The sequence below is a fragment of the Homarus americanus genome, unplaced genomic scaffold (genome assembly GCF_018991925.1).
Source record: "Homarus americanus isolate GMGI-L3 unplaced genomic scaffold, GMGI_Hamer_2.0 scaffold7626, whole genome shotgun sequence".
Classification (NCBI taxonomy): domain Eukaryota; kingdom Metazoa; phylum Arthropoda; class Malacostraca; order Decapoda; family Nephropidae; genus Homarus; species Homarus americanus.
In genome coordinates, this window is record NW_024718273.1 from 13074789 (window position 1) to 13190069 (window position 115281).

General features: G+C 42.6%; 2 protein-coding genes across 3 annotated transcripts; one reads left to right on the forward strand and one right to left on the reverse strand.

The window, feature by feature from the left end:
- The first annotated feature begins 12237 nt into the window (after positions 1 to 12237).
- On the forward strand, positions 12238 to 16667 carry LOC121859621. 2 transcript variants are annotated; one of them, XR_006087682.1, is made up of 5 exons: positions 12238 to 12557; positions 13315 to 13467; positions 13879 to 14076; positions 15165 to 15889; positions 16110 to 16667. XR_006087682.1 is itself a non-coding variant. In XM_042356557.1 (4 exons), the coding sequence occupies exons 1-4, from the start codon at positions 12332 to 12334 to the stop codon at positions 15404 to 15406; spliced, it is 819 nt and encodes a 272-aa protein (XP_042212491.1). In that variant the 5' UTR covers positions 12238 to 12331; the 3' UTR covers positions 15407 to 15963. The 2 variants fall into 2 exon arrangements, 1 of the variants encoding a protein (XP_042212491.1); XM_042356557.1 differs by lacking the exon at positions 16110 to 16667 and having other exon boundaries at positions 15165 to 15963.
- Positions 16668 to 21215: 4548 nt separating this feature from the next.
- LOC121859416 (tyrosine aminotransferase-like) lies at positions 21216 to 101665 on the reverse strand. Its single transcript, XM_042356209.1, is given in 12 exon segments — positions 21216 to 22816; positions 27668 to 27766; positions 36091 to 36174; positions 38663 to 38791; positions 41142 to 41291; positions 56952 to 57023; positions 57025 to 57126; positions 58041 to 58199; positions 65706 to 65776; positions 74201 to 74305; positions 100813 to 101108; positions 101542 to 101665. Coding segments are annotated over 11 exon segments (1437 nt in total). The 5' UTR covers positions 100946 to 101108; positions 101542 to 101665; the 3' UTR covers positions 21216 to 22483.
- Between the last annotated feature and the right edge of the window lie 13616 nt (positions 101666 to 115281).

Below are 115281 nucleotides of genomic sequence, written 5' to 3' on the forward strand. Positions count from 1 at the left end.
CCTGTATATATATTAGGTTCAAACTGCTGTATTTCGCCAATAAACCATTATTCATTATAATTAATATATGGCAACTAGGATCGTATGTCTGGCACCTAAAACCATACTTCTGGCATCTGGACAACACGTATGGCACTTACTCGTATTGTCACATTATCGTACGTGACAGAACATTACACATCAACAAACTATAAACCACTTCTATAGTATATATATATATATTTTTTTTTTGTGGTACATTTCCTCACCACTGACCTCCTCACTATGTCTCCTCACTGACTAAGGGAAATATTAATAAACTTAATCGGAAAAAATTGCAAAACAAGAAAGCCATTACTAGTCATTCAGCACCACACGACGGCTAACATCTTGATCTGGATTCTTGATAATTCATCCGAAAGATTTTGCCTCCGTAACTAAGAAGCATTAATAGTAAGTATGAATATGGTGGAGGAGGATACTTGAGGAATACTAAACACAGGAACGACTGAAATAAAACAAGGTACTACAGGCTTTAAAAAAAAACAATATTATAGACTTGAATCAAAGACTGAGTGAAGAACAACAGTAACTAATAACACGAAAGGGAGATGAAAAAAAAACACATTAAAAGGTGGATGTGAGGGACTAGAGAAGATGAAGACAGAGATAAAAAAAAAACATTGGTGGAATTCTCATCACCATAAAGTCAGCACTAGTTAGCAGAAGCAAGGAGGATTTACCAACCACAAGACGCAGTAATAAAAGTACAGGACTTGAAGTTAATGGAGAAATTTGTCTATAAGAGGAGCCTATTGACATGGGAAAAGAGAGACAAGAGAAAAGACACTGAGAGGAGGTCTAGGAAGAAGAGGATAGGAGGCGCTGTCAGGTGAACGCAGGAGGAAGAGGTGAACGTAAACTGCTGTCGAGGAACTTTCAGGTGAGGACAGAAGCAAGTAACTGGCCGGGTCTACTACTGTATATACCCGTAGAAAAAAAAACATGGTCTCTGACACTCACTCAAGAAGAAGAAGAAGAAGAAGAAGAAGAAGAAGAAGAAGAAGAAGAAGAAGAAGAAGAAGAAGAAGAAGAAGAAGAAGACTAGGAAGAAGAAGGAAGACTGGATAACCTTTGTAATAAAATTGTTGAGAAGAATATTAAACTATCAGATGGGAAAAGTTGGTAAGAAGTGAAGATATAAGAACCAGACTTGGGACAGCCACTAGTCAGTCTGTTATTCAAAGAAGTCAGGTAATATTCTTAGGTTAAGTCAGTAGGTTTGAGTAGGTTAGTTTGGTTAGGCTAGGCCAGGTAAGTTTAGCTCATATTAGATTATTTTAAGTTAGGTTAGATAAGTTAAGTTTTGCTTAGTTTATATTAGATTAAATTGGGTTAAGCGAATTTAGGTTAACTTAGATTAGGTTAGGTTAGGTTAGGTTAAGTTCGTTCTGGGCTTGTCTGGAGGATGGGAAACATTAAAGAACTGTGAGGCAGAGATGGGCTGCGACAGGACTGAGGGGAAGACCTCGACCGAGGTGGATAGCTGTGGTGGTAAGAGACTTGAGAGATGAGGAACACAGCGTGAGAGAAGAGAGGAAGTTGAGGGAAGATTCGTGTCAAGAGAAGTGGATCGTGTAGTAGGCCTCATGCTGCTGGAGAGGGATAGAGAGATAAGAAAAACAAGAATGACGGAGAGTTAACAAGTAAGAGTGATGGGAAGATAAGAAAACAAAAAATGGACCAGGAGATAAATAAGTAAGGGTGGCAAGGAGACAAATATAAACAAGTAAGAGTGAGGGGAGATTAATAAATAAGAAATAATGGAACAAGAAAATAAGTAAAGAAAAACAAGAGTGACCAGGAGATAAATAAGTATGAAAGAAGAACGAAAAAGTACATTTAATTACGATTGTGTCTGTTAATGTCGATGTTTATGTTGAACAATTATTATTATTATTATTATTATTAATATTATTATTATTATTATTATTATTATTGTTTTTGTTGTTGTTGTTGTCATTGTTAACATCCCATACTTCCTCGTCCTAAGGAAAAACATTCAAATTCTCGAAACTTCTGGGTCTCCAAGCTTGAGTCTACGTTTACGGATTCGGGTTTTGTTCCCCTACAGTGTGTTGTGTGTAAGCTGAGTACATACAGACACAGATGACTGTATTATGATGGTTTATGAAGACACTTGACCGTAGCGCTGGAAAGTGAAAAACAATGACTATTATATCTGTGTTAAGTTCAGTGTGTGTGTGTGTGTGTGTGTGTGTGTGTAGGTCCCGGTGTGGTACTACTGCTGCTGCTGGTGTGGTGTGTTGCTGGCAGGTTATGAAGATATAAAATATTCATGTAAAAATATATGTACATGTTAATAATACTGTACATATCACTAAATGATCTCAGCCTATGACGTCTGAGCAGTGAGTTGACAAGTTTGGTGACGAAGGTTGTGTGTGACGGTGATGACAACTGGTGGTGCATGTATATACTTTTTTTTTATTCTATCACCGCTAACTAGTTCTATATATCAATGATGTCATCACCGATATATAAAATTAATCAGAATTGAGAGAAGAAAAACATATTTCATCTCAAATCATCATCATTATATCAAAGTTTAATATTCAAGGTGAAAATAGCGTATTCTCAGTACCGATCATTGTCTACAGGCATTAGGAAGCTGCTGTCACCTCATGTCATTTTCTATTATTCCTTCTGAGAATTATGTACCGATGTGTGTGTGTGTGTGTGTGTGTGTGTGTGTGTGTGTGTGTGTGTGCGTGAACTGTTCCCTCCCTTCCAACACCCTCAGTTAAACAAATGACCCAGAACGTTGTTTTCTCCCCCACGTCTTCCGTCTCCCCTCCTCTCCTACAGCCTTAACTGGAAGCAACACATCTATCACTTACTACATCTCTAATGTTCTCTAATGGTGCACCTCCAGTCTCCCCTCTCTCTCTCTCTCTCTCTCTCTCTCTCTCTCTCCATCAATCTCAGTCTGGTTATATAGCTCAGATAGTAGTGTCTCGGATACTGAGACAAAGTCAATAGTCTGACCAACCGCATTTCTGTCCCATCACCTTTATACTTTTGTTTACCAAATATCCCTCACGTGACGGGAGAAGCATCATCTCTGATCATGACACACAAATTAACACCATTAATATGGTATTGTATATTGCTGTAGCATACAAAAAATGCATATAAATACCATTTCTCCTCATGCAGAAGCACATTTCGTCATGGCTCAGGATGGGCCCAAAGTTGACATGAAGAGCATGACTTGTGCACATATGTCATGGGTTGCGTTAGGCTTACCCACGCAACCAACTCCAAAGTTTGTTTTACCAGAGATAAGACGCCCGGCGAGGCATAACTGGGACATGTATTTTTCAATTAGTGTATGTTAGCCAGCCTTTAGGGGGGTGGGCAGTGAAACAGTGTTGTACTGTTCAGCGCTTCACACCCAAAAACCTCATTTTAAGTAGTATCCTCTGAGCCATGGGTTAGTTAAGACGTCGTCTCCATCCTCTCCCTCCTGAAAGGGGGCGGGACACCACACCACACAGAGTCCTCCACCGCCACTCCGTCCTGTGAACCGTCGTCGACACGAGACTAAGCGTGTTAATCTAGGTTGTTATCCCCGTGGAAATATCACTTGTGGATGCCTGGTTGCGACAAGAGCAATCCAGGCTGGCCTATCAAACCTACAGTAAATGGTTAATTAATTCACGCTTACAGAGTTCTCCTGCGCGACACCCGTCTACAGTGACCGTGATCGACACGAGACTAAGTGTGTTAACCTAGGTTTGTTATCCCCGTGGAAATATCACGTGTGGAAGCCTGGTTGCGACAAAAGCAATCCAGGCTGGTCTATTGCACCTAATGGTTAATTCAAGTCACGCTTACCAGTTCTACTTGCCGCGACAACCGTCCACAGTGACTGTCAGTGACGCGAGACTATGTGTGGTAAACCAAGAGTACCTTTTTGTTGTTATGGCCGTGGGAAGAAGTTCTTGTGATGAAGCCTGGTTGCAACAAAAGCAATCCAGGCTGGCAGTAAATGTATCACTTGAAGAATTAAGGCTCTGTTAAGTCATACCACAGTAGAGTAATCACATGTGTCCCCAAGTTGGAAATTCCCTGTTTTAGAAGATTAATTTTATTACAGCGTGAACGTGAGTGAACCATATATCCATGCAAATTGTAAATCATTGTATGGAAGCTTGACAAATAAATGTAAGTGCAATTATCTGCCCGTATCTGTGATCCTATCTTATTAATACTGAAGGTAATGACTGATTGGTTATGACATAGTATAACCAATAACTTAGATGGATGTTGAAAGTTAAATGAATTCATTAAATCATCATTTATCAAGTATAAATCATGGAATGTCGAGTGGTGGAGTGAACTTCTACGTAGATACGCCATAATCTCCTGTAAGTAATCAGTGTGAAGGTATCGGACTCTACGGTAAGAAATAAGAAATACGACATCTTATTATCTTTATATAATATAATCCACTCCTACTACCACCGATTCATACAAAAACCATGACAACATACTACAGCAGTCAGGAAGTAATAATGTTTTATTTATTTATCTTAATGGACACTTCAACCAAATGAAAAGTATCATAAATCAGAGACGAAGTATTTCTTACTTAACACAACAGTATGGCGGTATTACTGTCCCCTGTCCTCTCTCCAGCGCGCACAGAGACCTCCCTCTCCTCTTCGTCTCCTTATAATACGTCACATCACCTCACCTTAAGGCACAGGTTGTTACGACTCCCCAGACGTACGGGAGCTAACTTGTACGGCACACTATACACACACCACGGCTCTACATCTGATACCCACACAACTACCATTCGTTTAACATTCGATGAAGGACGAGTGTTAAAACTATGACCAAACACGAAAGTCTTGCAACAGGACCTGCTGCCCTCCTGAAACCCCAACTGCACCTGTATGCTATGTATTTTTAAGATCTGTGAGGTTAAATCGTAAGGTTAAGTTGTGAGGTTAAAATGCGAGGTTAAAGTGTGAGGTTAAGCTGTTCGATTAAATTGTGAGGTCAAACTGTGAGGGTATTTTGCTAGGTTGAGTTGTGAAGTTAAGCTCTGAGGCTATTTGGTTGATCTGTAAGGTTAAGCTAAGAGATTAAGCTTTGAGATTCAGCTGTGAAGATAAACTATACGGTTAAGCTGTGAAGATAAACTATACGGTTAAGCTGTGAAGATAAACTATACGGTTAAGCTGTGAAGATAAACTATACGGTTAAGCTGTGAAGATAAACTATACGGTTAAGCTGTGAAGATAAACTATACGGTTAAGCTGTGAAGATAAACTATAAGGTTAAACTGAGGGGTTCAAGTAAAGGAAAGGACCAGAAGGAGGATGAAAATTCCATTACCACGCAGCACAGGAAGTAAATTGTTAGGTTAGGTTAGGTTACGGGGCTATTTACCTCCACCTTTAAATTCCCCCGACGTCATTTCAATTGTTTACATTAAGACCGTATTATGATGCATTAAAAATATGTTTGAAGGCTAATTTATCTTACCAATGTTAACAATTAATGTTCGAAAAGGAAGTAGTTCTCAGTTATTAAAACATAAAGTAATATCCAAGTGTGAAAATATTAGATAATTTACGTTATTTTATCAATTCATAACTTTTAGGTCTTTTATGGATGATACTGTGGTGAAAATAACGTACTAGTCATTGTTGCTCCATTGCTGTCATTAGTAACATTTACTGTCAAGTTTTACAGAAGTTGCCACAGTTGACATTAATAGTTTATAACATATTGTCGAGAAAATTAAGTTATACTGTCAATACTTGATATAGCTTGTCTTATCCTCACTCACACTACACTATATATCACCTGTTATCGCCGCTGGCTTAAGCTAAAGTGCTGGCGTGTGATGCCATTAAATCTTTCGACCTGTGACCTCGCCAGATGTAGAAGTGTTTACAGACAAGTCCTGGTTCTGCTGAGTGGACTGTCTTAGACTGGTGGCGGTGGCTGCCCGCCCCTCCATGAGACAGATCGCCCTCTCTAGTGATGCTGTGAAGACCAGCCTTCTGTCCGAGAGTTTGTGCTGGGACGATTTACGCAATACTGTTTTCTCTTGGAACACCATACTGATCTGCATTGACCCGCACTTGTAAGTACACCCTAAGTGATGACATACCCCTCGGTACTGAAATATTGTTGAATAATTACGCCTACTCGTTTCTGCCTAACCTGGAATAATAAGACAATGAAGCGAAGCTAAGATTAATAGAGTTATGAACTTTGTGTTATGTCAGTATGTTTAATAAATTGTAATTCAGATAAAATTGTGTGAGACTAACTAATTATGTATCAGATGGATCACCTTGTAATATTATGAACCCCTTCTCCTCTGCAGGTTTTGACCACATCAATAAATATTGAATGCGTCAAAAGACGGGTTTCAATCATTCCCTTGGACTTGCCTGTAACCTGAACGTCCTTAACTATGGCGTTTACATCACCTTTAATCTTAAATATACATAACTCTTACCGTATATAAACATAATAATACAATAACAGGTGAATTATTAGTATAAAGGATCAGGAAACATAAATACAACTTCCAAAATACATTTCTTTGACCTCCTCACGGTGGCCTGACGAACTTAACTGCCTAGGTGAGATATATATGAGGTACATTGGTTGGTTGGTTGGTTGGTGATCCTGGGAAGCGAGGACTGATGACATCTGAAGGGTGAGCGGATGGTGCCAAGAATCACCCCTCTCCCACCTTCGCATCCCTCCCTCACTCCCCCTTTCCGTCTCACTTCTCTCATCCCCCCATCACTCTTTCCTCACTCTCTCACCCTTCCCTCACCCTCTCATCCCTCTAGTCTCTGGTCACAACTCTGCCATTTGCCAATCCATCCTAACTGAAATGCCCCAACACTGGATGCAGAGGATGACATCAAGGGGGCCTTTTACGCAGACCTTGACAGATTGTGCTTCTAGGTAACTTCAATGCCTGCTGCTCCTCTTCAAGTGTGCTGAACACAACCTCACCTTGATTAGGTAATTCGAAAAGTTCAAGGGTCTTTGGCAACACCCACGATCCAAACATTGTCAGAGGAAGAGATCGCCCGAGTTGGACAACGGAAAAGTGCCAAATCGACCCCCTCACCTGGGAGACGATCACTCCACACCGTGCAACATCTGTGGATCCCGTATCGGTCTCTCGAATCACCTTAGAACGTACTAACGAAGGTGACATCCTTAATAACTTATATCATACCATAGCTGGATGATCGTAATATGCGATTCCGAGTGACAACAAAGTAGTAGTAGTAGTAGTAGTAGTTGTAGTGTGTGTGTGTCTGTGTGTGTGTCTGTGTGTGTGTGTGTGTGTGTGTGTGTGTGTGTGTGTGTGTGTGTGTGTGTGTGTGTGTGAAAAGTCAACAAGGAAACGACAACAACTGAGTTGCAGTGGGCCAGTGCGTATGTACCGAAAACATCGATATAATAGCATTTACTTTTACAGCGTCAAGTGTTCAATGGAAAAACAAATGCTGCATTTAATGCTCTGAAAGGCACTGTTGATTATCAGGATGGAACAGTGAAATACATCCGACTGGTAACAAATTGGTACAAAATGATGAATTTTAAAAGTAAATACGTACAGTTCAATTCAGTTACGAGATTAATATCGTGAACCTTGGACATTCCAGCAGCAGCCAAAGTTGCATCAGCTGTTAAAACATGACACTGCTCCTAAGAGTATATGCGGCGTAAGCAGCACTCAGCTTCTAGATTCGGATGATAGTTTAAGATATAAAACTGTCTACAGTACAGGATTTTTAGTTCATAAACATGGGTAATGTTTGTCATCAGAGTTTGTGACCGAGCTTGATCGAGGTGGTCTGAGTATGCCAACACTGATCCTCTATTTTTTGTACATAGTACAATCAGTCTACAAATGTTTCTTCAAGACTTGAAAAAATTGTCGTAATTACTTGAAAACATGTCTGACATATGTAGGCACTCCTCAAGCGCCACATTTAGGAACACTGTAATGCATTATTCAAAGCTACTAATGATCGTAAGTGCACTCTGGGCTGCTTAATTATGTCAAGTGATTATAGTTATAGAAGTTCATGTGTAAAGAATGTTTGCAGTGCATAACCTCGTTTTCTTTGTGTACAACATTACTTTATAAATATGTTTCATTATAATTACATATTTTTTAACAAGTAAAAAAAAAATAATGTACCTGAGGCACCGACTTTTTTACAGAGATACCAGATGAACAACGTTGATATAGAGAAATCCGATTGTGAAAATGATTCATGAGTAAGGATGACAAGACTCATACTGGGCATTAGGAAACTTGAATATAGAGACAGATTAAAACATCTGAATTTGCACTCACTCAAGAGACGTAGTATCGTCAGAGGAACTAGTTCATGGAACACCACAGTATCAGCGAGTTTGCCCTGCGACCTAAATAGTTTTCTTTAAAGAGCCAGGCGTGTGTGTGTGTGTGTGTGTGGTATTCATTTAAATACTCATATATTGTACACACATTCCTGGTCGCTAAACAGTACAGCATCATAGATCAGCCAAGAATAATACTGAATTCACTAAAAATATATTTCTGAAACATTCTAACCTCTTAACCTCTTTATAATGACAAGTGGAGAAGTGAAGGGTAGGGCTGGAAAAGTGAAGGGTAGGTATGGAGTAGTAAAGGGGGAGCTGGAGTAGTGAAGGGTGGAGCTGGAGTAATGAAGGGTGGAGCTGGAGTAGTGAAGGGTGGGGCTGGAGTAGTGAAGGGTGAAGGTGGAGTAATGAAGGGTGGAGGTGGAGTAGTGAAGGGTGGGGTTGGAGTGAAGGGTGGAGTGAGGAAGGTGGAGGTGGGTAAAGGGGGGGTGAAGGGTGGAGCTGGGAGTAATGAAGGGTGGAGGTGGAGTAGTGAAGGGTGGAGCTGGAGTAGTGAAGGGTGGAGCTGGAGTAGAAAAGGGGGGAGCTGGAGTAGTGAAGGGTGGGGTTGGAGTAGTGAAGGGTGGAGTTGGAGTAATGAAAAGGGGAGCTGGAGAGTGAAGGGTGGGGCTGGAGTAGTGAAGGGTGAAGGTGGAGTAATGAAGGGTGGAGGTGGAGTAGTGAAGGGTGGAGCTGGAGTAGTGAAGGGTGGAGCTGGAGTAGTGAAAAGGGGGAGCTGGAGTAGTGAAGGGTGAAGGTGAGAGTGGAAGGGTGGAGCTGGAGTAGTGAAAGGGTGTGAAGGGTGGAGCTGGTAGTGAAGGGTGGAGCTGGAGTAGTGAAGGGTGGAGCTGGAGTAGTGAAGGGTGCAGCTGGTAGTGAAGGGTGGGGGTGGAGAAGTTAAGGGTGGAGTAGTGAAAATGGAGGAGCTGGAATGGTGAAGGGTGAGGGGTGGAATAGGGAAGGGTAGAACTGGAGTAGTGAAGGGTGGGGGTGGAGTAGTGAAGGGTGGAGGTGGAAGTTGGAAGTTGTTTGGGGATTACTGGCCACTTCGCCGTTAAGCTATTTCGGCCGAAGCTGTTTGTTTGCCGAGTCATTTTCTTTGGACTTCTTCCTTTTGTTCTTTTTACTTTTCAATTTCCATGTTTCTTCTTGGTCTTGTTCTGGTATATTCTCGTAAACATCTAAAAACGGTGATGATGTTAATATTAGTAAATAGTTTTCTTGGGTCATGTTTAATTCTGTGGTCTTGTTGGGGTTGATTCTTCTTTTCTTCGGTCTTCACTACAAGGAGAGCCTCCTTGTAGCTCAGTTTTTTCTTGCTTCGCAGCTTAGCCACCTTACACTCCTCCCTCCACTTGGGACACTCCCGGTTGGAGGAGGAGTGAGGGCCACCAAAAGCTGCGCATTTCTTGGCGGCCGCCGAGCAGGCGGTGTGCTGGTGCCCGGGTGTCCCGCAACTGCAACAGACCTCCCGAGCTCGACACTTCCCTGCCAGATGGCCATACCTCTGGCATTTGTAACACCTTGTTGGTCTTCTTTCATACGGTCTTACTGGGATGTTCTCCCATCCCAGCAATACGGTGCTTGGTAGATTCTTGGGGTTACCAACCAGTGCAGTTGCACTGGTCAGCTTGGGTACTATTGAGAGCTGGTCTCTGATCAGCTCGGCCAGTTCTTCTTTTTCAAGGTGTTCTATCTCGGTGTGTGAGATGACCGCCAACACCAAGTTGTCCTCTGTGTGAGCTTCCACTAGTATCTGGATCCGGTTAATTTCTGTTATGTTGGCTATTTACTTGGCCTGTCCCCATTCCGCGAAGGTGACGATAAGGCCACCACACACTGGTCTGCGGACGACCCTTGTCAGTTGTCACCCCCCTGATTCCTAAGGAGTCAAAAAACTTCCTTAGGACAAGGAGGTTTACTTATTTGCGCGAAGGGCATGTGACTGGGTACAGTCTTGCGACCTTCGCCTGGTCACAGGTCAGCATCGTCAGGTTCACGTAGTACCTCAGGAGCAGAGAAGATCTTGCCTCGCCGAGGTGCAGTTCTTGGTTGGAGCTGGAGTAGTGAAGGGTGAAGATGGAGTAATGAAGGGTGGGGCTGGAGTAGTGAAGGGTGGTGCTGGAATACTGAAGGGTGGGGCTGGAGTAGTGAAGGGTGGTGCTGGAATACTGAAGGGTGGGGCTGGAGTAGTGAAGGGTGGTGCTGGAATACTTAAGGGTGGGGCTGGATGGGGCTGGAGTAGTGAAGGGTGGGGCTGCTGGAGTAGTGAAGGGTGAAGCTGGCTGAAGGATGGAGCTGGAATAGTGAAGGGTGGAGCTGGAGTAGTGAAGGGTGGGGAAGGTGTGAGTGGGGCTGTAATATGAAGTAGTAGTGAAGGGTGGAGCTGGAGTGGAGTGGGGCTGGAGTAGTGAAGTGGAGCTGGAGTAGTGAGTAGTGAAGTGGAGCTGGAGTAAGGGTGGAGCTGGAGTAGTGAAGGGTGGAGCTGGAGTAGTGAAGGGTGGAGCTGGAGTAGTGAAGGGTGGAGCTGGAGTAGTGAAGGGTGGAGCTGGAGTAGTGAAAGGTGGAGTGTGAAATATAAATGCAAGGTGGTTTTAATGTTTGTAATTGACATAAAGATTGCATGAATAGAACACATTAGTAAATCCTAGACATAAATGACCTTACACCAACTATTATTAATGTGTTCTTAGGCAGACTAAACTAGATATTTTCTCATTTTACCTTCAATCTTTTTAAATGAATCTAAAATTCTCAGTAACTATAAAGAGTTGGAAAGTAAATATTCTCAGGAAGTTTTGCAAGTAAGGAAAAAATATCAGAAAAACATTGAGAAATTATGTGTAAGAACATTGAGAAATCATGTGTAAGAACGAGAATATAAAATAAAATAAATATTCTCACATCATCCTCACCAACATGATCACAAAAAATCTAGTAAATATAACTGAGAATATTGTCGTTGTGGGTACAGTAACAGTGATGAATAAAACGCGTGTAAGACCATAACCCAAATACAATATATATATATATCCTGATCTAACACACTGCTGACACGTCTTGGTAGTAAGAAAAAGAAAATCCTCACTCTTACTATGATATATTATGTCCTTTGAATACCTTAGAAATATGTTGAGTTGTCGTTGTTGAAATAAATGTGTGGTGATGGTCTTGGCTGGTCATTTGTTATACGGTACAGTATTTTCTTCGATTGTAAAAACCTTTGATCATTCTTCTTGTTTTCTTGTTTTGTTATTCCTCTTTATTTCTTTATTCTCTCTCTCTCTGTTCTTTCAAATCTTCGTCTTAATTGAGCCTAAACATACTTCAGTACATCTTGCTCCTACATCCAATCATATTCGATAATGTGTAACAAACTTTACTCTCTATATTTACTTAATTACATCAAAATAAAACATAGGTGAGAATGAAAGACAAGAACATTAAGAGAATCGATGTTGTGTACGTTATGGAAACAAAATTGAAAACAGGAGAACAGATAAATAACATAATAATTATTGAAAGAAACAGAACTAAATTATGATGGGATGCTGAGTATTTAGGGGTGAAATGCTGAAATATGAACCTTACCAAAGCTGAGTGAGTATAACTTGCGTGACAGGTGAATAGAGAAGTACACAATGGGAGGGGGGGGGGAGAAGTATACCTGTGTTATTGTCCACACGTAGCCACGGTCACGCATACTCACACTAATACACAAACCCGCCCGAAGTGTCGACAGTGTAGCTGAGGTGAGGAATGTGGCCAGAGGTGTCAGTCTTCAGCCGTCACCAAACAACACCTGTCTACCTTCTACTGCTATTGAGTTTCAGCACACTACCTGCTTCAGGGGAAAATGTTTCTAAGACTGTTCCAACACTACTTCCAACCCCTGCTGCTGCTGCTGTATCTTCAACCCTCTGCACAAAGTGGTGAAGTATACACAGAGTCACAGAAGAGCACAACAACGGGACCATCTGTTAACTACGTCATTAGTTCCATCTTCGGGAACTTCTTCGTGAAGAACAACTTGAGTTTAAAGGACGAAGACGTCTTCACAAAGGTCCTCGCCAAGTCCCTGTGTGAGTTATCAGATCAACGGCACGAGATTCATAACACGTTTTAGTACAATTAAATTATATCTGTGTCTAGATGATGTTGTTATTCTCTAATACTTTTCTCCGGGTTCTACAGTGCGATTCGAATCTTCAAAAAAGTGGGAATATCCGAGACACGTTTCTAATATCTGTTTAGATATACTGTATTTCTTACATGGGATCACCTGAAGATTCGGCACCCCATTCAATTTCACTTGAAGATTAACCCCCCTAACTCTACCGACCTAAGGTTAGGTTAGGTTAGATAATATCGCTGTGGTGGTTAATCTTCAAGTGAAATAAGCTAGGGTGTCTAATCTTCAGATGATCCCATGCATAATACAATAATTCACCGAAGTGCGTGCGCACACACACACACACATAATACAATAATTCTCTAACACGTGTCCTCTATATGATGCGAGGTCCTTAGCATGTGACCCTTGAACCACATAAGAAGGAAAAAGAAAGTAGCATTCGTCTTTTACTGTGTTGTCGACGGGTTGTTTGTTGTCGAAAATTTCCTGTTTTGGCAGCAGTAGTTGGGTCACCAGAGGCAACATTCAAGCTTAATCATGCAACAGCACGAAGAGGTTATAGGTTTGCATGGCGTCGAAATCATATAGAGATTTTAATTGTTGTAATTAACCTGTGTTTTGTCCTTTTTTCAGTTAAATGGACGGAATTACGTATTTATCTTTCGGTGTCCGAGGTTATAGGTTATATCCTCTGACTATTACAGGCGAGTGTCGTACAGCGTGTTGGGCGACCAATGTGTGCCAGGCGGCGGCATTGGTGCCAGTAGAGGACCACAAGGAGTGCCATCTGGCTAAAGAGGGGCCACACAAAACCACCACCCAGTACCTGCAGGGAGCCATCTATCTCTTCAAGGAGGGTCAGTACACTAAACACACATGTTCTTATTGTTGTGAAGAATTATCATAAAAAGTATGTTGTCTTTGTCTGTGTCTTTCTCTATGGGAGCTTTAGTGAAGGTAATTAAAAAATTTCTCTCTGGATTTTTTTCCTCGAGGGGTTACACCTGAGTCATGTAGCAGGTCATGACAGAACACAATAATGAACTGAAGCGCTTACCATCAGATGATAATTTTTAAAAACATAAAAAAGTAACGTTTCAACAGGTACAGAATTATAGATACTGTCTGCCACACTCACTCACTCATTCACTCGAGACCACCTTCTACCTTAATGGTCGACAACACTCACACAACCTTTCCTTCATCCTTTCTCCCTCCTTCCCTATGATTGAGGATAACAATCACTCACCCTCCCTCCCTCCCTCTAGATTCCCTCCCGGGGCATTATCACGGACTGATGAAGGACAATTTGACGTACTACGAGCCTCCGGAGATGATGGAGCTGGAGGAAGGCAAAAAGTGGTGTAACAGGATCCCCGGACACCGCCTCGTCATCATCAAGACCAATGACCAACTCAAAACTCTGCAGGAAATCTCTCTGAAGACCCTAGGCGACACCCCTACCCGTGAGTAAAAGCGACACATATAAGAAGGGTTTAAAATAATAACGTATTGGTGTTTACATATTTTACTTATTTAAGATTAAAATATTTAACATATTCTCCAATCAATGGAATTTGAGAAGTCATTCAGGCATGGATAACACGTTTGATGTGACCACCACTGTGCTGCCAAACGGGTCCTCAAGTTACTAATCATTATGACACAGGTCCTCATCAACACAATTGTACGATTGTTTCCCCTGAGTTCTGCAGCGTTTTGTGGCCAACATGAGCAAATTTCATTTTTCAATAAGCCCCAAAGTAAGTAATCGCAGAGGTTAACTTAATGTGACCAAATAGTATTATATTGAGAATGACCATTTGAAGTTATTTTCTCGAGATGGTGTACAGTGACCGAGTGGATACAGCACTTGCCTTCTGTCCTAAGAGTCATTGTATGATGCCCTGTCAAATAGTAAAGTGTGACTCATTTATCCGCTAGCTCAACAGTGTAAATAGATTATCAAAATTTACTCACAGTAGAGAACTTGACCAAAAATAATCGTGTAATTACAAAGAAGCTTAATGACTAATCAAACACCAAGAAAGGCGATGAAAACTGGAATAAGATTTAATCCACTACGAGAACAACAATATAATAATGATAATAACATTTGACTAGGATACAAATATGAATCTACAATTAACTCATAGATATTGGGAGTGGTGGCCGAGCTGATATACTGTAGCCCTCAACAACTAATGTCCACAGCCATGACACTGAGTAAGGGTCACCGCTAGTCGACCCAACTGTGAATGGCTACCTAATTATACAATATGAAGAATGAAAGGCGGCAGAGTACTGTACTGGCCATGTTGTCTCCTGTGGGACCTAGAATTATTTTAGCCACAAATATGAAGATTCTTTCTGTACTTTTTAAATACTGTTGTTTATTCTTCATAGATAGATAGATAGATAGATAGATAGATAGATAGCTAGATAGATAGATAGATAGATAGATAGAAAAAGTAAAATCAAAGGGAAAAGTTGATATTAAACAAACACATAAATAGCATTATTTCTACTACAACTCCACACATCGTTCTGACAGCCAAGCTCATATGGATGAACCTGAAGAAGCCGCTGCAGTCTAACGAGAAGATATGGGGTGACGGGACCCTGGTAAAGATAACTGAGGTGTGGCCGTCCCTCGTGTTTGGTGATGCTTTACAGACAAACGTAGATGATGTGGAGGAGTTCTTCAAGTTCGACGAGAACACCTTCAAAAGTAGTTCACCTTCTACACAGATGAGGATCCTGTGTCAGGCTAACCCAGTGGGGGTATACTGGTAAACCTAACACTCTAGATTGGTGAATAATGTAAACCTAACACTCTAGATTGGTGAATAATGTAAACCTAACACTCTAGATTGGTGAATAATGTAAACCTAACACTCTAGATTGGTGAATAATGTAAACCTAACACTCTAGATTGGTGAATAATGTAAACCTAACACTCTAGATTGGTGAATAATGTAAACCTAATACTCTAGATTGGTGAATAATGTAAACCTAACACTCTTGATTGGTGAATAATGTAAACCTCACACTCTAGATTGGTGAATAATAGAAACCTAACACTCTAGATTGGTAAATAATGTAAACCTCACACTCTAGATTGGTGAATAATGTAAACCTAACACTCTAGATTGGTGAATAATGTAAACCTAACACTCTAGATTGGTGAATAATGTAAACCTAACACTCTAGATTGGTGAATAATGTAAACCTAACACTCTAGCTTGGTGAATAATGTAAACCCCACACTCTAGACTGGTGAATAATGTAAACCTAACACTCTAGATTGGTGAATAATGTAAACCTAACACTCTAGATTGGTGAATAATGTAAACCCCACACTCTAACACTCTAGATTGGTGAATAATGTAAACCTAACACTCTAGATTGGTGAATAATGTAAACCTAACACTCTAGATTGGTGAATAATGTAAACCTAACACTCTAGATTGGTGAATAATGTAAACTAACACTCTAGGTGAATAATGTAAACCCCACACTCTAGACTGGTGAATAATGTAAACCCCACACTCTAGACTGGTGAATAATGTAAACCTAACACTCTAGACTGGTGAATAATGTAAACCCCACACTCTAGACTGGTGAATAATGTAAACCTCACACTCTACACTGGTGTATAATGTAAACCCCACACTCTACACTGGTGAATAATGTAAACCCCACACTCTACACTGGTGAATAATGTAAACCCCACACTCTAGACTGGTTAATAATGTAAACCTAACACTCTAGACTGGTGAATAATGTAAACCTAACACTCTAGACTGATGAATAATGTAAACCCCACACTCTACACTGGTGAATAATGTAAACCCCACACTCTACACTGGTGAATAATGTAAACCCCACACTCTAGACTGGTGAATAATGTAAACTTAACACTCTAGACTGGTGAATAATGTAAATCTAACACTCTAGACTGGTGAATAATGTAAGCCTAACACTCTAGACTGATGAATAATGTAAACCCCACACTCTAGACTGGTGAATAATGTAAACCTAACACTCTAGACCGGTTAATAACAGAAACCTAACACTTAGACTGGTGAATAATGTAAACCAACACTCTAGACTGATGAATAATGTAAACCCCACACTTCTAGACTGGTGAATAATGTAAACTTAACACTCTAGACTGGTGAATAATAAACCTAACACTCTGACCGGTGAATAATAAAACCCACACTTCAGACTGATGAATAATGTAAACCCCACACTCTAGACTGGTGACAGAATCCCCACACTCTAGACTGTGAATAATGTAAACCCCACACTCTAGACTGTGAATAATGTAAACCTACACTTTAATTGGTGAAGAATGTAAACCTAACACTCTAGACTGTCACACAATGTAAACCCCACACTCTAGACTGGTGAATAATAAACCCCCACATTCCCTAGACTGGTGAATAATGTAAACCCCATTAATTTCTAGACTGGTGAATAAACCCCACACTCTAGACTGAGAATAATGTAAACCCCACACTAGACTGGTGAATAATGTAAACCCACACCCCAGACTGCGAATAATGTAAACCTAACACTCTAGACTGGTGAATAATGTAAACCCCACACTCTAGACTGGTGAATAATGTAAACCCCACACTCTAGACTGGTGAATAATGTAAACCTAACACTCTAGATTGGTGAATAATGTAAACCTAACACTCTAGACTGATGAATAATGTAAACCTAACACTCTAGATTGGTGAATAATGTAAACCTAACACTCTAGATTGGTGAATAATGTAAACCTAACACTCTAGACTGGTGAATAATGTAAACCCCACACTCTAGACTGGTGAATAATGTAAACCCCACACTCTAGACTGGTGAATAATGTAAACCTAACACTCTAGACTGGTGAATAATGTAAGACTGGTGAATATCTAACACTCTAGACTGATGAACAATGTAAACCCCCACACTCTAATACAAACCCCACACTCTAGACTGGTGAATAATGTAAACCTAACACTCTAGGCTGGTGAATAATGTAAACCTAACACTCTAGACTGGTGAATAATGTAAACCTAACACTCTAAACTGATGAATAATGTAAACCCCACACTCTAGACTGGTGAATAATGTAAACCTAACACTCTAAACTGATGAATAATGTAAACCCCACACTCTAGACTGATGAATAATGTAAACCCCACACTCTAGACTGGTGAATAATGTAAACCCCACTCTCTAGACTGGTGAATAATGTAGCCCCACACTCTAGACTGGTGGGTTAATGTTTCAAGGAATTACGTTTTTTCACTTTATATGTATTATTGACAATATTGTTCACAGTTAATGAGAGTAAATCACATGTACTTGATTCATCACACCTAATGCTTATTATGTGTAAGGTTCACCCAGAGAGTGTCATGTGTAGCTCCCCACAACACCCCACAACACCCGTCACCCGCACTTACCGACATACAGTTATTATCCAACACTCTCAATTTTATAAACGGTCAAAATATATACAGTATAACCAAGCCAGAGAGTGTCACAGAACTTCAATTTGGAGTCTGCTAAAGCTGACTTCGTCCTGTTTGTCTAATCTTTTACTGCACAACTATTGACCATACGAGCAAAAAACTTTCAAGCTGATGTATATAAAACAAAAATGAAATTCGTAAACCAAAACGATATGTATAATAAATGTTGATATTGGAAACAGTGGCTTAGTGGGGACGGAAGAGAGCAGTATGGTGATCCTCTACTTTTAGGGGGAACTGCGTTTTTCTCTTTTTTTCTCTTTAACAAAAATAGTCTGAGTAGTCTGACACCGCTGGCTTTTTTATCATATCTGTGACTAAGCGCCATGCTTTGGAAAAAACGGAATTGCTGTAAACGTACTAAAAATATCACAATATCATTCATCGTATTGCAACTGTCTCAGTCACAGACTTGAGTTGGCCGTGTCTGGCGCGGTCAACCAAGTGTGGATTACTTTCAATTATTTTTGGTAAATTACGCACACACTGCTGTATATTTTTTTACCTGAAAATCAAAGTACAGTAAATTAAAGCTTGTAGATTCATCATTGTATTCAATAAACTACAACACTTCTTTACACACATAAAGAGTGTTGTGCAGCCATTACCACAGCACACTGCCTCACACCTCATCTTAGGAAGTTGACTTTTCACTGCTGCAATTTTTATTTCGCTTCACTTCCTACCACCGAGGTTTATTAATCCTTTAGAGGGCAGCAGCGTACTTAGGTATTTTATTTCGGCTGTCAAACGATTTTTATTTAGCTGAGAGAAACCCCTGATCTCTAAAGGATTAAAGGTGATTTTGAGGTGATTTGGGAAAACAATAACATGCTACTCTCGTGTGTGTGTGTGAACTAACTCGTGTCAAAGGGGAAGAGGAAAGAAATAGTAAGGACAGAGAAGGTAAGTGTGGCTGTCAACTCAAGAGTGATGCGCCACAAGGAGTAGATAAGACAACCACTGACATGATAGTGATGATTAGAAGCAAAACAACGAAAGAACAAATGACAACAGTGAATTTCACATACTATTAAACTACTATTAAAAGATACTTCATAACCTTGGCTATTGTAACACCTGAACAACAACAACAACAACACATAACAACAATACAACAACACCAACAACAACAACAACACTCCTTCACAAGCTTGGCATAATTCTAAAACTGCTCCCCCCCCCCGTCTCCAAAACATCTCCAGTATATAATAAACTGATAATCTATTTTTTATTCTTATATATAGAAAAAAGTAATATGTTAATGTTCCAAAAATTTTAATAATAAACTCAAATTCCATCTTGTCACACGTGGGGGAGTTCCTACATCATAGCAAAAAGAAGTGTCGTGACTAGTACTATGATATGTGGTGGTTTTTGCTGTTTGTGTGTGAAATTGTGTTACTTGTCGTCCATTGCAGCAGCTGAACATATTTTATTCCTTGAACCTTCGGACTTGCGGGGTATATTTTTTGCTGTAAAATATCAATAAATCGACTTTTTTTTTATCTTCTCGCTTTTCTTTATTCAGTTCTTCACTTTCTCTTCTTCCGTTCCTTTTGTTGTTTTCTCGTTTAAAACTTCTCCTTTACACAGGTTGCTGACAAGATGTGTGTGTTGTAATGACGACAGGCAACTTCTGCGCCCTGTACAAGTAAGTGGTAGGAAGTCACAATTTTGGTTAGGTTAGGTTAGGTTAGGTAAAATTTCTGATGCTTGTTATTTTCTTATCATTCTTTTCCAACCTCTCCAAGATGGAATGTTAAATTAGGAGATGCACTACACAACACTTTTTGTCATTTTATGTTCGAAAATAAAAATATGTTTATCAAATTCTGTTTTACTTCCACAGCGTTTTAAGTAGTCAGTGTATATATATATATATATATATATATATATATATATATATATATATATATATATATATATATATATATATATATATATATATATATATATATATATGCAAGTAAATCACCGTAGGTGCGGACGAGAGAAAAGATAATCATTAAGGAAAGAAAATACGAGGTGCTTAGCAGCTGTGTAATTCACATCTTCAGGGTGAGTAACAAATCAGTATGCCTGTCAGTATTTTCAACAATGTTTTTACGTGCCTTGAGTAGTTCTGGTAGTCCGGAATCTTTACCTGATGCGGAGGAATATAAACAAAGAGAAAAGGTTATTGGCTCAAACCTTAAATACCCTAGATCTTTCAGACAAATGCTTAAACATTACTAAGGAAAATCCTTTTATATGGAATTGACCCCAAGCTCAATTCCATGACCAGCTAAAAACCTGGAACGTCAATGTGGCATTTAAAAAACTCATGCACTGTTAAACAAATGTTAATCAAGAACTCCCCCAACAACACAATTGGTTGCATTTATAAAGTTCCTTGCAAGGAATGTAATATGTTTTTCTTAGGCCAGACAGGTAAAGATCTTGCAACTAGAATTAAACAACACAAATACAGTGTTAGGACAGGCTGTGAATCCAATGCTCGTTTGTTCATTTGAGAGGATAATAAGCATTGCATTGACTGGGATATTTCCTCAATATTAATACTTTGTAATTCAACTGATAGTAGGAACATCATAGAATCTAGTCTTTATTAAACATACCGAAGCATTCCAACATGAATTTGAGTAACGGCATGCAAGTTGACAATTTTAGTAATTTGGTAAAGACGGTGGATCAGGTGAGGCGCCCATCGACCATCTTGATCTGGACTACCAACTGTTGTGTGTTATTTAAAGATTAGTGGTGGTCGTCATTCTAATACTTCCACCACACAGGACCTGGTCTCACCCTCCTCTGTATATATACACCTTGATTTGTATTACTCTCTCTAGTCTGTACTCACCCTGAAGATGTGAATTACACGAAAGCGCTTGGGAACTTCGTGTTTTCTTCTTTCCTTGTGGTTATCAGTATATATATATATATATATATATATATATATATATATATATATATATATATATATATATATATATATATATATATATATATATATATATATTCACCATTAAATTAGTTAGGTTTATAGGAGATAAAATACAACTAAGTAAATCAAATAATTCTTTAATATTCATCATCACTGGAAAGCAACATGTGGCGACCCAAAGAAGCGAGTCATAGTGTCAGCAACACTACTTTCATCCTAAACTCTTTCTACTATAACTGTCTTCTACATAAAAGCTATCTAATCAGTAAACTTTTTTTTAGTTGCATTTAAAACAAGTCTTATCCGGTCTACAAACCTAAAAAAAAGTCAATTTAATAACAAAATATCTGTAAGACACTAATCAGTATGTCTTGTCTACTGTATGATTCTACCCGAAGTTATACTTTATGAACAAAAATATTATTTGTAGGACAGTACTAGCCAATACTCCTCGCAGATGAGTCGGGGAGCACTTCAACACCACCAATTATATCCCTGGATGACTAACAGAGTCTTTATCATTGGCTGGGGGCACTACACACGTGCAACTCTTCCAGCCAATGATTACTGTACTCATTCAGGGATAAGATTGGTTGTGCTTAAGTAACACTGACTTACCTACGACGACTATCTTCAGGTGGTCCTTCAGTTATGTAAGATGCAGACAAAAAGATTGATATCATGCACGTGAGAATGCGAAATGAGAATGAAATGAGGGACTACAGTATGACCTCACAACTTACTGTACCCAACCTGTACGGGATACGGCAGGCGGACATACAGCAAGAAAATGCGGTAATACAAACTACAGTACAGTTTGCGATTAATGTGAGTTAATTAACCTTTACACATATGTGACAATAGGAGCGGGTGTTTACATCAATGTCAAGTGTGCTAGTGAACTTGAAGTAATATTTACAAAGTTCCTGATAACAAGCACTTAAAATAAACTGAGATTTGTAATCATGGCATAACTCCCCTTCCCCTCCTACATGTGAAAGACTTATTTCTATTATTTTCTTATTCGTTCCGTTTCTCTTTTATATCACTTAATTTGTCGGGTTTTGTGGATATTTTTTATTTATTTATTTTCATCTTCTTGAATTGTGTGTTTTTTTTTAACTTCCTCGACCACACCCCAACACACACATACACACACACATGTCAATACCAACCACGCCAAATCTGCTTCACGCTCAGTCCTCTTAAACAATTGTCCTACACCTTTACGTCTTTATATTTGTGATTCCCCCCTCACATACCTGTCTGCGTCCCACACCCTTTCTTCCTAACAAGCTTGTCCCCACACACCTATCTTTCTCATACGCCTACCCTTTCCTCTCACTCCTGTCTTCCTCTCACACTTGTCTTCCTCACAAACCTGTCTCTTCACAAACTTCCCCCCCCACACACAACACATCTGCCCTTAGTCAGCCTCTCTGTCTCAGACACTAGTGAAGAAACATTCTCTATGGCGTTGACTTTAGCTGCCAAAACATCCACCTCCTCCTTCATCGGGTGCTCGTGGTTACCGCCGTTACACATCTCATGGGTACCCCCGTTGATGTGGCCGTTGGTGACGTTGGCGTTGGAGATGCCGTTGGTGATGGTTTGCGGGTGATAGTGACGGGTGCAGAAGGTAGAGATTCTGGCGCAGGCTTCACGGAGGGTTTCTTTAGGCACTGTTAGGACCACCCTCACGTAGTTGTGGGAGCCGAAGCACTGCAAGTATGGTATTATTATTATTATTATTATTATTATTATTATTATTAGTAGTAGTAGTAGTAGTAGTAGTAGTAGTAGTAGTAGCTCTATCGGAGATTGCTAACACAGAGCCACATGCGGCCTTTGCAGCATTCACACATGGAGTCAAGCATCGTTGGAACTACCTGATGCGTACCATCCCTGAGATCCGACCCCTCCTCCACCCTTTGGAAGAAGCAATCAGTGTCAAGTTCATTCCCAAACTAGTGAAACACCACGACTTAACCCCAGTAGAAAGAACACTTCTTGCACTTCCACCAAGACTGGGAGGGATGGGACTAACTAATCCAGAGGAGATTGCTGACTCTGAACATCAAAATTCACTTAAGCTCACGGCAGCCCTCACTGACCACATAATAGCCCAGAATGCAACAGGGGAAGTGGACACCAGCGAAGTTAATAAGATCCGTAGATCCATTACAACAGATCGGCAGCACTGCCAAAATGACATGTTGCAGCAATTATTGCTGCAGGTTCCAGAAAATCTGACAAAAAAAGTAGCTATAGCGCAGGAGGTGGGCGCCTCGAACTGGTTAACTACGTTACCGATAAGGGCAAATGGTTTCAGCCTTAACAAACAAGAATTTACAGATGCCATTGCTCTAAGGTACGGTTGGCCAGTAGATGGTTTGCCCTCCCAATGCGTGTGTGGCTATTCCTATGATGGCGATCACGCCATGGTTTGCAAGAAGGGGGCTTCATGCATGAGGCATGACGAGGTAAGGGATCTCACAGCAAATATGTTGAAGGAAACCTGCCGGGACGTCATGGTAGAACCGACCCTCCTTCCACTGGATGGCGAGATCCTCCAACACAGGACTTCAAACACATCTAACGAAGCCCGTGTGGACGTCAGTGCTCGAGGATTCTGGACGCGGGGACAGCGAGCCTTCTTCGACATCAGGATTTTTGATCCCATGGCCGTTTGTCACCGTAACCTAGCTCTCGATGCTGCACATAGGAGGAACGAGAACGACAAGAGAAGGGCATATGGGGAGAGAATTCAAAATGTCGATCAAGGCAGCTTCACTCCGCTAGTGTTCACAACCTCTGGTGGGATGGGCCCAAGCGCAAGATGTTTCTACGCCAGACTCGCGGAGCTGATCTCCGAACAGAAGCAGCAGCCCAGAAGTTATGTCACAGCCTGGATGAGATGTCGACTGTCCTTCTCTCTCCTTCGGTCGGCTTTGCTCTGCCTCAGGGGAACGAGAGCTTCTGCCCCTACTCCGTCAACTGCTGCAGATATCGACTATGAGGCTACAGTCACCGAATGCCGCATCGATCTGCGGCTCAACTAATTTAACACAGATAGGATAGTTGCTTATGTATTAGGATAGTTAATATTAAGGTAAATAAATGGTGGCGAAGGTGTGGCTATTGGGGGAGGCTGGAGGCCACGTTAAAAAAAAAAAAAAAGTAGTAGTAGTAGTAGTAGTAGTAGTATTATTATTATCTAAACAGCTTTATCGTGAGCCTTCAACAATACCCGTCCGTACCTCACTAAAACTCTTAATGAAGGCTACACCGAATGAACCCGCTACTGCCTTGTGTCTGCAATGGAGTTCTTTTTCTAGGTCAGGCGAAGACGATCGCCTACCTGCGCTAGAGACGCCGCTGCTCAGTTATCAGAATATTTAAGGTGGAGGTCACTTAAGGTAACAATCTTTGAAGGAAGTGTTTTTAGTAATTATTTATACTGTATAAGCATATACCTTCTTGTGCTATAGAGGACAGTATACGGCACCTAAACGCTAAATTACCCCTAAATCGCTTGTTAGACCGACAAAGTACAGCAGTTCAAAACTAATTAGTGTCCACGTCTTAAGTGAATGGTTCATCTACCTCGAAGCATTATCGAACCCGTGTTATTCGTATTCAGGTTCACTCGGTTAATTTCATCGCTGTTTCGGTTCCTCCGTACAAGATGGTTCATAAGTCTCAAAGCCACATCGACTCCCCGACTCCCCGCCACTTGTAAAATTATGATCCTTCAGTGTGAAGGTAACCAAGGTGGCGCCATGACGTGGCTAGTCTGGTAGACTTTGGAAAATACTGTTCTTATTTTTTAATACAGTGTAGAGATACAACCGTGTAGTGGTAAAGTCATGTGGAGTTACAGTGGTGTAGTGATACAATGTTGGGATACAATGGTTTGTGGATACCATAGGGCAGTGATACATTAGTGTAACGATACATTGGTGTAATGATCATTAATGTACTGAGACCGTTGTGTAACGATACATCGGTGCAGTGATGTATTGGTGAAATAATACTTTGGTGTACTGAGAGATGTGTAACGATACAGTGGTGCAAAAGTACAGTGATGTGTAACAAGATAATATTGGACCTGTAGACACAGCGTCGGGATAACACCACAGCACCTCATCATCACACCCCCATCCTTCCAGTGACAAAGAACAGTGGAATTTTGCGGCGAACGGAAGGTACTGAAAACATTGACGTGAAACAGTGTGTTTTCAACATTCTATAAGAATTACTAAACAATGCAGAAGACAAAGGCATTTCTGGGATGTGTTACAGTGATTACATAAACAGTCTGTTTACTGAAGTGTCGTATAGGTGTGTCGCGTTGTGTCAAGTAGTACCTCTGGTGTGTCAAGAGCTTCCGTTACATCTGAGAGCGTAAGTAAACACTATCAGACAGTTGAATATAATGTTAGCAGAACGTAAACGAAATGGGGTAAGTAACAAGTTGACAGGTTATCTATATTAAAGTGAAATTTACGTGAGAGTATAATCAGAGTATTTGATGTTGGAGATGTGATTTTATTTTTAAACGTAAGGAAACGGGCGTCACTTTATTATGATTTATTTTTTTCATAGAATACAAATTTGGTGGGAAAACGGGACAAGTCGTGTTTAATCTTGTAAAATTATTCAAACAATCCTTAAAGCGTAATCGTCTTGTAATTAAGAATCTTTCCAGGAGGCTGCGGGTCTAAACTTAACTATGGCAGATGACAACTAACTTAAGAAAGTAAAATCAACGGAAGTTTCGGTGTAACGTGATAATCCTGTGTATGCGAAAGTGTTTGGATTTATCATGTGTCAGTCGATTCTCAGTAACGGGTGCTCTTTTTCTCAGAATTGCAAACCATTCAACGTGTTTTTGTAACTAACTATTTTCAAGGTCTATGGTGTTCTGCAAACTTTCGTAAAGCTGCCAGATTGTGATGCAGGCTGCCATTATTGTAAAGTTAAATACGTTTGTTTTGTTTTTCTAATCGAGCGACGCAAAAATTCCAAGACGAAAGTAAGATTAGGTTAGATTAGGTCAGGTTTCATTAAGTTTGGTTTGGTCACTTTTTTTGCATGTTTTAAACCCCACAATTTTACTCTACTTCAAAGTCCTGCGACGAAAACGCGATAGAGTAGAGTATTCTCTTTTTTTTTTTTGCTCTTTCTCCCTATCTACAATTCAATGAAGACTTCCATGATTGTTCTCTACCGAATCTTTACCACTTCATTATGCAAAATACGCTATAGTACGGTGTTTTGGGTTAATGTTGCGAGATTCACTGGTTTACTTTTAACGGACGAGGTGGTTTTGAAGTAAGGTTTAGTTTTCGTAGTTTATAGAATCACAGGAAAGTCATAGTGTTCATGATTTACTAATATAGCGTATAGTCTTCTAGGAGTTAGGCTACTGTAGGCTGGTGTTGTTGTCAGGCATAGCAGTGGATCGCCTGACACAACACACCACCTGATTCTAATAGACTATCTCCATTTACTCCCTTCACTATGGAGACGCCTTCTTTGATATTTTATTTGACTAACGACCGATTTTATTCAGCTCAGAGGATACCCCGTACACAAGGGATTAGTAGACATTATCTCCACTAGTGATGACCCAACATACACCATCTGTTGCTGTGAGTATTGAAGTAATACCACCAACAACAAGAACAATTAATGTGTATAATAGTGTTTACCAGCTGGCATTTGTGCTTTAGTGTTCTGTTGGGTAAAGAAACTTACGGTGTTTGAGGAAGCAGCTAAAAGTTTATACACTGTGAGTCGTAACGAGTTGCATCACTAAACTGAGCACCAACACAACACACTTTATAACAGGAACACTGAAAGGGATTTTAAGTTACCTTTCTTTAAGGGCATTAGCCCACCCAGGCACGGGTCATTTTTAATGACCCACATCAAGGCCCGGGGGGGGGGGCGAAAATATAATAAAACAATAATAATAATAATAAGTATGCCAATGATGATGATAATGGTAATAATAATAATAATAGTAATAAAATTAATATAAATATATTTAATAAATAACAATTATAATAAAAGAAAATAATAATAATAATAATAATAATAATAAAATTAATAACAATATTTAAAAAAAAATAATTATAATAAAAGAAAATACACATACAGTAATAATAAAAGTCTATAAAAAATATAAATAATAATAATAATAATAATAATAATACCCCCTGTAATAATAAAGAGCCATGAATAAATTCAAAAAATAAAAATAAAAATATCAATAGTGAGAAATGATACAGGTATGTTGTGTTGTTAATAGTAAGAGAAACAATTGAGACCCTGCAATTGTGTGTAAATGAGGCAGAAAGTCAGATCAGCAACCTGGGACTTGGTCACAATTTTCGTGATGCCATGTGGCAGCAGGGTCTACCATTAGACAACACATTATGCTTCCAATATCTTCCCAGGTTGTAGTACCTCCCTGTTTGATAGCTGGTACATAATTGAAAGAAATCCTTTATCATGAGGCAATGACGTTAATTTTTACTTCAGCGTGTTGGTGAGGCGACTTACCGTCCCTGGCAGACAAAACACTGACTCTTCACTGATCAACCGCTCCACGAACTCCAAGTCAGTGGCAAATTGTCCGAAGCCATCCATATCCACGCCGACCTGGTGAAGGAAAAACAGACGTTAGAATCACAATGAATAAAGACCAAAATAGCAAGGAAAATTATAACATTAATCAAAATATACATAGAAAATGGGGGCGATTTGAAGGACTAACGATTAAATAAATAAATTCGTGCACCCAAAGTGGTATTCGTGTAGCACAACGAGTCCTGGACCTTATCTAAATTACACCTATTTATATTTTATCTGGATTTTTTTTCCTTTGGGGAGAGAATTAAAAAGAAAATACTTGCTTGGCTTACATATATAGTCATTCACATATGCATATTGTTATTATTTCTATTAATAAACGTTGAAGAATCTCGTTGGTGTAAAGATGACGATGACAACTGTTACCTAACGATGACGACGAGAGCTTTGTTAAGTGACGATGACAACTATGTGACGTAAAGATGACGATGACAACTGTTAGGTAAAGATGACACGTATCTGTCGGTTCGTGAAGGCCACCACGCCAATGGCGTAACCAGTAGTCCCCTGACACCAAGGACAAGAACACGGACGACGCACTTATAAGGACAGATGGTCTGGCTGACATCATGGACTGGTTTAATGACGCATTAAGAATCTCACACGGGGCTGGTGCTTACGTTCCTTTGCCCACGTGCGCCCATGCTTCACGTCACACCAGGAATGACTTTCTCTCTCTGTTTATCAAGCTGTGTGATTTTTCTATCCTTCTTGCTTGGTTGCCATCTTTCGCACTTACCCCCTTTCTTTTCCTCGTCGCCCCCCCCCCCCCGGTCTTTCGCCCTCCTTGCATGATTTCCTTCTTTCAGGGGTGAGAGAGGAAGATGACCAAGTAAGTATTGTTTTGGGCAGCACGCAGCATGCATTCCTCTACCTCCTCCCCCAACACTTTATCTCACTTTTCCCATCCTCACACCTCCCTCGTCTTCCTCACCCCTTCACTTCACTTATCTCCTCACATCTCATCTTCCTCACATCTCATTTTCCTCACATCTCAGTTTTCTCACTCCTCAAATTTCACCTCCTTCACCCCTCCACATAATGCGAGTGTATACTACAGGCACTACACACACACACACACACACACACACACACACACATCATATCAGCAACAAACTCTTCTCACAATACTGTTACCTGTGATATCAAGACGTCAGACCCACGTGACTGACGGCGTGGGTTAACTGGGAAACATGTTGAAGCTCCAGTGATTCAATGGATAACGTGATACTTGTTATGACTCGCCTTTCACTACCAAGAAGAATGGGCCTTGACGCAGGGGGATACAGGTGTGTGTGTGTTGGTCCCGTCAGGTGTGTTGGTCCAGCCAGGTGTGTGTTGGTCCCGCTAAGTGTGATGGTCCAGTCAGGTGTGTGTTGATCCCACCAGGTGTGTGTTGGTTCGTCCTGGCGTGTGTTGGTCCAGCCAGGTGTGTGTTGGTCAGTCAGGTGTGTTGGTCCCGCTAAGTGTGATGGTCCAGTCAGGTGTGTGTTGATCCCACCAGGTGTGTGTTGGTTCGTCCTGGCGTGTGTTGGTCCCGCTAGGTGTGTTGTTCCCGCCAGGTGTGTATTGGTCCCGCCAGGTGTGTGTTGTTCCCGCCTGGTGTGTATTGGTCCCGCCAGGTGTGTGTTGTTCCCGACAGGTGTGTGTTGATCCCACCAGGTGTGTGTTGGTCCCACCATGTATGTGTTGTAAAAGTTTGACGTTCACATGTACAACAAGCCTCGTGTAATAGGTAATTAGATCAACACTCCAGACCCGCGTGTGTGGTGAGTGACTCGTAAGTGTTGCGTTGCCGGCCTCTTAGTGAAGGCTGGGGGGGGGGGGTCATGTTTGAGTGGGAGCACATTGTATTATATTACACTCATTTAGATTACTACACCATAACCTCGTAAGATCGACAAGAACCAGAAGTGAAATTAAATTTTGCAGCGGACAGCAGCTAGCTTATGATGCACCCACAAAGGGTGTTTGTTTCAGAGACCAGCGCGTGTGTGTGGTTAGGGTAAGTGCAATCGCTTGAGCGTACACACTCTAACCTAACCGTACATTACCTGACTGAAAATTACAATGCAAATAAAAGAAAGTTGAAATCGTGTTAATTTATACCGTTCGTTATATTGGTGAATTCGGCTGAGAGTTTTTGTTCAGTGAAACTATTTCGATCACATGAATATTAACCTTCCTATGTTATTTCACTTCATGCTACTTGTAGGGTTAGGTTAGGATAGGTTAGATTAGGTTAGGTTAGGCTCGGTTCGCTTGGGTGCTTAATCCTCACGTGATCCGATTGTAGTTTGGAGGGAGTTCGTTCCCGCACGAGTGACGGCCATTACCTCAGATCAGCTGACTGAAAGTTCCCGAGGTGAGTAATGTGGTTATGTGTTATACCTCGGCTCACCCTCACAGTAATGACAGTCACACAACACACCTACCTGTCCGTTAACTCGCCTGTCCCTCCCACCCATACCTGTCCCTCCCCCCCATACCTGTCCCTCCCTCCCACCCACACTTGTCCTTCCACCCATAACTGTCCCTCCCACCCATACCTGTCCCTCCCACCCATACCTGTCCCTCCACCCATACCTGTCCTTCCACCCATACCTGTCCCTTCCATACCTGTCCCTCCCACCATACCTGTCCCACCCATACCTGTCCTTCCACCCATACCTGTCCCTCCACTTATCTGCTCCTCCACCCAACTGTCCCTCCACATATCTGCTCTTCCCCCACTTGTCCCTCCTCTTACCTGTCCCTCCTACCTGTTCGTCCACCCACCTCCTCCACCCATCTCCTGTGAGGGTCGAACAGATCGTCTTCAGTAAACCATGAAAACACGCGGAAAGTGAGTCCAGCATTTTATTTTCTTTAGCTCATCCTTGTATCTGAAGAACCAAATGTCATTCTAAAGTCTAAACATAATAATTTGAGCTTTAGGTTATCGATATATATTATTTCACTCGTTACAGTGTTTCTTGTGAGACAATAACAGGAGTTGGGCAGGCAGCTCAGGTACGGTGTCAGTTTTTAACGTTGTAAATAGCGTTCGTGCACATCATCAAACTCCTCCCATTTTCCACATCCAACACACACCTTCTCCTTAGCCAATCACAACAGCCCGTCTTGTTCCCTGAGCCAAGCACAGCAGTGGCGTGTTGTGTCGGCCAATCCAGACGTGTTGTCCCGTTGCCAAGCCATCTGGGAGTCACGTGATGCTGGTGTGCTACATTGTTATTATCGTCCTCTGAAGGTGAACACCCACTCTAATGGCGTAGATTCGCGTTAAAAGTTTTCCAAGACATTTCATTGTTATTCACATGAAGAACTACGTATAAATGCTAGTTGAAGATGTTGAATTATTTCCTGGCAATTTTCGTCACAAAATTATAAAGGATATTTGTCGTTATTAGCTCTACATACGCACTAGTACATCCTGATACATTAATTATCAAACCCTTTGAAATATCTAAACAGTGAATTAATTTACATTTACTGTAGGTGTATTATGCTACCGACCAGCGAAAACTCTCTACATAATTTTTTATTGGTGCTACATGTAGATGAGAGAACAAATAAAAAAATAAATTCCATAAATGAATGTGTCAGTTGCTAAGAATGCTGAATCAATGTTGACGGAGGCAGCAAGGAGAGGAGCAACAGATCGTGCAGCACTGTTTTCACTCTTTAACCTTGGTGGACGGACCCTCGCAGTACGTCGTGCAGCGTAAACACTCACAACGTTAACACTGACCGTGAAATAAGTGACCTATACCGAAGCAACACCTGGTGGTTAAAATTATGGAATTCATGAAGACGAGGACTAGAGTTAGGTAAAGATAACAGAGTGGCAACGACAGTAACTCGAGAACCGGGAGTAAGACAATAACACTTGCTGGGTATAATGATGTGAGTAACAAATACCATGACAACAGAAACTTGGGAAAAACTTATAATGCATGTTTTACCCACAGGAGATATAAAGAAGAGCTGGATAGATAAATACCCAAAACCTTTCTTCATCAAGAGAAACAATTTATCGAGGACAGCGTTATGTAGTGTCATACAAGGAGCCATACTTGAAGATAAACCTGAGCTTGGTGCGCATTGACACTCGGGTCTGAGCCAGCATACTCAAAACGCCTCAAAAGTTACGTACAGTAGCAGAGGTACGGTACCGTAACTTACAGACTCCTTACAGTCGGGTAAATTTCTCATACTCAAAATTTAATTACGGGTTCGTAAGCATAACAGTGGCATCACATTTTTTCTTAAAGTATTTTTTATGGGTGTTTGGTTCAATACAATCAGTAGTTATGCTCTTTTTTGCTGCAAAAAATAGTGAAATGTACCTCGCCCGAATGTAACCTCACCTAACCTAACTTTTCCTAGCCTAACCTTACCTAGCCTAACCCTTACCTAGCCTAACCCTTACCTAGCCTGACCCTTACCTAGCCTTGCCCTTACCTAACCTAATCTAACTTTATCTAACCTAACCTTTACCTAACCAAAGCTTTACTTCACCTAACCTAAACTTACCTAACCTTACCTAACTTAACCTTTCCTTTTTTATAATTCATTTGCAGAGATAATCAAAGGTTACAATGCATATTAGTGGCATCCTAAGTTACGTTCATATATCATCAACAGATTTACAGATAAGTTGGAGAAATGTTTATAAAAAGTTTATCTCTGCAAATGTATTTTTGTAAAAATAAGTCGAAATTTGTCAAGAGAACTTAATTGTTAGCCATGTGCGTTGTGGCTTTCTTAGGTTAGGTTAGGTTAGGTTAGGTAGGGTAACGTTAGGTTAGATAAGGTTAGGTAAGATTAGGTAAGGTTGTAAGGTTAGGGTACGATACATTTCACTTATTTTACAGCGAAAAAATCACTCCTGAATGTATCAGTGATAAAACCTATGAAAATTTCTTTTTCAAAGAAAAAAAAATGCCATACCACTTAAATTTTACCCATTTTTTATTAGGTTTGATGAACTTAGATTGGGGAAGGTATTATTTAACTATGAGTCACGGGTACTTCTTGGATACTTGGCAGAATAGCTTGTTATAATTTGGTCCTGGCCATACCAAGGCTTAGGCTATTGGTGAAATATGCAAAAATGCGGAGTCTAGGCAAAAATGTTCACTTGACCTCGTATTTGGCTGTCATTACTGACGGATATCTACGGCTATGCAATAAGGTCTATCTGCAAGTTTACTCAGTCATAAAAAATATTTGTACCATAAATGTGGACAATACGAATTTTCTATTTGGGTACAAATACTTGAAAAGTTGTAAGAAGACAAAAGATTCGTCTCTTCCATTCCACGACAAATATAACACACTCAAGCCTCTTTTTATCGTAAAAAAAAAAGAACTAAAAAGACAAACTGTAATATCGTATTTTAGTATGTTGATGTACAAAACATTTTCTTCATTATTCGATCATAAAACAAGTTTAACAAGAATTATTACTACATATATTATTAATTTTTTATGCAATCGGAAAATAGCGATGTACTACTGTATATCCGGGTTGAGTGTGTTACAGCAGCTAAGAGGTCCTGAAATTACGGCCTCGCTTTCGGACTCGATTACGGAGTCCACTGACAAATACATGTTTTGAGTATGCCATTCGCAGACTGTAACTCCAGTTACGAGGTAAACAAAGACATACAGTCCCTTAAATGCTTTTGAGTATGCGGCCCCAGCACAGTGGTGCGGTGCGCACATTAACCAGCAGTCTGTCTTGCAGCGTGGTAGAGTCATGTACTGAATAAAGGAATTAGATTACTTTCATAATCAATATTAGATTTAATATTGATTTTAATTGTTTGCTTCAGTTAGCAACTCATTGTACACTCACTGTCTCCTAACCTAACAGCTTCAGCTATGTGATCCCATATGTCATATTTCAGCTTGGTTTTCATGTAGTCAGGATGGCTAGTGTCCTAGAGTACCCATGGACTCCAAACAGCCTCTGTAAGTTCCTCCGTCATATCATAAATAGATAAATGTATGTCATGAAACACCTGACACGTTAATGTGTCGAGTAATAACTGTTTTTCAACCACTACTCTTACTACTACTTTGCTGTCACTCGGCAGGGTCAATCACAGATGTTGCACATGTGGGGGGTTACATCTAGTGCGGGAGGGGCAGAGGCAGCGTCTTTCCGGTGATGGCGCTTCTCTGCCTCGTTATGCAGTCGGGCTAACTCGAAAGTATTGACATCTCGTGTGATGCTCCTCCAAGCATTACGGTGTGGAGTAATCGTCTCCCAGGTGAGGCGGTGGATTTGGCACTTTTTCAGGTTTGTCTTAAGACTATCCTTATACTGTACATTTCAGTTGCCCGCCAGCGTTACATTTCCTATTCGTTAGGTGACTGTAAAGTAGCTGCTTTGGCAGTCTACTGTCGTCCATGTGGGTAACATGGCCAGTCCAGCGTAGTTGTTCATGGCACGAGAAAGGAAGGCAGCCAAGAAAATGGAAGAGAGAGTTAGTGCCAGTACACACCCTTCTTTAACCCCCGTTTGGAAGGGGAAAAGCTCATACTGGGTGCCATTGTGCAGAACACTTCCGTTCATGCCATCGTGGAGTTGCCTCACAATGGCGATGAATTTTGGTGGGCAGCCAAAACGGATGAGGGTCCACCAGGGGGCTTTCCTGTTGACCGACTCGAAGGCCTTGGTTAGGTCGATGAAAGCCATGTACAGGTCACGACGCTTTTCTCTGCACTTTTCCTGTATCTGACGGGCAGCAAAGATTATGTCAGTAGTGCCACGTGATGGTCTAAAGCCAAATTGAGATTCTGGGAGGAAGTTTTCCGCCTCAGGAAGAAGTCTGTTTAGGAACACTAGGGCGATAATCTTGCCAGCTACGGACAGCAGCGAAATTCTGCGGTAGCTGCCACAGTCTGACCGGTCTCCCTTGTTCTTATAAATATTGACGATGGAGGCATCTTTTCCTCCTTTTCCTATATATTCTCCAGGAGAGAGTGGAGACGGCTGGTAAGCAGAGGTCCTCCTGCTTTATACACCTCGGCTGGGATTCCATCAGGCCCTGAGGCTTTGTTATTTTTAATCTGCATGATGGCAGTAGCTACCTCATCCAAAGATGGAGGAGAGCTGAGGTGGGTCAGCTCTGGATGCTGAGGGACTTGCTGATAGTCAGGACATCCACATCGGTGTTTCGATTGAGCAATGAATAGTAGTGCTCTTTCCAGCACTGAAGGAGGCCTTCATAGTCTGTAATTATGGAGATACCGTCGGACTAGCAGAGGGGGGCTTCGCCACGAGTGATTGGCCCATAAAATATTTTAATGGAAATTTAAAAAAATCGCACATCTTGTGCTAATCTGCATTTTTTTGTGTTTCACATGCTTTATTTTTAAACCAGTCGGTCCTGCTGGGGCACCGCTTTCTTCTTGCGGAAGGTATCAGCTTTGGTCCAAGACTGAGGGTTGTACTGCCAGTCAGTTAAAGCAGCACGTTTATCATCGACGAGTACTTTGATTGCCAGGTCATTTTCATCAAACCAGTCCTGGTGTATTCTTTCGATCTGGCCGAGGGTCTTTCTGTAGGTTTTTGTCATGACAGTGTCGAGAATATCCCATTCGGCACTGGGATTTGGGTTGTTTCATCAGCCCATGTTCGAAGCTGCTCTCTGAAAGCACGTGCTACTGCTGGATTCTCCAGACGCTTAGTGTTAAAACCTCTTCTGGAGGCTTGCCGCCTCCGCAATTTTGGGGCGACGTGAAGTGAGAGCTTGGCTCTGAGGAGCCGATGATCAGTGTCGTAGTGGTCTAAGCCACGCGTGGCACGGGTGATGAGGACATCTCGGCGATCTCTTTCTCTGAGAATGATGTAGTCAATGAGATGCCAGTGTTTGGATCGTGGGTGTTGCCACGAACCCTTGAACTACGCCGCATAACTCGACATCACCATTACCTGTGGGTCGCCTTTTTTATGGACCCTGCAACTGACGGAGAACTCAAAGAAGTGTAGTTGGTACTTAGCTTATCAATATATACATACTGCATCCTAACGTTGTACACATAACATTGTACTTACCATCATGTACTACAGTGTGGACAAATGGTTAAAAATTACCTGGACGCTCGTCAGTATTTGGCATGTAAGTACTAAGGGATTGGAATTTTAGCATATCTTGTTAATCCGACATAATACGTGATGAAAAGCAAAGTTATTAGATATAAAACAATCGTATATTTGACCCAGAAGTAGATGCCAAATATTACCAAGTGTTCAGGGAATTTTGTCCGCAACTGCAGACGGCATCATGACATTATTGCATACATAACATTGTACTCACCATCATGTACATGGCACCTTGAGGCATAACCGGGTGCAAGCCGGGCGTCTCCTTGATGAAGTTGTAACACATTTTAGCATTAGTCTGTAGAGAGAACAAAACTGATTATTAATACGAATTGATACTCCAGCACGAAACACCATCATCTATCTATCGTACAGTGTGTGGGGAAGATCGATGTGTTACGGCTATAAGTTACAGTGTGTGAGGAAGATCGGTGTGTTACGGCTATAAGTTACAGTGTGACGAAGATCGGTGTGTTACGGCTATAAGTTACAGTGTGTAAGGAAGGTCGATGTGTTACGGTTGTAAGAATAATAAAAAGTTGTTGGATGTGATTGCATTGTATATTTATAATGAGTAAATATAAACATATTTAACATTTAGCTCAGAAGGATTTCCTGTGCTGATGACACTTACAAAATGTTCATCCAGGGGTCTAGTTACCTACTCTCCCTCAGGCGGTGACGGAAATACCCCAACTTACACATAACACAACATTTGAAACAACAGCTCAGGGAAGCATCTACACCCTTGTTTAAATCTGTGTTCTTTAAACGTCACAACCTCCTTCAGGGTAATGAGAGAGAAGTTGTAACCTAATTGTTATAATCATCTTTATGACGTGAAGGAACACTTATTACGACCTTAAGATCTGGTTTTGTCTTTTAACATAATGAAAGGTCCGCCTAACAGCCAGTGACCCCTCTTTAATGTCTCCCCAGGTGTCCTGTGACGTCATATCCTCCTCGCCAATCACAGGAGGGAAACGTCGGAGAAAAACCAGTACAGTACTGCATGATAATAATAATAATAATAATAATAATAATAATAATAATAATAATAATAATAATAATAATAATAATAATAATTACCGGTTTATTGAAAGAGCTTGGCAGCCAGAAGGCTGAAAATATACAGTTACATATTTGAGGAATGGGTTTCGAATTACAAATAATATACAAGTAACATAAGTGATACAAATAAGATATATAATAACTAGATGGGGAAAAGCTCAAACTACAGTGCATTTCAACATAGTGACAGTGCAAGAAGTAGTATTTACTGGAAGTGAATACACTGGTTTATTACAAGTTATTGATAACTTTTACAATGGTTGGGACTGGGCTGTTCTTATAGCGATCAGTTCGTGCACGTATGGGCTGGATGCGGCGTGCGTGCGTGCGTGCGTGCGCGTGCGTGCGTGTGCGTGCGCGCGTGTGTGTGTGTGTGTGTGTGTGTGTGTGTTACAGAAGGGTGAAGTGGTGTAGTCTTATCCTTGTTCTATTTTGTTATCCATTTTCATTCTCCTGAGCGACACGAGTAACAAAAGAAAAGAACCATTCTATTAAAGTTTTGTTACCTCGAGATTCATACGAATCTGGTGTTGGCATGTCAAAAATCAATGTTCCTTTTTTTCAGTTTTTTTTTCTCTTCGTACAACACAGGAGAATGTATGTGGGTGTAGCAGGGATGAACACCAACAAACCCATCATCGAACTGTCCGATTTTAACGAGAACAAACCATTGAGCGATATAAACTCAAATTCGCAATGGTTCATTCTTCCCCAAAAACATACACTATACCTTGGCAATACTCAGTGGTTCGTTCCTGTTCAAAATCAGATATTAGTTGAGTGATGGTTTGTTTCCCAAGGCTCCCGCAACACTGGCTGTTCTCGTTATCAATACGGCGGGCTTAACACTGTGGCTTAACTGTACTCGCTGCGTCCTAAATGGAAAACTAATAGAAAAAAAATAGCTGAATTTTGATATGCCAAAATCAGACTCGTCCTCCTTTCGGGGTAACAAGACTTCTGTAGAAAAGTCATATTGATGCGAGGTTAAGTGTGACACATTCTTATACCATTATCGTACTGGTATACAATATTTTTCATCCTAAGTAGTACAAATGTGTCCCGCTAACTACAATTTTTTTAACCCTTTGAAGACGAAGGTTTAAACTAAAACCCTTGAGGATGACGGTTTATGCCTTAACCCATTGAGGACGATTGTTTAATCTATAACTCTTTTTAAGAACAATCTATTCTATAATCACCAGGGGTCAAACCATTGTCTTCATTGTGTGTGCTAATGATTTCTTTTTTTACCCTAAGACCTCGTTTGTGTCGTAGGTCTTGTCTCGTTTATAAATGTGTTTATTTAGGAGACTCAGCTCCAGGCAGCTACAGATGCTCCCCAACTGCATATTCGACCGATGACCAATTAATACAGCGGCTGGATTATTGACTACTGTATTAGGTAATCGGATCTAAGAACGCGAGGGAACCACGCGCGTACACACACACACACACACACACCACACACACTCACACCACACACACTCACACCACACACTCACACCACACACTCACACACCACACACTCACACACATTCACCACACACACACACACTACCTCCAAATGCCCTAAGATGAGGTAAGGAGTTATCAAGGACACCATACCCGAGGCTGCACTTAGGATGAGGCTAAGTGTAGAACAAGGATCGACATAATGGCAGAATGGGGAGGCTAGAGGTGATATTGGGGGCAGGCACAGGGACGCCACGTACCTGGATTTGGCTGATGGTGTTGCTGAAGAAGGACTCGGGGGTGGTGTTGAGGATGGTGGGGAGGGCGCCCTGGATCAGTGTGTTGCTGCCGATGATCCGCTGACTCAGGGATTGCAGACCCTTACGTATCTGTACATACCAACAGGTTAATTATAGGCTTATTACAGGTATTAAATATAACCCCCCCACCCTATTCATTGAAAGTCGTCTGTATCTTGTCTCATCAAATGTTGCACTGCTATTGTTCCCTTCCACATCGAGACCTTAAAATATCCTTCTGACACCTCCCATGTCACCTGATACTCCTTCTCAACACCACACCAACTAACCGTTTGTCTCTAATATTCCATACTGTGTTTATGAGTCATGCACGCACATTGCTGCTGCTTCCTGAATGTCCGTCTGTCTACCCACCCCATTGAAACCTTCCATCTCTCTCTCTCTCTCTACACTGCTTTTATCAGTCTCTCACTTCTTATTTACCTCACACGCCCGTATAACTTGAACAAACCCTGACTGACTCACACCAGCACACTCACCATTATCTCTCACATTAAAACTTTCAGATCTTCCCACAAAACACCTATTTTTCCTCCCCCGTTTTTTTCTCCCAGGCGTGTTAGCTATCACTATAACTCATTTATTATACTCCTCTCCCACTTTTAGTCTCATATGTAATATTCTGGGATTGATCATCTTAAAATACCTCACGTAACTCCACACTTCATTACTCAACACCCTTTTTCTCTCACTCTTAGATCCTCTTGTGGTTAATGCTCGTTCACGTGTCATCGGTGCGCCTCTCCATCGTCCTTCGTTATCTAAGTTCCCTCTAATGCCTCCAGTCACTCTCGTCTTGTCATCCTAATTGCTCCCAAACACATCCAAACACCTCAGTTGTCATCTTTCCCCCCTTTCCTTGTAATATCTTCCCTTCCGAAATATTAGATAATGGGAGTGTGAGAGGCAAATGATGATCACCAGGTTTATTTTTTTACTAACAGTCTAGGTGGAGGAAGATTATGTAACGTGTTTCTTATGTCCTCCTGTTATAGTACAACTAAGTACATATCTCCCTCTTTCCTTCCTCTCTCTCTATCTTGTTTTCCCTCTGTCCTTTCCTTACTATTATGATGTCCACTTGTTTCCTCCCATACATACTCTTCTCATGGATCATATCTCTTCTTCCTCTTCCTTCATTAACAGCTTATGTAATGTTTAAAGGTGGTTTGGTGTGGTTGGTCCGTGTGGGCGACAGAGTTGTTTTTCATCCATTTTCTTCTCAGATTTCCTAAGTTTACATTAGGCTCCTTTTCCCTCTTCCCCTATTTTTTTTTCTCTCTCTCTTACTCTCTCTCTCTCACGCCCTTCTTATCACCCCCCTTTTTCTTTCATCCCCTTTTCTTTTATCTCTCTCTCACACCTCACCCTTTTCTCTTCCTCTCTCTCTCACGTCCCTCCTGCCCATTATTTCCCTCTAATTCTCCCTCTTTCTCCACTATAACAAGACGGATCTTGCATGAAGAATATTTATATATATATAGGAAGAATATTTAGTAAGAGAGTAAAAGAGAGAAAGACTTTGGTAGCGTGGCCGTGTTAGTTATTTGAACTAGACTTACACTTATCTTATCTCATATGTCAATACACATCTATTACGTCTTAAGGGCGACTTCTCAAACACCGCTTCGTTACAACTCTGTATTAATTACGAACATGACATGGACACATTAATAACACCTCCTATTGAAGTTACTAGGACACTATATTTACGTCACTAGGACATCATATTACGTTACTAGACACTGATTCTCGGACACGATCATGAAATGAATACACTTCCCACGTAAGTAACTCATCCCATGGAAAGCTCTGATTTATGGCCCCTTGACTTGGGCTGCGAGGGTTACATTTGACCTGGCTAATGTGAGGTCAGGTCTGGACTTCTTCTGTGATGTAGGTTATTGTGTATATTGGGAGAGAGTCGGCAGGTGCCTTCTTACATGTTTGGTGGGGCCGTGTGACATGGGAAGAGGAGCCTGGCTGATTTGTGGCTCCTTGAGTGGCTGCGAGGGGTACCCTTACATTTGACCCCCCCTAATGTCGGGTCAAGTCTGGACTGTTTCTGAGATGTAAGCTGTGGTCTGACAACCCATCACTACACCACCCTCCCTTTCTTGCCATTCCTCCCTTATTCCTCTCTCTCTCTCCCTCTCTCCCTCTCTCTCCTCCCATCTCTCCCTCTTTCTCTCCTCCCATCCCTCCCTTTTCTCTTCACTCTCTCTCTCTCTCTCTCTCTCTCTCTCTCTCTCTCTCTCTCTCTCTCTCTCTCTCTCTCTCTCTCTCTCTCTCATATCTCTCCCTCTTTCTCTCTCATATCTCTCCCTCTTTCTCATCTCTCCCTCTTTCTCTCCTCCCATCTTTCCCTTTTCTCTTCACTCCTTCCTTTTCTCCCTCTCTCTCTCCCTCCCTTCCGTACCTCCTTGAAGATGTTGTTTCTGTCGCTGATGGCAATCCAGCCCATCCTCCATCCTGGTGTAAGGAACCTCTTGGTGAGGCCGCCGCAGGACAACACTGGCACCTCCTTCGTCAGTGAGGCCAGCGGGTGATACTCTTGCCCCTCGAATACCTGACGGAGAAAGAGCCAAGGGGAGAGTTAGATGGCTGGGAGAGTGGGTGGTGGGAGAGTGGGATGGGGTGAGAGAGTAGGAGAGTGGGTGGTGGGAGGTGAGTGGAGTGGGAGGAAGTGGGGTGAACCTTGGGAGGAAGTGGGGTGTGGAGGAAGTAGGCCAGTGGGTGGTGGGAGAGTGGTGAAATGAGAGGAAGTGGGAGTGAGCGGGGGAGTGGGTGAGTGGGAGAGTGGGATGGGGTGGCGAGAGAGTGGAGAATGGGTGGTGGGAGAGTGGGTGGTGGGAGAGTGGGGGTGGTGGGAGTGGGGTGGTGGGAGAGTGGGGTGGTGGGGAGAAGGAAGTAGGAGAGTGGGTGGTGGGAGAGTGGGTGGTGGGAGAGTGGGGTGGTGGGAGAGAGTAGGAGAGTGGGTGGTGGGAGAGTGGGTGGTGGGAGAGTGAGTATAAACAGGTGAGTATAAGTTTACAGTTAGACGTATGGTAGACAAATATAGGTATAAGTAGTTAATTAGTGATTGAAGGTGAATTACAGTAAGATAATAATCAGAGACGACAACAGAACACACTCACTAGTCTTATTAAACTTTAACATTAATGAAAGAGAAATATAATAAAACAAATGAAAGAAATCTGAATGACTTACGAAAAAAATCATTAAGTTTAAGAATAAATCCAAAAGGAAATTACTGAAGGAATTCCTAATATTTTGTGTTTTAGATTTATATATTAGATAAAATTTAAGCACATAGATTAGTGGTACAGGTGAAATGTATTACAGTAAGGCTACACCAGATGACAAAATGCTCCAGAGATTAGAGAGATATTAAGCTCTATTTAAGACAGACTACATCGTAACGCTGTCGAGGTGATGAGATTAACGCAGGACTAAAGTTAAGAGGCTAAGTTATGGTAACAGTCATGCTCCTGATTAATGATGAAAATTAATGTGGATGCCATAGACTTGACCTGTTAGGGGCAGTGTGGATACAGCCCCTTTTATAATAAGACTTAGTTACGCTTCCCCCATTGGTAAAATTAGATACCCGTTCACAGCTGGGTGGACTAGTGACCCCTATAGTACAGGAGGAGAGCGCTGTATCCATTCAATGATATACAGTAAATTGACAAATGTAAATTAAGTGAACCTATAGTTTACGTCAAAGATTATTATTAAACACGAGGAAATGACCCTGATATAACTAACTAGTATACAAAAAAAAAGCATTACTAGTTTAGGTAACGGTCCACAACCCGGAAATTGCTCTGGTATAACTAGTGTACGCCGTAGTACCCTTGATATGATTAATTATCAAACATACACGGAAGTCTGGCTAAGGTAACCACCACAACCATTCACAAACAACTACCTGAACCTTACATTATTTTGTCACTTTGCCCTCCTCCCCTCATTGGTACTTCATCAGCTTCTGAAAGGTGAAGGTTGGTGTGTGCGCGCGCATGTGAGAGACAGACAGACAGACAGACAGACAAAAAAAATGTTAGAGTGAAAGAGCGAGAGAAAATGTTAGTGAGAGAGAAATAGAGTTAATAAGAGTGAGGGTGAGAGAGACGAACGTAGTGTACAGTAGGTATAAGTACACCCTGACTCCAATCATCAAACTTTACCTCATTAAATTTTTCCATCTTGCTGTACGACTCAAACAAATGACAGCCAAAATGTCGTCGAAATTACCCCGAGACTCTACAACAGGATGACGATAAGCTTAGGTTATTTTATATCTCATTTAAGGAAAGACTAAATCTGGACCATGATGCGACTTTGGGATTGGTGGGTCCATCGGGAGTTGGGAGGGAAGGGAGGGGCGTGTACAGTGTATCTAATTAGTGTCTGGCCCCTTGAGGGATACGGTGGAGGTAGAGATGGAAGGGGGGTGTAGGGTGGGAGGGAGTGAGAAGGAGGGAAGGGAGGGATGAAGGAGAAGGCAAGAGAGGAAGAGAATGGGGGGGGGTGAGGGGGGAGGGTCGTCGTGGTAGTGGTATGGATATCAGGGGGCTGGAGAAGGTCAACAGCCGTACAAGGTGTGCTGGACAAGGCTCCACCATCTTCCTCCTGGCCACAGCCGCGTCAGGTAGACCCACCTGACCCACACCGAGGCAGGTACATTGTTGAAATTATTAAAGACCACATATCACCTGAAGATTAGCACCCCTGAGTTAATCTAACCTACCTAACCACCGCCAGGTAGGGTGTTTATTCATCAGGTGATATAAGCTAGGGGGAGGGTGAATCTTCAGGTGATGCGAGGCGACGAACATATGGGCACGGGGGTGGGGGAAACTGCAGTGGGAGCGGGTAAACAAAGTAAAAGATTACAGGGAAATAGTGTTAGGAATGATGACAAAACTAAATTAAACAGGGAGTTTAAAACTAAACGCGGTAAAGGGAGGACTCAGAACACGACTAACTTAAATGTCTACTACGCGAACAGTAGAAATATGAGAAACAAAATGGATGATATTAGGGCCTTGGTATGTACCGAAAAAATCGATATAATAGCATTCACTGAAACATGGATCAACCTAGACTCACGTGAGTTGCCGGTCGAATACCAAATTGCGGGTTACAAATTGTTCCATACCCATAGGCAGACCAGGAAAGGAGGCGGAGTAGCAATCTATATTAGGGATAATCTGAAGTGTGAAATAAATAAGGAAATAAAAACTGAGCGGAATACAGAAACAATTTGGATAGAATTAAGCGACGGTCGGGAAAAATTAATCACAGGAGTAATATATAGACCTCCCAATCTTGATAGAGTCAATGAGCGACTTATCTGGGATGAAATGCGCAGGGCTTCCATCCACACCAAAGTCTGTATAGTAGGCGACTTTAACCTTGGCCAAATCGATTGGACTGACCTTACGGGTAACTCAGAATCAGAAGATTTTCTCGAGACGATGCAGGACTGTTTCCTAAGTCAACATATAACCGAACCCACACAGGGTAATAATATACTCGATTTAGTTCTGTCGAACAGAGAAAACCTCATTAGCAGTGTCGAGGTAGGGAACGAACTTGCAAACAGCGATCACAAAGAAAGTAGATTCCAGTTAGATTTTCAGGGCAGACGTAAGGAAAATTCCACTAAAGTACCAGATTTCAGAAGGGCAAACTTTGACAATTTAAAGAGGCAGCTGAGAGAGGGGGTGTCGCGCTTGGCCGTGAACCTGACAGATGACTCCGACCTGATAACGAGATCTGAGATTGCCGAGTTCCACGACAATTTAAATAATGAGTTACTTAATGCACAAAGGCAGAACATACCATACAAAAAACTCAGATCAGACAACAATGACCCTAAATGGATAAATAATTATTTAAAGAACATCATTGGCCAAAGGAAGGCTATAGGTAGAAGGATAAAGCGTGGCGAAATTTACCTCCAGGATTATTATAAGATATTGGCGAGTAGGGTTAAAACCGAGATAAGGAAAGCCAAGAGGAATAATGAGGTAAGGATAGCAAGGGAGGCGAAGACAAACCCCAAAGGATTCTACCAAATGTATCAAACTAAAACACGAGAAAAGATTGGACCAATACGGTCAGATACCGGCGAGCTAACTGATAACGACGGAGAAATGAGCAATAATCTGAATAAATATTTTTCAACAGTTTTCACCACCAAAAATTTAAACATGATACCCGAGGCACCGACTCTATTCAGAGATAGTGAAGAAAACAAATTAACCGAGATAGTAGTGACTAGTAACGATGTTAGTAAGCAAATAGACAAACTAAAGCCTAATAAGTGACCTGGTCCCGATGAGATATTTGCCAGAGTATTAAAGGAATCTAAGGAAGAGCTTAGTATGCCCTTAGCAAAGTTGTTTAACATGTCCTTAAAAACAGGTGTAGTACCAGAATTCTGGAGGATAGCGAATGTAATACCGATTTTCAAGAAGGGGGATAGATCACTATCCTCTAACTACCGCCCAATCTAACATCAATAGTCTAACATCAATAGTAGGCAAATTACTGGAAGCAATCATTTCAAACTCTATTCGAAATCACCTGGAGAAGCACCGATTGATCAATGATTCCCACCATGGCTTCACAAGCGGACGTTCTTGTCTAACTAATCTATTAACATTCTTTTCATCAGTTTTCGAATCGGTGAACGAGGGGCACAATTATGATGTGGTATATCTCGACTTTAGCAAAGCCTTCGACAGAGTCCCCACACGAAAGACTAATTAGAAAGGTAGAAGCACATGGCATCAAAGGTAACATCCTTAAATGGATTAGGGTGTGGTTACAGGACAGGAAACAGCGAGTGAGCATTAACGTACTAAGTCCTATTGGAGCAACGCCACAAGTGGAGTTCCCCAAGGCTCAGTACTTAGACCATTAATATTTATTATATACATAAACGACATAGATATCGGCATAGATAGCAACATAAGTAAATTTAAGGATGACACTAAAATAGGACGTGTTATTAAATCTGACGAGGACTCGGCAAACTATGTGAAGATCTAAACAAATTTTTTCTAAATGGTCTGAAAAATGGCAGATGAAATTCAACGTGGACAATTGTAAGTACTCAGTATAGGAGATGGTAAACAGGGAAACCAGGATACCAGATGAACAACGATGCTACAGAGAAATCCGACTGCGTAGAGAGATTTAGGAGTTAAGATAAGCTAGAACCTTAAGCCAAGTAAACAATGTGTTTTGCTCGTAACAAGGCTAATAAAGCATTTGGGTTCATACAAAAGGAGTGTTAGTTACAAGACTAGCGAGGTCATCCTAAAACTGTATCTTGCGCCAGAGACCACACCTGAATTACGCAGTTCAGCTCTGGTCACCGTATTATAGAATGGATATAGAATCCTTGGAAAGAACTTCCATAGGAGAATGACAAGACTAATCCTGGCATTAGAGCCTTGAGTATAGAGACAGGTTAAAAGCATCTTAATTTGCACTCCTTGAGAGAAGTAGAGCGAGGGGCGACCTGATAGAGGTGTATAAGGGAAGCCAGCTAAACAGACATTACAAAGGTACTCAAACTATCCAACCAGGAGCCGTAACTCAGAATAATGGTGGTTTTTGTGAATTAGACAAATTTAGATTTAGGGCGTGAAATAGGTAAACACTGGTTTGGAAACAGAGTAGTGGATGAATGGAACAAGTTACCAAATATCATCATTAACTCGAATACGCTGAATAGCTTCAAACATAGGTTGGATGCTTATATGAGCAATCAGGGTTGGGTGTAAACGGGACTGCCCAGTATGGGCCAATAGGCCCGCTGCAGTTTCCTCCATTCTTATGTTCTTATTGTTACTTCTGGTGCAGACATCAATAATTAATTGCCTAAGCCAACCAAAATACCGTATATAAACTGATATTTCAAGTAATTCATAACTATTCAAGAGTGTTTAAAGAACCAGGTGAGGCACGTGGTTAGGTGAAGTACGTGGTTAGGTGTAGCACCTGGCTAGGTGAGGCTTGTGGCAAGGTCAGGTACATGGCTAGGTCAGGTATGTGACTAAGTGAGGCCCGTGGCTAGGTGAGGCACGTGGCTAGGTGAGGCACATGGCTAGGTCAGGTACGTGACTAAGTGAAGCCCGTGGTTAGGTGATGTACGTAGGTAAGACATGCTAGATGGGACATGTGGCTAGGAATACGGTTTTTAGGATTCTCAACGAGCTTTGGTCTTAAGCAGATCATGCACTTGCCATCTTGACATAAATACTAGATAAGGAGACTACAGAAGCTAACACAGGTCTCTGTCCTACACCAGCGCCTTGTTACTAATCTCGGCGAGCATGAAACACGAGAATCCCTCAGTGAACAATAAAAATCTCTTCCAAAATAAGACAAATACTGTATGTAGACCCACCCAACAAGTATCGAGGCTTCAGAGTTCGACGGAGTTGAAAACAAGCGATAACGTCAGAAACATTCATGTATTGGTTGGGTTGGTCTTTGCCCGATGTTCATAATCTTTCGGGCGCCTGGAGTCTCGATACTTTTTGGATTCAGTGACCTGTGAGATGCATCATGGCAGGTTATAGGAATTTGTCACCAGCGACGTCTTCCAGGGAAGTGTTCTAGGATTTTTTTAACCGTTGCCGATGATATGTTAGAAGTTGTGTTTGCATTGTCAATCTGTCTGAGAGTTAACACCAAGGTCTACATAATTATTATTATTGACAGAGAAACAATTGATAGACCCCCAGAAGAATACCGACCATATGGTGGATACGACCAATACCTGGCAAGTGAGATTTAAAACTGTTAAACAAGAGACTCATCATGCCGGAAAAACTAATGCCTAACATCAATACAGAATGAACAACACAACAGACAACATTATGGTTTTAGAAACTACTGAGATACAAAAGGATGGGGGCCTTACGTGGTCAGGAATCTTTTTATCAAGTAAATGCAGATGGACAAAGTGAATACGATATTGGACTTAAAAACAATATATTATGCACTAGCTGGAGTAACCTGCGTTGTCCGTCGGGGTTTGTTTTTGACCGAGTTCAGCAGAATGGTTTTGTCAACATCACGTGACTGAACCATTTCTGTTTCTCAGTTTTCCATCGTTTTTCGAGCTATACACTTATTTTTTAATGGTGTTTGAGTTATATTATGAACGTTTTAACAATTCACACTGCGATTTGTTAATATCTAGGTTGGGTAGGAGGGTGTTACTTAAGTACTGGTGAGGGTGGGGTGTCCCGATGTCTTGCAGTCCGGTTGGGGGTATTGACGGCGAGGGAAATGTTATCGCACTGTGTGGACTCCCGGAGCTCAGTTCCCCCTTACCTGGGCCAACCCTCAAAAAAATCCACATTCGTGACACTTGTGGACCATGTATATATCCCAGTGCCAAATTTCAGCTCTTAATCTTGAAAACAGTAGCCGGAGATGGCGAACTGTGCTGTATACAGAGCGATAACGCCTCGATGTAGGTTTACTAAAGATGCCATTCTCTGGCCTTTTGGGGTCATACATCGAACACTGTATTGTTATCTGGTCCTCCTGACAAGTGAACAACAAGTTGATAATGGCAGAAGATTTGTGTTGCGTGGGAACTAGAAAAATTTTTCAATAGTCTTTATTTATGGAGAGAATGACAAAGCTGAACACTGTTAAATATGAACTGACACACAACCTCGAGAAGAAGTAAGTATTTAAGCATTTTGTTTATTATTTCAACACAATCTTTTAAGGAAATTACCAACATTATTATGTGTAACCTTTGACAATAAAGAAAGGATTCTATGATGCTATAGCGCCTTGGTACATCACCATCGGTTACAGTTCTAGACAGGAGGAGCAGTGTGGCAACATCAGGCCACATCATTATACAGGTTTGAGAGTCAGGTACGTCAGCCTTGGGCCGACCATTGGCATAAAGCCAACCTAAGGCTTTCCACTCGCCTTCTCACTCAACCAAAGTAATCAATGAACCAGTTGGATTACGGAACTTATTCCAACAAAAAGAGCAATGTCCCCAGAACCTCTTCCTACCAGAATTAATTAATACCCCGGATAAATACTTTGGGGATCTCCCGGCGGCAGTGGTTCTTCCCGTATTACATAACCTCCACCAATTCCATCAACCGGGTTCAGTCTCGAGCAGGAGGCCCTCGACCCCCAACCGCTACCCCCTACTCCACGTGTCTGATCTCACTGTTGTTTTTATGTGATACCCAAAGAAGACATCAACTGAGGAGAATAATTGTTGACGTTAAGTATCTGGGACTGACTCACACTGGGGTTGACTCACACACTGGGGTTGACTCACACACTGGGGTTGACTCACGGCTCACACACTGGGGTTGACTCACACACTGGGGCTGACTCACACACTGGGGTTGACTCACACACTGGGCTGACTCACACACTGGGGCTGACTCACACTGGGGCCGACTCACACTGGGGTTGACTCACACACTGGGGCTGACTCACACACTGGGGTTGGCTCACACACTGGGGCGGCGCTCACACACTGGGGTTGACTCACACACTGGGGCTGACTCACACACTGGGGTTGGCTCACACTGGGGTTGACTCACACACTGGGGCCGACTCACACACTGGGGCTGACTCACACACTGGGGCTGCTCACACACTGGGGCCGACTCACACACTGGGGCCGACTCACACTGGGGCTGACTCACACTGGGGCTGACTCACACACTGGGGCTGACTCACACTGGGGCTGACTCACACACTGGGGCGACCCTCACACTGGGGCCGACTCACACACTGGGGTTGGCCTCACACTGGGGCTGACTCACACACTGGGGCTCACACTGGGGCTCTCACACACTGGGGCTGACTCACACACTGGGACTCACCACACTCACACACTGGGCGACTCACACACTGGGTTGACTCACACACTGGGGCTGACTCACACACTGGGGCTGACTCACACACTGGGGCTGCTCACACACTGGGGCTGACTCACACACTGGGGCTGACTCACACTGGGGCTGACTCACACACTGGGGTTGACTCACCACACTGGGGTGACTCACACTGGGGCCGACTCACCCACTGGGGCCGACTCACCCACTGGGGCCGACTCACCCACTGGGGCCGACTCTCACACACTGGGGCCGACTCACCCACTGGGGCTCACCTCACACACAGGGGCTCATCACACACGGGGCTGACTCACACACACACCGGGTTGACTCACACGCACCAGGGCTGACTCACACACTGGGGACTGATTCGCACTGCTGCTGACTCACGCACTGCTGCTGACTCACGCACTGGGGACGACTCACGCAGGGACTGACTCACGCACTGGGGACTTACTCACGCACTGGGGACTTACTCACGCACTGGGGACTGACTCACGTACTGGGGACTGATTCACGCAATGGGGACTGACTCACGCACTGGGGACTGACTCACATAATGGGCTGACTCACATACTGGGGCGGATTCACTCACTGGGGCGGACTCACGCACTGGGGCTGACTAACACTGGGGCCGACTCACGCACTGGGGCGGACTCACGCACTGGGGCGGACTCACGCACTGGGGCGGACTCACGCACTGGGGCTGACTCACGCACTGGGGTTGACTCACGCACTGGAGGCTGATTCATGCAATGGGGCTCACTCGCACATTGGGGCTGACTCACAGACTGGGGCGGCTTACACACTGGGGCTGACTCACACACTGGGGCTGACTCGTAATAGGGCACAAAACGCGGTAAAGATCAGTTGATGTCTGTAGATCATGGGATAACCAGATATTCAACAGTTCAATGACTTACATAAATTGACATAACTCTCACTCAAACTAAGTAAACTCATCGTCAAGATACTGTAAATATTATCTCAATGCCTACTTTTCTTCATAAATTTTCATATATTCGTAAACTTAAATACATGACAGCGATGTTTATATCATAGGAAATAAATGATGTATGATATGTCCCAAAATACTAACTACTATATAATCAAAGTTTCTGAGTTTCTATTAAAAATCCTTAAGTATAAAGGTTTTAGAGTTATGATAAACCCTAGGAATAATTTATGACCAGATACTGAGCAATATTATATACACCAAAATTTAATCCTGCTACACTACAGGAGCCCAAACAATGAGTGAAATATTAAAAAAAATAATAATAATCCCTGGATCCACTACCTCTCGTGTTGCTTTGACTTTCCTTGCAAGACTTGGGAGGTTTCTTTCTTTCTGAGTTTTAGTTGATAGTTAGTAGTGTATTTTGCTAGTCTAGAGTACGTGCTTTTAATATTTTTTAGTTATTAAAGTGTAGGAATGTTTTCATGATATCAACAGTGAGGTATTTGATCCCTTGTGCTGGCCATGTGCGTTGTAAGCTCTCCCTCCTCTCCTCTCCTCTCCTCCTCTCCTCCCCTCCTCTCTCCTCCTCTCCTCCCCTCTCTTTCTTCCTCCTCTCCCCACTCCTTCACTCGCCACCTCCTTCCCTGCTCTCACTACAGTTGACTAAAGTCTAGGGGAATATACGATCCAAATTCATTCATTACAAAAGCAGTAAGGTCTCAGTCCTCAGCTAGACGATACAAGGCCATTAACACACTGGCAGCTGTACTGTTTTTCTCTTTATTAACAATTTTCTCGTACAGGTAAAGCCTCTCAGGTAAAGCCTAATAACAATTATCCAGTATTTTCTTTCGCCACATAATTTAATCAGTTTAGATCACCCAGACTGTAAAGCTTTGGGTCTCTCTACTGTATGTCATGTAAAAAAATAAAACAAAACTAGAAGTGTCATATTTGGAGAGTAACAACAGACAGTACAGGTGTAAAAGATGTTATATATACTGATGACACATTAAATAATACTAAAGGTGTGTGCCTTGTAAAGTAACATGGATTTCTCTTCCATTTTTATTGAATTTATTAATCTTATCAATACTTTATACTGATGTGGTGACGTAAATTGATCTAACTGTTGAGTAATGTCGTAATAGCTTCTGGTACACTTCGTTTCGTCATCTCCGGACAAATGAGTGATCAGTTAACTGTGGATATTATCATCACTCCCCCACAACAACGCACTGTGAAAGAATGTGGTGTAAACAGAGCGTAAATGTGAAGGTGGATGGAACTTATAATTGATTAAGTATATAATATAACTGTTACCTGTTAGGAAGGGGAGACTGATTTTGACGCCTTGTGGACATGCCCTCTTAAGACACCAACCTCTTAAGATACCTCATTTAGGATACTCTTTCTTAGACACCCGCTTTAGGACACCCTTGATATGTCTCTATTGCGCTCACCAAATTTTTTACAAGGTCACTTTTGGCGTGTGAATAAATCCAGCGAAATGCATCTCAGATTCCATACATCGAGCGGCGGCGGCCCCAAGGAGGTAAATTTAGAGAAGCAGGTTTCTCGCTCTTGGACTAAGACGCTGTCGTGTACAATAACTCCTTCTCTTTCGAATCTCTGGGTAAAAACAGATTCAGGATACTCGATTACACACATCTGAGCATAAGAACGTCATAAGAACGCGTACTAAAAGTGAATTCTTCCCCCCTCCCTCTCCTCATCCCCCCCATCCCAACCCCATCTCATCCCCTTCCCGCCATCTTCCCCTCCTCTTCCTCCCTTCCAACTCACTCCTCCACTCTTTTGTTATAAATGATGGGACATATGGAAACCGCTCCCCCCCCTCTCCCTTTACTGGAGACCTCAAATACACATCTCAAGTTTGGTGGATATCTACTGTATGCTCGAGTCTAGCGAGAGAAAAGTTGGTATAGGTTTCATACCGAAAAATTGAAAGCGTTATTGTGAAGTTATAAAGAGGCAGTCGTAACTCTTAGCCATGTTGTAGCTACCAACCGACTTGCACACTCAAGGATTAGTGCAAATCAGATCCGGGGAGATTATACAGAGACATCAGTAAATCTCTCGCTCGAGAAGTTGAGAGGTGCACCGAGTGATCCTGGCAGCCTACCTCACCTCTACTGTTGTTGCCTGGCTCAAGGTCGTGGGGGACTGGTTAACATGATTTCGTATTTCAATTATTGTCTTTTAGTAGTTATTAATGTATCTAATAGTAGGAGTCTCAGTATAATCCCGACGCCATTTTGGTTGGTTTCTTTGCACGTTTAGTTCCAGTAGACCAGATAGATGATGTCTTCTTATATCTATTATTGCCTGTGGTGGAGGAAAATTTATATGTTTTTTTCTATCTTGGTCAGCTCCCCCCTATCATTTCCCACAGGACCCAGGCACTCCTCTCCCTCTCTCTCTCCACCCTTCCCATTTACAGAACCCAACCACTCTCCATTTCCTCCATCCCTCTCTCTCTCTTCCCTCTCATTTCCAGAACCCAGGCACCCTCCTCCTCCCTCCCTCTCTCCTCCCTCATTTCCAGAACCCAGGCACCCTCCTCCTCCTCTCCCTCTCTCCTCCCTCATTTCCAGAACCAAGGCAGTCTCCCCCAATTAGTTCATCATCATCTCCTGGAACCCCTTCACCCCTTCTCCAGCCCTCCATACCTCCTCCATACCCTCCAAGGCTCCCTCACTCCTCATGCCCACACCTCGGTAGCGTGGCCCCGCCCTCAGCACGTGGGGAGAGCATGATAACTAGTCACCTGATGAACACGTGACTACCACCGCCTGGACGCACACTGCTCAAGGAGGAGGAAGAGGACGAAAAAGCGAAGGTGGTTCATGGAAGAGGGAAGGTCGTGGGTAGGTGTGTCAGGTGTCGGCTAATAAATCAATTATGGGACACACACACACACACACATACACACACACACACACACACACACACATATCCCTGCACACCTGAATACGTTATAACTACCTTCTCTATATACGTTTTCCACCTCTTGTCTTACTTTTCCTTCTCTTCTCGTCCTCCCCTCTCTCGTCCTCCCCTCTCTCGTCCTCCCCCTCCTCTCGTCCTCCCCCTCCTCTCGTCACTCCCCTCACTCTCTCCCTCTCATCCTCCCCCTCCTCTCCCCCCCTCTCGTCCTCCCTCCTCTCCCCCTCCTCTCGTCCCTCCCCCTCCTCTCGTCCTCCCCTTCTCTGTTATACTCTCTCCTGTCACTCTCTATCTATAGTGTCCCATTTATATGATGCATATCAACGATATCTCTCCTCGTCCTTCCTCCTCTCGTCCTCCCCATACATAAATATACACATAATAAGTGCATATATAAATCAGCTATATATGATCTCCCTCTAATTCTTCCTCTCGATATTCACATATCTCTCCCTCCCCTCTCTCCCTCCTTCCTCTCTCCCTCCCTCCTCTCTCCCTCTCCCCTCCTTTCGTCCTCTCCTCCGTCCTCCTCACTCTCCCTCCCCCTCCTCTCCTCTCTCAACAGTATCTCCTATATAATGCCTCATATATCTCCCGCCATAAACATTCTCCCCTCCTATACACTCCTCTCTCTATATTTTTAGTCTCCTCTTTAGTCTCCTCTCTCCTCTCCCCTCCTTTCGTCCTCCTCCTCTCTCCTCCCCTCTCTCTCCTCTCTCTCTCCATAAACAGTCTCCCACCTCTCGTCCTCCCCTTCCTCTCGTCCTTCCCACATATATACACTCTCTCTCTCCCTCCCTTCTCTCCTCCTCTCTCCCTCCCCTCCTTGCCTCCTCCCCTCCTCTCCCCTCCCCTCCTCTCTCTCCTCCCCTCCTCTCTCCTCCTCTCTCGTCCTCCCCTCCTTTGATGGGCAATTTACCATAGTCAGGGACAGGGCCGATGAGAAAAGATATAGTTGACAGGATGGACAATATCTTATGCAGTATTGGAGACAAATCCATTATCATAGTGAACAAGGCAGGCTTCTAAGTTGCGTTCAAGACAGCTATAAATTTCAGGGCAGCCAGTTAACAATTTGTTTACAATAACATGATTGGTTGGGGCACCAGCTGTTTATAATGACACCAACTGTTTACAATAACACAGTTGTTTATAATAAAACCAGCTGTTTATAATATTTTCAACTGCCTTGACGTAACTATTTCATGCACCAGTTGTTTATAAACCAACTGTTTATATAGCGGCCTGGCTACGCCTTTGAGTTGTTTATGGCACACAGTTGGTTAGGACACTGGCTGTTTACCTGTGGCATCAGGTGTTTATGACGTCACCTGTTTATGACACCAGCTGTTCTGCGGCTGTTTTATGACCAGTTGGCGCAGTTGGTTTAGGACACTAGCTGTTTATAATGACATCAGGTGTTATGACATCACCACCTGTTTATGACGCAACTGTTCATGACGCGGCTGTTTATGACCTGGTTGGTTGGACACCAGCTGCTTACCCACTTATGACACAAACTGTTTATGACATAAATGATATCATAATACCTTGAAAGCCACAAAACAAGTGAAGATGTAGTATGCTTTGCGTGTTTCTTGGTTTCTATAAAATTATGATTTGAAAATAATCGGACAAAGGCAAGGGAATAAATCGGTTTCTCATACCAGTAGTGTTGCCGGATGTAACCTCAGTCTCTTCCTTAAAATTGTTGTCACCTTCAGATTTACGTCCTTTTAAATCCCGTGACCTCGAAGATTTCATGCCACTGTGACCATGAGTGGTGGAAGGGACACCTTAGAGGAAGAGTCAAGCGGGTTTCATGGTGTTCAGGCAGTTTCAGAAGACCATATTTAATACTAACTCCCCTCAAAAATACACATACGTAATAGTTGTTTTTAGGTTACAATATATGCAGTGCTATATAGATCAAGTTAATATATGTAAAATTTGTTTTTCTGTTCAGAGGTCTCTGACTATGGTGTGTCGTATCTGGCTCATCTTAACCCAAACTGGTCAACATACTCGACTTGTGACCTTCATCCCCCCAGTTACTATGGAGGATGTGATGGGTGGTTGTAGGTGTGATGAATCATTGCTTATCTCATTGTTCTTCCTGTTCATTTGTTTTGTTATTGTTCTCTGAATAATTCAGTTCATGTTGTTTATCTTGTTGGCCCGACTCAGTTGGATCTGACGTTTGGGTATAAATAAATACCAGGAAAGTCTTAATTTTTCAGACACTTTGACTAAAACTTTTGACTCTTAAGTTTTGCCAGAAATAACCAGATTCTCAACGCCTGGACGTGTCAGCACATGTTGGCAAACAAAATAAGTCACACCGTCTCAATGTTGGAATACGGAACTCAGCGCAGGAAAATTAAATTATTATTACTGCGGCCAAAAAACGCCTGCGATTGAGAGAAAGTCGTTTGATATTGCTCATAAACTCTATAATAACTTTATCTTTTACATGTACAGTAATTCGTAATGACAGTCATATTGGGCCAAAGTTCACTCCTCGCGGTGAAACTGAATCACAAGAATGAATCTCCAAAATGATTTTTGATCATTTATCTGATTGTTGCTTTATCTCAATTGCGTTTCAGTTTGGAGGAATGAACTTTTGGCAGGAATGGACAGGTGATACAGCCCTCGTCAAAGCACACACACACACACTCTCTCTCTCTCTCTCAAACAGAGTGACAGTCAAGACCATAGCAGGATGTTGTTACCGACGTAAAATCTCATGTAAGTGGGCTGTAACGTAATTTACTGAGTCCATGGCGTCATTTACCGTATCCATGACATCATTTACTGAGTTCAATACCTCATTTACGGAGTCCATGACATCATTGCCCTCAATCCCAATAGTGCCTTACTCACACTTCTCAATCTTTCGTACTTGTGACGTCAACTTCTTCCCTGATGCTGTTGGTATTCTTATAAGAGTAAAGATAAACGTTGGATATTTCACACCTTACCAGACACCTTTACCTGTGTCTTATAGATAATTGATCTTTCAGCCACCTGAAAGGCTCCACCTCTGCTTATTTCACCTAAAGATTAATTAACTTGTTGACTCTGTTTGGGGGATCAGGTTAGACTTAGGTTAGGGTAGTTATGGTGGTTAATCTGTAGGATGGAATTTGGTTAATCTGTAGGTTAAGTTAGGTTAGTCTATCTGTAAGTGAAATAAGTTGGGATGATAATTCTTCAGGTGATCCAATCTTGAGGTTTTCCACCGCATCCCTACTGGACTAGCTAAAGAGCTCAAATAATAGCAACAGTAATAATAATATTAATAATAATAATAATACTAATGTATAACAATGTGATAATAATAATAATAATAACACCAGGTAGTTTTACTCACAAAATGGTTATAGATCTCGTCGGCTATGATAGGGACTTTGTTTCTGGCAGCCACGTCTATATCCTCAGGTGGTCGGCATGAACACAGAGCCACAGGGGTTGGAGGGATTGTTGACGACGATGGCTGCACAATTCTCGTCAATCAACTCCTCCAACGCCAAGTCCACCTCCCAGTTCTTTATAAGGCTGACAGGAAGGTGAAAGTATTTAAGAGATATTGTTGTTGATGTTGGTGAGGTTATTTGTATGTATGTTGATGTTGGTGGAATTGTATGTTGATGTTGGTGAGAGTGTTGTATGTTGATGTTGGTGAGAGTGTTGTATGTGTCAATTGAGATTGTTGTATGTTGATGTTGGTGAGATTGTTGTATGTTGATGTTGGTGAGATTGTTGTATGTTGATGTTGGTGATATTCTTGCAGGTTGAATTTGAACTCAGTAGTTAATGTGGTACTGGTATTATATTTATGGGGAAATTACTTTACTATTAGATGTCAGGTGATGTCAGACTACTATATGTGAGCTGAAATATTTACATAATAATTATTTCACCTTCGGATAACAAAGGGAGATAAAGAGATCACCACTCCCTATATATAATGACATTGTAAAGTAGGGAGAAAAAACCCAGCCCTTTTTCGACGCTACTGTGGCTGCTGGGGTGTTAAGTGTCCTCGCTCAGCTGAACCATGTAGAGACTTCATGAGTTAGAATGTTGTTGTTATGCAATGGCTGATTGGGCTGTTTGGTTATGGTGCATGGAAGTGGTGGGATGGAGGGAGAGAGAGAGAGAGAGGAGACCAGAATTACGACTTGGAATGTGTGTGTGTGTGTGTGTGTGTGTGAGTTATCCTGATGTTTTGACATGGAATAAAGGAATTGGTGGAGTGATTGAAATTATATAAGGGTTAGTGAAAGGTTCTTGTGTTGATAGTGTAGGATTATAATGTGATGTTTTGTTGCTTGCGGGTGTGTGTGTGTGTGTGTGTGTGTGTGTGTGTGTTTTATATACAGAAGTAAATGACTTTTCTTTACTCAGTATCTCACAGTCACTCATCCCACTCATCTGTACCCCTCTCATCCCCACTCACCAGGAGATCATAGTGCTTAGAGTTGATAAGGAGTCCCTCAGCTATGGTCGTGTAGAGTGGGAAGCCAGGGCGAGGGACGAGGATGTTCTGGCCGGGGGCGCAGAGGGCGGTGATGCACAGGTCGATGGCACCGCTGCACCCGGAGCACAACACAATATCCTGTTAAGGGGTACACGAGGGAGTATGTGTTAGTCACCCCTGCATGTAACTCACAAAAAACAGAACTTTGATAATATTACATGGGGTAAGGGCATTTTGTAATCAGATAAGTACTGGAATGATTGCAATGAAAGGGCTCGTAACAGAAAGGGATTTTCTATGGATTTTGTTTTAGTATACAAACAAAAAATGGAATGAAGATAACTGTTGGGGTATGGTACCAAAATGGAGTGTTTTTTGTGTTTTTTTTTTTGAGAAATGTTTAGGTTTTGTCTCGTGATAATAAATTTAGAATGTTACGCCGCCTTCGTGAATATTGTCGGTATACAAACAATGTTCATAGACAGTACAGGTATACAAATAATGGCAGAGTAATACCTTAAACAAACACTCGCAGAGACTCAACACTCTTATCTCCGGGTCCCGTAGTAGTTCTTAAAAAAACATCGTTTCCAGTTCACGTTGTGGCTGTTAGTTAGTTCGTCCTTCAAACTACTCAACTTAACGCACTTGAAACTTTTTCCTTTGAGACTGAAGGAGGCTGGAGTCTCTTTTCTGTCCTGTTTTCCTGATTTTTTCTTTTGGTGTAAAAGAAGATTTTTATAGATTACGACTGAGAGAAAGTAGCAAACATTTATCCTTTTTTTTTTTTACTTTTTCATTATTTATTATTAACGATGGAAGGACCAAAGTGGAGGGGGTTTATATGACATTGAGTTCAGAGATACTTGTCTGTCTAGTTTAGATAATTATTCTTATAATTAGCAAGTTTTTAGTAAACTGTGTATAAGGTCAACATAACATGGACTAGATATGTAGAATGAGTACAGAGTTAGTGCAGCATTTTGAGGGCATATATTTTTTTAAGGGTTAAAGGTCAAGCATAGGATAATAATATGTTATGCAGATAGGTCAAAGATACCCCAAAAATGCTCAATTGACGAGGATTCTGGTCCATTATTGTGTTACAGTTCGACATACATCCTGTACATACAGTAGATGATTAAATATATAAATACCTTAATACAGGCTTTAAACATTTATATAAATACCTTTCGAATTTATGTATTTTTGACCATGTTACAGAGGCCAGTAGTTACCGAGATTACAGTAGATTTTAGTGTTCTTGATAGACTATTCCATTGTACTAATTTACGTGGATCACTGCACAAGGTTGCCGAGTTACGAGCCTTAAACTCCAGTGTAGAGAAAGTTGGATTTGTATTTTTTTTTAACTTTGTCTATTTTGTTAGTTTTCATATTATTGTTCTTATCGTTGTTATTATAATACTTTTTTTATTACTATTATTTATTAACACAAATTGTTCTCCTACTCTCGTTTCCTCTCATTTTATCTCCTTTTATTCTATTTCTTCTTCTTCTTTGTCTTAGTCGTTTCAACATCACCACCACTACCAGAGTTGTGACACTTGCCTCACACATGACATGACGCAGTGGCACCTTGGCACTGCCCTAGTGCTGGCCACCTTCCTGGCACTCTGCTACCGTCACGGGATTTTACGGCACCCCCCTTCAACCCCATCCAACCCCTCCCCATACACCACCCTCCCATCCCCTCCTCCCCTTCACCCCCCGCCCCCTTTCTCCAACCTCCTCTCCTCCCTTCAACTCCCGTGGACTTAGGGGTTGATGAGTTAATCTCTCTCTCTCTCTCTCTCTCTCTCTCTCTCTCTCTCTCTCTCTCTCTCTCGTGTGTCTGAAGGTTGTCATGCAACACTCTTCATCCTCTCACTTACCCTCAAGGTCATGCTGTTTACACTGTTACTCTACACCCCCTTACCTCACATTCCTCCCCCCCTTATCCCTCCCCTCACCCCCTCCCTTACTTTTATACCCTCACCCTTCCCTTCCCTTCCTTCACCGTCCACCACAACTCCTCTTATCCTCCATTCCTCCCCTTCTCTTCCATCCTTCTCTTCCATTCCTGTTCTCCCATCCTCCTCTCCCGTTCCTGCTCTTCCATCCTTCTCTCCCATTCCTCCTTTTTCCATCCCACCTCTTCCATTCTTCCCTCCTATTCCTCCTCATCTATTCTTTCTCTCCCATACCTCCTCTTCCATTCATACAAGTTTCTGATCACTTTGGCTGGAAAACATGGCAGCTATTTGCGATTTCTGGCAAACCTTTCTGGCACTGGTTTTCTCTCTCACTTCTCTTATCTCTCACTTCTCACCTCCTACCTTTCCCATCCCTCACTTCTCCCCTCTCACCATTTCCATCTCTCACTTCTCTTATCATCTCTTCCTCATCTCAATTCTCCCTTCTCACCTTTTCCATCTCTCACTTCTCATCTCTCATCGTTCCCATCTCTCACTTCTCATCTCTCTCATCTCTCACCTCTTTCCTCTTGTTACCGCCACAGTAAGATAAGCTAGAAGAGAGAGAGAAAGAGAGGGATAACCATAATAAGATAAACTAGGCGAGAGAGAGAGAGAGAGGGGGGGTGAGATAAGAGATATAGTGTTGACAACGAATTTGCTGACCAATCTGCTGAGGTGTTTCAATACGAAAACATATGGCCCTCGCCTCCGGGCTGAGATTGCCCTCGAGGGTAGTCTACTGATTTCTACAGGCCAGACAACACGTTGGTTCAGACCACTAGACCCTAAAACGTGAGTGATCGTGAAGTATTAGAATCTGTTAAGAAACTTTAAATAACTTTAATAAGTATATTTGTGTACTGTAATTTGATCATATTATACCAATTGTCTCCTGTATCAATAGTTATAACATGCGAGTTATATTTAAGATGTTAACAGGCTATGTATTGTATATTGATTGTATTTCATAATATGTGTCCTGAGATAACAGCATTTGTTATATGAGAAATGTTCTTTAACAGGTTTTGACCGAATTATATGGTATGCGTCAACGTTGAGGGTTTATTTCTCCAGCAACAAACCAGTAACGCTCCTATGAGCGTTAACACCTCTCTTTCTCTTCTTCCCTCTCTTCTCTCACCTCTTCCTCATCTCAATTCTTCCCTCTCGTCTCCTCTCACAGCTCATGTTAACGAAAGACATGTAGGGCGGGCGACAGACAAACTAACACGTAGAGTTGTTGACGCAGCTTAAATTCAATAAAAAATATGAAACTTTAATTAATTTTACTCAATAAACTTCGAGAGTGTTCAATAATTCATCCCACATGAGTAAACTGAAGCTCTGACTGCCAAGGATATAATAACACGGAGGTCATTGTCAGTAAACAGTCACATCACATCATATCACCAAGTCGACACGCCCACCATTCACCCACACAGATTCAACCTAACTGTAAAAGACTCGAGCTGAAATATCATTAAATTCGGCATATTATTATTTTTATTTATTTATGTTATATTGATTTTCTATCGTGGTTTAAATGTTGGTTTTAAAGTAGAAATCCAGTATTGAAAAGGTGAGTGTGTATTACATTCAGTCACAAACCCTTAAGTTAAGTTAGCGACTCGTCTTTCAGTATCGGTGAGGTACTGCTTTGGGTCTGAGGTTTACCAGATTCTCGATACTTCGGCCACGTCACCTTCCTCAAGAACTGACTTCGACGTAGGAGGTGGTGGTGGTGTATATGCATGGGTGCTGTGGCTAGGTGGAGGTACTCGATCACTCAATTCCACCCCCAAGATTAGTACAGAATAAGTGTTAGATTCTTATCAACTATTCAACAATGAATTAACCATCTGTATAAACTTTTGGTGTTGTTTTCTTGTGTTGTTCTCGTAAGTTTTTTTTTTTTAGCTTTTCGTGAGATAATAATAATGGTTTATTTTTTCTTAGGTTGAGTTTGTCCAGCTAAATATACCACCATGACCCAGGGAGCGAGACAGGTCATCTACTGTGTATGTTACCTATTCCTTTATCTATTAATTATGGCAGATGATACTAAACATTACAGCTGCGTAACTATGTGTAGTCTAGTTAATGAACTCACTTTACTGCAGCCCCCCCCCCCCCTAACCTCTGGGGGTGGTCCTGCCTACGAGGATAATGATTTAACCCTTTCGTACCTAAAGGGTCAATGATTGCACTGACTTTTTACCTTTATCAACTGAACGTTCATGTGTCATCTAAAGTGTAAAATACATACAGTATTATAATGTCATTATACGTGTTACCGCCTTCAGTCACTCCAGCGATGTGTGACTGCTATCACCTATAGTAACAACACCAATATCTGTTACTGGCGTTACACACACACATATATATATATATATATATATATATATATATATATATATATATATATATATATATATATATATATATATATATATATATATATATATATTATTACGTCACGATCTCGTTACCTAAGAACAGATAGTTGACGTCAATGAAACCGAAGATGTTGCGAATTATTGATGGATCGACTGCAGTCTGGAAGGTTAGGGAGAAGGTCAGCCGAACCCTAGCGTGGGGAAGGACCACGTCACACAGGGAGAGGGAGGAGGACCACGTCACACAGGGAGAGGGAGGAGGACCACGTCACACAGGTAGAGGGAGGAGGACCACGTCACACAGGTAGAGGGAGGAGGACCACGTCACACAGGTAGAGGGAGGAGGACCACGTCACACACAGGGAGAGGGAGGAGGACCACGTCACACAGGGAGAGGGAGGAGGACCACGTCACACAGGTAGAGGGAGGAGGACCACGTCACACAGGTAGAGGGAGGAGGACCACGTCACACAGGTAGAGGGAGGAGACCACGTCACAGGTAGAGGGAGGAGGACCACGTCACACAGGTAGAGGGAGGAGGACCACGTCACACAGGGAGAGGGAGGAGGACCACGTCACACAGGTAGAGGTAGGAGGAGGGACCACGTCACACAGGGGAGAGGGAGGAGGACCACGTCACACAGGGAGAGGGAGGAGGACCACGTCACTGCAGGTAGAGGGAGGAGGACCACGTCTCACAGGTAGAGGGAGGAGGACCACGTCACACAGGGAGAGGGAGGAGGACCACGTCACACAGGAGAGGGAGGAGGACCACGTCACACAGGTAGAGGGAGGAGACCACGTCACACACGTCACAGGTAGAGGGAGGAGGACCACGTCACACAGGTAGAGGGAGGAGGACCACGTCACACAGGGAGAGGACCACGTCACACAGGGAGAGGGAGGAGGACCACGCCACAGGTAGAGGGAGGACCACGTCTCACAGGTAGAGGAGGAGGACCACGTCACACAGGTAGAGGGAGGAGGACCACGTCACACAGGTAGAGGGAGGCGGACCACGTCACACAGGTAGAGGGAGGAGGACCACGTCACACAGGTAGAGGGAGGCGGACCACGTCACACAGGTAGAGGGGGACCACGTCACACAGGTAGTTAACCTGAATACCAAGGCCACGTTATCCCCAGGTATTCTTAATTAACCTACGTGAGGTAAATTATAACAGTCATCCAAATAAAGAAACATAAGTGGTGTGGTGGAAGGACAAATACGACATTTAGTTATCACTGAAAAATGGTATTAAGTTACATCTGAATGACGTAGCGACGTAACTCCGACGATTATAAAAGAAACATTACTGAACTGTATATATTCTGCTCAGTGGCTCGTTCCTGTTTCTTTTCTTATTGTCTCTGTGTAAGGGATTCAAGGTCAAGGAGCCAGACGAGCATAACATTCCCGTGCCAATATTATTAATAACTGTGTGTGCCTCTTATACTGCCAAGTGAGGGTGGCAACGTACTGGCACAAGGAGGGGGGAGGGGTGATGGTGGATAGGGGGAAGAGATAGGGGAGTCGTGGTCGGAAGGTAAGGGGGGTGTTATTGCAGAGATTATAGAATGGAGGTGGGGGGAGGGAGGATGGGTGAGAGGAAGGGAAGACGGGTACTAAGCGGAGTGGGAGAGAGAAATGGGAAAGGGGTAAGGAGGGTGGAGATAGAGGAGGAAGGTGAAGGAAACGGTGGAAGGGGTAGGGGGAGTTATAAAGGAGAACAGGAAGAAAATGAGAGGGGAAGAAGGTCTAGAAGAATGTGTAGTGGCGGTAAAGAGAGAGAGAGAGAGAGAGTTAGTGAGACGGGTAGGTAGAGGGGAGGGTCTGGTAAACTCCGCTGTGTACTGGTCACCACACTCAGCATATCATCTGTGAGCTGTAGTTGACTCAGGCCGGGTGGAGAAGATGCGCTTTCACAGTGAGGCCTGAAATGCAGTCATAGCAAGGATGTCAAGTAGTGTTTGCCAGCATACTTGATTATTCTGATGCTAGTGCGTCAGTTGAATTTTAAATTTTGGTCATATATTGCGAATCATTTCCTAGAGTGGAAGACGCCCAAGATGCACATAACTTCTCTCAACTTCTTAGAGAAATCAAAATGGAAGTGTTGATTCGTTCGTGTAGGTTAAAAACAAATGACTGCGAAGAAATCCTATCCTAGCACTTGGTGACGTTACGACCGATAATACTGAACTACGGTAGATGCGTTCCTGATATACATACACACATACATACATACATAACATCACTTCTCGATCACATCTGAAGTTAAACTGTCTCCTAGTGATGATAGTTTATTGTGAGCGTTATAAAATCTCCCCCAGAGTCACGTCGTTAGGCTTGGGGTGAAGACGATGACCAGCTCACTGACGTAACGTAAATCACTTGGAGGTGAATTTTACATGTTTTATTAATGTTGATGAGAGCTCTTTGGACGGTAATGGTGGCGGCTCTGATGGATGGCGGTGATGATGGTAGTCATGTAATGGTGATACTAGGGAAGATAGTGATGATGATGGCTGTGGTAGTGATGCTCATAGTGGTGACAGAAGGAAAAAATTATAGTTCTACATATATACTGTAATTAAGAAAACAAAAATGCGCAGGGAGCGGCCAAACACTTGAGACGGGTTGTTTTAAACTGAATGAGATTTTATTACCGGTGAAAATCATTGTGTGGTTGAGAGGTCCTACACAGGGAGCTGGTGCCTAAACATGACAACAAGAGTTCATCTGGTAGAGCGCACAACTTACATTAAATGGTTATCAAATGTTCATTGGTAAAAGTTATTCTGAGAGTACAATGACGAATTAAAAATTAAGATGACAAAAATGATCGTATGGACAGGTATAAGCAGCAGTTGTATGAGAGACAGACAGACAAATAGGGAAAGACGGAGAAATCTCTTATAAAACAGTAAAGGACAATAATATGGTAAATCTAAGTCATATCAAAGAAAATTCTCTCCATAAATGCGGTGACGATCAACAAGGCCGAAGAGAAGAGATGAGATGGTTTACATATTCATGACGTGAGAATATCTTACTTGGCTCTATGTGGTAAAAACTCCAAAGATTATATCCGGCAACTGATGAGATAGAGAGGAAAAAAAAAGACTTTGAAGAAATGGATCAAGAACCAAATTAAGGGAAGGAGGACACTGAGGACTCATGAGGAAAGTCTAGTGAGGTGGAAAAGAGAATGGTAATGAGGTGATAATGACGATAAATGAGAATAGCAAAAGACCAGTGACCTTACCTTAGCCTCAAGCTCGGCAGCACCAGGGACTGAGCAGTATTTGGCGACCGCTTCTCTTGCCTCGACGTATCCTGGAAAGTTAGTGTGAAATCACAATCATGTTCCAGGGATATTCTTGTCTCGTAAATGGACCAAATATTGAAGCGTCGGATCTTTGAGAGAGGGAAAGGGGGAGGGGGAATAGTTTCAGGGGGAGAGGGTTGAAGGGGGAGAGGGATCGAGGGAAAGAACAATGCGTCACAGTCTAGGTTCTTCAAGATGAAATTTTGATTATATTTTCCAGGGAGAATTCAGGAGTTGGCATGCGTCCATCAGGGAGGTTCGGCAATAAAATGAGATACTAACCATCAAGATTTTAGAGGCAAGACATTTAACATTGGTAAAGATTCAAGATAACTGTTTCAGACTGAGGAGAAGGATGACCTGCCGTAAACGTTCCTCCGGGTTACTCACTGATGTTAAATGATCCAACAAGGTTCTTAGTAACTTTCATGTGACAGATTTCTAAAACAAAACATTATGCTTCAGTTTAACATAGGAATAGAAGGAAAGAAACTACCATCACTACACTGAAACACGTCCAGGGAAACTTAGAGCGAGTCTGTCAAAAAAAAATGGTGTGTTAAAACTAAAATCATCATTTCTTTTATTTTTTTTTTCCGACTTTGAGTAGATAGAAAAACAAAATCTTTCACTCGGGAGCAGCTACACGTAACTCCTCTATCTTCAATGTACGAACATTTCTCTGTTGACCGAACCAGGAGCAAAAAAAGACAAACAAGGAAGAGAGGCAAAGGGAGTAACTATCTCCCCCCAATAGAGACAGATGGACCGGAGATGGGAGTCTATATACTGTAAGTGAGTCATTCAGGAATAGACGAGACATCCTGACACGAAATTCTCAAAAGATCACGAGTTAAATTTACCCCATAAGTGAAAAATATAACAACACGTAACTTGTTCACTTAAGTTGCGACACAAAGAACAATTCTCAAGGCTTCATAAATTAAACCTCCTCGTATAGGTAGAGATGCAAAAACTACTCCCAACTTGTTCACTGAAGATATTCCACAAAGTTAAAAATTGGCAAAATGACGTCACAACTGCACAGAGATTCCACCATGAGAATTTTATTTCCATTTACGAATTTTCATGAACTTACGAGCTCTTGAGAATCTGAAATGTGTATAACTGTTGAACGTAGAGTTGATACTGTAGTGATGGTTGTTCTTGTTGTGATGTGGACGAAATTATGGTAACCTGGGCTTTGGGGGGGAAATTATTACCCACGGGGGAACTATCATCCTCTCTCCGACTTTAGAATTATCAAACTGTAGAATTAAATCTCTCAGATTGACAAATTATCGCTTTTATACTGTCTATCCTTGAAGCAGTCTCTCTCAAACAGTTTATTCCTCAACTAGTCTATCCCGCAAGCAGTCTATTCTTCAAGCAGTCTGTCCCCCAAGCGGTGTATCCTTGGGGCAATCTATCCCTCGAGCAGTCTGTACCTCAAGCAGTCTATTCCTAGGGCAGTCTATCCCCCAAGCGGTGTATCCTTGGGGCAATCTATCCCTCGGGTAGTTTATCCCTCAAGCAGTCTATCCCTCGAGCAGTCTATCCCTCGAGCAGTCTATCCCTCGAGCAGTCTATCCCTCGAGCAGTCTATCCCTCGAGCAGTCTACCCCTCGAGCAGTCTATCCCTCGGGCAGTCTATCCCTCAAGCAGTCTATTCCTAGGGCAGTCTATCCCCCAAGCGATCTATTCCTGGGGCAGTCTATCCCTCGAGCAAGCAGTCTATTCCTAGGGCAGTCTATCCCCCAAGCGATCTATTCCTGGGGGTTCTAGGTAGTCTATCCCTCGGGCAGTCTATCCTCGGCAGTCTGTCCCTCGCGATCATTCCTGGGGCAGTCTATTCCTGGGGCAGTCTATCCCTCGAGCAGTCTATCCCTCGGGCAGTCTATCCCTCGAGCAATCTATTCCTCGTGCAGTCTATCCCTCGGGCAGTCTATCCCTCAAGCAATCTATTCCTCGTGCAGTCTATCCCTCGGGCAGTCTATCCCTCGAGCAGTCTATCCCTCGAGCAGTCTATCCCTCAAGCGGCGGTCTATCTCTTAGGAGGGGGGGGTGAAAGAATTCTTCACTCTCTTCCTCCTTCTCACTCTCTTGTCTCCCTCTTCTATCCTTCGTCAGTCGGATGGTCTCGACTTTTTCGTTTGCCATATCTCAATTTTGTCTTTCTTCTGAGTTGATATTATTGTCTACATACTTATTCCCTCTCATCTGTTTTCTCTTTAATCCCGCGTTTGTTGTTGTGTGGTTGTCCAATCGGGTCTTCCTTTCCTTTCCTTTCCTTTCCTTTCCTTTCCTTTCCTTTCACTTCCTTTCCTTTCACTTCCTTTCCTTTCCTTTCTCGGCAATTCTCGGTCATGTGCTTCATCTCTCTCTGTTATTTCTATCTCTTACGTAACTCCATTTAGTCGCATCTTTTATCTCATTCTTTGGATTCTCCTGCTTCTCTTTGTTCTCCTCACTTTATCTCTTTTTTCTCCTCTCCTCAGCACACGTTCCAATCATTTCGTTGTTGATTCACTTTCTGTAGTCTTCCTGAGTCCTGGTAGATTCTGAGGTTCACTTATGGCAACACTTTTTATCCATTCCCTTAATGTCATTCTTCCCGTTCACTACCTTCATATTCTTTTTTTTCTATCAAGTATATTTCTATGTGTCTTCCTTTATGGTCGCTTTTTTTGCTGATGTTCGTTTACTAAATTCTATACTCATATAATTTATTTTAATGGGTAAAGTGCATCGCTAACAATTGGTATTCTTTCAGGATTTGTTTTAGTATTTTAAACATTTATTTTGTATTATTATTTTTTTTTTGCATCCATGAATCACTCCCAGACAAAAAAAGAACATAATTATGGTCCTTGCGTAATGTTGTATTAGGCTTTGATTTACTGTACGCGGCTCACACTTATTGTTGGTGTCTGTCCTCTAGGAACTTAATTCAACAATTCTCGCAAATTCGTGGTTGTGAGAGTTCTTGGCTTTATTCAGGGACTCCATGTGTTATTCTGATCATAGCCTGTACCAATTAAGGCAATTAAGAGTTTGGTAATTAAACTAGTCCGTTAGCAATTAAATATGATGAGATATAACCCTGAATTTTAATGCATCAAAAATATTTCTTAGGAGATTTTTTTTTTTTGGTCATAGTAGTAATTATTGTGTTTAAGAGTCCTGGGTTATTCGACACTAATATGTCTTTAGATGATATATTCAGCCGCAAAAGCTGACACATATATTAATATTCTGTAAAGAAAATCTCGAGAAGTAGTCAAGCTGTTGTCAGAACAACTCAGATCATATTAAGTGAACACTGTCCTCGTTCCACTACACATGTCAGGGTTAAAGCACTCACCAACCCTGGATGAGCTCCAAAAGGAGAAATGCCTACTTTTGAGGGAGGATCGAGTTACAATTTCAATTTCAATTGTTTATTCCTTGATAGAGGAAGCGGGATCCTAGTGCTGTCACTAGGTACCCCTGTACAATGACACCAGAAGCATCTGGCAAGTGTGACAAGTATATACAGTATAAATATTATAAAGGGGCTTACTAAAGCCTAAGGAAGGAAGGATATTCCTTTAACACATAATCAATATTATTTACAAAATATCTGGCCAGTATGGGGAGGATCATCGTGTCTCCGTCAGGGGGTCGTGGAGTGGTGGTCCAGCAGGCGTCACGGAAGCGTTGTGTGTGGGGACATCTTAGGAGGTAGTGAATAAGGGTGCTGCTGTCGGGTCTTCTGCATAATGCACAAGAGCGTTGCTCAGGGGATGCGGGGATACCAATCTCCCAAGCAAAGTCATTCCCAATGATGATACGGGCAGCAATCACTTCCCCTTTCCGCGACCCTTTCCCGTAGACGTACGAGAGGTCAGGAAGTTTACGGAGGACATCGTACCAGGTGGGCGGGGAGTCCAGGGGGATGGCTGCTTCCCGAGCTTCTCTCTGTTTGCGGCATTGATTTGTTGTTATTTTTTTATATCAGCTGCAATGGTGCACCGCTAATGTGCAAGTATTAAGTGTTTAGCAACTCCGTAAGGAACAGAAGTCTGTCTTTCTTTCGATTTCCGAAAGATAGAGAGAGGTGAGTCATACACCTACTTCTGTCAATGTTGACTGTTGACTCTTCTTTAGTTTTTATGATCTCTTTCTTTATTTAATGCATTTAATACTGATAACGCTCCACATTCCAGAACCTTTAGTTAGCATCAGACGAGCGGGATACTGCTGTCTTGTTGAAAATATAGGCTGGACTTTTTACGTTTTGGGTTATTAATCGTTTTAAGATCACCCACGATTTTTTGGACGAAATTATGTTTTTCCCGTATGTTTCGATGTGTTTTGAATGGTCTTCATATTCATTTCTTCAGCAATTTCATGAAAGCCTTACCAACCCAACCCAAATTGTATGGTAAAATCACGCTAAAAACAAACCAATCCAAACCTAACAAAGCCTAACTTAATCTAACCAAATCTAACTTTACCTTCCTAACCCAATTTTACCTAACCTATCATTACCTATTTTTTTCCACGGGGATTAGCCCACAGGTCACTGACCCATATCGGTGCCTGGGGGGCGAAATAATAATAATAATAATAATAATAATAATAATAATAATAATAATAATAATAATAATAATAATGATAATAAAGAACCATAGAGAAATACAAAAATTAAAAAAAGATCAATAGTGAGAAATTATATACTGAATGTATGTTGTGTTGTCAATTGCAAGAGAAACAATCGAGACCTTGCAATTAAGTGTAAATGAGGCAGAAAATCAGATCAGCAACCTGGGACTTGGTCACAATTTTTGTGATGCCATATGGCAGCTGAGTCTACCATGAGACAATACATTATGCTTTCAATATCTTCCCAGGCGGTAGTACCTCCCTGTTTGGCAGCTGCCTACTACCTAACCTAACTTTACCTAACCTAACTTTACCTAACCTAACCTAACTTTACCGAACCTAACTTTACCTAACCTAACCTAACTTTACCGAACCTAACTTTACCTAACCTAACTTTACCGAACCTAACTTTACCTAACCTAACTTTACCGAACCTAACTTTACCTAACCTAACTTCACCTAACCTAACTTTACCTACCCTAACTTTACCTAACTTTACCGAACCGTTCTTTACCTAACTTTACCGAACCGTTCTTTACCTAACTTTACCGAACCGTTCTTTACCTAACTTTACCGAACCGTTCTTTACCTAATCTAACCTAACTGCTTAACCTTACCTTCGTCTTGGCAATTTTGTGTCGTTTCAAGAAAAAACAAATGGTTAAGATTCGGTAAAGTACAACTACGGAACTCAATGTTGAGATATATATATATATATATATATAGGAGAGATAAAGCCCAAAAAAAAATAAGCCCACATTACACTGCTTTTGTTTCCTTTTGTTATATTTCTCCCAGCCACAGGTATGCCTCTCTATGCGAACGTTCTCTCTACGAATATTTACTCACACAAATCTTTTATTCCTACACCTCTTTCTCCCTATACAAAAGCTATGGTCCCTTAAGGTAATGTACCAAATTCGCATTTCATTACTTTCTCAGTGTGCTAAATTACAGTAATTAGGTACTACAGTAAATCCGCCACTGGATTTTTTTTTAGCCTAAACAAAGGATTATATGTACAGGCTGAACTGTATACCTGCATAACTTTATACAGTAACTGCATAGTTTCATATATGACAATTTCCCTGCATTATTATTATTATTATTATTATTATTAATATTATTATTATTATTATTATTATTATTATTATTATTATTATTATTATAATTAAAACTTGGTATATACATATTTTTTGGAATCACCAGGAAAATCGACATTCAAATGGTGTATAACTGTAGTTACCACCTTTGCTCTTACTGAAGAACGAAAGGGAGAGTTCCCTTAAGTAGGCAAATAATTAAAAAATTTTGCAAAATAATCAATGTGGTACTTTGAAAAATTACCCCAAGATATATAAAGTTGGATGTCAATAACTTACTGGCTATATATAAATTGTTTTTACCTAATCATCTGGTGTTATCGCACAATATCGTAAGAAGCAGGGATCTTAATTGTTTTTACTCACCAACCGCTTGGCGTCGCCACCGTCGCGGAGGATAAATTTAACATTGAGTAGGCTCTCCTCCTACTCTCTCACAATCCTTGGCTTATCTCACCGTCTTGGGTGATCTTCAAGTGAGAGATATTTAACTTGATACTGTAGCCCTCAACTTCATGTGACAACTTTTGTCTGCTAGTATTTCTGGATATCCTATTTCAATCTTAAATGATAATGTGTAATAAAGGGAAGATAATTACTTACAAGCCTGTTTGATGATGCAGTGTTTATAGAGAACATCTTGATGTCTTTGTTTTTTTTTTCAATTTGGAAACGACATGGCATTTCCTATAGTTCTGTAACATTCTAAAGCAAAAACTTAGCAAATTGTTCAATAAAACGTAGACTATTAGAGAAATGTATTTTCTAAGACATCAGCCTGGGTATTGCGTCATGCCAGTCCACTCGCCACTGGCTGGGGTGAGTCTTGCACGCGTAGCAACCAATCAACTCTGCCCAGTGAAAAAAAATCTAGCAGCCTCTCTCTCTCCTTCACTCCGTTTTCACTACATTTTGTCATTCTCACACAAACCCCGCTGAAAATTTTGGCCAGATGCTAACATTAATCACAAACATAACGCATTTACTTTCTTGTTCCACATCTGTACTCTGAGAACTCTGTGGCCGCAGACCCTGCAGTAAGCGGCGCCCCACGACCTGTACACGTGAGACAACACGCCCTTGGGCTTGTTGCTAAGTGTCTGACCCAACCAACGCTGTAAACGTTGTCAGACTGAATTGGCTGTTGGAGCGAGGTCACAATCATCATACAATATAGTTCTGTAGGAGACATTATCAACTACAAAACTCAATCATAACGACAACGCAGAAGGTGAAAATTCTCAGCCTTAAGTTTTATTTCGTCACCATATCTCATGCCATTGTCATCACGTGGGTCGGGAGGCACATGGGAGCGTTGGACAATAGTTCATCTTCAGGTACACCCAGTTGGCAATGAGACACCAAATGGCAAAAAAAAAAAAAAGTCTGTATTTTGTATGGTTATAGAGGTTATCTACTGTAGTCTAGAGGCCTCGGCTGGGTGTTTCTAATACTTTGGTCTCGTTAGCACAGCCCCACACTTTACTGCAGTAGTTTTCTGTCGCCATCTGTCAGTGTATAGTTGCTGCTGGTATGAACCGGTAGTGGCTGGTTTCTAAAAAGGTATATAACCTCTACGCCTTGGTCATGCGAATCTTATACAACCTATAGGTCCAGCTGCTGTACTGTCACTCAAACACATCGTCTATAAACTAGGTATTTCCCATCCAATTTCCTTGTAGCAGTGTAAATATCTACAATCAAAACATAATCTCTTTTTTTTTCTCCAGTTACTAAACTATCAGATAAATGACTGCCTTTGATACATATTATTCAGTTATCTTGTCTTGATGTTTCTATGACGTGTCACTGATAACTGCAACAGCGTCACTGAGGAAAGATGGAGGAGGAAGAGGCGGCACAGACTGGGAAGGGGGAGAGGTTCAGTGGAGGGAGGAGATAAAAAGAATAGGAGAAGGGTTAGAGAGAGAGAGAGAGAGAGAGAGAGTAATAAAATAAAAAGGAATGGGAAATAGAAAACAGATGAAGAAAAAGATCATTATGAAACGTGGGACTTTTTAATGAATTAAATAAATGAGGAATAAAGAAATTAAGATAAAAAGGAGAAAAGAGAGAAAATCAAAAGAGCAGACAAAATATAGACTCCGATATAGCAAACTTTAGAACAGAAGAGGAAGAAGAATTAACAGGCAATAACCATAGAATAACAATAATGTGATAAAAGATGACACCAAACAGAAGGGGGAGAAAATGAAACACGATAATAAAAAAGAAAATCATTAAAAGAAACACACGCGAAAAAAATGTGATAAAATCAGTAGAAAGTGAGATAACCAAAATAAAACAGTATAAACGAAAAGAAAAGGAAACAAGAGAAAAGTCTAAATAAATCAAGAGAGAATGAAAGAAAACGGATGCAAGACGAAGTGGAAAAGGAAGGAGATAATTGGCAGACGAAAGGAGGACAAAGAGTAAAAAAGAGTGAGCTGTTGAACCGCTAAGAGTACAAGAGTGAAAGTGTGGTAGACCTACTGATCGGGTCGTTGTGGTGTTGTATGTGGTGGTGGCGGTGTGGTTATGCAGTGTAAATTTGGTGGTTATTGTGACGTAGTACAGTGATGTAAGGTGTGGTATGGTGATGACTGTGGTGGTAGTAGTAGTAGTAGTCGTCATGGTAGCTTGAGTTGGTTGTGGTAGTTATTACGAGTCCAACAAACTGACCTGTAGTGGGCGCGTATCCGTTGTATTTGCCGCTCTGGATGGCTGTGACTACGGCTTCGGTGACCTCCTTGGCTGGCTTCAGGTTCCCGAACACAGTGGGATCACCTGAACAAGTTAAAAAGGTCAGGGCTAGCGACGTGCTGCAGTTGTCTCAAAGCATATTAGCGTATATATAGCAAAATTTACATACTTTTAAAAATGTTCTCAAACTTGATGAAAAAACTCTGTAAAAATGTACAAAGTTTAGTGCTAATATTCTAGTTAACACAAAGTAACGTCGATGTGAAGAAAATACCGTTATGAACATCAGCTGTTTGAGCGAACACTCGACTCTGTGACGTCAGTAACCAAGATGGCCGACGCCTCAGGATTACAATAAACCCGATAACCTTTTAATATCCCGAAGCTGCTGTAGTCTAGTTTTGCCCAAATGTTAACGAATTGAATTGAACACTGTACAAGAGAGTAAATTCCATACAAGAGACACCTTAACCTTACTAACATGTTAATTTACAATGTTTAATACGCCAGTACAATACTTGAGCAACAACCTATTCAGAGCGTCATGATAGAGGCAGTGTGAGGTCATTCAATCAGGGGGGTGTTGTGATGATCGTGTTGGTCCGGTCAGTGGCTGCTTGGTAAGAATTCAGTTGTCAGGCGTCAGGTTGATAATATAGCTTCCTTTTGCTCCTAGATGAAATTAATTTTCTGACTTCATTATTTTCTTTAAACTATAACTTTCAACACTTCAGCGCCAGTGTTGACAAACATTTGATAGACCACAAGATTTAATAATATTTTTTGTTTTTATAATTTTATATTCTTAATTTCATATGTCAACCTTTCCCGGCTGGAACATAAGAGTGGGGGGGTGGGCGGACGTTTGGGCCACGGGACGTTTGGGTTAAGACCCCAAACGTTAGGGCCACGAGCTGTGTATAGGGTGGACGTTTGGGCCATGGACCCAAAATTTCCTGACTGTAAATTTTAATCCCCTCATTACCCCTGGAATTCTTCCAGTCAGGAGCCTTCAGGTTACTTTATTATGTTGTTATTTGTGTAACTTTGACCCATGGCCCAAACGTTCGTGGCCCAAATCTCCTACATTCAGCTTGTTGACTTCGTCTCTTGTCAGCTTCAACTCAGCCTGTGTCACCTCAGCTTAATCAAATCACATCTAAACAGCGAAAATCAGATAATCACCAAGATACCGAGAACATTTGACTGATGATGTCGCTGGTGTGGAGACAAGCGGTGATGTTTCTATCACTCGGAGAACCACTAAGAATAATCGAGGTTACAAGAATGACGTTTGTAGAGGTAGACGTTTATTGGGCCACATGAAGGTGGGTTGTGTCGAGGAGCTGTTGGAGAGTGAACACCTTCCTGTCTTACGGGGACTTGTCACGACCAAGATCCATCTGAAGGTTAAGACAATTTTTTTCCTATACGAGATGAAATGATTAAGTGCGTGAACTATAGTTGAGCCAAAGAATAGACTTGCTTACCCTCCCCACAAACCTCCCCTCCTGATTCGTCACTACCGCTGCCCCTTCTCTCTTCCCCTCCATTGTCTTCACCCTCACCTCACTTCACCCTCATCTCCCTTCACCCTCCCCTCCCTTCATCCTTACCACTCACCCTCTCTCTAACACTCCTCACCCCAACCATTGACCTACCCCTGGCTTAGAAGGCATCAGTGAGAACTGAGAACAAACCAGTTTGATCCAGCTTGAGTTTCGGAGAGGGGGTGGTGGTGGGGGGAGTAGAGAAGGGAGGATAGTGGGGAGAGAGGAGAGATGATGGCATGGGAACACACTCACCCGAGGAGAGAGTTCTGGAAGCACGTCGAGTGAATACAGAGACAAGAGGTATTAGTGTGTATAGTAATGGTTATTTATGTGTGCGTGCTTGCGTGCGCGCCCACAGAGTGATGTAATGCGTCTACTATGGTAGCATTATGTTTGTGTTAAGGTGCAAGAACTGCTTGCTTCCTCTAACTTTCAGTTACCATCGCTGGCTAGCCCTCGTAGTGAACAGGAAAGCAACCTTGCGTAAGTCTTTCCCTGCCAGTACTCAGCCTCTTCACCATCGAGACGTCTGCTGTGCCTCCTCGTAGCAACACACGGTAACTGGGTGCCTCGCGGCCCAAGGCTAGACCAGCAGTGGATATCGGAGCAGCAGTGGGCCTCAGAGGGACGGCTGCCTTGTGGATCAACCTTGGAAGGTATAAAGCTACGGGAGTAAACCCCAAACGAAAAATCTGCAATGGAGCCCCACATCAGGCAGACATGCTTACAGAGCTCCAGTAAGACCCCAAAGGCAGAAAAGGTGACCAACATGGGAACCCAACGACCGGTGGATGAAGGCAATGCAAGATGGACAGGCTACTAAGGCAGAACCCAATAAACTGGGCTATAGGCAATCCATTGCAACTCTCCCTCTCCCCAGTCGCTGCAACACTTACACCACTAGATCAGGAAAAGGGAGAGCCAAAATGTGTGATTGCAACCTGCACTCCTGCCTCACGACATAAATCAACTCACGTGTAGTTATCATTCAGCTCATCATACTTTTCATCCTTATCAAAACCACTATACCCCCAAAAGTCTTATGGCGACGGACGAATAGAGACGGAGACAGGCAGAGATGACTGCCAGGAGTCTCTAGTCACAACTTTGCACAGGGGCAGCATGGATGAGATGGCCGTTTATGCATTGGGTTCTAGGCAGCAGTGTAATTCGGTCCTGCCTTTGCAACTGAGCAGCCCTTTCCAGGAGCCACTCTGCTCACGCCACATGGGGAGAGGGTTAGAAAAGGTACCCCAAACATTAGCCTGCCTAAAACAACCAAACTGACTGGGCAGCTGCACCCAGTAAGGTCATCCTAATGCAGTGGAAAACATAATCATAATCACAGATCAAAGCAAAAACAAACTGTGCAACCTCTAACGGTCGCTGAATGGAATATCAGGACCCTTTTGGATACTGGCCAACATCAGTGTCCTGAAAAAAGAACTGCCCTTTTGGCAAAAGAGCTGGCTAGGTATAACATCGACATAGCAGCCATCAGTGAGTCCCGGCTCCCAGACGACGGTCAACTCACAGAACATGTGTTTGGCTATACTTTCTTCTGGAAGAAACCACTTTTATGGAGTTGGCTTTACCATTCGTCAATCCATCCAACATATGCTGAAATGCCCGTTGGGATCAACGAGCGCTTCATGACGCCCCGAGTCCCACTGAATCATTCACGTCATTTCTTCTTCATCAGTACATATGCCCCAACACTGGATGCAGAGGATGACATCAAGGAAGATTTTACGACGACCTTCACAGAATGCTAATCTCTATCCCCAGAGAAGATAGGGATGTGCCCCTAGGTAACTACAACGCCAGAGTTGGAAGAGATGCTGACATATGGCAAGGAACCGTAGGGAGAAAATGAGTAAGCAAGTGTAACCCCAAAGGCCTACTCCTCTTCAGCATCTCATTGACTACATCAATGTCAGAGAAAGAGATTGCCGAGATGCCCTTTTCACCCGAGTCATGCGTGGCTTAAACCATTGTAACACAGAACATCGGCTCGTCAGAGCCAAGCTCCTGAAGGATCCAGCGGTAGCACATGCTTTCAGAGAGCAGCTTGAGGATGGGCTGATAAACAACCAGACAACAAACAATCCATATCCGAGTGGCGAATGGGGTTTCCTTGGCAATGTCATGGCAAAAAGCCCACAAAGAGACCGCTTGGCCAGATCGAAAGAATACACCAGGACTGGTTTGATGAGAATGATCCGGAAATCAACGTACTCGTCGAAGACAAAAGTGCTGCTTTAGCTATTAAAGACACCTTCAGCGTCAATATTTATAAGAACAGGGGAGACCAGTCAGATTGTGGCAACTACCGCAGGATCTCGCTACTGTCTGTAGTTGGTAAGATTATCGCCCGAGTCCTCCTAAGCAGACTTCTTCCTGAGGCAGAAAACTTCTGGAATCTCAATGTGGCTTTAGAGTTTAGACAATCACGTGGCACCACTGACATGATCTTTGCTGACCACTAAATACAGGAAAAGTGCAGATAAGAGTGCTTACGAAAATTCATCGCCATTGTGAGGCGACTCCACAATGGCATGAAGGGTAGTGTCCTGCACAATGACACCCAGTCTGAGTTGTTTCCCATCCAAACGGGGATAAAGCAAGGATGTGTACTGGTACCAACTCTGTTTTCCATTTTCTTGGCTGCCTTCCTTAATCGTGCCAGTGTCAACTTAGCCGTCGGGGTGGACATCCAGTAACGGATGAAGGGACTTTTCAACATAGGACGACTTCTGATAGGAACGAAGGTGTCGGACGCTTCCATTACTGAACTTAAGTATGCAGACTACCTCACTCTCGTCACTCACACTGAACGTATGCACACCTCAGCCTTGAGTTGAATGTACATAAGACTCATATTACTTTCCAGCCTGCCCCTGTTTCAGCCACACCTCCACCATCTATCTAGGTTCACGGCACTACCCTGTCTAATGTTACCCACTTTCAGTATCATGGCTCCCACCTGTCCACCACCGCAAACATCGATGAAGAGATTCAACATTGGGTCAGATGTGCATCTCAAGCCTTTGCTCGACTCTTTTCCCGTGTCTTCAGCTGTAGGGAGCTGAAATTATTTACAAAGTTGCACGTATATCGAACAGTGGTCCTCCCCACCCTGCTATATGGCAGCGAGACATGGGTCACATACAGAAGGCACCTCAAGGCACTTTAAATCTTTCACCAACGTAGTCTACGTTCCATCCTCCGAGTTCGCTGGAAAGACAATAGACCAAATGCCAGTATTCTCGCTGACACCAAGTGTAGAATACTATGTTGGACTGGTCATGTTACCAGCATGGACAACAGTAGACTGCCAAAGCAGCTACTTTACAGTCACCTAACGAATAGTAAAAGTAATGCTGGCGGGCAACTGAAAAGGTATAAAGTTAGTCTTAAGTTAAATCTGAAGTGTCAAATGGACCCCCTCACCTGGGAGACGATCACTCCATACCGTTACGCTTGGAGGAGCACCACACGAGACGGTGTTGACACTTTCGAGTTAGCCCGACTGCATACCGAGGAAGACATGCGCCAGCGCCGAAAAGACGCTATCGCTAACCCCTCCTTCAGTAGATGTAGCTCTCCACATGGGCAACATTTGTGATCGACCCTGCCGGTCCCGTAATGAACGAAGGAGACATCCTTAATAGTTCATAATAATTGTATTATAGCTGGATGGTCGTCATACTCGATTGGGAGTGACAGCAAAGAAGAAGAAGAAGAAGAAGAAGTAGTAGGAGTAGTAATAGTAGCAGAGTACACTCAGAAGTGGTTAAGTGGTTGCCAGCTAACCTCTTTGAACCACCCAAGTGAGCGGCAACCAAAGAAATGATCCGGGAGATGACTCGCCTCATAACCGAGTACACTCAGATCTGCTTCCTTGCCCCTTTAGCTCTTCAAATACTGGCCATAATACCCCATCAATTCTGTCATAGGTCTTACGTAAGTTCTAAATGCAAAGAAAACGTGGCAGCAATTAAAAGGAGATTGACAATGTGGCAGAAAGGGGCCCTTGATAATCTCTTACGCGAAACAAGAACACTGCAGGAGAATCTAAAATTCATAGGAGATGGAAAGCAAAACACCGAGGATGTTGCCAGAAAATTTGGTAACAAGATGCGTGAGGGAAAAGTGTCCTTGGCGGTAAGATCTATCACCGAAGAATTTTCGGTGGTGTTCTGCCAATAAACAGAGACATTACAACAACTGAAGGAAAAACATCCCCCTGCATCAGGCATCAGGTTCCAGGGTGCCTACATCCCTTCTAATGCTATCATGTTCGAGGGATGGTGTGGAAAAAAAATAACACTGAAAACTCAGCGAGGTGCCGGCCCTTCAGGCCTGGATGCAAACGGTTGGAGAGTCATCCTCAGCACTAACAAGTTTGGTGCCGTAGCAAGCGATCTCTGCAATGCATCGCCGCCCTTGCAAGAAAGCTAGCAACCTCGTGTTGCCACCACCTCCATGCTCTGACGGCCTGCCGCCTCATTCCCCTGGATAAAAATCCAGGATGTAGGCCTACAGGGATGGGGAAAGTGCTGAGGCGGATCATTAGAAAATGCATAATGGAGGTGGTAAATGGTGATGTCAGGGCAGCTTCAAGGAACCTGCAAGTATGTGCTGGCCACCGGGCTGGAGGGGAAGCTACCATTCACACCATGAGAAAGGTATTTGAGCAGCGTGATTGTGAGCCAGTACTTCTGGTAGACGCTTCCAACGCATTCAACATACTCAACCGCAAGGCTACACTGCACAACATCAAGATCAAGTGTCCAAGCTTTGCAATGTGTGTTGAAAACACCTATAGGAACCCATCAAACCTCTTTATAACAAGCATCAAGGCTCTAAGAGGAGATACCACCATACAGTCAACTGAGGGAACAACGCAGGGGGACCCTGTCGCCATGGCAACGTACGCACTAGGCCTGTCTGTGCTCCACCATACAATAAAATGTGAAACAACCGAGGTCAAGCAAGTGGCATACACTGATGACATAACAGGAAAAGTGGAGGACATCAAAAAGTGGTGGGACCTGGTAACATCACGAGGTCCACAAATAGGGTACCATCCAAACGCCAGCAAGTCCTTCCTCATTTTGAAGCCAGAACATTATGAACGGGCAATGGAGGTGTTCGGTGGAAGTGAGGTCAAAATAACAAAGGATGGCCAAACACATCTTGGTGCGGTAATTGGCACGAAGGACTTCATGTCACTTTTATCCCAAAATTAGTGAAAACCCTTACTTAACCCAACCAGAAAGGCCACTCCTTGCATTACCACCGAGATTAGGAGGAATGGGATTGACTAATCCAGTGGAGCTTCCCCGTACAGAAAATCAGAACTATGTCAAGCTCACGGCAGCTCTCAATGAGCACATAATTGATCAGAATGCAGAAAGTCAGGTAGATACCAACGAATTAAACAAGTGCCAGGGAACGTGAAAAGAAAAGTAGCTATAGCGCAGGAGGTGGGCGCCTCAAACTGGTTAACAACGTTACCGATAAAGGCAAAAGGCTTCATCCTTAATAAACAAAAATTCACAGATTCCATTGCTCTAAGGTACGGTAGGCTAATAGAAGGTTTGCCCCCAATGCGTGTGCGGCTCATCTTATGACATCGACCACGCCATGGTGTGCAAGAAAGGAGGCTTCGTATGCATAAGGCATGGCGAAGTAAGGGAACTAACAGTAAATCTACTGAGGGAAATCTGCCACAACGTCATGGTGGAACCGCCCCTCCTTCCATTGGACGGTGAGAACCTCCATCACAGGACCTCAAACACATCCAACGAAGCCCGTGTGGACGTCAGTGGTCGAGGATTCTGGACGCGGGGACAGCGAGACTTTTTTGACATAAGGATTTTTTATCCCATGGCCGCATGTCACCGCAACCTAGCTCTCGGTGCTGCACACAGGAGGAACGAGAACGACAAGATTAGGGCATATGGGGAGAGAATTCAGAACGTTGATGAAGGCAACTTCACTCCTCTGGTGTTCACAACCTCTAGCGGGATGGGACCAAGTGCAAGATGCTTCTACGCCAGACTCGCTGAGGTGTTATCTGAACGGACGCAGCAGCCCAGAAGTTATGTTACATCCTGGTTGAAATGTCGACTGTCTTTCTCTCTGGCCCAAAGCCGACAACAGTCGCAGATATCGACTTTGAGGCAACAGTCACTGAATGCCGCACAGATCTGCGGCTCAACTAACTCAGCACAGCCAGGGTAGCTACTTATTATATATTAGGATAGTTAATTTTAAGGTAATAAAATGGTGGCCAAGGTGTGGTTTTTGGGGAGGCTGGAGGCCATTTAAAAAAATAATAAAAATAAATAGTAAGTGTGTGTGTGTGTGTGTGTGTGTGTGTGTGCGCTCGCGCGCATAGAAGGTTAGATGCTAAAATAGCCTTCCTCGTCTTATAAATTATCAGTTACTACTTTTATGCTCTCAGTCACTTCTCATTTTCTAACCGTACGTTTAGTCTCTCAAAAGTTCGTACGAGGAATGATCCTCTTAAGTGAAGTTATAAAGATGCTTCTTAACATATCAACTCAGGTTAAAACAAAAAATAGCAGAGTTATGGAGAGAATTAACGCGCTAGATGCTTTTACTGTGTCACAGGAACCGGGCAAAGTTAGAATACAAGAAGGATTTGTGAGTTACAGGTTTGAAGTTACTTTTTGACGTCATTATTGTACCTTAGATTTAAATTACTAGTTGTGCGCAGTTGCAATTTCCCTTATGAAGAGTAGTTAATGGAGGCAAAACTGTAAGAATCAGGATCTTGAACGATAACTTGTCATTCCTCTTGACGATATTGTTTACTTTTGTTCATTGCGCTTATTTTTTTTTATTGTGGATGATAAAATTACTGTTTTAGCTTTACTTAATTTAGAAAATATTTAACTGTTTTAACTCCTTGAGAAAAGTGACCCACCCCCAGTAGGACAAATGCACAATATACACCCACTAAAATAAGTCCTGTGTCAGTCTTTTCTCCTATCCATGAAGCTGTGAATCCGAGACATCACCCAGTGCACCATCTATAGGACTAACAATGTGTGATGTCTCGGATTCACAGGTTCAAGAGTCTCAGGTCCGAGGACTGACGGGAGTTTTTCCGCGACTACTTGAATGTGTCTCATGTAAATGTGAATAATAAAGTGTGTGGCCAAACATATTGTCTCACACTAGCAGTATACCCTTCACTCAAGTGTGAACACGTCATCCCCTATATACATAACGAAAAAATGTACTGGAAATACTTTAACAATATCCTGACCACTGGGGTCTGTTATACATTACACATCCTTTGTGACCTCTATTCTGTAATCGTTTTTGACCTACCGCTCACAGGATATGCGTGGGGTGAACATTAAATTATTTACTTGGCAGAAAACTTAAAATTTTATTCCAAGTAACTTAAACACGATTGTGGATAGAAAGGGACAGACTACAGACAGAAGAAAACAAGTAAAATTACTCCACGAACATTCGCTCATGATCTCCACTTTCGTAAGCAGTGCATAAGAGTTCTTTGTACACTGTGTGGGGTGATTGTGGAGAATTACATTACTTGTTGTTGTTGCTCAATATTTGTGTCTTGTACAGCTCTTCCCAACGTTTCTCTTCCACTCCCTTCCCCTCCAACTACCCTCTCATCATCACCACCACCACCGTCCTCACCACCACCACCACCGTCCTCACCACAACCACCACCGTCCTCACCACCACCACCACCGTCCTCACCACCACCGTCCTCACCGTCACCACCACCACCGTCCTCACCAACACCACGTCCTCACCATCACCACCACCGTCCTCACCACCACCACCACCGTCCTCACCACAACCACCACCGTCCTCACCAACACCACCGTCCTCACCATCACCACCACCGTCCTCACCACAACCACCACCGTCCTCACCACAACCACCACCGTCCTCACCACAACCACCACCGTCCTCACCACCACCACCACCGTCCTCACCACCACCAGCGTCATCACCACCACAATCTTCATCACCACCACAATCTTCATCACCATCGTCATCACCACCACCATTAACAACACCAACACCACTGCTAACAATGAGGGAGGTGCTGACCAAACACACAAGGAGGAAAGAGGCACTGTCAGCGTCTCCCGAGGCCACCATAATGTAGTATGTACTGTACAGCATCAACGTATTGGATCGTCTTGTCATTAATATTTACACTCTAGATTTTTTGTTCGATTTTCCTTGTTTCATTCTTATCTTTTTATTGATCTCCACTTTTTATCATATTTTCCTTAGCCCTTTGTTTTTATGAGGAGAGCAGTGTGCGTTAACTTTACGAGATGGAGGAGTCGAAAATTACGTATAAGATTACTTTTAGTTTTGATACAACTAAAGCCATTCACTATAATGAATTAAACAAATATCTTGAGTAGGATGACTTCAGTGCTTAACGTTCAACTACATAAACTTAAGTATTATGTATATAAATAAGTGAACCTATACACATAGGTATATAAATGCACACACACACACATTCATTTCGTAAACTGGAGCGATCACTATACTGGAGAGTGGGGGAGCTGCCATACACAAAACAGCCCTCCAGGTATTATCGCTGTGAGTGCTGCGTCACGCCTTCCTTGGTTGTATATAGACGATACCCGTGAGAACTTAGCGACTGTGTGGGAACCAGTTAGCATTATGCAACTTACTAGTATAGTGTATGTTAGTGTAACATAATTCTATAATATTCAGTGAGTTACTATATCATATATTATTCGTGTGTGTGTGTGTATGTGTACGCTTGGAGGATCACCACGCAAGAAGGTGTCAATACTTTCTAGTTAGCCGGACTGCATAACGAGGCAGACAAGCGCCAACGCCAGAAAGACACTGCCGCAGCCCCTCCCGCACTAGATGTAGCCCCCCACATATGCAACATCTGTGATCGACCCTGCCGGTCACCAACTTGGGTGACATCCTTAATAACTCATATCATTGTATCATAGCAGGATGATCGTCATACTCATTTCCGAGTAGAGTGTGTGTGTGTGTGTGTGTGTGTGTGTGTGTGTGTGTGTGTGTTTCTAAATAGCCTTAAGATGAACCACAATTAACGTTTTTCGCAAATAGGGATAACTATTTGTTTTTATTGCTAAACTTGGTGGAAATTCGTTTGTAAGAGATAAATTTATTCCATTTCATGTAAAACATCGTTTACTGCCTTAATAGGCAAATCAAACGCAAATTATGTTACGTTAGATTAGGTTAAGTTAGGAATTTTGGTAATAAAATTGTATGACGTTCAAGCTGTGTAGCTCTAAATTACAGCCCCCTCAACAACCTGACACTGTCACCTAATGACAATATCTGCTGTAAAAATGTGATACACATTAAGCCAAAGTACAGCATAATCTCTGTAGAATTACCATAATTATCTCGCTACTATTTATATGAACGTCAATTATACCAAATATGGTCGAGTAGGACTGACCATCTCGCCAGGCCTTCCTCTTGGTTTGCTGCAGGTCACCAGAGTAGCGACTCACTGCTCGGGCAATAGAGGAGATCTCGGAGTATGAAAATAAATGGAAAATAAAAACAAACAAAACGAAATTTGAGGTCATACCCATAGCCAAATTCAAGCCGGCCCCATTGATGATCGACGACGAAGAGATTGAGTACTCTAAACAAGGCAGGTTGCTCGGCCTCATCATTTCTCGGACGGGCATCATTCCCCACGTGAAGGACAGACTAAATAAAGCCAAAGTCGCCGCAGCCAAATTAAAACGTTCTAAATTGATGCCTGAGAAGATACAAGTTCACCTGTACAAGGCGCTGGTGAGGCCTGTGTTGGAGTACCCATCTATATCACTCGTCACACTCGGGAAGACTAGACTACAACAACTACAGAGCTTCCAAAACAAATGTTTGAGGTCAGCCAGTGGCCAAGAGCCACCCTACCAGGAGATAGTGGAAACCATCCACCTAAGAAATAAAACAGAGGCCCTCAACTTCAGGTTCCATCGCCTAGGGAAGAAGGTTTGGGACAAGCTCCTGGACGACCCTCACAGCCCAGACCACCTACGCGGGGAAGACATCAACGGAGGGAGACCCCACGCCTGGTGGCCCAGGAGTCTGCCCGCACTACAACAACCCAAACCCTCGATCCATCTATGTCCGCCGCAGTGATCCACCTTAGATTAAAACTTAGATGATATAAATTCACATTTAACAAGTCACAATCAAGTGAGTCCATAACGTAATACAGTATAAGATGTTAATAAACTTGTAATTGTAAAATCAATCTAGTCATTGTCTACTGAAATAACCATTGTGCAACCTCATTCTAAATCCTAGGTTAGCTTAGTTAGCCAACAATCTCTGTAATATGTAAAACAAGGGGTGTCGTCCCCCTCTATTTAACTCATTAAACTTCTTTTCCAACCTTTCCCCCCACGACTATATGTTGTGACTTCTCCATCCCTCATGTCTGGCTGTGCCTTGAGCCCCAGCATGCCTTCCATCCTTTCCCCACCTTAACCTTAAAAAAAAAAGAAGAAGAAGAAGAAGAAGAGGGCCTTCCTACCCCCCACCAGCTCAAAAGTGTGCATTGGTGTGTGACTTATGGTTAAATTGATCTCCCTCTAAATATGCTGCACTGTGTTGTTTATTATATATACGTACTTCTATATTTCGTGTTGTGTCATGTGCCTTTCAGTGGTGAATGTCCCCTTGACACCCTTTACATGTGCCACCATCTCCTTGGCAACCCTTCTTTCACGTCCCCTGTCTCAGTTTGCCCCTTGACAAGCCCCCTGTATGGTATTATTGCCCTGATCAGGCTTCGCATTGGCCGCTCAGGGTTGACCCACGGTCAACCATTACGTGATGACTGCCTGGTCAAGTGTCCCAGTCCGGGGGACCTTAGAAGGCAGCATCTCTCCAGGCCTTCGGTATGGGATGGTGACTACCACCTCTCCTGGGTTCTCGAAGCAGATGCAGTACATAATTTTTACAGGATTTGTTTTTGTTTTTGTATTTTAAGTATAATCACATCTATATAGTAATGCCCCATGTGTTTATCAAAAGTCTTTCTTTTATCTGGGAAATATCTGGTAATGTAGAGTTTCGTTGGCTCAGGTATCATAAAAATGTATCGTATTTCCTATGTATTGTTTTATACAAAGAAATCAGTACAATATTTTTATATAATAAAAAAATCCTTCTATGCTACTGAACAAAGTGTTAGCAGGCATTTATTGTATCCTTCTGTAACTTAATTTCGTTAAAGTCATGCTCTTCTTATTAACATCCGTATAATTGAATATGTGATGTTTGTTGTAGTTATTTGATTTTTATAACTTTATTAATCAAGAAATTTGTCAATCATAACTCTCACACAAACACGTCAGGCTTCACAATGTTTAGATATTCTGTTTACGGGACATAGCAATACTTATTTTTATGCTGACTACACACAGAACAGAGGCCCGAGAGTAGGCTACATCACCCACGTTCTGGTGACTGCTAGAGATGTGTAGCCCTGAGTATATTGGTATGGTAAAGTACGAGTCATAAAATGTTTCGGAAGTTGCATCACTTCTCTTTGTTCGTTCAAAAGACTCATTTTATGGCTGAGAAAACTTTTTTATGTACTTCAGGGTCATTTGGATCAGAGTGAAGCCATCTAAAATTTTCCATAACATTAATTCCATGGTAAAGAGTCGTCAGCGTGGACTTAATAAAAATAAAAGTCCCTTCAAGCATTGAGTCAGTGAATGGATTAATTAACCCAGAATCGATCTCGAAGAGCTTTGGGTGAAACGACTGGTAAGAATCGTCGAGTACCGGGAGTTATATGTATATGCCCAGCCGGTTCTGGAATAAGAGTATTTGTAGTCTCGTTCAAAATTCTTCAAACACTGCTGGAGACAGCTGGCAACTCAAGGCCGTTTGTTTACTATAGTACGTAGTATAATATAATACGAAACAACAAAGCCCAACCATTAATTAAGTAACGGGGAACTAAGTAACCAATCACCGATAACCTTTTACATTCATTTATATTTTTTTAAAGACGTACTATAGTAAACAAGCGGCTTTGAGTTGCCAGCTGTCTCCAACAGTGTTCGAAGAATCTTGAAAGAAGACTGTACATGGTAGTGACGGCGTGACGAAAACACTTCATTCCTTTAAATACCATGACATAAACCCCTGATTGTACTGCCATCTTATACTCGAGGGAACAGTGAATCATATTTAAAGAGTTAAGTCAGACATTGTACTCAAGGATTATGTTTGTTTGTTATTTGTACCGAGGGGGTCAAATAATCGTACTTAAAAAGAGTTAGTAAGATGGGTGACTCATTGGACTAATTCATTGTACCCAGGAGATTAGCGCACTGGAGAAAAGAAGTGACGAGAGAGAGAGAGAGAGAGAGATGGATGGATGGACAGATAGATGGATTCTCACCTCTCACCCCATGCTCCAGTTAGGCTGTTGACATTGTCAGTTGAACAGCCCGGAAAAGACTTCTCCATTTACTCTTGAACAATAGATAGTCTCTCTCTCTCTCTCTCTCTCTCTCTCTCTCTCTCTCTCTCTCTCAACCTGTTCCGATGATTTTCCTCTTCTGTGTAAATACCTTCTCGGTGTTATCTTCCCCCTCAGTATTTGAACGGCTACTTATTCTGCTGTTACTCATAAAGCATTATTTTGGAACTCCTATCATGTCTGCTTGGGTGTTTGTGTACCATTAATGTTGTGTTCTTCGTATATGAAATCCAATATTAATTCTAAACCAAACATCTTCACCATTACAACACCATCACATCACCACCATAATATCCTCACCATCACACCATTACATTATCATCATCACGCCATCACCATCACATTATCATCAAAATGCCATCGCATCATCACCATCACATCATCACCATCACTTCATCACCAATAAACCATCATATCACATTTAAATCCTCACCAACTAATCATCGTCCTCACACCATCACATCACCATAATACCCTCTCCATCACACCATTACATCAACATTACTGTAGATTGCGCATCTCGTCTGGTCACACGTCACTGGGTAAGAATAATGAAAGTTGCAACAAAGGATTAAATGATAAATAGGTCACCGTCTCCGCAGAGCAAAGCCGACCTAAGGAGAGAGAAGGACAGTCGACATCTCATCCAGGCTGTAACATAACTTCTGGGCTGCTGCTTCTGTTCGGATAGCACCTCTGCGAGTCTTGCGTAGAAGCATCTTGCACTTGGTCCCATCCCACCAGAGGTAGTGAACACCAGAGGAGTAAAGCTGCCTTGATCAACGTTCTGAATTCTCTCCCCGCATGCCCTTATCTTGGCGTTGTCGTTCCTCCTATGTGCAGCATCGAGAGCAAAGTTACGGTGACATGCGGCCATGGGATTAAAAATCCTGATGCCGAAGAAAGCTCACCGTTCCCGCGTCCAGAATCTTCGAGTACTGACGTCAACACGGGCTTCGTTGGATGTGTTTGAAGTCCTATGTTGGAAATTCTCACCGTCCAATGGAAGGAGGGTCGGTTCTACCATGACATCACGACAGATTTCCTTCAACAAATTTGCTGTGAGATCCCTTACTTCGTCATGCCTCATGCATATGAAGCCCCCTTTCTTGCACACCATGGCGTGATCGACGTCATAGGAAGAGCCACACACGCATTGGGAGGGCAAACCTTCTACTGGCCTACCGTACATTAGAGCATTGGCATCTGTAAATTCTTGTTTATTGAGACTGAAACCATTTGCCCTTATTGGTAACGTAGTTAACCAGTTCAAGGCGCCCACCTCCTACACTATAGCTACTTTTTCAAATTCTCTGGTACTTGCAGCATCAGTTGCTGCAACTTATCACTTTGGCCGTGCTGTCGTTCTGTCGTGATGGACTGTCGAATCTTGTTTACTTCACTGGTATCCACCTCATCTGTTGTGTTCTGAGCTATTATGTGGTCAATGAGGGCTGCCGTAAGCTTAACTGAGTTTTGAAGTTCGTTGGTAGCAATCTCCTCTGGATTGGTCAATCCCATTCCTCCCAGTCTCGGTGGTAGTGCAAGGAGTAATCTTTCTGTTGGGGATAAGTGAAGATGTTTCACTAATTATGGGAATGAAATTGACGCTGATAGCTTCTTCCAGAGGGTGGAGGAGGGGTCCGATATCAGGGATAGTGCGCATCAGGTAGTTCCATCGATGCTCGACTCCATGGGTGAATGCCGCAAAAGCCGCATGTGGCTCTGTGTTAACAATATCAAACAGAGCTTGGATTTCCCTAACCCATTCATTCACCTTTCCCGTTACCTACTCGGTCTTGAAGTCCGTCGTGCCGATTACTGCGTCTAGGTGTCTTTGGCCATCCTTTGTTATTTTTACCTCACTTCCACCGAACACCTCCATTGCCCATTCATAATGTTCTGGCTTCACAATGAGGAAGGACTTGCTGGAATTTAGGTGGTACCCTATTTGTGGATCATATGATGTTATCAGTTCCCACCACTTTTTGATGTCCTCCACTTTTCCTGCTCCTGTTAGGTCGTCAGTATACTCCACTTGCTTGACCTTGGTTGTTTCAAATTTTATTGTGTGTTGGAGCACGGTTAGGCCTAGTGCGTACACTGCCATTGCAACAGGGTCCCCCTGCGTTGCTCCTTCTGACTGTATGATGGTATGACCTCTTAGAGCCTTGATGTTTACTATATAGAGGTCTGATGGATTCCTATAGGTGTTTTCAACATACATTGCGAAGCTTAGACACTTGATCTTGACGTTGTGCAGTGCGACCTTGCAGTTAAGTATGTTGAATGCGTTGGGAGCGTCAGCCAGGAGAACAGCCTCACAATCACGCTGCACAAATATCGTTCTCATGTTGTGAATGGCAGCTTCCACTCCAGCCTGATAGCCAGCACAAACATGCAGGTTCCCTATCACTGCTCTGACATCATCCTTTACCACCTCCATTATGCATTTTCCGATGATCCGCCTCAGTACATCCCCCACCCCTATAGGCCTACATCCTGGATTCTTATCCAAGTGAATGAGGCGACATGCCGTCAGAGCATGGTGTTGGCAGCAAGAGGTTGCTAGCTTTCTTGCAAGGGCGGCAATGGCAGTGCAGAAATCACTTGCTCCTAAAGACGCCTCCATCGGCAATATTTATAAGAACAAAGGAGACTGGTGAGACTGTGGCTTCTACCTTGGATCTCGCTGCTGTCCATAGCTGGCAAGGTTATCGCCCTTCCTGAGGCGGAAAACTTCCTCCCAGAATCTCAATGTAGCTTTAGACCAGCACGTGGCGCCACTGACATGATCTTTGCTGCCCGCCAGATCAAGGAAAAGTGCAGAGAACAGCGTCGTGGCCTGTACATGGCTTTCGTCGACCTAACCAACTCCAAGATGGCATGAACGGCAGGGTCCTGCACAATGGTACCCACCCAGTCTGAGTTCTTCCCCATCACAACAGGGGTTAAACAAAGGTGTGTACTGGCACCAACTCTCTCTTCCATTTTCTTGGCTGCCTTCCTTACTCGTGCCAGTACCAATTTAGCCGGCGGGGTGGACATCCAGTACCGGTGAAGGGTATTTTCAACTTAAGACGACTCCAGGCAGGAACATAGATGTCGGCCACTTCCATCACTGAACTTCAATATGCAGACGACCTCACCCTTGTCGCTCACACTGAATGTGACCTACAGGAGATCCTGAACGCCCACGCAGATGCATATGCACACTTCGGCCTTGAGGTGAATGCACATAGGACTCAGATTCTCTTTCAACCTGCCCCTGGTTCAGACACATCTCCACCATTCATCCAGCTTAACGGTACTACTCTCTCTAATGTTACCAACTTTCGAAATCTCGGCTCCCAACTGTCCACCACCGCGAACATCGTTGAAGAGATTCAGCATCGGTTCAGATGTGCAACCCAAGCCTTTGGCAGACTCCTAAGCCGTGTCTTCAGCTGTAGGGACCTGAAATTATCTACAAAGTTACACGTATATCGAGCAGTGGTCCTCTCCACTTTGCTATATGGCAGCGAGACATGGTTCACATGCAGGAGGCACCTCAAGGCACTTGAAAACTTTCACCAACGTAGTCCATCCTCCGAGTTCGCTGGAAAGACAAGAGAACAAATGCCAGTATTCTTGCTGACACCAACTGTAGGAGCATCGAGGCTACCATTATCCATGAACAACTATGCTGGACTGGCAATGTTACCCGTATGGACGACAGTAGACTGCCAAAGCAGCTACTTTACAGTCACCTAACGAATAGTAAACGTAACGCTGGCGGGCATTTGAAATGGTATAAGGGTAGTCTTAAGACGAACCTTAAAAATTGTCAAATCGACCCCCTCACCTGGGAAATGATTACTCCACATCGTAACGCTTGGAGGAGCATCACACGGGAAGGTGTCAATACTTTCGAGTTAGCCCGACTGCAAACTGAGGCAGACAAGCGCCAATGCCGTAAAGATGCTGCCGCCGCCGATCCCACACTAGATGTAGCCCCCTACATGTGCAACATCTGTGAACTACTCTGCCGGTCCCGTATCGTTTTCTTAGTCACCTCAAAACTCACAAATGAAGGTGACATCCCTATGTGAGGGAGCATTTTCTCGTAAACTTTTTACCTGACAAAATGTTTACCTGATAAAACAGAGAACTTAAGTCAGACACACACACACACATAGAATATCACAGATAAATCCACATAAATGTGTTAGTATTCTCCCTGGTGTTCCTCTCCAGTTACAATATGACAAACTCCATTACACCACCAACACAGATCACGTCGCCTTGTGCAATACATACTGTAAGTTGTAAGAATGGCTGCTGGTCACTGAACCAAAACCATAGCCATCCCACGGGAGTATATTGCTCTATAAAAGTACCCATCTTGATATTATTTATTTTTCTTATCATTCCTTATCTATGGTGAAATTTGATAAAGGAACGCCATTTCAACTATAAATTAATGTTTCCTGATCTTGGTGTTAAATGATAACACCTCAACGTGTCCGGTGTTGAGACGATAATAAGCACCGTTAGGCAGACGAAAAAAAAAACGGGTAGCATTGCGACAGTTCTTAACACAAAATGATTTACTTCTCCGACCTCCTCCTCCGCTCCTCCTTTTCCTACTTTCCCTACTTTCCCTCCCTCATCTTCGTACTTCCCCTCCCTCCCACCCTCTTCCTCCGCTCCTCCTTTTCCTACTTTCCCTCCCTCCCACCCTCTACTCTCACTGCCACCTCCATTGTGATTATGATTATGATGATACTGATAATACTGACAGTCAACACATGGGTCATGACATTCGCAGCAAAATTCATAATGGTCTCGTTAACTCGAACCCATGGCGTCTTCTCTTGACAGTCAGTCGGTCACTCGGAGTTAATCAAGGACCAGGGCCACATATCTATTCTATATTTTTTGGTTTTGTTGGTTTTTGTCCTCTAAATAGAAGAGATGCAACAACACCCAACTTGTAAGTTTGACTTTTAAGATGCCATCCAAAGACAAATGTCGAAATTGTACAATAACCAATGACAATCTCACCTCTTATGTGCTGTTACGTGGGAGAGAAATAACATGGGAGAGGTTTAACATGGGGGAGATTTAAATGAAAAAGATTTAGCATGGTAGAAATTTAAATTATAAATCTGTGAATTTTGCTCACGTTTTATTTCACGAGTGAAAGGCTTTTATTTTACCATCTCACTACACACACACTCACTCACTCCAGCTGCCACTACCAGCCAAGTACAAAGATTCTACATCAAGACCTACAGGAGGATTACTGACTCTGCAGTGCGTCTCTTCGGGCAGTGGATAGTTCACCATCCTTGGGCTGAAGTACTTAATGTGGATGACGTGGATACCAAATGGATAAATTATATCAACACCACCACGGAAGCTCACCACCACTTATTCCTCGAGAAGTCCAAAAGATCACACCCAGCTGATTTGCCCTGGATCGCACCTCGGATCAAAAGACTTATGCAACAGAGAGACAGCGCCTTTTATCTCAATGACACAACCGCTACAGGTCCCTTTGCAACCAAGTCATCCACGAAATACACACCGCAAAGAAATCCCACTACCCAACCAAGTTGCAACACTGGAAGCAGACCAACAACAGTCAGTGGTATGGTAAGCTTAAAGAACTCTGTGGACTAAACAATAAGACTCACCTCCCTTTCCTTAGCCATCTCACTAGTGGTGACGCAGCTGAGCAATCAAACAACCATTTCGCAACTATATGCCAGACACTTCCCCGGCTTGACTTAACCAGTCTCCCTGTTTACCTACCAGCCCCCTTTCCCACTGACATAGTAGAAGAATTTGAAGTTGCAAAACGTCTGGACAAACTGAAGTTAAAACGCTCCACCACCCCCATTGACTTCCTAACGAAACTCTACAAGGAGTTCTCCCCGGAACTAGCTAAACCCCTCTGCTCCATCATCAATGCTTCCCTCAGCCAAGCAAGATGCTCAGCTGACTGGAAGACCTCATATGTGTCACCAGTGCCCAAGTCAACCATCCCACAATCCTTAAATGAGCTACGACTCATTGCAATCACCCCAATACCCAGCTTAATCTGTGAAAGTTTCGTGTTTGACTGAGCTTATGCTGACATTGCAGGCGCCATAGATCCTCAGCAATTTGGCAATATGAAAATTCCTCCACCACTCACTGTCTTGTCAGCTTTCTCGACTACATATACCACCATCTGGAAAAACGAAAAATGTCTGTGGTTGTCGCTTTCATTGACTTCACCAAAGCATTTGACCAAGTCGACCACAATTTAATCATCAACAAAGCTATCGGCCTCGGGTTTCGAAGAAGTCTTAAACCATGGCTCACAGACTTCCTCAGCCACCGACGCTAAGCTGTATGCTTCCGAGAGGCTGTCTCCACTTTTCAGTCACTCACCTGTGGCGTCCCCCAAGGCACCAAGTTGGGACTGCTCTGCTTCCTTATGCTCATCAATGATGCCCTAAGAGAAACTCCTACTCGCTGGAAATATGTCGACGACTCCACTATTGGAATCAGCGTCAACAACTCCGCTCCCAACTATACCGCCCTCCAGGATTTATTGAAGTCTCCAAAATTGGGCCATCAACAACCACGTCACCATCAACCATACCGAGACCAAGGTTGTGCACTTCGACCTCTCCTCCGACGTTGTCCCACCTCCTTCCATTACTTTAGACCCCAACACACTCCAAGTTGTAGACTTCACTAAGTTCCTCGGCGTCACTATAGATAACAAACTAAATTGAAAAACACACGTCAATGAAGTTGTCAAATCCTCCAGTTTCCGTCACCACCTCTTCCTCCGACTAAGTCCCTCGGAGTTCCTGTGCCCGAGCTCCTCAGTGTTTACTCAACATTCATACTTCCCAAGCTCACCTATGCCTGCCCTGCCTGGTCTTCCTCCCTAAATAACACACAACATAAACACCAAGAAAAAGTGCAAAAGAGGGCATGAAAATTTTTTCTCTCCCCTTCCTACGCCATATATCAAGAAGCGCTCAGTACACTGACCCTCTCGGATCTCTCTAACCATCGCCATAACCTCATCTGCAAATTTGGTGAGAAGCTTCTGCACCATCCTCGACACCGGCTCTTTATACCACCCGATGTCCCTCGTCCGCGAATTGCTGTTCGACACCACGTAAAGACAGCAAACAGTCAATTTTAGCTGTATAACATCTATGTTCGGTGTAATGAGCTGCGAGCGGACGTGTTACCAAAGCCATCAGGTAACAGTGCTATGCTGTGATGTCCAGTGTAACTCTAATGGGAAGGTGTTCGTGAATTACATCAATAATCATAATATCACTGTACACGACTCAGACAAAGTGACACATCTTATGGGGAGCAGACTTGATTATGTGATTAGGTATAACCTAGTAGACAGTAATGTCAAGGCTAAGGTCATCTCAGACCACCTAGTCAGTGATCATTATGCAATACTTACTGAATACACTGTTGCTGATGTCAAGTGTGAACCCCATCCTAAGCTCAGAATTAACATCCCAGATAATCTTAAACTGCACTTCAAGGCCTACATCCACAGATGGTATGCTGGATATACACCTGGGTCAGTGGATGAATTTTGCTGTGATCTTGTAAATGTCATTACCACATATTATACCCCCTGGGTTAAGTCAAGGAGGAAGGGGGGCAGCACTAAACCACCTCTGTGGACACATGACCCCATCCTCACCAAAGAAGGAGAGAATGTAAAACAGCTTGCCAACACTTATAAGCAAAATAAAACTAGTGATAACCTCTTGGCATTCCTCAAAGCTAACAGAGAATTTCGTGAACTCAAAGTTCAGGTGAGAAACACCTATTGGGAACAATTCTTACAGGGTATTAATAGAACAACCACTCTAGCAGAAGTGTGGAACAAAATTAGAGCCATTACCAAGTCACCCACCCCAGTCCAGCTTCATCACAGCCCTGCAGAATATGCTGACATCCTATTAGACCAATGGTCTGGTGTGTCACAAATCACTTCCCTGCCTCCTGACATACAGCAATATCTTAACACCACACACATTAATAGGGGTTTCAATATTGAAATACCCTGTTCCTCACCAGACGTTACCGACCAGTTTCCTATAACACACCACGAACTAGCAACAGCACTAATGAAAGGTGAGTCATCATCCCCTGGTGAGGATGACATAACCTATAACACCCTGAGATTGTCGAATGAGATCCCTAACCATCCACTGCTTGACCTGTATCAAATGAGCCTCACACAGGGTATTCTGTCTAAGACATGGACTCATGGAAACATAGTACCAATCCCTAAAGCTAATTCTCCAAACTTCAGGCCAATTTCACTCACATCCTGTATGTGTAAAGTCCTTGAAAGAGTTGTTCTAAACCGTCTCATGTTTCAAGTCAAAGACAAACTAGCCCCTAATCTGTACGGGTTCATGCCCGGGCGTAGCACACAGACATGCTTTGCAGAATATCTTGTTTACTCAAAAGATAAGACACAAACAGCTTTCATAGACCAAAAATCAGCCTTTGATATAGCTAATAGAGACATTATACTTGAGCAACTAGCTAATTTTGGCATCCAAGGTAACATCCTCACACGGATAAAGGGTTATCTGTCCAACAGGTATGCCGGTGTTCTGTTTAGGGAAGTTAAAAGTGCCAGAATGAGATCATTTGAGCTTGGCACACCTCAGGGAGGAGTGTTAAGTCCTATGCTCTTTAATATACTGATGCACAAGCTTATTGCTGACATTCCAGTTCAGCCAAACGAAGCCGTAATATGCTATGCTGATGATATCTGCATTATGACACAAACCAAACTCAGGCCCCAAGCCTTGCTGGATGTATTTGCAAGGAGAACTGTTGAATGTGGTCTCATAATATCTGTTGACAAGACGAGGATCCTCAATCCTCGTCCTGCTCACCCTCTGCCTCTTGACTTTAACATTAACAGCATGCCCTTGGAACTATGTAGCTCCTATAAATATCTTGGAATTTGTGTGAATGATGCAAACTTTGTCGGCAACCTTTGTGACACTAATGCAGCGCATTAAACCCCTCAGAACCCTTGTTGGCAAGGGCTATGGAATTAACATCATCTATGCTCGTACTTTCTATCTTCACTTCATTCGTTCTGTAGTTGACTATCATGCTCTCCATCTTGTGACTATTCCGCCTAAACAACTCAACAGCCTTGAGGTAGTGCAAAATGAAGCCATGCGCATCATTCTAGGTTGCCCAAAATCAACCAGAATTGTAAACATGAGGAAAGAGCTCGGACTGCCCTTCCTGAGAGGATAGCTCTACTTAATACCATGTTTTGTGTCAAAGATTTGAAGAACAATGGTTCCCAAACTACAGCTCAAACTAAGTTGATGTTCTATCTAAGTAATCCCGACCATCTCGCTAACCTTCCACAAAAGACTCTCTTTGGGGCATGGCTTCATAAAAGTGTTGCAGATCTCTTGAAACTGAATGTCCCAATCACCCCAGACGATCCTATTAATGCCACTCCTCCTTGGCTGGATATATCAGTTCCTATTAATTACACTCCTGTTGGTAGTAAGCAAATGTTAAACACCGATGTGGTGAGATGTGTCACACTAGAAACTATTAACAGTCACATAGAGAGTATTAAATCAAGACAAACACTGGTAGAACAGGCTGTGCAATTATAATATATAAAGAGAAAGAGATGATAGTGTCAAACAAGCAAAGGCTGAACAACTGGGCCAGCACAACACAAACTGAACTAACTGGAATCTACTTAGCCACAGGCTACCTCAAAGAAAATGGAGGTGGAGTGATATTCTGTGACTCTCAAAGTGCTTTGAAATCAATGAACAGCCCGTCAGGCTCTATGTCTAAAGTTGTATGTGATACTAAAAGGAATGTGATAACTGCCAATGAGAACAACTTTCGTATCGAATTTGTGTGGATTCCGTCCCATGTTGGAATCAGGTATCGTGACCGTGCTAATAGACTGGCCAATGAGGCATGTAAGAAAGAAAATGTTGACCGTGACCTTGGCCAGTCCAATGCTGTAACTAAAAACATTCAAGTCATAATCATGAACTCTGATCTAGAAGAAGTGAGAAATGCAGAGAGACCTGACAGTTGTAGCATTAGCAAATATGACAAATTTTGTGACAAGAGGTACCGGTATGGCCAGCATAAGGACAGAACCAGACAATGTGATGTAGTCGTGGCCAGAATTAGGCTAGGATACAGACACATCTGGCAAGTTAGTAACGCTGTGCCCATACCGGAACACTCAGCATGTAAACTTTGTGATAAACCTCTAAAGCATACACTTGAACACTATATTATTGAATGTGACACTGTCAAAGACTTCAGGCCACCTGACTTATTGTATCTTGAACTATGTAATTACTACATTGAATCAGGGGTGCTTGAGGACATTCTTGCTGTTTATCCCAAATTTGCTAGCCCACACTGATTAGTCTTCAATTAGAATATGACTCCAATGTATGTGAACCACTGACCTATATATACTGCTAATGAATATGATGTATTTCTTCTTTGTGTACGAACCTCTGTCCTGCAGTGGCAGTGATACAGTGGCATTACCCACATGAATCTGACCTATATATAGTGTCAATGAATATGATGCATTCTTTGTGTACGAACCTCTGTCCTGTATGGCAGTGAAGAGTGACATTACCCACATGACTCTGACCGACGTATATGTATTGTATGTATGTGTGTATATGTGTATGTATGTGTGTATGTTTGTATGTGTATATATCTTGATAAAATCACACGGGAAAATGGAAACAACGGAGCACCTTAGCCTCTGAAGATGTCTTGAATAAAGACGAAAGCTAAGGTGCTCCGTTGTTTCCATTTTCCCGTGTGATTTTATCAAGATTTATCTTATCCACGTTTTCATTGTGGATTTACATGAAATGTATATATATATATATATATATATATATATATATATATATATATATATATATATATATATATATATATATATATATATATATATATATATATATATATGCAAATAAATCACTGTAGGTGCGCGTGATCCAGGTATATGCTGATAACCACAAGGAAAAAGAAACACGAAGTTCCCAAGCGCTTTCGTGTAATTCACATCTTCAGGTGAGTACAACTAAGTAGAAGTCAGAACAAGTATATATATATATATATATATATATATATATATATATATATATATATATATATATATATATATATATATATATATATATATATATATATATATATATATATATATATATATATATATATACAGAGGAGGGTGAGATCAAGTCCACAGAGGTCAAGTATAGGTAATGACCCTACTAATCTTCACAAAAGCACCGCAGCGGTAGGTAGTCAGGTCAGAGGGAGAAACTGACCCAACCTTCTCACCTGGTTACAAATCTTCTTAATTACAAAATTGTCCAATTTGTACTTACCATTACTCAAATTCATGTTAACGGATTAGGTATGTTTAATGAGACTAGATTCTATATTGTTCCTACTGTCAATTGAATTACAAGGTAATATTGAGGAGGCATTATCCCAGTCAATGCAATGTTTATTATCCCTCAGATGAACAAACAAAGCATTGGATTCCTGGCCTGTCCTAACACTATATTTAAACAACATAAATATAGGACCATTGTGGACCTGAACTCACCCTCCTCTGTATATATACAAGGTGTCCCATAGGTTTCCATACAACGTATCACCAACGCCATTACAAGCATAACTCCAGCTGTGCTTGAACGTGTTCTTCAGCAGTGGAGGACACGCATTGAAGAGTGTTTTCAACAGAATGGTAGTCATGTAGAGCATATTATATAAATAAAAATGGATTTTCATATAAAATAAATTTTTCCTATATATGGAAATTTATGGGACACCCTGTATACCTTGTTTTGTACTTCTCCTTAGTCTGTACTCACCCCTAAAGATGTGAATTACACGAAAGCGCTTGGGAACTTCGTGTATGTATGTATATGTACTGTCAATGAATATGATGCATCTCTTTGTGTACGAACCTGTGTCCTGTATGGCAGTGAACAGTGACATTACCCAATGAATCTGACCTCTATACATATATAGCTGTAAATGAATATGATGTCTTTCTTTGTGTATGAACCTCTGTCCTGCGTGGCAGTGAGAAGTGATACCACCCTCAGTGTCAAGACCTGACGGAATTACTCAGAATAGGCAAACTGTACTACAGGCTTTGCCAATAAATTTGTTAAACTATTAAAAAACCACAACCGCATCCAGCCCATACGAGCACGTACTGATCGCTATAAGAACAGCCCAGTCCCAACCATTGTAAATTTTATCAATATCTTGTAATCAACCAGTGTATATTTTCAGCCTTCCGACTGCCATGCTCTTTCAATATCACACACACACACACACAGAAAACACGGAAGACTCACCAATAGAAAGAGCGATGAGGGGTTTCTCAGGGTGAGGAACGATCTGTAGGTTCTCAACGATGTTCCTGATGGGGTTAAAGGTCTTCTGAGCGAAAACAGAGGCGGGGACGTCCCAGGACTTCCTACCACGCATTGTCACAAAGGTTCCTCACAGGTACTGTCCCACACACACACACGACACACCTGCTTCTATATCTTGTTATTATTCTTACTATTTTCTTTTAAAGGTCTTTTTTATTCTTTTTTCACCCCTGTTTATTTTCACTTTGTTCGAGTCTTTCCTTAAAATGTTTCTACTGTGGAAAAAATTATTCAGTCGATTATAGGGAATTTTTAGTTATGAAACACAATATGTAAATTGACCAAAAAAGGGTTTTAAATTTCACTGCATCACTTCATGTAATCACAGAAAAAATATTAAGACGAATTTCTAACAAAACCCTAAATGAAAAGAGTCCTATATTTGTTTTTGTGCATCAATTTAGTACATACAAAAATCTTCACCATGTATGGCGTGAAAGACTGAATTCACGTTCAACTACAAGACTCTAACACAGATATTTAAAATTTTGCAAAGTTAATCCGATGTCCAGGAAGAGATGAATGACTATTGGCCAACAAACTGAGTATGCAACCATACTAAGAGAGAGAGAGAGAGAGAGAGAGAGAGAGAGAGAGAGAGAGAGAGAGAGAGAGAGACAAGCCAAGACCAGGTGACACGGGAGAGACCTGTGTGAGTGTGACGTGCGTAGGAGAGGCGAGAGGCTGCACGTCCGTGGCGCGCGTTGGTCGGCCAGTGTCTGTGTGTTGGGTGGTGTGGTGCCGTGGGTTCCTCACTGACACTACCTGGCCTCGCCACCTCCATACTTCTTCCAGGCCTCCCTCCTCCTCCTCCCCTCCCGCCCCCCTTACTCTTCCTCCTCTACTACCTATTTCTCCTACTCACCTCCTCCTTTCTTTCTCCCCTACTTCTTATTTGTTGTTTTGCTTATTTTTCAACATTTCGACCTTCTATCCTCTACTCTCTCGTGCCCTTCCACTCCCCCTTCTCCTTTGCCCTCCCCCACCTCTCCCTCCGTCACGCCACCAGTTTCCACCAATGGTCGCTCAGTCAACCCCCACCTCCCCCCATCCCCCCGACGACGACTTAACAACGCAACAATATTATATTTGCAAAATACTCGAATCTTCTGCGCCTACCAACACCATTATCTCTCTATATAGACAAATTACGCGTGTTGTTTCATCATCCTGTAAGAGTTGGACCATTTTGCAACACCTGTCGTACTTAGTTCAGCCATGACTTAATAAGCTGTTAACTCTCAAAATAATAATTTACTTAATGATAATATTTACTTATCATGGTTGAGGTCTAGAATCAACATAATGGTTTGTGGTATATGTCGTGGTTACATATGGCAAGCCAGCTCATGACGTCATTCCCTGCTGGGCCTGCCAACAATCTTATATCTGTCCCACAAGTCAGACGATGACATAAATATTCCTCCCGCCAACTCAGTCATATTGACCTAGAAATATCTACGTCCGTTTCTTGATTCTGATAACTTACATCTTCTTGGGTTAGATGGAGAGGACATAAAGGAGACATTTCAGCACTCAACTACGTAAACTACCTACGTGGTGTGTTCCCTGGAAGGGTAAATACCTTGGAATATAGTACTTACAAACTTAAGTATTACCCCCAGGGGCATCGTAAGGTGTGTCCCCTTTGTGATTGGCCAGCCGAGAGGGTTGGGTAGCTGAAGTGATGGTTGATTGGTCCGCTAGTCTGACACACCTCCGCCGAGTACGAACAAACGTGTGTTTTTGTAAGGTGTGTTTCTTTATGTTAGTCCACCAGTAATGAGTGAATAAATATAATTTTTCCTTGAAACGACCAGAAAAACACAAAATATATCAACTGGTAACAAACTCCAGCCATTAAATCATCCTTTCACGTCTTTTTTTACCTCCTAATATTTTACTGAGCCTGGAGGCTTGAGCGAATTTTAGCGAACCTTTCTGGTGACTCCAGTCAGTAAGGTTGGCCTAGCCGGTGCGCAGGTAGTGAAGGTGGACAAGCTCTCCTTTCCTCACAGACTCACCAAGCAACTATGACGTATTTAACGTTAACCCAGCTTAAATATGTAAAAATAAAGAGTGAATTACACATAATATATATTACAGGTAGATCCACAATGGAAACGTGGACAGGATAAATCTCGATAAAAGCACACAGGAGAAGGGAAATAATGGAGCACCTATAATATATATTACGTGTAATTCACACACACACACACACACACACATAAGAACATAAGAATGGAGGAAGTATGGGCCTATTGGCCCATACTGGGCAGTCCCGATTACACCCAACCCCTATTGCTCATATAAGCATCCAACCTATGTTTGAAGCTATTCAGCGTATTCGAGTTAATGATGATATTTGGTAACTTGTTCCATTCATCCACTACTCTGTTTCCAAACTAGTATTCACCTATTTCACGCCTAAATCTAAATTTGTCAAATTTAAAACCATTGTTACGAGTTCGCTCCTGGTTGGATAGTTTGAGTACCTTTGTAATGTCCCCTTTGTTTAGCCCTGCCTTCCACTTAAACACCTCTATCAGGTCGCCCCTGGCTCTACGTCTCTCGAGGGAGTGCAAATTAAGATGCTTTAACCTGTCTATACTCAAGGTTCCTAATGCCCGGGATTAGTCTTGTCATTCTCCTCTGAATTCTTTCCAAGGATTCTATATCCATTCTGTAATACGGTGACCAGAACTGAACTGCGTAATCCAGGTCTGGTCTCACAACAGCAAGATACAGTTTTAGGATGACCTCGCTAGTCTTGTAACTAAAACTCCTTTGTATGAACCCAAGTACTTTGTTAGCCTTGTTATGAGCAAAAACACATTGTTTACTTGGCTTAAGGTTCCTACTTATCATTACTCCTAAATCTCTCTTGCAGCCGGATTTCTCTATGGCAGTGGTTCTCAACCTTGTTTGCCCCATACACCCCTTTCACCATATGTCAGAATGTCATTCCCCCCTCCTTTCCAAGATTGTCTGCCTCAAAAAGTGCATTCCAAATAAAATGCATATAATACTGAAAATCCTTTATTTTTTCCATATTAGTATCAGTTCCCCCCCACCCCCCCTGAAAACCTGAGGGGGGAAATTCCCCCCTGGTTGAGAACCCCTGCTCTATGGCATCGTTGTTCATCTGGTATCTGGTTTCCCTGTTTACATCTCCTATACTGAGTACTTTACATTTGTCCACGTTGAATTTCATCTGCCATTTTTCAGACCATTCGAAAAATTTGTTTACATCTTCCTGTAGTTTTGCGGAGTCCTCGTCAGATTTAATAACACTGCACGTCCTAATTTAGAGTCATAAGCAAATTTGCTTATGTTGCTGTCTATGCCTATATCTATGTCGTTTATGTATATAATAAATAATAATGGCCCAAGTACTGAGCCTTGGGGAACACCACTTGTGACGTTGCTCCAATGGAACTTAGTGCCATTAATGCTCACTCGCTGTTTCCTGTCCTGTAACCACGCCGTAATCCATTTAAGGATATTACCTTTGATGCCATGTGCATCTACCTTTCTAATTAGTCTTTCGTGGGGGACTCTGTCGAAGGCTTTGCTAAAGTCGAGATATACCACATCATAATTGTGCCCCTCGTCCACCGATTCGAAAACTGATGAAAAGAATGTTAATAGATCAGTTAGACATGAACGTCCGCTTGTGAAGCCATGTTGGGTATCATTGATCAATCGGTGCTCCTCCAGGTGATTTTGAATAGAGTTTGAAATGATTGCTTCCAGTAATTTGCCTACTATTGATGTTAGACTGATTGGGCGGCAGTTAGAGGATAGTGATCTATCCCCCCTTCTTGAAAATCGGTATTACATTCGCTATCCTCCAGGATTCTGGTACTACACCTGTTTTTAAGGGCATGTTAAACAACTTTGCTAAGGGCATACTAAGCTCTTCCTTACATTCCTTTAATACTCTGGCAAATATCTCATCGGGACCAGGTGACTTATTAGGCTTTAGTTTATCTATTTGCTTACTAACATCGTTACTAGTCACTACTATCTTGCTTAATTTGTTTTCTTCACTATCTCTGAATAGAGTCGGTGCCCCGGGTATCATGTTTAAATTTTCGGTGGTGAAAACTGTTGAAAAATATTTATTCAAATTATTACTCATTTCTCTGTCGTTATCAGTGAGCTCGCCGGTATCTGACCGTATTGGTCCAATCTTTTCTCGTGTTTTAGTTTGATACATTTGGTGGAATCCTTTGGGGTTTGTCTTCGCCTCCCTTGCTATCCTTACCTCATTATTCCTCTTGGCTTTCCTTATCTCGGTTTTAACTCTACTCGCCAATACCCTATAATAATCCCGGAGGTAAATTTCGCCACGATTTATCCTTCTACCTATAGCCTTCCTTTGGCCAATCATTTTCTTTAAATAATTATTTATCCACTTTGGGTCATTGTTGTCTGATCTGAGTTTTTTGTATGGTATGTTCTGCCTTTGTGCATTAAGTAACCCATTATTTAAATTGTCGTGGAACTCGGCAATCTCAGATCTCGTTATCAGGTCGGTGTCATCTGTCAAATTCACGGCCAAGCGCGACACCCCCTCTCTCAGCTGTCTCTTTAAACTGTCAAAGTTTGCCCTTCTGAAATCTGGTACTTCAGTGGAATTTTCCTTACGTCTGCCCTGAAAATCTAACTGGAATCTAATTTCTTTGTGATCGCTGTTTGCAAGTTTGTTCCCTACCTCGACATTGCTAATGAGGTTTTCTCTGTTTGACAGAACTAAATCGAGTATATTATTACCCCGGGTGGGTTCGGTTATATGTTGACTTAGAAAACAGTCCTGGATCGTCTCGAGAAAATCCTCTGATTCTGAGTTACCTGTAAGGTCAGTCCAATCTATTTGGCCAAGGTTGAAGTCGCCTACTATACAGACTTTGTTGTGTATGGAAGCCCTGCGCATTTCATCCCAGATAAGTCGCTCATTGACTCTATCAAGATTGGGAGGTCTATATATTACTCCTGTGATTAATTTTTCCCTACCATCGATTAATTCTATCCAAATTGTTTCTGTATTCCGCTCGGTTTTTATTTCCTTATTTATTTCACACTTCAGATTATCCATAACATAGATTGCTACTCTGCCTCCTTTCCTGGTCTGCCTATCGGTATGGAACAGTATGTAATCCGTAATTTGGTATTCGACCGGTAACTCACGTGAATCTAGGTTGATCCATGTTTCAGTGAATGCTATTATATCGATTTTTTCGGTACATACCAAGGCCCTAATATCATCCATTTTGTTTCTCATACTTCTACTGTTCGCGTAGTATACATTTAAGTTAGTCGTGTTCTGAGTCCTCCCCTTACCGCATTTAGTTTTAAACTCCCTGTCTAATTTAGTTTTGTCATCATTCCTAACACTATTTCCCTGTAATCTTTCACTTTGTTTACCCACTCCCACTGCATTCTCCTCCACCCCCATGCTCATATGCTGTCCTAGCAGTTTAAAGACTTCGATATCTTTTGAACTGCCCCCTCTAGAGCCCCAGCCAGGGTTGCTACTCCATCCCTAGACAGGTGCACCCAATCCCTAGCATAAAGGTCCCTTCTGCTGTAGAAGTTGTCCCAGTTGTCAATGAATGGGACTGATATTGACTTGCAATATCTGTCAAGACGGTCGTTGACACCAACTGCCCTTGAACCATTCACTGCCAACTCTCCTTCTAGGCAGGACACCGCATATGATAGGGATCCCTCCCTTAGTCCTAATACGATCTATGGCTGCCTTGAACTTATCAAGAAGCTCCTCGCTCCTACACCGGCCAATATCATTGCTTCCTGCACTGAGGCAGATAATGGGTTTGTTCCCATTACCAGACAAGATATTGTCCATCCTGTCAATTATATCCCCTACCCCAGCTCCTGGCAAACACACCCTCATCCTATTTATGTTTTTACCACAAAAAGCCCTGTCCAAGTACCTTACCTGTGAGTCACCAACAATTAAAGTTTTTATACCTTCCTTGTCAGCCCTGTCCCTGACTGTACTAACGTCCAATTTGTCTATCAAGGGACTGAACGAGTTGGTACACTTAGCTGCTGATGTCGTTGTTGACGTATCCTTGGTGTGTTTCTTCATCACCAGTTTGGTCTTCCCTTTCCTTAGAATCTTCCACTCGCTTGAATTTTCGTCAGACACTGGCTTTCCCTGTCCCGCCTCCCCCTTCAATCTCGCCATCTCTTCTTTTAATTTCAGGTTCTCCAACGTGGCCCTCTCTATTTCTTCCTTGGCCCTCTCCAATTCTTCCATGGCACTACGACTACTACTACTTTTTTTTTTTTTTTAAACCGTGGCCTCCAGCCTCCCCCAATAGCCACACCTTCTCCACCATTTAATTACCTTAATATTAAATATCCTAATACGTAAGTAGCTATCCTATCTGTGTTAAATTAGTTGAGCCGCAGATCTATGCGGCATTCAGTGACAGTAGCCTCATAGTCAATATCTGCAGAAGTTGTCGGAGCAGGGGCAGAAGCTCTCGTTCCCCTGAGGCAGAGCAAAGCCGACCGAAGGAGAGAGAAGGACAGTCGACATCTCATCCAGGCTGTAACATAACTTCTGGGCTGCTGCTTCTGTTCGGAGATCACCTCTGCAAGTCTGGCGTAGAAACATCTTGCACTTGGTCCCATCCCACCAGAGGTTGTGAACACTAGAGGAGTGAAGCTGCCTTGATCAACGTTTTGAATTCTCTCCCCATATGCCCTTCTCTTGTCGTTCTCGTTCCTCCTATGTGCAGCATCGAGAGCTAGGTTACGATGACATACGGCCATGGGATAAAAAATCCTGATGTCGAAGAAAGCTCGCTGTCCACGCGTTCAGAATCCTCGAGCACTGACGTCCACATGGGCTTCGTTAGATGTGTTTGAAGTCCTGTGTTGGAATGTCTCGCCATCCAATGGAAGGAGGGTCGGTTCTACCATGACGTCCCGGCAGATTTCCTTCAACATATATGCTGTGAGATCCCTTACCTCGTCATGCCTCATGCATATGAAGCCCCCCTTCTTGCAGACCATGTTGTGATCGCCATCATAGGAAGAGCCACACACGCATTGGGAGGGCAAACCTTCTACTGGCCAACCGTACCTTAGAGCAATGGCATCTGTAAATTCTTGTTTATTAAGACTGAAACCATTTGCCCTTATCGGTAACGTAGTTAACCAGTTCGAGACGCCCACCTCCTGTGCTATAGCTACTTTTTTTTTAAATTTTCTGGTACCTGCAGCAACAGTTGCTGCAACTTATCATTATCACTGCTGTCGATCTGTCGTAATGGACCTACGAATCTTATTTACTTCACAGGTATCCACTTCCCCTGTTGCATTCTGGGCTATTATGTGATCCATGGGGGCTCCCGTGAGCTTAAGTGAATTTTGATGTTCAGTGGCAGCAATCTCCTCTGGATTGGTTAGTCCCATCTCTCCCAGTCTTGATGGAAGTGCAAGAAGTGCTCTTTCTGCTGGGGTTAAGTCAGGGTGTTTCACTAATTTAGGAATGAAATTGACACTGATAACTTCTTCCAGAGGGTGGAGGAGGGGTCTGATATCAGGGATAGGACGCATCTGGTAGTTCCAACTATGCTTGACTCCATGGGTGAATGCAGCAAAGGCCGCATGTGGCTCTGTGTTAGCAATCTCAGACAGAGCTTGGATTTCACTAACCCACTCATTCACCTTTCCCGCTACGTACTCGGTCTTGTAGTCCGTAGTGCCAATTACTGCGCCTAGATGTCTTCTAGATGTCTTTGGCCGTCCTTAGTTATTTTGACCTCACTTCCGCCAAAAACCTCCATTGCCCGTTCATAATGTTCTGGCTTCACGATGAGGAAGGACTTGCTGGCGTTTGGGTGGTACCCTATTTGTGGACCTCGTGATGTTACCAAGTCCCACCACTTTTTGATGCCCTCCACTTTTCCTGCTCCTGTAAGGTCATCCGCATATGCCACTTGTTTGACCCCAGTTGTTTCAAATTTTATTTCTTGTTGGAGCACTGATAGGCCAATTGCATACATTGCCATTGCAACAGGGTCCCCCTGTGTTGTTCCCTCGGTTGATTGTAAGATGGTATCACCTCTTAGAGCCTTGTTGTTTACTATATAGAGGTCTGATGGATTCCTATACGAATTTTCAACATACATTGCAAAACTTGGACACTTGATCTTGATGTTGTGCAGTGCAGCCTTGCGGTTAAGTATGTTGAATGCGTTTCAAGCATCCACCAGGAAAACGGCCTCACAATCACGCTGCTCAAATATCAATCTCATAGCGTGAATGGCGGCCTCCCCACCAGCCTGGTGGCCAGCACACACTTGTAGGTTCCCTGCTGCTGCCCTGACATCATCCTTTACCACCTCCATTATGCATTTTCCGATGATCCGCCTCAGCACTTCCCCCACCCCAATAGGCCTACTACTACTAATGCTACTACTACTACTACTACTACTACTACTACTTTTTTTTTTTTTAACGTGGCCTCCAGCCTCCCCCAATAGCCACACCTTCGCCACCATTTATTTACCTTAATATTAAATATCCTAATACATAAGAAGCTATCCTATCTGTGTTAAATTAGTTGAGCCGCAGATCTATGCGGCATTCAGTGACTGTAGCCTCATAGTCAATATCTGCAGCAGTTGTCGGAGTAGGGGCAGAAGCTCTCGTTCCCCTGAGGCAGAGCAAAGCCGACCGAAGGAGAGAGAAAGACAGTCGACATCTCATCCAGGCTGTAACATAACTTCTGGGCTGCTGCTTCTGTTCGGAGATCAACTCCGCGAGTCTGGCGTAGAAACATCTTGCACTTGGGCCCATCCCACCAGAGGTTGTGAACACTAGAGGAGTGAAGCTGCCTTGATCAACATTTTGAATTCTCTCCCCATATGCCCTTCTCTTGTCGTTCTCGCTCCTCCTATGTGCAGCATCGAGAGCTAGGTTACGGTGACAAGCGGCCATGGGATCAAAAATCCTGATGTCGAAGAAAGCTCGCTGTCCCCGCGTCCAGAATCCTCGAGCACTGACGTCCACACGGGCTTCGTTAGATGTGTTTGAAGTCCTGTGATGGAAGATCTCGCCATCCAATGGAAGGAGGGTCGGTTCTACCATGACGTCCCGGCAGATTTCCTTCAACATATTTGCTGTGAGATCCCTTACCTCGTCATGCCTCATGCATATGAAGCCCCCCTTCTTGCAGACCATGGCGTGATCGCCATCATAGGAAGAGCCACACACGCATTGGGAGGGCAAACCATCTACTGGCCAGTGGCCAACCGTACTTTAGAGCAATGGCATCTGTAAATTCTTGTTTGTTAAAGCTGAAACCATTTGACCTTATCGGTAACGTAGTTAACCAGTTCGAGGCGCCCACCTCCTGCGCTATAGCTACTTTTTTTGTCACCACCTACTACTACTACTACTACTACTACTACTACTACTACTACTACTACTACTACTACTACTACTACTACTACTACTACCTTTTTTTTTTTTTTTAAACGTGGCCTCCAGCCTCCCCCAATAGCCACACCTTCACCACCATTTATTTACCTTAATATTAAATATCCGAATACATAAGAAGCTATCCTATCTGTGTTAAATTAGTTGAGCCGCAGATCTATGCGGCATTCAGTGACTGTAGCCTCATAGTCAATATCTGCAGCAGTTGTCGGGATTGGGGCAGAAGCTCTCGTTCCCCTGAGGCAGAGCAAAGCCGACCGAAGGAGAGAGAAGGACAGTCGACATCTCATCCAGGGTGTAACATAACTTCTGGGCTGCTGCTTCTGTTCGGAGATCACCTCCGCGAGTCTGGTGTAGAAACATCTTGCACTTGGTTCCATCCCACCAGAGGTTGTGAACACTAGAGGAGTGAAGCTGCCTTGATCAACGTTTTGAATTCTCTCCCCATATGCCCTTCTCTTGTCGTTCTCGTTCCTACTACTACTACTACTACTACTACTACTACTACTACTACTACTACTACTTTGCTGTCACTCAGAATCGAGTATGGTGAGTTCTGAGGAGACTAAAGAGGCCGATGCGAGACTGGCAGGGTCGATCACAGATGTTGCACATGTGGGGGGTTACATCTAGTGCGGGAGGGGCAGCGGCAGCGTCTTTCCGGCGTTGGCGCGTGTCTGTCTCGTTTTGCAGTCGGGCTAACTCGAAAGCATTGACACCTTCTCGTGTGGTGCTCCTCCAAGCGTTACGGTGTGAAGTAATCGTCTCCCAAGTGAGGGGGTCGATTTGGCACTTTTTCAGGTTTGTCTTAAGACTATCCTTATACCTTTTCAGTTGCCCGCCAGCGTTACGTTTGCTATTCGTTGGATGACTGTGAAGTAGCTGCTTTGGCAGTCTACTGTCGTCCATGCGGGTAACATGGCCAGTCCAGCATAGTTGTTCGTGGATAATGGTAGCTTCGATGCTCCTACAGTTGGTGTCATCAAGAATACTGGCATTTGTTCCCTTGTCTTCCCAGCGAACTCGGAGGATGGAACGTAGACTACGTTGGTGAAAGTTTTCAAGTGGCTTGAGGTGCCTTCTGTATGTGACCCATGTCTTGTTGTAACTTTGTAGATAATTTCAACCCCCTACAGCTGAAGAAACGGATTCGGAGTCTGCCAAAGGCTTGAGATGCACATCTGATCCGATGTTGAAACCCTTCATCGATGTGCGCGGTGGTGGGCAGGTGGGAGCCGAGATACCGAAAGTGGGTAACATTAGAGAGGGTAGTACCGTTAAGCTGGCTGGATGGTGGAGGTGTGGCTGACCCAGGAGCAGGCTGAAAGAGAATCTGAATCTTACACACACACACACACACACACACACACACACACAATATGTGTGTGTGTATGATTAAGATTAGACTTAGCTCTTCTTTGTGAATTCCAAATAGTCCTTATCTAACATAACATCTCATCCCAACCAATCCCACCCTGTCTCTACCTAAGCCAACCTATCTTAACCTAAGGCAACCCATCCTTACCTAACCCACCATATACCTACATAATCCACCCCTATCCCTACATAAACCCACCCTATTCTAACCTAGCCCATCCTAACCCAGACATGCTCAGATTGATTAGGAGGAACATACCTGCCTACTTTCTGGGTGATCTCAACGCTAGACACCGCATACTAGGACACCATACCAACAACGCAGTAGGCCGGGTCCTGAACACACTAGTGAGCCACGGCAATGTAGCACACCTCAGACCGGAATTCCCCACGCACATTAGAGCAGGCCACACAGGATACCCAGATATCGTGTTAACAAATCAACACCACCACCTAAACATACTACTCGAACCCGGCCCAGTATCCACTAGTGATCATCTCCCTATCATCGCCACACTCTCCACAGCCCCAAACAAGAATTAAATAACCCGCAACCCATGCAATTACACAACAGGCACACTTCTCTAATAGACCAATCACTGAACACATGGTACGAGCACGTCAGCCAGGCCATGGAACACAACATACCCAAGACCACTTACCGAACATTACCACACCCTCAATACTCACACCAATCAAGAATCATACAGACACAATTTAGCAACCTAATTAAATTAATCACACAACAAGGATGGACACCAGAACGCAGAAGGGTATATAACATAATACACGAACAGCTAAAAAACATCTCAAAAGAAGCATACAACAGGAACTTGCAGAAGCTGATTTCAGAAACGGAAGGAAACTACCATAAGCCGAACCAGTTCTGGCAGAAAATAAAGCACTTAATGGGAGGGAAGTATCCAACCATATGTCGCAAATAACCCATATTTGGCAACCGAGCCCCACGATCGACCTGAATACACTGGATGACATGTCCCCACTAAACAAACCAATCACGGTGGACGAAATAGTAAGAACAATCAACAGTTTTAAGAACAAGGCTCCTGGAGTCAGTAAAATAAATAAACTCATTTTACAGCAATTACTAAACAACATGGTACTTCTACTAAGAAATATATTCAATGCATCCATAGCTTCAGGCCACTCCCCAAAGAAATTTAAGACAGCAATTATCAGACTGATACCAAAACCGGGAAAAGCCCCCACAGCAGTAGCAAACTACAGACCAATATCTCTATTAGAAACTCCGGGAAAAATTTTGGAAAAAATAATTAACCACCGATTAAGAACACACCTGGAAATAGAATACAAATACAACCCTAGACAACACGGATTTAGGAAACACAGAGGAACAAACACAGCCATAGCCCTTATATACGAAAGTATAGCAAACGCAATGCATAATAGAGAACAGTGCAATATAGTTTTAAGGGACGTGGCAAAAGCGTTTGATAAGGTCTGGCACTTGGGACTTAAATATAAAATAACTAATGAAGAACTCCCTAACAATTTCATCTCTCTACTGTGTAATTTCTTAGAGAATAGAGAAGCACACATTATAATAGGCAATTACAAAGGCCCAAGCTTCAGACTTTATAATGGAGTACCACAAGGAAGTAACTTATCCCCAACTCTTTACACAATCTACACTTCAGACATGCCGCCACCAATTCACGGTGAATACATTGCATGTGCTGATGATGTCACCCAGATCATCCGCCATCCGGGCGAGGCCAAACAGATGATGGCACTAAAAACAGCTCGCGCCATAATACAAATCAATAATTACGAGAAGAAATGGAAAATAAAAACTAATACACAGAAACTAAACATCATACACATTTCAAGGATAAACCCAGCACCAATCACAGTAAATAACGAAGAAATACAATACTTGAAGGAAAAATACTGGGGCTAACAATAACAAGAATAAATAAACACATAACAGAGCGTAATAGCTTAGCCCACCCCTGTTCCCTCGATCTCGGGCGACCTCTTAGTGCGGCCTTCACCACAGCCAATCAAATCGTCTCTGCTAGGTGGATAGCCCACCTGCTCTTATTCTCTACTACTTTACTTCCCGTTTCATAACTCTCCTTCTACCTTACGTCTTCTCTCCCTTCCCATGGCAAACCATTGCCATTTTATCTCCATTATCATCATCATCAGGGATTTGTCAACAGTTTAACTCAGTGTTGAGGTAGAGGAGTTACCTCATCTACTAGACACCATTAATCCACTACCTGGGTCAGGGAAAATTTGAACTTAAGGATTTCCTGAATTGCTGTCAAATTTCTTAGGAAATGTGCGACTCCAATTCAGTTCTGGCAGCAGAACAAAGGTCAAATTTCCATCACTGGTCAATTTGGCACTAACCATTCTAACTTAGCATGCCTCGAATGCTTCGGTTGAGCTTTATTTAACAGTGGGGGATAACAGTGAGGCCCCATAAATGCCTAACGTAAACAAATGAACTAAGTATACTTGTATTCGTCCAGTGGGGAGATTAACCTGCCACGTCAACTCGATACAGTTTATTTCGGTCAAACCTGTCAAATACAAATAATCAATTTACAAGAGGGAACTGAAGGTTCAGTGACATATCGTATATGAATACATTTACCGAACACTGGCGCACAAATGAGTACATTATCTTAATAGTAACACAATATAAGCTGCATATCATCAGAAGTTGCTCGTTAATATTCTTCACGTCCACAAAGAAACATAATAGGTTTACGAGTATGTTTACGTGCTACAATTCTGGCTCAGAGCAGAAAGCTTCGGTGTATTTAGGGCGATCAGTTGAGAGGTACTGGCGATTATATGTTAGCGTCTCAAGACCCGGGTAGATAGCCTACATCAAACTAATTCAGCATAGTCTATCCCCTGGCTTCATTATATTAGGACTGAGTCAGTGCCTGTTCGCTGGATACAACAAACAACACTCCTCTTACTACCTCTATACTGGCCGCTGCCTAGCAAAGCTATAAAAATACTGATATTTCTTAAGTGTAATGAACACTTCAAATGTTTTAAATAAAATCGGAAAATAAATTACCCTGATATGATCAACGAACCTTATGTAATAAATAACCATGACCCAATAAATTTTTAAGAAATATGAACCAAAGTTCGCCCCGTGGTGAGACCGAGTCACAGGAATGAGTCTACGAATTACCCTGGCCGTCGTCTGGTGCGGGTGTCTTGCTTTTATCTCATTTAGAGTCGATGCTGCTTCAGTTTGGGAGGCCTAGAGAGGGGGCTGTACATTGTATACCAAGGTCTTCTAGTACCGTGATGTAAGCTCCAGTACGACTTTTTCTGTAGTCACCTACGGGAGCTGTTTTTTTGTAGTGTCTGTCTGTATCCATTCTTGTCTGTGGACGTGGCTGACAGTCCATTGCTCATTAACCTTCCAAAGGCGGCAGTCAGTTCACCAACACTTGGGTTTTGTCACCTCATTGCCGTTTTAAGCTCTTGGAACTGTGAGCTCATATT

Excerpts from the sequence above, each read along its gene's own strand:
- LOC121859621 (XM_042356557.1), top strand. The coding sequence starts at position 12,332 with ATGTTTCTAAGACTGTTCCAACACTACTTCCAACCCCTGCTGCTGCTG. Across the intron at positions 13,468-13,878 it reads CATCTATCTCTTCAAGGAGG|ATTCCCTCCCGGGGCATTAT; the intron begins GTCAGTACACTA and ends CCCTCCCTCTAG. Across the intron at positions 14,077-15,164 it reads CCTAGGCGACACCCCTACCC|CCAAGCTCATATGGATGAAC; the intron begins GTGAGTAAAAGC and ends TCGTTCTGACAG.